Source organism: Aulonocara stuartgranti (assembly GCF_965226115.1).
Source record: "Aulonocara stuartgranti genome assembly, chromosome: 18".
Classification (NCBI taxonomy): domain Eukaryota; kingdom Metazoa; phylum Chordata; class Actinopteri; order Cichliformes; family Cichlidae; genus Aulonocara; species Aulonocara stuartgranti.
In genome coordinates this window covers 31,690,350-31,834,528 of record NC_138954.1, presented here as the reverse complement: position 1 = coordinate 31,834,528, position 144,179 = coordinate 31,690,350, and the positions used below count along the sequence as shown (strand labels likewise).

Sequence of the window (144,179 nt, the reverse complement as noted above, 5' to 3'; positions counted from 1 at the left end):
CACACAGGAATAAATTGGCACTGAATGAGTGTTAAATTGTCAGTGCGCCCCAGGGCAGCTGTGGCTACAATGTAGCTTGCTATCGCCAGTGTGTGAATGTGTGTGTGAATGGGTGGATGACTGAATGTAGTGTAAAGCGCTTTGGGGTCCTATGGACTAGAAAAGCGCTATACAAATGCAGGCCATTTACCATTTAAATGTCTGTACAGTACTATCAAAGTGGCAAAAGGGTAAACCCCCACTTGCGTCAGAACATGCATCAAGTGTCATTGCAATTACATTTTTTTACTTGAAATAAAAAAGCTGTGAACATGTTTTAAAGTCAGAAATCTGATTTTGTTATAGTCAATAGCAAATAAATCAAGGGTAAAATCTGAGAAATGTATCCAGTAGTTGAAGTTTTGTAGTCAAGCAGCTGTTTCTTAAGCTTGAAATGACGGTCAAATTGAAACATTTAGAAATTTTAAAGATTGAAGTAGCTAAGATTAGAATTAATGGCCCGAGGTGGACAAACTTTTGTTGTTTAAATGGAAAATGGATTGGTTCTTATATGGCGCTTTTCTGAGCACTCTACACAACTTGTGCATTCACCCAAGCATATTTTTTTGTGCTTGTATGAATGCTTTCTAACTAACATTCACACATACACTCATACTCATATGGATGCAATTTGGGGTTAGTATCTTGCCCAAGGATATTTGGCATGCAGACTAGGGAAACCAGGAATTGAACCATCAACCTTCCGATCAGTAGATGACCTGCTCTACCGCTTGAGCTACAGCCACCCCGAAACAGCCAGTGTTTTTAACCTGTGATTATTATTCAAGTTCAAGTGATTTAAATGAAATATTTGAGTAATAGTGTTTAAAATCTCCTAATCTCTCAGCCCACATGGCATAGTCCATCTGAAGTCTCTCTCTCTCTCATATAGGTGTTGATCCGTGTCCATGCCTGTGGAGTGAACCCTGTGGAAACTTACATCCGAGCTGGGACGTATGCAAGGAAACCCACCCTGCCTTACACACCTGGCTCTGATGTAGCAGGAGTGGTGGAATCAGTTGGAGAAGGAGTGACTGCAGTGAAGGTTAGAGTACAGACGACTGTATGGATGTGATAGCAGCTACATGTCAGTGCAGTTATATAATCATGTGGGATCAGTCCTCCATCTTCTGCTTAGCATCACTTAAAACTTGTGTAAATCCAAGTTCAAGTTCATCCTGTAGAAAATACACAGAGACAATGTGAGAAGGAACTCTTAAATAAGGAGATACAGGAGGTGTGCACAGTGTGTGAACATGTGTGTGTGTTTTCCAGGCAGGGGATCGTGTGTTCACCACAGCTACAGAGACTGGAGGCTATGCAGAGTACACTGTAGCAGCTGGCGACTCTGTTTACAAGCTGCCTGATGCTTTAGACTTCACACAGGGAGCAGCCATCGGGATCCCGTACTTCACCGCCTACAGAGCTCTGATCCACAAGTAAGACACACCTGTTCTAATCAGGGTGAGCTGTAGCAGGATTCCACCATCTGCAGATCTTAAAGAGCAAAGCAATGAAATTCAATATAATATTCAATTTAATATTTCTAATTCAAATTACAAGGTCCAGTAAAAATCTTTTAGTGGGCTTATATAACAATAGAAAGTGCTGAAAAAGTAATGTCAGCTAAAATATATTATAACAACAAGAAATACATGTATCTCTTCCTGCATATGACCAAGTCTACACAGCTGCGTGGTACTTATACTGCCCTCTGGTGGTCAAAACCTTGATCTTCTTCCTTCCACACTGACAAGTCCAGATATATGCATATCCCAACTCTGAACATACATCATGTTACAAAGGAAAGATCAATGTTTTTAATAGAGGGGGTGGTTAATTAGTAATGCAGCACCATACTGTTAACTTTCACCTTCTCTGTGGGTTTTTTGTGTTGTGCAGAGCGCACGCCAAGGCTGGAGAGACCGTTCTTATCCATGGAGCCAGTGGAGGGGTGAGACTCTTCTTCAGCTCTAGGAGATATAGCTCCAATTTCTAACAAGTCATCATTAGGCTGCCCTAGATCCCTAAAATATCCTGCAAGGATGCCAAAGTATAGTGACACCAATCCGATACATCTAAACATATTTTAGGAGCAGCTGTTGTATTAATCTGTTTTTAAAGCCCGAAAAAGATTTTGAACACTTGCAGTGCTTTCCTGATCTGTAGGTCACGCTAAAACTTGTTTTGCCTTTCTTTCCCTTCAAAAGTTGAAGTGTTATGTGTGTGAGTGGGTTAAGGGAGAGTATGATGGAGAATACAGTGGAACCCCGACTTACGAAATTCATTTGTTCCCGAGGGTCTTTCGTAAGTCGAAGATTTTCGTAAGTCGAAGCACCCATCGCGCCTTTTGAGTGAGGCGATGCTGAACGATAGACTATAGACTAATTGCTAACTAGAACAACAATACGTCGTTCAAGTGGAACAGCGAAGCGCAATTACGAAAGCCAAGGGGTTGTCACATGATTCGGAAGGCATTCTGGGCATTCTGGGCTCGGCCAATCAGAGCCAGCGGATTTCGTAAAATGGGCATTTTGCCGTAACACGGGCAGAAATATTGGCGTTCAGTGCCTTCGTAACTTGAATTTTTCGTTTAACAGGGTATTCGTAAGTCGGGATTCCACTGTATTACAAAGTTTGTCCTCGAGTCTAAATACTTCATTATGCATTATGAAAAATATTACAATATTGCACACAAAATACTAAAGGAATGAGCAAAATGTGTAGAAGGAAGAAAAGTAGTCCTGATACTGATCCCTGTGGGACCCCATATTTGATAGTTATACTTTGAGATTTTTACCATTTACACACACATATTGCTCCCTTTTCTTTAATTTAATTTGATTACAAATATCATTCACACCTAATGTAAGGGAGCTTGACTTCTGTTTTTATCTCTTGGTGTAAAAAGAAAGAGTTTTAAAAAATGGCTTTTGTTTATAAGTGACACACTGAAGAGGGCTAATAGTTATGGATAGATTTTCTTTTCTTGAGATAAAATATTTAATAAAACTGTTGGTAATATTTTCATGATGTGGAACATTTCTGGCATTTTACTCGACCCTGGTGTCATTGAGCATATTTGTAAGATGTGTGCTATACCTTCAAATCATACTGCCTGAAGGAAGCATGTACAGTAGGATGCAAAAGTTTGGGCAACCTTGTTAATAGTCATTATTCTCCTGTATAAATCGTTGGTTGTTACGATAAAAAAATTTCAGTTAAATATATCATATAGGAGACACACTCAGTGATATTTCAGAAGTGAAACGAAGTTTATTGGATTTACAGAAAGTGTGCAATAATTGTTTAAACAAAATCAGGCAGGTGCATTAATTTGGGGTCCACAAAAAAAGAAATGAAATCAATATTTAGTAGATCTGCCTTTTGCAGAAATTACAGCCTCGAAATGCTTCCTGTAGGTTCCAATGAGAGTCTGGATTGTGGTTGAAGGTATTTTGGACCATTCCTCTTTACAAAACATCTCTAGTTCATTCAGGTTTGATGGCTTCCGAGCATGGACAGCTCTTTAACTCACACCACAGATTTTCAATAATATTCAGGTCTGGGCTGAGATGGCCATTCCACAACGTTGTACTTGTTCCTCTGCATGAATGCCTTAGTGGATTTTGAGCAGTGTTTCGGGTCGTTGTCTTGTTGAAAGATCCAGCCCCGGCACAGTTTCAGCTTTGTCACTGATTCCTGGACATTGGTCTCCAGAATCTGCTGATACTGAGTGGAATCCATGTGTCCCTCAACTTTGACAAGATTCCCAGTCCCTGCACTGGCCACACAGCCCCACGGCATGATGAAACCACCACCATATTTCACTGTAGGTAGCAGGTGTTTTTCTTGGAATGCTGTGTTCTTTTTCCTCCATGCATAACGCCTCTTGTTATGCCCAAATAACTCAACTTTAGTTTCATCAGTCCACAGCACCTTATTCCGAATGAAGCTGGCTTGTCCAAATGTGCTTTAGCAAACCTCAAGCGTCTCTGTTTGTGCTGTGGGCGGAGAAAAGGCTTCCTCTGCATCACTCTCGCATACAGCATCTCCTTGTGTAAAGTGCACCGAATGGTTGAACGATGCACAGTGACTCCATCTGCTGCAAGATGATGTTGTAGGTCTTTGGTGCTGGTCTGTGGGTTGACTCTGACTGTTCTCACCATTCGTCGCTTCTGTCCATCCGAGATTTTTCTTGGTCTGCCACTTTGAGCCTTAACTTGAACTGAGCCTGTGGTCTATCATTTTCTCAATATGTTCCTACCTGTGGAAACAGATGGCTTAAATTTCTGAGACAGCTTTCTGTATCCTTCCCCTAAACCATGATGGTGAACAATCTTTGTCTTCGGGTCATTTGAGAGTTGTTTTGAGACCCCCATGTTGCTACTCTTCAGAGAAAATTAAAAGAGGAGGGAAACTTACAAGTGACCCCTTTAAATACTCTTACTCATTATTGGATTCACTTGTGTATGTAGGTCAGGGGTCACTGAGCTTACCAGGCCAATTTGAGTTCCAATAATTTGTTCTAAAGGTTTTGGAATCAATAAAATGACAACAGTGACCCAAATTATGCGCCTGCCTGATTGTGTTTAAACAATTATTGCACACTTTCTGTAAATCCAATAAACTTAGTTTCACTTCTCGAGTATCATTGTGTGTGTCTCCTATATGATATATTTAACTCACATTTTTTTATTGTAACAACCAACGATTTATATAGCAAAATAATGACTATTAACAAGGTTGCTCAAACTTTTGCATCCCACTGTATAATCTAAACAGAACTGGTCCTATCACAGAACCTTGTGGAACTCCATAATTAACTTTATTGTGGGAAAAGGATTCTCCATTTATATAAACAAATCGGAGTCTATTATATAGATATGATTCAAACCACTGCAGTATCTGATGTGTAAAAGATTTAAGACCATATTAGTAAACCTCCTGTCTAATAATCTTGAAATCTAAAACCTAAGGATAAGGTAAAATACATAAATTCAGTACCTTATATATAGTATCTTGATTTAATGTACTTACTCTTATGGTAAAATTATGTTGTTTGACCTTTTCTGGCCTGATTGTGTATGTCACTGCTGTATAACTAACATGAAAACAACTAACCAGGGTAACTTTTTCCCCAGTTTTTTACACTTGTTTTTAATACAAGATTGTGTTAGTTTATGAACTAAAGAGATGCAGTTTTCTAGAACAAATTGTCTTTAATCAAATAATATAAACAGAAATGGAGTAAATAAATACAGTGGGGCAAAAAAGTATTTAGTCGGCCACCGATTGTGCAAGTTCCCCCACCTAAAATGATGACAGAGGTCAGTAATTTGCACCAGAGGTACACTTCAACTGTGAGAGACAGAATGTGAAAAAAAAAATCCATGAATCCACATGGTAGGATTTGTAAAGAATTTATTCGTAAATTAGGGTGGAAAATAAGTATTTGGTCAATAACAAAAATACAACTCAATACTTTGTAACATAACCTTTGTTGGCAATAACAGAGGTCAAACGTTTACTATAGGTCTTTACCAGGTTTGCACACACAGTAGCTGGTATTTTGGCCCATTCCTCCATGCAGATCTTCTCGAGAGCAGTGATGTTTTGGGGCTGTCGCCGAGCAACACGGACTTTCAACTCCCGCCACAGATTTTCTATGGGGTTGAGGTCTGGAGACTGGCTAGGCCACTCCAGGACTTTCAAATGCTTCTTACGGAGCCACTCCTTTGTTGCCCGGGCGGTGTGTTTTGGATCATTGTCATGTTGGAAGACCCAGCCTCGTTTCATCTTCAAAGTTCTCACTGATGGAAGGAGGTTTTGGCTCAAAATCTCACGATACATGGCCCCATTCATTCTGTCCTTAACACGGATCAGTCGTCCTGTCCCCTTGGCAGAAAAACAGTCCCATAGCATGATGTTTCCACCCCCATGCTTCACAGTAGGTATGGTGTTCTTGGGATGCAACTCAGTATTCTTCTTCCTCCAAACACGCCGAGTTGAGTTTATACCAAAAAGTTCTACTTTGGTCTCATCTGACCACATGACATTCTCCCAATCCTCTGCTGTATCATCCATGTGCTCTCTGGCAAACTTCAGACGGGCCTGGACATGCACCGGCTTCAGCAACGGAACACGTCTGGCACTGCGGGATTTGATTCCCTGCCGTTGTAGTGTGTTACTGATGGTGACCTTTGTTACTTTGGTCCCAGCTCTCTGCAGGTCATTCACCAGGTCCCCCCGTGTGGTTCTGGGATCTTTGCTCACCGTTCTCATGATCATTTTGACCCCACGGGATGAGATCTTGCGTGGAGCCCCAGATCGAGGGAGATTATCAGTGGTCTTGTATGTCTTCCATTTTCTGATGATTGCTCCCACAGTTGATTTTTTCACACCAAGCTGCTTGCCTATTGTAGATTCACTCTTCCCAGTCTGGTGCAGGTCTACAATACTTTTCCTGGTGTCCTTCGAAAGCTCTTTGGTCTTGGCCATGGCGGAGTTTGGAGTCTGACTGTTTGAGGCTGTGGACAGGTGTCTTTTATACAGATGATGAGTTCAAACAGGTGCCATGCATACAGGTAACGAGTGGGGGACAGAAAAGCTTCTTACAGAAGACGTTACAGGTCTGTGAGAGCCAGAGATTTTCCTTGTTTGAGGTGACCAAATACTTATTTTCCACCCTGATTTCCGAATAAATTCTTTACAAATCCTACCATGTGAATTCATGGATTTTTTTTTTCACATTCTGTCTCTCACAGTTGAAGTGTACCTCTGGTGCAAATTACTGACCTCTGTCATCATTTTAAGTGGGGGAACTTGCACAATCAGTGGCTGACTAAATACTTTTTTGCCCCACTGTAAATGTGGGGCTTTTTGACTTTTTTACTGTTACATAAATATAGTGGCTTGCAAAAGTATTCGGCCCCTTGAACTTTTCCACATTTTGTCACATTACAGCCACAAACATGAATCAATTTTATTGGAATTCCACGTGAAAGACCAACACAAAGTGGTGCACACGTGAGAAGTGGAACGAAAATCATACATGATTCCAAACATTTTTTACAAATAAATAACTGAAAAGTGGGGTGTGCGTAATTATTCAGCCCCCTGAGTCAATGCTTTGTAGAACCACCTTTTGCTGCAATTCCAGCTGCCAGTCTTTTAGGGTTTGTCTCTACCAGCTTTGCACATCTAGAGACTGAAATCCTTGCTCAGTCTTCTTTGCAAAACAGCTCCAGCTCAGTCAGATTAGATGGACAGCGTTTGTGAACAGCAGTTTCAGATCTTGCCACAGATTCTCGATTGGATTTAGACACCAGACAGGTCAGAGATAAAGTTATTGAGAAATTTAAAGCAGGCTTAGGCTACAAAAAGATTTCACAAGCCTTGAACATCCCACGGAGCACTGTTCAAGTGATCATTCAGAAATGGAAGGAGTATGGCACAACTGTAAACCTACCAAGACAAGGCCGTCCACCTAAACTCACAGGCCGAACAAGGAGAGCACTGAGAGGCCCATGGGGACTCTGGACGAGCTGCAGAGATCTACAGCTCAGGTGGGGGAATCTGTCCACAGGACAACTATTAGTCGTGCACTGCACAAAGTTGGCCTTTATGGAAGAGTGGCAAGAAGAAAGCCATTGTTAACAGAAAACCATAAGAAGTCCCGTTTGCAGTTTGCCACAAGCCATGTGGGGGACACAGCAAACATGTGGAAGGTGCTCTGGTTAGATGAGACCAAAATGGAACTTTTTGGCCAAAATGCAAAACGCTATGTGTGGCGGAAAACTAACACAACACATCACTCTGAACACACCATCCCCACTGTCAAATATGGTGGTGGCAGCATCATGCTCTGGGGGTGCTTCTCTTCAGCAGGGACAGGGAAGCTGGTCAGAGTTGATGGGAAGATGGATGGAGCCAAATACAGGGCAACCTTGGAAGAAAACCTCTTGGAGTCTGCAAAAGACTTGAGACCGGGGCGGAGGTTCACCTTCCAGCAGGACAACGACCCTAAACATAAAGCCAGGGCAACAATGGAATGGTTTAAAACAAAACATATCCATGTGTTAGAATGGCCCAGTCAAAGTCCAGATCTAAATCCAATCCAGAATCTGTGGCAAGATCTGAAACTGCTGTTCACAAACGCTGTCCATCTAATCTGACTGAGCTGGAGCTGTTTAGCAAAGAAGGATGAGCAAAGATTTCAGTCTCTAGATGTGCAAAGCTGGTAGAGACAGACCCTAAAAGACTGGCAGCTGGAATCACAGCAAAAGGTGGTTCTACAAAGTATCGACTCAGGGGGCTGAATAATTACGCACACACCCCACTTTGCAGTTATTTATTTGTAAAAAATGTTTGGAATCATGTATGATTTTCGTTCCACTTCTCACGTGTACACCACTTTGTGTTGGTCTTTCACGTGGAATTCCAATAAAATTGATTCATGTTTGTGGCTGTAATGTGACAAAATGTGGGAAAGTTCAAGGGGCCGAATACTTTTGCAAGCCACTGTATATTCTTGCATTACTTGTACTACCGTGGCTCATCAGCTTTAAATAAAAGTGACTAGAAATGTGTGCTAAAATGAAATTTAGCTACAATCAAATACTTTCTTCATCCTATAGGTGGGCATTGCAGCCTGTCAGTTGTCCCGTGCTCTGGGTCTTCAGGTTTTTGGGACAGCAGGGACACCAGAGGGGATGAAGTTGGTCCTTAACAATGGAGCTCACCTGGCCTTTAATCACAGACAAGAAGAATACACAGACAAAATCACGGTATTCACTCACATAGAAGTCAAGTGGCAGGAAAAACTCGCTCTGACCTTCTGAAAAATGCTCTGTGTGTTTATGTATTCCAGGAAGCCACAAAGGGCCGAGGTGTAGATGTGATAGTGGAGATGCTGTCAAATGTCAACCTCAGTAAGGACCTCCAGATGCTGGCCTATGGAGGGCGAGTGATGGTAGGACTACAGTTTTTCTTTTTTTTTTTATAGTATAGTCGTGGGATCTTTTACTGGTTTATCAGTTTACTACTCCTCAGAAATGTGTTGTTAACAATCCAGCTGTGGTGGACTAATAATAATTATAGTACAATATTAAAAACAGGACAGCTATAAGGAAACACTCACTTCACTCCACACAGGGAGTAGTCAGCTGTTGTTGACATATCAGGGTGTGATAAATACATCAGAGGGTTCCCCAGGCTGAAATGTCCTCTAGCAACAATCAACTACAAAGCAAGAGGTGAGAAGCAAATAACAGACAAAGCAAAATCTGTCCTATTTTTGACCTGAGTTGCTCACGTTCTGTTTCACTTAAGGAAGCCTCCCTCTGTACAGCCCGTGCTGCTTGTAACTGAACCGGTTGTAGGTTGTCAATGTAAAGTTGTTGATGCACCTCTATTACATCATTAACTGTACAAATGTCCATACCAACATAAGAAAAGCTGTCATGTTCTTCACGGCCCACAAGGAAGGTAGATTTCAGTACAGGAATGATATGAGTTGCAAAGTGACTTGAACCAGCCCAAAGGAAATCATCAACGTGACATGCAAGCACTCCTGTAACCTCAGATTGTTCATTCTGCCAATAGAACACTGCAGGATCAACCTGTGATATTTTACCACCAGTTTTGAGCATAATGTCTTTGACCTTATTGTACCAATAAAGTGAAGCATCTGCAAGTCCATAAACACACTTTTTCAGTTTCCATAGAACATTGTCCTTGCCAGCTTCAGGTGGGGGACGAAGATAGATGTCTCTTGACAGTTCCACTCCCTGCAAGAAGGCAGATTTAATGTCCATTGAATTTACTCTCCACTTGTTTTGACATATCACAGCTAGCACCAGTCTGAGGGACTCAGACGCACATGTTGGAGAGTCTTTCTGTAGTTCTTTAGTATTTACCTCTTCAAACCCCCGTGCCACAAGTCGAGCCTTTGGGACAACACCATTAGTAGTTTCTTTGAGTGTACAGACCCATCTAGTAGACACATATTTTTGACCCAGGTCTTTCACTTCATCAAACACACCATTACTTTGCCAGCTCTCAATCTCCTGCTGCTTAGCAGAATCAAAGGAAATATCTTTTGTTATGAGTACATCTGCATCTCTGTTTTCAGCTTCAGTGCAAAGACCATCAACAAGTGACATGTCTACAGCTTTCTTTTCACCTTCACTACCATCATGCTCAAGATATTGCACATTGTACCAGTTTTTGTATTGCCCTTTTGCTTTTCCCGCTCTGCCTAGCACTCTGGCTGTGTGTTGAACACCGTTGTCTCTGTTGGTAAAAGCAATCAGCTGTCCTGATCTTAACTTTACATTTGCAGAGACGTGATCAGTGGGTGTAGAGGGCTCATTTGCAGTTTGTGTGACAGACATGTTTTCTGTAGTGTTGGTTTCTCTGTCAATAGTGATGTCTTCTTCCTCACTAATACTCTGTTCACCATCGGGTGTGTCAGTGTCATCATTTTCAACTGCGTCTTTGTTGTCATCATCAGTAGTACTGTGTGGAATTTGTTTATGTCCAGTCTGTGAATCCACTTTAGTCAATCTTGACTGGTGTACTCTTACAAGAGTCCCCCCATGTCTTACAAATACAACAGTTCCATCCTGCCCAATAACTACACCTGGACCCTTCCACTCTGTACAGTCGACTCGTTTGTAGTATACTTTATCTCCTGCCTCATATTTGTCATCTGTAGGCCTAAGTTGTTTGCGTAGTGCTCTCCTGATCCTTTCTGAACACTCTGCCTCAGTAAATGCTTTCCTGGAAGCATGTAATCCTGAGATATGTTCAGCTACTCTTGCACTTACAGTTGTGCCCTCTAAGGCAGGTGGCTTATCCATCAACACAGAAGGAAGGTTGGGGTTTTGGCCAAACACAAGTTGATGTGGACTATAACCATGTACATTAAGCATACTGTTTTTGGCCATAAGGGCCCAGTCTAGCGCAGTGTGCCAGTCACATCCTCGTTCCTTTTTTACCTTCAGGAGGATTTCTGTAAGTGTCATGTTATGTCTCTCCAGTAGTCCGTTGCTCCAGGGACTATACCCCGCCGTTGTTTTTACCTCAATGTTGAAGTTTTCAGCCATGTCCCGATTGTCTGTGTTGTTGAACTCTCCGCCGTTGTCTGTGTAGAGCCGTCTGGGGGCACCGTGAATGCTTATCCAGGTGTGAATGAAGGAGTTGACGATCTCTGCAGCTTTCTTTGTCTTTACTGTACTATGTAACTATCTAGCCACTTCTGACCACAAACTGTACGTGTACATGCAGTATCAATAATGGCTGACCCCAGTGCCTCAGTCAGGAAGATTTCAGAGTCTGTCATTGAGGCTTTAGTGTACAAAGTAATGTTACACTCCTCCACTTTCCCATCTTCAGTTAGCTTTACTTGGTCACCATTACGATGAGGACAGTCTTTCGCCCAGTGGTAAGTGCTCTGACAAATAGCACATCTTGTTCGCTTGCCAAACTTGTCAACTGGGTTGGTACCTTGTAGTGGTTGTCGCTGTCCACTCCATGACGAAGTACCGTTGTTTCGTTTGTATTTGGGACCTTTTTGTTCCGTAAGGAAAACTGCATCTTGGTTCAGTTGAATTCCGCTGAAAACTCCAGTTACTTTCCCTCCGAAAATCCGTTTCAGTGCAGACTTCATAGACGCAAACGTTAAGTCCGTGCACGCTGTCAGTGCAAGCTGTCGACTTTTCTCATCAAGACAAGCTGTATCTAGAAGCTTAAATGCTAGCACAGCGTCAGGCAGCGTCATGTTGTACTTTTTCATCCGGTTATAACGCTGTTCAAAGTCTATAATGTAGTCTGCCATGGACACGCTGTGGTTCTTTGCAATGGAGTCAAAACACGAGTAGGCTTCATAAGCGCGGTCTTTCTCTTCTCTCTGAAACACCGCGTCAAGTTTTGCAAGTAGTATTTCCATACCGTCATCTTTGTCCAAATCTTCCGCGGGTATCTCCATGGCCGTTTCTCTGGCTCTTCCCTCGAGCCCCAGCGCCACCGCGAGTGCCTGTTTCTTTTTATCCAGCTCCGTAACTCGTCTCCAGATATTGACTTCATTCTTCCAGCATTCGTATGGCCTGGCTTCATCAAACTTTGGTGGTACTTTGTAATTGGAAACCATCCTCTGCTACCAATGTTAACTCAAAAGACACGACGTCGTACTCTCATTCACAGCGCTTTATTCGTTCCGCCATTTTTCATACGGACCACAACAACAACACTTCGCGGGCAACAGTACTCTCGCGATAAAACAGAAAATAACAAGTTAACATTTCTTACCTTGGCCATGTCTCTGAGTATTGCACACCTTGTGCTTTTGGGCACTCCAGTGATGTTGCAGCTCTGAAATATGGCCAAACTGGTGGCAAGTGGCATCTTGGCAGCTGCACGCTTGACTTTTCTCAGTTCATGGGCAGTTATTTTGCGCCTTGGTTTTTCCACACGCTTCTTGCGACCCTGTTGACTATTTTGAATGAAACGCTTGATTGTTCGATGATCACGCTTCAGAAGCTTTGCAATTTTGAGACTGCTGCATCCCTCTGCAAGATATCTCACTATTTTTGACTTTTCTGAGCCTGTCAAGTCCTTCTTTTGACCCATTTTGCCAAAGGAAAGGACGTTGCCTAATAATTATGCACACCTGATATAGGGTGTTGATGTCATTAGACCACACCCCTTCTCATTACAGAGATGCACATCACCTAATATGCTTAATTGGTAGTAGGCTTTCAAGCCTATACAGCTTGGAGTAAGACAACATGCATGAAGAGGTTGATGTGGACAAAATACTCATTTGCCTAATAATTCTGCACTCCCTGTATCTACCAGAAATGTTCTGATATACAGTTATATACAGTAGTTTACAAACACTCATTAATCATACCTCTACTTTGCTCTTTTTCTTTAGGTTGTTGGCTCCAGAGGATCTATAGAGATCAATCCCAGAGACACCATGATTAAAGAGAGCAGCATAGTGGGAGTGGCCCTTTTCTTTGCAACACCGGTACAAAATAACAGCATCACAAAATTTGTCAGTAATCTAATTTTTTTTAAATTTCATTTTAAAATTTTGTTTTTAATTCAGTTAAGCCTATTTTCCAGAGTAGGTTTGATTGTTATTATTTGAAAATGTTTAGTTTGTTAAGGTTAGTGTTCCGTGCTATTATTGTTATTATTTTTTATTTTATTTAGTTTTCCAAGTAAGCAAAATCATGCACATTGGTAATGCTACTGCCAAAACCTTTGGCTATGACTCCATACATGATACATGATAAATATGTACAGAATTCTTATTCCGTGCCCCACTTGGTGATTTGGACATCTTTCTTCTCCCCCTGCTCCTCTCAGGAGGAGTTGAAGGAGTGTGGAGCTCTACTGTATGCAGGGATGGAAGCTGGTTGGTTGCGTCCGGTCGTCGGTTCCCAGTATCCGCTTGAGTCTCCCGGGGCTGCTGGGAAGATGGTCCTGACTATGTGACGACCATGTAATGGGTCACAGGTCACCTTTACAGTTTTTACAGTTCAGGCTGTTTTTAAATGGGTGATACTTTAATAAAAATTTTCAGGAACAGTTAATGTTGTTGTTTGTTGCTTCTATGGCAAAAATCAGTTTGCTAGATCACAGAAAATAATCCAGAAAATCCTTAGGCTGGATTTGTTTTTACTGTACCATCATGGTGCGATTTACCAATTGGATGAAACCTTACTGTAGTGAAGTTATTTCTTTAGTTCGTGTTAATATACTTTTGTATTTCTAAAGCTGAATTTAATAGTTTTTTTTTTCCAGAGTGATCAGAGTGTTTTTGCAGATCTCTTCATAAGGTCTGTTGTCACTGATTTTAGGTTTAGTTCTTGTGTAATTTGGCATATCTCACTCTTTTCTTCTTGTTACCCTTCCTTATGAAGGGCATCTTGACAGCCAGCCTTCGCCTGAGAGCATTTGTGATGAGGCTTCATTAAACAGTAGATGAATAAACTGAAGGACTCCATGCATATATCATGTCCTGTGTCACGTCTATTCTGGTGTCTTTCACCCTTTTACTTAAGGACATGACTGCTCATCTGCTGTAGATAGTTTTTTTTTTTTTAAGCCTCCCACTTTTCTTTTGTCCTTCACTTGTTCAGTTTCCTCACATTGTTTTAAGAACACACTACACACTGTGTCAAAATATGGGTTCAGGGTTCTTTATTATTTGTCACAAGTATAACACACAGTGAAATGTAGCCTGACACGCTCCTCGACATGTGCAAAAATTGGGGGGGGGGGGGTGTATAGAGGAAGAACATTATACATATATATATATATATATATATATATATATATATATATATATAGTATATACACTGGGTGAATGTGCAGTAGTAGCAGCAAGCAGGTGAATTCTGTACATTTATATGAATAGATATCTGACTATTTTACAGGATAGACAATATAAACATATTTAAAATTAAAGGAATTGAAATGTGCATTGTGCCTTGGTTTAGTGTCTGGAAGAGTCCTGTCTCAGTCAGTTATAGATGATGTGAGAGGGCGGGTGTGTGTGTTTAGGGCACGGATGGCTTGGGGATAGAAGCTCCTCTTGAGTCTCTCTGTCCTTGCCCGGAAGATGCGGAACCTTCTACCAGATTGCAGGTTTTGTCATCTACGGTTCATAACATCATCATAAGATAGACAGAAAATCTGGAGAAATCTCTGTGTGCAAGGGATAAGGCCAAAAATAAGTATTGTATATCTGTAATGTTTGGGCCCCTTGGTAAAATTACATGAAAAGCATGCATGATTCTGTCCTACCCTCAGGAACACTTCCTGAAATCATTGTCTGTGAACACAGTTCACCGTGCCTTCCACAAATGCAGATTAAAGCTCTGTTGTGCAAAAAGAAGCCATCCACCAAAAAAGCCACTGCCTTCTCTGGATTTAAGATAGCCTGTGACAAAGTGGAAAACACTTCTTTTTTAAGCCCTCAGTTCAAAAGCCTGAATCTCTAATGCCTACAGAACCGACAGCTTGCTCATCTGGAAAGGCACTATCAGTGCTGGAAGGTATAAGCATGTTGATGGGTTTGTCTAGCATAAACCTATTTGCTGGAACGTTCAAGACAATTCTACTACACAGCAAAGCAAGACACAAGTTGCCAAAGTTCTTTGTGTTACTCGTGCATGAGGGAGAGAACTGGACGAGCGCCGTTCCTTCACTTGACCCCAGTTGCTCTCATCTGCTCCCTCGTAACACTGCACTTTATTGAGGTTACATGAATATGCGTAGGTTCATTACCATATGACATCTTACATCTTACATTTGTTTACATACATGTAAACAAAGAGTACCAGTCTGTGCATAGTGTAGGTGTGTTTGCCTGGAAGTCCAGCAGTTCATCTACACAAAAGGGACTTATACTAAAACAGATATAGAGTAGGTTTCCTATAGTATAAATCAGTAAGAGAAGGTATGACCTTAAGATGTGTGTGCATGCCAGAGTGCTGTGGAAGGCACACAGAGTCTTTGCAGACTGCTAAGGATCAGACATCCTGTAATTATGACCAACACCAACATATGCATGCAGATGACATCTTTTTAATGTTATTACACCCCAGCCTAGGCAACCGGGGTGCAACGTAGAAAAAACAGAAATAAGGAAAATAAAACCACAAAGGCTCTCCACCAAAATCCCGAAACGAAAATATCCCATAACGAAAGTATTGACAAACCCATTCACAACTATTTACAACAAACTATTTATTTACAACACGGGGGGAGATCGCGACCATGACATACTGAAACACAAGGCTTAAATACATAGAAGGAGCAATAAGGGAAAGGACCACAGGAGGGAAACACAGCTGGGGCAAATTAGACCTGACGAGACAAGGAAACGTAAACTGAACACACTAAGATAACACAGACTTTCAAAGTAAAGCAGGAAATACATGACAGTCACGCAAAAACAAAACACTGACAACACCGAAACGTAACAATGTAAATAAACGAGATCAGCTGCATCTATTCCAATAGCACGGCTTTGTAGTAGGAGGATCCGGTGCTGAACTAGTCTGCCTACAGTTTGGATCTTTCACCAGTTCAAAACATTCTATTTCTCATGAATGTAAAATATGGCAAATATTATATGGCAGACTCAGCACTTGAATCCAATATCAAACAAGAATGGGACAACAGTCCTCTCCCAGCAGCTGGTGTCTTCAGCTCCCAGATGTTTACATACTCTTCCTGTCCAAACTGTTTTAAAACATGTCATTGCCATCAAATTCAAAATCACCTTATTTTCTTTCTTAAAATAGCATGTTTTCTCAATTTAATTAGCCGATTGCTCATTTTGAAAAATGCACCATTTTTACCTCCTGGTAACTACTTTGTTTGCTGCTTAGCGACATTTAAAGAAAAAAAATCTGTATTTTTACTGGCATCACTTCCTGACATCAGTGAATGTCCTCCAGCTTTAAGTTGGTCTTTAGTTCCTAAATGGAAATTAGAGCATCTTTAAATGCAGTATAATGTAGCATATACATAGCAGAGAGAACCAGAATCTCAAGACTGGCTTTGATTCAGATGTAGCAGTTACAATGTGCTGAGTCCTGCGTTGTGAAAGTGTGCTGATCATGGAGCACTTATGCTTGCCATGGTCAAATTTGTGACATTCATTTGGGCAACCAACAGAAATGCAGAATGACAGGAAGAAGGTGCATATAGTACAAATAAAGACCATAAGTGGCCACACACAAAAAATGGTTAAACATCAATAGAAAATCCTCACTTTGAAAGCAAATAGTAATTATTATGTAAAACAATGCATCTTTTCAGTTGCAGTCACTCTAGACATCAGTGATACTTATACTTAGAATTAAGATAAACAAAACAAACAACGAAAAAACTAAGACAAAGTTTAAGGCTCTGTTTCCAAGTCAGACATGACATCTGTTCCTCTCAGGTAACAGCCAGCTCTACTGAGCATGCTTCAGAGACGGCCAGGTAACCTGAGCTAGACCCACTCATATACACGGTACGTGTTGCAGCACTACAGCAACCAGTAAATGATGGCTCTACAGCAGACAAGCACTACAGGTCATTCTGATGGATCATGTGAGTGGAGTGCACCATATCAGGAGCAGGGTTAAAACACTTGGTTAGGAACAGGTAAGGAACCTGATAATGTTTTTAATGGATTTCTATGATGACGATCTGACAATGATCTTTTTTAAAATTAATATTTAGATGTTCAGATTAAGAAACCAAGCTGTAGTAGATGACACTGGAATAAAGGTATACAATTTGGTATTTGGTAAATACCAAATTGTAATTGGGTCACTAATAAGCTCTGTTAAAAGCATATTTTCCAAATGTTGTAACTGTCTAGTGAGTTGCCGTGACGATGGTGGGTCAAACTTATCCAAGGAGTCAGTCAACTAATAAGATGGGAAAAGTTTGAACTGGACTGAAACCTAATATCCCATGGTTAACATGTGTGTACCCTGACCATCACACTATCATAAGGCCTGGCGTGCTTCAGTGAAAGTCTCACTAATGTAGTTTCCAGGCAAGTTCGTAGTTTCTTCCCAGCACTTCATTAACCAGTGCAGTTCATCAGGAAATCTAGGCTATATTACCAGCTGGTAATGCCATTTTCAACTTAAACCAGCATGAGGTTGGCTTTACCTCAGGAGGTAGAGCAAGTTAGGTACTAATTGTGACTTCCTAATAATGTACTAACTAATCCAAAGGTCAGTGGTTTGATCCCTGATTGTTTCAGTCTGCATGGTCAAATATCCTGGATAAGATACTAAACCCCAAATTGTGTTTGTTGAAGTGTGACTGTTGGATAGAAAGATGGTAAACAGTGCTTGTATGAATGGGTGAATGAGACATAGACTAGAAAAGTGCCACATAAGAACGAATCCATTCAGTATTACCACTGAAGCTATGTTTGGCTGCTCCCTTTAATCATAAGGAGCCACCACAGCAGGTAGCTGTTTTGACTTGGCTGATTTTTGTTCCTCACACAAACCCAAAGAGATCTGTGTGCCTCCTCGGGACTGAACTGAGGGACCTTCAGACTGTTTTGTGAATGTATGAACCACTACGCTGTGACGTTGCTCAGTGATGTTTTACTAACAGCAGGCAGAAAATCTCTAAAGCAGATATACTAGAAGCTGAACATCCTTAAAACAAAATAACACATCGACTTCAGGAGGCACAGACAGGCTCACTGCCCTCTCATTGTAAATGGAGAATGAGTGGAATCTGTCTCCACCTTCAGGTTTCAGGGCGATCACATCTCCGCTGATCAAGTGCAGCAGCAGCTACACTTCCTCCTGAGGAAGAATAACATGGACCAGAAGCTGCTGCTGCTACTGTTCCTCAGTGTAGAGCAAGCTCTCCTACTGTGTGTTCTGATGTCTTATTATTTATATTTTGTTCCTGCACAGTAGATGTGGAGCATCCACAATTTCATTTTTTATGTACAAGGACAATAAAGGGCAGTTCTATTCTGTTCCACTACAAATGTATATTTGTCCTGGTCCTAGGTTCTTGCGTTTACTTATTATTACTGTTATTCTGTGCCTGAAGATTTAGATTACTATCTGATGATTGACTTTCTATCATACTGTTAATTCTGAGTGTCAGTTCTTGTTGTATTGTGTGAAGTCTGTTGGCTGTTTAGTTTCTATGAAATTTTGGCTACAAGTCTAGATTGCTTTACTGTTATGGTGTTCGGTCTGAGTTCTTTGTTTTCTGTCTCATCCACATGTGTCTTGTCAAGAGACAACAAAGAGACACAAAACAGCTTTAAAGAAATACAGTACACAAAAAAGAGATGCACCACAAAACAACTTTTTTTTTTGGCTGCTCCCTTTAAGTGTTGTCACAGCCGATCATCTGCCTCCATCTAACCCTATCCTCTATCAACAATTTCTGTTCCCCTTCACTACATCCATAAACTTTTTCAGAGGTCTTCCTCGTTTCCTCCTGCCTGGCATTTCCATCTTCAACATCCTTTGTCTAATATATCCACTTCCAACTCGAGTTTCTAACTCTGTCCCCAAACTGCTCACCCTGAGCTGTCCCTCTGATGATGTCCATCCTGGTCACTCTGTCACTTGCACGTCAGCCTCTTGTCTTTTTCTTAGAGCTACTGCCTCCAAACCCTGCATCATAGTAGGTCTCACTACTGTCTTGTAAACCTTCCCTTTCTTGCTGCTATCCTTTTGACACAAATCCCCCTGACACCATCTCCACCTACTCCACTCTGCCTACACTCTCTTCTTCACCTCTTGTGTACTGTCTGTTGCTGTGGATAGTTGACCCCAGATATTTAAAGTTGTCTACCCTCACTCCTCTATTCCTAGGAGCTTCACTGTTACACCTGTCTCCCAGGTGTCTACTGTCTCTTCAGTAGTATTAAGACGAACTATAATGTCAGTTAAAACAGTTCCCTACAAAAGAAAGCTATGCAAAAGAACAACAGTGTCGAGACTCACAAAAATGGGGCAACATGACAGAGACAAAAGAGATTAACGTGACACACAAAGATGCATGAAATGACAACAAAGAGACTTGATGTGATGAAAAACAGACACAAAACAACTACCAAGAAATTCAAAATCACTATGTAAAAATGCACGAGATCAGAGTGCAGCTGTACATTTACAACAGTGAAAAAAGAGCTTAGTGAAGATGGAAGCTCCACATTGAGTTCAGTGTTAATAAAACATAATGCTTAAATAGCTCTTAAATCAGGTTTAAGTGGTGCTTAGACATTATTGTTTCAACCAGCAGTGCTGTCTGCGCTAGGAATAAACTGCAAAATGCGTTTCTTGTATAGGAGATAAAAGTCTGCCGGGTTGAAATATAATTGCACTCTGTAATGAATGTGTTGTCTTGCTGGTCAATCTGATGAGCCATTCTGCTTTATGGTTATTGTGGAGTAGCTTACATTTGTTTATCACCAGAGAAAAGTCCATTAGTAAAAGAGCTTCAGCAGAAACATGATAGGCCTCATTTGGCTACAATGTCGAGCTGTTATCCATCAGTCAGCCTCCTCTGGGGACAAACTCTATCTCCCCAGTGCTGCCTAACACACAAGTACACATGGTGATGCATTACCATTTAGCTTTATTTGTTTGCTTAGCAACAGAGAGCAAACGTGTACTTGGTGATTATTTTCAGTCTGTGAAAACACCTATGAAGACGTCTGTATGTGTTTTATTCATGATGTCACTCATTCGTCTGCAGTACTTGTGTGTTGTTCTTTTCAGGAAGCTGCAGGCTAAGGTCCACACTCAGCCATGCAGGTCTGACTACACAAGATGGGTGATTATGGTGTTTTTACAGTGATACAATTACGTCTTTTTGTAGGACAAACGGATGATAATGGCGATACGGATAAAGCTGTATCAGGTTACGACCCTGTGGAAGAGAGGCCTCATCATCACTGCACTGTAACACAACATGTACAGTGAGTAGTACACATGGTTTTCTTGCATCGCAGAGGCCCACTGCAGGCAGTTAAGATTATGCAAATTTCTTTTCAGATATTTTGCTGATGTTGTTGCTGCTAGTCATCAGCGCCCAGCGCATGTCCCAAGTCCCGTTGTGTCCTGCTTCCTGTATGGTTTGTTCTGAGGATGCTGTCATCTGCCAAAGACTGACTAAAATTATAGGTAAAAAAAATATGCCCTCTATAACTGAAAGCTGAGCCTAAATAAGTGCATAGTCCTACTGTACGGTAGTCATATGAAAAACGTTATTTGTCAGTATTCAGAGCTGAAGACAGCAAAACACGAGAGAAAAGGAACTAACAAAATAAAGGAGAAAGTAACTAAACAGGTAAACACTGAACACAGACATGAAGGATTAACAATCGAATAAGAGGGTACTGGGATATGGAGGACTGGGAGAGTTACGTTACACTGAAATAAAGCATTTCATGCTTTAATAATCAATTGTAAATTAATAAAATAATTTGCTAATTACTTTTTGATTATGTTTGTTTTGTTTGTTTTTTTAAAAAAATATCCATTATATGGTAATTTAATGGACAAAAACACAAGGAAGTTTGATTAGTTTCCAAGTTTATTTGTGAAAGCAGACATTAGCTTACTAAAAACGGTAGAATTAAACCCGATTCTTTGATCCCCTTGATAGAACAGAGAAAACCCGACTCAGAGTGGTCAAAACATTTATAATTCTTTATTCAATCATCTTCCGGAAGAGAGAGCCCTGCACAGCCCATAGCCAGCTGCAGAATCTCTAACATTAGAAGCTCAGCCTGTGTCTCATATAGTGTTATTTTGGTACTTCACACGTCACACAGTTTCAATACAAACAACTCCTTATATGTCAGTAGCTTCCTCTTTTTCTGTCTAACTTCCTCTATTTATTAATATGCGTGTACAGCTGCACACGGACTTCCTGTTTTTCAGTCTGGCTGAGCACTTAGTTTGTGAGTCAAAAGTGCCCTTGGTTTACAAGCCTTCATTACTAAAATACATAAAACCATATAATCAGCAAATAAGCATTAAGAATATATATATATATATATTTATTTATTTCTTAACAGTAGCTAGCTAGTACCCCCATATCACAAACTAACACAAGCCTACAAGGGTGGGGCTACCTGGAGTGATGCTAATGTTACGTGCTACTTTCGTGTTACCTTCCGCAATTCGTAATTCATAATACTAATTTGCAAATGGATTGACTAATACATATTTTATTGCACAATGCATTATAAAATGACAAAATGTAATAATAATAAAATCAATCCTTAAAGCTCAAAGAAACACAAAAGCCAGTATTGCAAAATATAAACTAAAGAAAACCAACAGAATTTGACATTACTAAAAACTGTCATATATTACACTTTTTTATAAGCTTATGATGTAGCATAATGCAAAATGTACCACTTTAATGTGGTACATTTACTTCTTATGTATGTAACCGAAAGGCACTAATATGCTGATGATGTTGTGTGTTTTTGTATGCCTTGACCAGTTGCTCCGAATACCACACAGGCTCTGCTGCTAACAGAAGGCTCAATTTCTACAGTTCCGCCTGCCTCACTGTCTGAGCTGAGCAACATTACAGTCATTGGTGAGTAAACTGGTGAGTTCTGAGAATTGCAAAACAGCAACAATAGTGGTAAGACAAGTTGATTCTGTTCACGGGGGGCATGTTCTGATATGTTCTGATTTAGGACCTGGGTGGCTTGGGGATAGAAGCTCCTCTTGAGTCTCTCTGTTCTTGCCCGTATGGTATGGAACCTTCTGCCTGATTGCAGAAGTTTGAACAGTTTATTGAAGGATGGGACGGGTCCTTCAAAGTAAAGCAAAGTTAGTTTAACCCTGGAGAACCCATGGGGTCAGATCCGACACCACTGGTTTACTAGGGAACCCATGGGGTCAAATTTGACCCCATGGGTTCTCCAGGGTTAAATAGTGAATCAAAAAGCAGCCACAATGGTCAAGAGGGGTATTTGAAGGTAGCAAGCAAAAGCTTCTAATGCAGCTTTTCATATTCATTCTATGATAAATTTTGCCTCTCAAATTTACAAAAAATAAAGACTCGAGACTAACTACACACAAGCAAGGCAATTAGTCTTGCTTGTGTTACATGTTCCCTCTTAGTACAGCCTTTAACTTTTGATCCATAGAGGTCAGTGTGCCAAACCCTTTTGCTAGATGAAATAGAGTTACTTTTAAAACTTTGACCCACTAAACTTCAGAAGAAAGTCCTCTGCACCATAAAAATACTGCAAAGCAATGGCAGATGACAGACAGAAAAAGAACAAAAGAAGGGAAATTGTCCTTTTCTTTTTTTTAGAAACAATAGCATAGCCAGGCAACAGGACATCTTTCACTTTTTAGATGCATTAAAACATTTAGACTCCCGGTTTTATAGTGTTCAAATGTATTTCTCCCTGCTGATCATCCAGGTTTGAGTCATAACAACATCTCAGAACTTGGTAAAGAGTCCTTCAGAAATCTGCCCTTCCTCCGCACATTACTGCTGGACCACAACCTCCTGAACAGTGAGTCTCTACAGGGTGGAGCTCTGATGAATCTAACCCAGCTACAGGTCCTTACCTTGGGCCATAATATCATTAGCACGGTAGGTACCTTTGCTGGGGAAAATGCTACTATTTGCAACAGTAGCATTTTCAGTTGAGAGATTTTACAGTTAAGTGATTACTTCATTAATCAGGGATAGTAAGTCATGGAAAAGATGGATGTAGCCGTTGTCACTTTACCAGCTGAAGGCTCGAGCTGAACATCTTAGTTTTTTGAAGACCTGATGTGACTAACTCATCATATATGGTGAAGCATATCCTCCTTTTCTCCTTCTGGACACCTATGGGGACAGTAATGAGCAAAATGAGCATCATATTGTATTCAGCAAAAATTGAAACCAGAGATAGAAGTCACAAATGATGAGTAAAGTGTTTACTGAGGTAATAGAGCAAGGCTGCCCAGGGTAATCTTCCTATGGAAGCTGAACCTTTTTCTACCTGCTGGCATTTAGAAAGAAGATAACCTTTATATAAAACATAGACAGTAAAACCAAATACTATGTGCAGATGGTAGTAGATGTTTATCGTCTTCCACAACGTTTCTTGTGCATTTAAAGAACATACAGCATTTTAAGTTTTGGGACTAAATACATGAAGTAAGAATCAACTCTGTGTTGCTGTGTAGATCCAGGGTGGCTGGTTTAAAGGTGCCAAGGCTCTGCAGAGTCTTACACTGGAGGGAAACCTGCTCACCAGCTTAGATTCTCGTTCCTTCCCTCTAAATGACCTCAGAGAACTCAGGAATCTGGATCTGTCAGATAATCTGATTGAGCATGTGGAGAGAAACAGGTAAGAAGTTAATATTACAATGTTTATTTATTTCCTTCCTTTAAAAGAAATAAAGGACCTTCACCAAACCTAATGTAATATATATATAAAACCCTTTGTGTCTTAGTTTCCGTGGCTTGGTGAGCCTGACGACTCTGGATCTTTCCAGAAACCGCCTGAGTTCTGCTCCTGTGGATGCTTTTTCTTACCTCACCTGGCTGACAAATCTCAACCTGGACCTCAACTCATGGAACTGCTCCTGTCAGCTGCTGGAGCTCGCCGACTTCCTGTCCACCTTCATCCAACAACCTGACAAGGTACAGGAACTCCCCCCACTAAACCTACGTCCACTCACCAGTACAACCTGAACTGACTTAAATCTTTTCTCTTTCTATTTGTGCTGATCTCAGATCCTCTACAATGGCCGTAGGATGGTTTGTGCGAGCGCTGACAACCCAGCTGTAACCACAGTGCTGGAGCTGACCGATGCCAATTGTGTCCCGTCCAATCAGAACATCACAGTGCATATAGAGCCAAGAGCCAGCGTAACGCCTCAGTTGTATGCTCGAGATCTAGCCATCACTGCAGTCATCTGCTTTATTGGTGAGAATGATAAACAACACAGGATAAAAGAACAATGATTTAACTCTTAGACGTTAATGAAAGAATAAGAAAAGAGGAGTATTAGATGGAGAATCATAAGCACAGAACACCCAGCTGAAGCAACACAGTTCTAAATGATCAACATTCGAAAATAAAAACAGGAGAAAAATACACTGCAGAACCTTTAATACCCAATCATACTCATTCTCCTGTGCTTCAGGTGGCGTTGGCTTGACTCTGCTGATAGTTCTGATTTACTATCAAGTGTCTCGAAAGAAAAAAATGAAAGAAAGTAAAAGACTGAAAGAGCAAGAAGGAGGAAGCAGCAGCACAGCTAACCACCGTGTTAATCACCTCGATGTTAGAGAGAGGAGGAGGGATGTTTTCTTGCAAGAAAACAGCAGGCAGCAGTGGAACAAGGACGCCGTGACTTTGGACACATGGGCAAATGAACCCAGAGACCAGTTTAGATTTAGAACTGATGAGAACGGTGGCTGTTTCAGCTGTGCTGACTGCAGCAGTGATGCACCACAGCTGAACCCAATGAGAAGAGAAAACAGGATGAATGGAGGGATTGAGGCAGAGGTGGACAGAGAAAGGAGAAAAATAAGAAGGATACCCGACGAGGAGGAGAAAAGGACAGAAGTTCAGCATAGAATCTTGAACAGAGACACCCCTAACAAGTCTGTTTTTCAAGAAAATACAAATTCATCTTCTTATCCACAGAGTGAAGCCTTTAATCAGAGAGCAGAGATCCTGCCAGCCCGGAAGAACGGCAGAAATGTGAACAATCACAGGACACACGCAGAAGTAAAGATTAAAGGATATGAGAGTTTACGCTGTGAAAGTTGTCACAGGACATACAGAGCAGAGCAGGACATGAGACAACGGAAGATTGGGACCAATCCAGGAGACTTTGCTTTCCCTAATGGCTTCTCTTCTCAGTACAGGCTGAATGAAAGCGGAAGGAATGCTCATAACCACTCTGACATGATGAAGAACACAGAGTTGAGAAAAGTAATCAGAAATGTGTCGTTTGATCTGCAGAGTTCAAGAACCCTGGAGGAAGGAAACAGTCAAATTGAGGACAAGAGAGAGGAGGACGTAATAAGAGACAAAAGAAAGAGAAGAGAAAAGAGGCAGAAAGTTCAGTCCAGCCGGTTGGTGAAGGTCAAACTAAACTTGAATCCACTAAGAAAAAGCAAAGTCCATCCAAGGAAGAAAAATGAGCAGGGTCCTTTGGAGAAAAGCAGCTCCAAGAAAAGCAAAGAAAAAAGAAAGGATGGAAAAGAACGTGAGGAGAAGGAAGAAAAAGGAAAGTCTAGCAAGAAAAAAATTGGAAAATCCTCCAAGATTGAGACATCGGCTGAGGTTGGAATCAAGGAAGAAGAGGTCGGAGGAGAGGAAGGACAGAAAAGCCAAACACCCTCTGAAAAAACAACTTCCAAAAGTGATAACAATGACCAGAAAAGTACAGAAGACAGTAGATACCCAGAGAACAACCAGTCTGTGCAAAGCAGCAGTGCTGCTGACCAATCAGGGTCCACTATTGTTAGTGGACATGGGCAAAGTCTGCTGGGTAATAAGTATCAAGGAACTGGCCTGACTCTGGGTAGTGCTCAGCATTCGTCTACCAACCTCTCACTGCTTGGCTCAGCTGGCTCACAGCTAAGCGGCAGCAGCCTCTCTCTTCCAGGGGGGAACTTTCTGCTCAGCACCTTGGCCTCAGGATCAAATTTGCTGTTCCCCAGAGGTCCAGCTCCTAGTATAGCATTCAGTGGGCCTAACGTGGCTCCAAGCAGTGCTCCAGACATGCTTATTAGAGAAGCTGCAGGGGGAGTTCTGTCTGCTGCTAACCCTTTACATGCAAGTGCAACACCTCAGACCGGAGGAGCTCCCTTGAACTTAGCAGCAAACCCAGGTGTTAATCCTGCAGTTGTCCAGTCCCCCTCTCAGAGCCAAATGCTTCCTGACAGTGCTCCTCTTGTAGCCATGCCAAAACCTGAACTAGTGCAGGGACAAGTCATTCAGAATGCAGGACTGCATGAGCTATCTGTTGAACCTCAAACATCCATGACCAAAGAGAACCTCCCTGCCTCGCAGGATTGTATGTCTGAGGTTGCCCCCAAAAGACTCGAACCAGCGAGCACAGTGGAGAATATATCAATTAGTAACAGTCAGGCAGAGACTGGGAATGTATCTGTTGGTACAATAGCTGATATATCAGTAGGGGGTGTGGCTCAAACTGAGGTGCCTGCAGTGGAAAGGTCTGGAGCCAGCATGCAGGAGGCAGGCGTATCAGGTGTGCCCGGTATATCCACAGAGAGTGAATCCTCCACAGCAGCTGCTCTGCTGCAGCAAGAGTACCTGCCTGAGGAAGGAGGCTCCCCTTCCCTCAGGAGGAAGCTGAGACTGGTGCTTCCTGAGAAGACATCCAGCCGTCCTCTCACTGCTCTGGAGAGGAAAATACGTTAGAAGCTAACTCAGTATTTAAACTACTTTTTATCTGAGTAAAAGGAGCTAATGTTACTACTGAATCATTTTGAGATTTAGAGGATTTCATATTGTTTATTTTTTATCAATTAGTATTTTTGCATTTTAAAATCATTCATGGCCTTTGAAGCAGCATTTGAATAAAATTACATCACATGAAAACCATTTAGTGGCTTTGCTGCAGCTTTCTGTCGTTCCTCACAATCTTCATCTACAGATGGTATTTCCTTGTGTGTTGTGACAGTATAGTTAAAAATGACGACATTTATTCGTGGACATGAAGCACAGTTTCATGTAAGGCGGAGCTGTTGCTTAGTTCAGCTGCTAACTTACAACAGCCATTCACACATTTGAGGTTATAATTGCTCGAGTAGTACAGTAAGTTCTACGGTAAATACAGTAGTGAAATAAAGACAACATCTTTCAGTGATCTGAGGACTAAAACACTGTAACTTTGACCTTTATGCAGATTGCAGCAGGTTTCTGGGGTTTTGGTGTGCATGCAGGATTGGGTTTCAGTTTTGGCCCTAGGGTGGCTGTTTGCAGAGGATTAGGTTTCCTGGTCACACTGCAGAGCTCTACATGCTACCTACACAGGGGTCCATTTACTGTCTGAGCTTTCCTCCTCCCGTGAGTCACTGTGATACATTATACTGTCGAACGTCACTATCTTGTTAATGTTGTTCATGGATATGATCACAGAGAAGGTGTCTGTGGTCCTGATTCTTAGACGGCATTGCATTTCTAAGAACAATAACTTTATTTGTATATCTGTTTTTAAAACACACAGTTTAAAAAAAAGTGCTTCACAGATTGGATAGAAGCACGTGTTAATAATAAGTGTACATTTAAACACACAAATACTTACATTAACTGCTGCATGCACACTTCAACACACATATAAGAAGAATGAGAGCCAAAAATTAAAGATGAGGGTAAAGGTAACTTATAAAAACACTTTTTTAATACAAACCAAACATTGAGCTGACCTGATAAGGCAGAGGAGGGCTGTTCCGAAGTTTTGGAGCTCCAACCTAAAAATTGTGGTCACAAAAAATTCATTTCACTTCAGTTTTATTTATATAGTACCAAAGAGAAAAAATGGCAACAATCAAACAACCCCCTCTGAGCAAGCACTTGGTGATAGCGGGGAGAAAAAAAACTCCTTTTTAAAAAGAAGAAATCAGACTCAGGGAGGGGCAGCTTTGGGTGAGGAAAAGAAGACAGGGCAAAAGACATACTGTGGAATAATATCTAACGATTAAATGCAGAGTGGTGAATAAACACACAATGAATTAAAACAAAGTGAGTGAAGAAAGCCTAGACCTAGTGCAGTTTAAGTAAGGGAAGATTCAGGGTTACCTAATACAGTATAAGCTTCATCAAAAAGGAAAGTTTGATCTTAGAAGTAGATCCAAACTAGGAGCTGGTTCCACACAGCGCTGCTTCCCATTATACTTAAAAACCCAGAGCGGGAACCACAAGTAAGCCTGTAGTCTGTTAGCAAAGTGGGGTGATATGGTACTATGAGGTCTTTAAGATAAGATGGGGCCTGATTATTAGATTAACACGGAGCCAATGAAGAGAAGTTATCATGGGACAACTATCTTTCTAGTCCGTGTCAGTACACTTGTTGTAGCACTTTGGATCAATTGAAAGCTTTTCTGGGAGTTTATAGGACACCCTGATAATAATGAACTAGAGTAGTCCAGCTTAGAAGTAATAAATACAATTAGTAGCATTTTAGCATCTGTTGTTTGTAATGTGTTTGTAATTTTAGAGATACTGCAAAATGCAAGAAAGCAGTCCTACATATTTGCTTAATTCAAAGGTATTGAAAGACAAAAACCTCAAAGATTTCTCACAGTGTTTCTGGAGGCCAAGTAATGCCACCCAGAGTAAGTATTTGGTTTCTAAGATTTCTAGGGCTGAGTACAAATACCTCAGTTTGATCTGAATTTAGGAGCAGCTTGTTAATTTGTAACACACCTAGATGGAGAAAGATTTTTACAAAGGTAAGGACTTTTCAGCAAGCAAACTTTATAAACAGGCTATAAAAAGCCTATTTTAATGTCCTAATTCTTTGTAGAGCTTTCAAAACAGATATTGGATTGATATATGATGTGTTGCTGAATTATATATATTGCATAAAAACATACTACTACTACAAAGTTTGGTATGGTTTTGTACAGGCTAAACTGGTTAGCTGGCAGTAGCAGTGTAGTTTGCAGTGATGCACTATGGTGGGCTGATGCATAGCATGCTGTGGTGTTTAATGTAATCATTACATCAAGAGTAAAACATGTATATTTGAGGTCATGATGCTGATTAGATTCACTCACAGACTCCCTTTCATACTAGCTTCCTTAGTGTCCAGGGGATGGAAATCAGCCATAGAGCTTGTGAAACATCTGCTTATATGTTGTTGAATTCAGTGGGGTTGATCCTCAAAACACAGTGAATATCAGAGTAACAGCACAGGCCAGCTGATTGCAGCCTTACACAAAGGAAAATTGACTGAAAGTCACAAAACAACTCATGAAACATTTTTCTATGCATGTCTTCTCTCCCAGCTGCACCACAACACCTGACTTTAGGGCTCCCCCTTAGGGATACACCCTGGACAGGTTGCCAGGATGTTGCAGCATATAACTATATAATGTATAAGTAACATGAAGCTATGCACCAATAGATTTTTTTTTTCTTCAAAAAATCATCTCTTTTCTTACATTGGTCTGTTTCCCATTACATCCCATGTAACTCTTTTACTTTCCAAAAGTAGAGTAACACACTGCAGCCCCCCCCCCCCCCCCCACCATTCAACATATTTCTAGTTGTATGCACACTATTTTATTCACTCCATTACTTCACAGCTAAATCTGGTGCTTTTCCAACAAAATCAGCTTAGATGACGTGACGATGATGGATTTAGGGATAGTGTAATAACACCGGGAAATGTATGACATATAAGAAGTGGTTGCAGTCCTTGCCTGTGGTTGTTAGGGGGCAGTGTGTACCTGCACACACAAACGGAGGCACCCTTTCAGCAGCTGCACTTTTGATTTATGACTCACTTTGGAGACATAATTATAACAGAGGGGAAAATACCTAATTTGCTAGAGTTAGGGGCCTGAGTGTTGAATTTGAACTCATTTTACCAAAAAGACAAAGGCTGACAGGAGAGAATGAAACCATTTAACATTTGATATGATCTTCTAAAATATCAAAATGTCAAATGTACACAGGTTTATATTCTGTGGAGGGGGAGGTTTCCCTCAGTATAAAGGTTTAACACTTATGATAGACCAAAGATGGTTTTGTGGGCAAAAATTATTCTTTTTCAAGGTACCAAAACAGATCTGGACTGGACTCCAGATACCCCCCAAACAGGTAACCTGTTTGGTTTTCTCTTCACCACTTTCTCTCTTTAGAAACCATGATGGCTTCGCCATAGAGTACAGAATAAGTCCAGAACAAATCAAAAACCCAGAACACTACCACAGTAAAACGCTATACAAATACAGGCCATTTACCATTTACAGTAAGTGCAATGATCTAGCAACAACTGAGGACCTAGTAGCAGGAGAGTAATCAAATTGCACTCAGGTAGATCATTACTTAACTGTTTCCAGGTGCATCAACAAGGAAGGTAGGAGAGCCAGCAAGACCTTGCCGCTGAAACAAACAAGCAGAGTTACAACAAACACACATGCACACCACAGAAGAGAGAAGCGTTCGAGCATAAGGTGGAGAAACGGTAGAAAACGATGGTAAACACAGGAGGACAAGGAGACCATGACGTACCCCCTACCCCACCCCTCAACAATAAGAGGCTCCAGATGACCTAACCTGGCTTGTTGGAATGCCTACGTTGAAAATCTCTAACCAAGGAGGCATCCTTGACTGTGGAACCAAAGTCCTCTCCTCTGGCAGATATCCTTTCCAATCAACTATCCGGTCTTTAAGTGATGACATGACAAATCCTGCTTCCGGGCCCAAACTACCCTGTGTTTAATAAGGCCTTTGTGTTTTTAATATGTTTTAATGCTTTGTATCTTGTTCTATTTAATCTCAACAGTGATCACAGTCAGTGATCACTGTCGGCCTCTCTCGGTTTTTATTACCTCTATTCATTTTAAAGCTCAGTTTTTAAAATCTTATGATGTAACTACAGCCCATGCAGCAGTATATTAATGACTAACCTCGTATTGTGGATGGATTATCTCAGTTGTTCTCGTGACTCAAGTTCGGTCCGTTTACAGCATCCTGTCATGCGATTGCATTTGTTTGTAACCATCGGGAACCCTCGCGTTAACTTTTATCGGGTGGGAAAAAGTTAGCGTTCATCCTCCAGCTTCACTGTTTTAATTATGCTAACATAGCTGTGTCACTAGCGATCATGTACTAGCTAGCCTAACTTCAGTAACTCTACAAATGTCACTGCTGTTTACTTTACTGTCTTCATTTATGTTGAAAGTGATAGCAGAGCTACAGTATACGTCTTAATTTGTTTCGAAAATCCCTCAGTCAGAACATGGTATATTATATTTAGATGGAAACTAGCGAGCTAACTATATTTTGTTGTTCAGTTGCTGTGAGAGGGCAACTCTTGGCCCAATCAAAACTGAAGTTGGGGAAACCGTCCTTTGAGAGTGTTAAATGCTTTTGATGGGCTGCAGCATTCCATGACTCGTGAGAGGTAGGGCAAGTCTACCGAAATCTCTGAACTTCCAGTAAGTTAGGAAACCCTATGAAGTGTTGCAACTGTTTGACTTGTGGGGTCTGGCCACTCCATCACTGCTTGAACCTTGGCTGAGTACACCTTGACCTTCAACATGAAACTTCAATTTCTTACCCTTAACATAGTGTCTGCTCTCAAGTAATCTTTGGAGTACCTGATAAACATGGCGTTAATGGTCCAAAATAGTGTGAGACAAGATGGGAATATTATCCAGACAGATTAGTATGGAGCGGTTGAGGAACTCTCAAGGCACATCATTCACCAACACCTGGATAACAGCTGGAGCATTGGTAAATCCGATGGTCCTTGAAGTGACCCAAATGAGTTAAATGTTGTCTTCCAGTATTTTCCTTCCTTGACGTGGACCAGGTGGTAGGAAGTCTAACCTTGGAAAGACAGTGGCTCCTTGCAATATTTTAAAACAGTTGGAAAAGATAAAAGAGATTTTTCTTTTAACAGTGATCTGGTTCAGACCTTGGAAATTAATGCCGAAGAAGAGTCTTGTCAAGTTGATACAGAGTTTTGTCTTGAAGGCCGGATGATACATACCAGCAGCAAGGGAGTAATGGATATATTTTCCCATTACATCATGTCCTGGTGTGATGAGGCTGTGGCGATAATTCGTGGGGAGCAGTTTACCAAATCTTTAAGGAAAACTTTCTCCAAATCATGATATTCTGCAGGATTGATTGAAAGATATGTAGAATCTGTGCTGGAGGATGCAGCACACTCAAACCTGGAGGGGAAGCAGACTGTAGACAAAATTCATGGCAATGAAGGCTCTACCCAATAATCTTATTTGAATCCCAGTTAATTTTGGGGGGTCACAACCTTTCAGCCAAGTGTGACTCAGAACAAGCAGCCTACCAGGAGCATTAAAAATCTATAAACTGATATACCTTTGGCAAATACTTTTGGCAATATAATTATTGCCAAAAGTATTTGCTCATCTGCCTTCACATGAGCATATGAACTTCAGTGACATCCCATTTTAATCCATAGGGTTTGATATGATGTTGGCCAACCTTTTGCAGCTTCAACACTTCTGGGAAGGCTTTTCACAAGGTTTAGGAAGTAATTTTTATGGGTTTATGGGAATTTTTGACCATTCTTCCAGAAGCACATTTGTGAGGTCAGACACTGATGTTGGACAAGAAGAACTGAGGTGGATTGAGGTCAGGACTGAGGCCAGTGAGGTGCTTCTACACCGAACTCACTCATCCATGTGTTTATGGACTTTGCTTCATGCACTCGTTCAGAGTCATGTTGGCACAGGAAGGGGCCATCCCTAAAGTGTTCCCACAAATTTCACAGCATGAAATTATCCAAAATAATATGGTATGCTGAAACATTAAGAGTCCCTTCATTGGAAATATGAAACTCCTACAACAACTCCTGAAAAACAGTCCCACACACCTCACCCCTCCAACAAACTTTACAGTTGGCACAATGCAGTCAGAGTAGTGCTGTTCCCCTGGCAAAAACCAAACCATCGGATTGCCAGATGAAGAAGTGTGATTTTTCACGCAGAGAACACATCTGCACTGCTCTAGACCACTGGCAGCGTGCTTTACACCACTTTATCTATGCTTTGCATTGCGCATGGTGATATAAGGCTGCTGCTTGGTGATGCAGCTGCTCTGCCATGGAAACTCATTCCATAAAGCTCTCTATGCACGGTTCTTGAGCTAACCTGAAGGCCACATGAAGTTTGGAGGACCTACCACTTTGTTGGTAGGCCACAAACAGTTGACTGTGGAATATATGGTAGTGAGGAAGTTTCAGGGCTGGTCTTGTTTTGTTGTTGGCATCCTGTCACGATACCACAGTGGAATTCACTGAGCTCCTGAGAGCGACTCATTCTTTCACAAAAGTTTGTAGAGACAATTTGCATGCTAGGTGCTTGATTTTTATACACCTGTGGTCATGAAATGATTGGAACACCTGAAATCAATGATTTAGTTGAGTGAGTGATGTTTGGCAATACCCATCTGAGTACAATGGATCCATCTAGACACAAGACAGCTTTAGGTGACAATGTATCGATATTTGTCCACTGGGGAAGACTTCAGGTGACAGAAGAGATATTTTTGTTGAGACAACCTACAACAAAGCCTGGTGACGGTGCTGCAGACATACAGACGGTGCTGTGCTTTTTTGGAAACCGAATTTCCCAGAGGAACCCACTCGAGGGATTAATAAAGTTTTATCTTATCTTATCTTATCTCTTATATGGACAGGCACTTGGGGGAGGTAGGCAGAGCAGGGAAACTGGATGCAAGCGATAATAGTAAAAAAAAAAGACAATGAGACAGGCGAAGAAATAAAACTAAACTTAAGACATTAAAGACAAGACTATATCAAAATAAAACAGGAAGTGACTAAACTTAACTAAAAAGGGAAATGCAGACACATATATGCAAACTCTAGAAGTGTGACTAAATTATAACAGGACCTAAGGACTCCAAATATTCAGTAACATGGATATAATAAAATTATGAACACTAAAAAAAGAATACAGCCTAAAAGGCTCAAAACCACAGTCAGATCCAGGTCATGACAAAAAGTCCACAGCAAAAACAGCTCTAATCAGGAACCAAGGAACCTGAACATCAGTCCAACAATTTAGCAACAACGAGGGATTTTTTTCAGCCTTAAGTAGCAGGTAATTATTGATTAGATTGCACATAGGTGGGTACCTACCAAACTGTTTGCAGATGCGCCAACAAGGAAGGAAGGCGAGCTAGCAAGACCTCACCTCTGAAACACACAGAGTAACACCAAACTCCTCCGCACCCACACCAACAGAGGAGAAAGAAAGAAAGCAGAAGGTGGAGAAATAGGTAGAAAAGGTATGCCAATGCAGAAGGACAAGAAAACCGTAATATTCTTATTACATATGAGCAATCCAAAAACAGTAAGATAAGACTATTGTGCAGTAACTTCACCCTGTGCTGCCACCTTGTACACCTTGGTACAAATGTAACTGTGTCTGCAAGCATCTACATGAAATGCAAATGTTGAATGCAAGAGAAGTAATGTCTAGTGGGCTCCGTTGTGGCTCTGACTCTTCCCACACCCATGGTAGATGTTCCCACGCACATGTATAGAAATAGTTTAACAAAAATAGCACGAAATAAATAAAATATGAAGCATATGGTAAGTTCAGTAAGAAAGATCTGCAATCACTCATCTTCCTGCTTTTCTGTTCTTTACATGACTACTGCTTTACCACACTGTTCATCTCAATGCTGATATCATAACTCTAGTCCAATCATTTTCTCACCTGCCTTTTTTTAAGCCAATCAGCCTCCACTTTGCATGGTTTAAATCTTTCCTCTACATCTATTTTAGCTTGTTATCATTAAAGAGTAGATAGAAAAAAATGGATGTAGAAACCAGGACATCATGAAGTGCCAAAAACTGCAGTTCCTCATCTGGCCACATGAGGCTGGCACCATGTGTGAGTCATACTCCCATAACTTTATAGCATTAAAAAGCCCGTTTACAACCTGGTACAAAATGTGCTTTAGTGTTTAAATGTAGATTTTCTTGTGGCTTAATGTTAAAGCCCACACCTCAATTAAAGCCAAATAACTGGATTCCTACAGAACATTTAAAAACAAAATAAGCTTTTATACTTCACTTTTGATGAGCACTAATTGCACTTATCCATGTTTATGCTAATTATGAATTTGCTCTCATACAGTTTGCTAAACACGCTTGCACTTAGCCCTTCATTCTGTTGCACCACTGTGAACAATTCTTGGCTCCAAACACCACCAACAACATGCTGGACTTGAAAACTAATTGGTGACATCATAGTGGATATCTTTCACATATAGACTCTGTATGGGGTGGCTTTTGGAATCAGCCTCAAGAGTCCATTAGTTTTTGGCTAATCAGTGCTGGTTTTATTTTTAACCCTATAATATTAATGGCATCCAAAAATCTGAAATTCAATACTAAACACAATGTGACAAGCCAATACATTAGACCATTTAAAAAATATTAACATTTTCACTGACGTCTCCATCTAAGAAACTAAAGCTGTGTGGCTACAAAAGAAAAGAAACACTAAAGTAGGATTTTCTGTTTGACCTAACAAAGGTTAAAAATACTTATTTTGCGAGACTTCAAAGGTATTTGTTTTGCACTTGCAAACTACTTTAAATAAATGAAGGGGCAGGATACAGACAAAGGTGTATTGTGTCAAAGGAGTTGTAAAGGGCTGTGCTATTATGTGCAGTTAATTAAAACAGCTGTCACAAAGCACTCAGAAATAACATGAAAGAGGCAGGTTTGGAGTAATGACTGCATGTCAATGCAGCGTTGACTTTATTCTCAAACACATTATTAGAATCTAAAAATAAGGAAATGGGTGCTGTTGCCCAGCGTGCTTTCATCTGCCAAAAAAACCAAACAAAAAACACATTAATACAAAGAGATACAGAACGAGAGCGATATGTCTCGTTATCATTAACACTAGAACAAAAGCTGATTTAAAAAAAACAAAACAAAAACAAATTTAAACACAGCCAACCCAGCAACAGTTAAAGTTTCTTAAATAGCCTCTGTGAACAGAGAGATAGAGATGACAAAGGAGACCATGCAACCCACTTGTGCGTTCTCATTAACACTTCACACACTCACACAGTTTGGATCCAAATCAATATTATCAACAGACATATGCCAGGAGGAGGAGCTGTCATCATACAAAGGGATGTTTTTTTTCAGCAGACAATTGTTTGACATTTTATTATTTCATGGACTAAAATACAGTGGATTTCATCAGGAGAACAACAAACGTTCTTTAATCGTACACAATTATTCACAGTCGGTGCCTGGTTAAACAAACAGCTTCAGGTGCTCTTCCAGATCTTTTTCCAATTTGTCTTGAGCCGAACGAAGCGGTGGGATTTCAGTCATTATCGCAGTGTTCCACACTCACAGTAACCATATGTTCTCTGTCTCTGCAGACACCGAGTGGGACTTCAGACCAGACGGCATCAAACTGAGGGCTAACGTTCATGTGATTAAAGAACCAGTTATCAAACACAATTTGTGTCGTATTTGGTTAATAACATTTTGTTTTTTTTGCCGTTCCTCTGACTTTGGCTATAGAAGGAGACCGCAAGTATGAGTTAAAGAAAAAAGAAACGAGTAATTGTCCTTATATGGACAACTGAAAAGATTATGTTACAGCAATTTACAGCAACTAATTGTAAACACCATCCTTGCAAAAGAGGAACTGGGGCAGATGGGAAATCAGACAAAGGTTGGAGTATATACACCAATATACCTCTCCATGCTGGTGTACACATTTTCAGTTCAATGGTGGTACAATGCAGTAAACAGACAGTAGAAAGCGCCAAATGCAGATGTTTTGTCAGCATTCTCGAGAAATGTTCCATTCTTCTGTTGCTGGAACTATTATTTTAAGAGATAAACTAATTTATTACGGATTTAGACGATCCACTGTGAGTCTGATTTTTGGCTCTCGCTGTGTTTAAGGATGGAGAGAACAAGCTGGAGGTTCTGTGGTGTGGCAGTAGAAGGGCTTGGCAGAAGGTTGATGCCATTTGGTCCTGAGATTAGCTCAGATACAGAGGTTTGTCTCTCTGGAGAGCCCTGGAAGCAGAGAGGAGAATCAATAAGGACATGTTTGACACGCTTCATTGTTTCAATGATGACCACGAGTTTTTCCCCTTTTGTTTCCTAACGAGCCTCAAGAAAAATCAAGTCTGTTATAAGATTATATGAACTGGTTTTGGTCATTTCTACTCTAGATTAATTTACGTTAATCCAAATCTTTTGTATGCCGAGGTGATATGCATTTAAAGTGATTAATGTAGACTGCAGAGTACACATTGGTTAATATTACAGGTAATACAGTTGTATTTCATTTTAATCCCACGCATCTGCTTTTAGGCATTTTTCTACATTCATATGGAAACTGAGAACTACTGCTAAAAGGTTTTTATATTTAGCTAAGATAGAAAAGCTTCTGCTTCACTGGATGGCTATCAAGAGCAGTGGGTAAATGTTCCTCACATTATTATATATGAAAGACTAATAGAAACACCACATTCCCATCATGTTTTCAACACCAACTTTCCTTTGTCTTTCATTGACATCGTCTCACTGTATTCTCTTATCCTTTAACAGTTTAGCAGCACCATCTGGACAGGTAACATTTTCTTTCTGTTATTTTGTTTAAATATATGCTGCACCTAGAAACCCATCTAATAATAGTGCAGTTGAATCAGTGAGCAATGACAGACAGGCTGGTTGTTCCATGGTGGAAGTATTTGCATTATTTTGTGTCAGCCAATGATAAGTGTCTATCAGCTGCTAAGGAGCTCTGCTTTGCATTTGGAAGAGTTACCTTAATGCTAACTACAGCTCCACAACACTAGTGGTTAGGCTCACTGGGCAGGACAGCCCTGAAATCACAGTTAGCTAACTTTTACTTTGGCTAAAGCTGTTAATTCAATAGAAATTACCAAGCTTTTTGCTGGTTATGTGGTGGTAGAGATGCTAAATGCAAAAGTGAAAGTTAAACGCAAACTTTGACTAACAATCTCTCTTCTTACAGTATGGAATATAATGTTACATGCCAACTTTTTAAATGGTACTAATACTGCTATGTTACAAGTTACTTTTAAAAGTTTTGTTATCCAGGATTATAATAACATGTCACAGACTTCCACACAGGAAAGGTGTAGTCAGAAAGGGGTTGTTGCTGCTCTTGAAATGTATCTTTGATGTTACTTTTTTCCCCCTCCATGAACCATGTTTTCTTGATCGGATGTGGCCACTGCCATCTGTAACCACACATCATCTAACATCACTGCAGACAACAACACGTCTGTCGAGTATTGGGTTTCTTTTTAAACACCTGCAATCCAGTGCAGTGTTAGTACACACCCGTTGCCATGGTAATCAGTGCTCCAGTCCAGAGAGGGGTGATGATTCGGTGTATGCCGACCCATCTGGTGGTAATCCACCGATGATGACATCACTGCTCCACTGTTCATGATACCTCCACCTATTGGCTGGTAGTCAGATTGGAGGGAGGGAAGGTAGCCCTAAACAAACAAACAAACAAACAAACAACCCCAAACAATTAAATTCAAATTCTATTTATAATGTGCCAAATCACAACAACAACAACTGCCTCAAGGTGTAAACAAACAAAACGATTATAACTTATTTAAAATAAATAAATAAATTCAAGAGGGAGCACCATTAACAATAAGTTAGTGATTTCAAATATGCATTTGACAAAAAAGGAGACCTTGAAAATATTCATTCTTTAACTAAATCACAATTACAAGCCCACTTTGTTCTGAGTGGCCACTTTCAAAGCTTGCAACAGGACAGGATTTGTGAGCGCCGCAGTGGAGAGTTCTAAAACAGTAACATATTGTGGCCCCAGGTATAAATGTATGTGTCAGATCACATTAGCTGGTGAAATAATTTAGCAAGCTAGCCAACTAGTATTTCCACTTAGATGAAAGCAATAATGTTAGCAAGAAGGTTAGTATGTACGGAGCCCCTCTGATGACATGGTCCAAAAAATAAATAAATTGTGGCCACAAAATACTACTTCGTGGGCACGAAATAGTATAACGTGCCCACAAAATACTTATTTGTGGCCACGAAATACTATTTCAAGGGCACGAAATAGGTATAACGTGCGCACGAAATGCTAATTTGTGGGCACGAATTGGGTATAACGTGGCAACGAATTACGCATTTGTGGCCACGAAATAGATGTGTGCACATCATATTGATACAATTCCCGGACAGCTGCGTAGAGACATAAGCATGAGAGTAGGCTAAACCTATAAACCATGGACAGAGACGGTATGATTGATTTTTATTTTAGGCTGGGAATGAGCTACAAATGCATTTTGAAAAGCCTGGCAATGCAAGGAACCATTATTACGGAGAGACATTTAAACAGGATATTGAGAGCCCAGTTGCTATACAGACGTAAGTACGACCTGGACGCCGGGATCGATTTTATTGTCAACCAACTGCAAGGGGCTGGGAAAGATCACAGTTATCGGTCAAGTGTTTCGTGGCTACAAATTAGCATTTCGTGTGCATATTATACATATTTCGTGCCCACAAAATAACATTTTGTGGCCACAAATAAGTATTTCGTGGGCACGTTATACTCATTTATTTATTTTTTGGACCATGTCATCAGAGGGGCTCCGTAAGTGTGCAATGTTAAATGAAATTTTATTTTAAGAGATAGTTTGTAGTTTGTCCATTGTAACAACCCTTATTATGACATAGCACCGCTAGGGAGTGTCGTCCTATTATTGTAGTAGTTTGAGAGTCTCCTAGTGTGAGTGCAGAGGCCGTCATTACAGCCAAGCATCTGTTTAGAGAGACCGTACCACTGTAATGGGCTGGCGCCGGCGACTACCTACCCCCGGCACATGCATGTACGAATAGAGTAGAGCCGTGGACACCTAGCTTGTATGGTCTTGTTCTGCTAATATAACCAACTAAAGGTCTTTTGTTCTATTTAAGTGACTCGCCTCCGAGTTGTCCGGCTAACCTCCACACCACATGCCCGCTGGACCTTCCTCGCCAGACCGCCGTTAGCATGTTAGCAAACATGGTAGCGTTAACACAAGCCAAAAGTTTATGTTAAACCCAAACTTAAACTTCTTAAACCCAAGCCCCACGTTTCAAATTCCCTGCTGATGACCGATAGTTAAATACAATACTGGTGCTATCTATACTGGTTGATGAGATGGTTTGATTTCATAGATAAAATTAGTTTTTATCTGGCAAAAAGTTAGCTTACCTGCTAGTGCTAACAAACCGCTTGAGACCCAGTGCGACAACCATACAGTACATTTTTACACTTATGTAGCGATGCCATGCATTTATGATTCCTAGCATGCACAGCAACAACAATCCGATGACAATTAAATAAATAAATATTATTTTAACAACCTGTAACACAAAACAGTTCCTGCTAAAGGTGGAAAAAGATTAACTTATTTCACCTATTTCCCCACTTAGGTCACAAATGCACTGTGACTTGCTTGCCTGCTAATATTGCTGCTAGTAAAATAATAATGAAGTGTTTTTGTCCTTATGTGGAGTTTGTGTCATAGAACGAGTCTATGTCACAGCTGCTCATTGTTGATGGTGAGACAGGAAAAGTAGCATTGAAGAAAAATACTGGGGTCTCTCTTTTGTTACACTAGATGCATTCAGACAATAGCAATAAAAGTGTTTAACAAGAAAAAAATGAAAGGTTTAAAGGAGAAGTTGTCCTGAATAGTCTGAGAGGGTTCACTGTGCCAAACATAACTTTAGTGAAAATTTAGTCACAGTACTTGAAAAAAGCAGGTAAAAAGTAAAATCTTTTTTTCTTGCATTAAAGTGTCATTAAGGAAAGTTTTAATGATATACTGTTTATTTCCCCCTTCAACTTGAATTAGTCCATGGACAGCTGATGGGTTCTGAAAGCCATCTATTAGCACATCTTTGGCAGAATGGTTTCAGATGAACAGAGATAGGAATGAAGTTCTGAATGAAACTCGCATGAAAAGGAGAGGGATGGGTCGCAGGTTCATGAGCAGTAATTACAGAATTTGAGAGCTTTTCTGATTCTATCTCCCAGGAGGAGGGAGGGAAAAAAGTGAAAATGTAAAGTTAGGAGGAAGAGGAAAAAAAACATCAGCAAGCATGTCTCTAACCATAGGATACTCGAGGGAGGAGAGAGATGGAAAAATGAGTGTGTAAAATGACAAAAGTGTGTATGTGGGGGAGGGGGGACTGAAAGGGAAGTTAATCTGAGTGTTGTGAGTGAAAGAGGAGAAAGAGGAGGACAGCAGGTGGTTTGGTTCCCCCTGCTCTCCTCTCCCCCTCCTCCTCTACCTCACCTATTCATCTATTGTTGAGCAAATTCTTCTCCTTCACTCCTTCACAAAGACCCCATCTGCCTCTTTTGTCTCTCTCTCTCTCCTCTCTCCCTTCCCCCATCAGTTCTCACTCTTGACTCAGTAAAAAAAAATAAAACTTTTAGCGCTCTGTAGCTGTGTCCTCTCATTTTTGCCTTCTCTTTTACTTTTCTGTGTTTTCGGGTCTCTCTTTTTCTAAAAATATGCAAAATGGAGGAGAGAAAGGGATTATGGGAGTTGGGGATTAAAAAGTGTACCATAAAAAGGAAGGGGGATCAAATGGGAAGTGAGGCTCAGTGGTAATCTTTGGATTTTAACTATTCTGGAGGAAACCGTCTTCCATGAATTCATATCATAGCTGTTCATCTTTTCTTTTTCCCCTCTGTTCGCAGAAATACTAAATGAGCAGCTAACACTGACAGTAAAGGCAGAGAGGCTGACTGACAGACTGATTGACTCTGTTACAGTCGAGGTAAGTCCTTTTTCAGCTGTGTAACATTGTCGGTTTAACTAATCTTAAAGTGACAACATTCTGCCATTTAGACATTTAATCACTAACATTCAGGCAAATCCACATCAGTGATGGAGAAAGCCATGGTACCTGTGCCAAAAGACTTCAAACACCTGCCAGCAACACCATTAGTGATGGGTAACCACATGTTCTTACATGTAGTTAAACAGCAGTATCTGTGTGTTGTAGCTGTCCTCACCCCTCACACCATCTCAAAGTATTACTAGCAAAAATGACTTTTGCCAATTATGCAGCAAATGTGGTTGGTGCATTGCACTTTTTTCCTACTTCCACATCAAACCGATATCAAACGCACAAACACAACGGTTGCTCAGCGGGTTCTTGGAGTTGTCCACACTTATTTAAGATTTATGCTAAAACAGATACATATAATTAAGACATGGAATCATTCTAAGTGAACAAAATCTTGTAGTAAACTGAATCAAATGCTGCGTCACCATTACGGTCCAACACACACATAAATGACCTTATGACCCACATCTGATGGAAACAGGGCAGCGACTTGTCCCTGCAGATTGATTGTAGGAGAAATTAGGAAACACACATACATACACACGCATGTGTCATTATCATCATAGTAAGATTTATCAAGTGCAACTGACCTGTGTCATAGCAGGGGAGTGTGCCATTCCCATTGAGTGGCCACTGAGCTGCTGGTGCTGATGGTGTGGATTGTGCAGCCCTCCCAGGTGTGCCTGGCTGTGGAGCGGAGGGCTGATCTGGAGAGGAGGGGTGGATGCGGCCGCTACAGTGCCAAGAGACATGGCTCCCTGATGGGGGACGCTGGCTCGTGGCACCGTCCCTCTGGAGGACAAAGCCTGGAGCTGGGGATGTATCTGAGGGTGGGGAGGGGGAAGATGGGGGCTGAGGCCAGGGCTCGAAGTGTGGGAAGGGTGTGAGGGGTGAGGGTAGGGCATGTACATGCCTTGATGGTGATGAGGAGGGAGAGGGTGGCTGAGTGGGCTGGAGGAAGGGTGCTGCCCTGGGTGACCAGGGTACACTGAATGTTTGGGTGTAATCATGGAGGTAGAAGAGGGGGAAGATGAGGAGGAAGAGTGGGTTTGCTTCATTTCAGATGGGTCATTGTAACTCTGTAGAAGAAGAAAAAGGAAAACTGAAAATCAGGAATTTTCTGACCCTTCACTCTTATAATCCGTAACTTAACTTGGCGTGTATCAGTGTGTGTAGCGCACCTGTGAAACCAGACTGGCTCTGTAGGCAGCCAGCTGTTTGAGATACTCCTTCTTAGCTGTCTCAGTCTTCTTCTTGTACACCTGAAACGCAAACATTTAACTCTGAAAGTGTGAACCTGTAATCGTATCACCAGACCTGCGACCATATGTTTTGGACACTCGGGTAAAGAGAGGGGCTGAGCTGTCAACTGATCACCACCTGGTGGTGAGTTGGATCAGGTGGCGGGGGAGGACGCTGGACAGACCTGGTGCACCTAAACGCGTAGTGAGGGTGTGCTGGGAACGTCTAGCAGAGGCCCCAGTCCGCGAGATCTTCAACGCACACCTCCGGCAGAGCTTCAACAGCATTCCGAGGGAGACTGGGGACATTGAGTCCGAATGGACCATGTTCAGCGTCTCCATTGCCGAAGCTGCTGCATTGAGCTGCGGCCGCAAGGTGGTTGGTGCCTGCCGTGGTGGTAATCCCCGAACCAAATGGTGGACACCAGAGGTGAAGGGAGCCACCAGGCTGAAGAAGGAGGCCTATCGGGCTTGGTTAGCCTGTGGGACTCCGGAGGCAGCCGACAGGTATCGACAGGCCAAGCGGAATGCGGCTCGGGCAGTGGCTGAAGCAAAAACTCGGGTGTGGGAGGAGTTCGGAGAGGCCATGGAAAAAGACTTTCGGACTGCCTCGAAGAGATTCTGGCAAACCGTCAGGCGTCTCAGGAGGGGAAAGCGGTGCTCTACCTGCACTGTGTATAGTGCTGGCGGAGCGCTGTTGACGTCGACTGAGAAAATTGTCGGGCGGTGGAAGGAATACTTCGAGGACCTCCTTAATCCCACTGACACGTCTTCCGGGGAGGAAGCAGAGTCTGGGGATGAGGGGTGTGACCCACCAATTTCCGGGGGCGAGGTCACTGAGGCAGTTAAACAACTCCTTGGTGGCAGAGCCCCTGGTGTCGATGAGGTCCGCCCCGAGTTCCTGAAGGCTCTGGACGTTGTAGGGCTGTCTTGGTTGACACGTCTCTGCAATGTTGCGTGGAGATCAGGGGCAGTACCTGTGGACTGGCAGACCGGGGTGGTGGTCCCCATCTTCAAGAAGGGGGACCGGAGGGTGTGTTCCAACTACAGGGGGATCACACTCCTCAGCCTCCCCGGGAAAGTCTATGCCAGGGTGCTGGAGAGGAGGGTTCGTCCGCTAGTCGAACCTCGGATACAGGAGGAACAATGCGGTTTTCGTCCTGGTCGCGGAACACTGGACCAGCTCTTTGTCCTCTCGAGGATACTTGAGGGTGCATGGGAGTTTGCCCAACCAGTCTACATGTGTTTTGTGGACCTGGAGAAGGCATTCGACCGTGTCCCTCGGGGCGTCCTGTGGGAGGTGTTGCGCGAGTATGGGGTGACTGGCCCATTGCTACGGGCCATTCAATCCCTATACAACCGTTGCAAGAGCTTGGTTCGCATTGCCGGCAATAAGTCGGACTCGTTCCCGGTGGGTGATGGGCTCCGCCAGGGCTGCCCTTTGTCTCCGGTTCTGTTCATAATTTTTATGGACAGGATTTCTAGGCGCAGCCAAGTGGCGGAGGGCTTTCGCTTTGGTGGCCTCAGAATCTCATCTCTGATTTTTGCGGATGATGTGGTTCTGTTGGCTTCATCGGGTGAGGGCCTCCAGCTCGCACTGGAGCGGTTCGCAGCCGAGTGTAACGCAGCGGGAATGAGGATCAGCACCTCCAAATCTGAGGCCATGGTTCTCAGCCGGAAAAGGGTGGAGTGCCCACTCCGGGTCGGGGATGAGTTCCTGCCCCAAGTGGAGGAGTTCAAGTATCTCGGGGTCTTGTTCGCGAGTGATGGGAGAAGGGAGCTGGAGATCGACAGACGGATTGGGGCTGCGGCTGCAGTAATGCGGACGCTGCACCGGTCAGTCGTGGTGAAGAGGGAGCTGAGTGTAAAAGCGAAGCTCTCAATTTACCGGTCGATCTACGTCCCTACCCTCACCTATGGCCACGAGCTGTGGGTAGTGACCGAAAGAACGAGATCGCGGATACAAGCGGCGGAAATGAGCTTCCTCCGAAGGGTGGCTGGCCTCTCCCTTAGAGATAGGGTGAGAAGTTCGGCCATCCGGGAGGGGCTAAGAGTAGAGCAGCTGCTGCTCCACATCGAAAGGAGCCAGTTGAGGTGGTTCGGGCATCTGGCAAGGATGCCCCCTGGGCGCCTCCTGGGCGAGGTGTTCCAGGCATGTCCCACCGGGAGGAGGCCCCGGGGCAGACCCAGGACACGCTGGAGAGATTATATCTCTCGGCTGGCCTGGGAACGCCTTGGTATTCCCCCGGACAAGCTGGAGGAGGTGGCTGGGGAGAGGGAGGTCTGGACCTCTTTGCTTAGGCTGCTACCCCCGCGACCCGACCTCGGATAAGCGGATGAAGATGGATGGATGGATGGAAGTGTGAACCTTCATCACAGCATTTGATAAACAAAAGGCACAACTACAAAAATTAGGTTGGATTTAATCAGAATAATAATAATATCACTCTAGTGCTGAGCTAATGCCTTTTTCTAATAACACAAATTTATCAATTCCCAAAGCATGTGCCAATACTCTCTGAAGCCCAGCAGTGATCAGTCCAGCTGACATGCCACTTGTATAACTGTTAGGTTCACATTAATGACTGTGAATCTCATTGGTATTGTTAGAGCTCACATTCCCCTAATAAACGGTTGATTCCTGTCACAAACATGATGCTGACACTTATCGCCTTTTTCACGCACTCTGCATTTGCTTCCTTCATGATGTCACAGAATAAAATGAGCATGTTATGCCTCAAGGCCAAGAGTGCAGTAATGCTAGTGCTTCTCTGAAGCTATATCTGCACTCCACACTGTATATAAATGCCACTTGTTTTGCACATGTTCAACTACCAACCTCTGTATATTTTATATATTTTATTTTATTGTTTACTCTATTTAATTTGTAAAATATGTATATACACACACACACGTAGAAAAACATATTTAGTATACACATCCAGTAATGCACACACTCTTATATTGTACATATATTTATTACTCTCAGATTTAGCCTTTCTTATATTTTGCTTGTTTTGTGTTATTGTATTTTTTTTTTTGCACACCTCTGTTGCTTGTGAAGCTCGCACGCAAGAATTTCACTCGCATATACTGTACCAGTGTACCTGCACACGTGATGTGACAATAAAAGTGATTTGATTTGATTTATTTAGACAGTGGTGATATAAACAAATCACTAATGTCAACATTCTCTCACAAATATAAAAATAGTGTTTGCCATCATCCCAACCTCAATTTTGCATCCTAATTTTGGATTTTACTGTAAACTGATACCAAATACAAAACACAGATGAGAGGAATGAGAATCAGTTCTGTATATTATGCAAGTACCAGAAAAAACGACTTACTGTTAAATTTGAGTACACCTGTTTTAGCTTCATTTCACTGTTGGTACTCAGCTTTTAAAATGCTACTGCTGATTTTTAAGGATCTTCGTGGCATCCGTCCTCTATATGACCTGCTAGTCAGACATGAGCTTCGACAGAGCCTGAGATCTTTGAACAGAGGACATCTGTTAAAACTGCAGCTGGCAGACATTTGCTGTCAGAGCCCTAAGCTGTGGGATGAACTGCCTGAGTATTCAGGTTAAGTCGGTCACTCACAGACCAACGAAGACTAACTTATCGGTAAGCCTTTTCTGATTTGATTTTGATCTGTTTTAATATGTTTTCTCTCTCTGCTTAATCATTTTTAGTGTGTGTTATGCTCATGTTCTTAGCAGTATTTGATTTTCTGATGTTCTTGCTTTGGGCCGTGTTAATCATTTTGTTTCAAAATGAGCTCTATAAAAGTGAAGAGCCTGCCTTCACAGTATCAGTTTTAACTAGAACTTTGCAGAATTACTATCAGTTTGGTTGCAATTTTGTGCAGCAAACCACCAATAAGCAGTGACACTCATCGGAATCAATATGAGTCATGGGGGTGGGGTGGTGCTAATGACATTTTTGGAAATGTTTCACATATGAAGGGAGATGTCACAAAAAACTGAACTACTGAGATACAGTGAAATTTGTCTTTTCCTATTTATTATCCCTTATTCCTACTTTAGTACAGCCTTCCCTCCCCTTACCTGTTTCTCTTCTTCTGCCAGACCATCCCACATGGAGGCCACAATTTTTGACACCTCCCCAAAGGTGGCATTGGGGTTCTGTGCCTTGATATTAGCCTGGGTGTCCCTGAAGAACAACGCGTAGGCAGACACTGGCTTCACTGGTTCATTGGGGTCCTTTCGTTTCTTTTTCTTTGGCGTTTTCGGTTTCTTGGAGATGTCCGCTGCTGCTGGCCTCTTCTCTCCCTGCCGAAACAGAATAAAGGTTAACACTGTATATAGAGAAAATGTGAATGGATGAATATATAGATCCTAGGTCACCAATAGGTGGACTGCGACTATTACTAGATTTTGACAGACTGTTTTTATTTTTCAGCTTTTCTCTTGTTTACGGTAAGGTTATTTTAACCTCCTTTGCCTTTACAGTTGTCAGTGTAATTAATTATTAAGGAAAAACATAGAACAATCTCAGCCAATAAAAAAGCGCATGTGAAAACAGTAATTCAGAGAAACAGACAGAGGGAAAAGGAGTGTTAACACCGAGATTGTTTGCATGTGAAGTGTAGTTAAGGAAAAAGAAGAAAAAAGGAAACTTAAATGAAACCTTTTCATTTCTCAAAATTAAACATTTTATTTGAAGACACCTTTTTAAAAAAAAAAAAAAAAAAAAAAAACTCCAAATCCTGTTTTACTTGAAATGAGAAAAGAACATTTTATTATTATTTTATTGTTAGAGTACCTGCCAGTCCATTGTAAAAGTTAATTGCAAACGTTAAAATACTGTTAAATTGTACTTTCTTTTACAACTGTCAGTCTACTTGAAAACATATTTTACATATATATAATTATGTGGAACTTTATGATTTTCTGGACCAATGTTTGAGGGAATTTTCTCTAACTGGACCTCCTTAAATTTTACTTGGATACCCCCGATATAGACTGACAAAGAGAAATTTGTATATAACACGTAAAGCATAAAATGTTAGAATGTAAATTAAATATATCCTTAAAAACTGTAGAGTGAGTGATTTCCTTTCTGTTGTCAGCAAGTTTGCATTTGAACAATTCACACCAAAACTGTTTTTAAAACATGTCCTCAGCTAATCTTTGATGTTAAGCAATAAGTAAACCGCAGAGATGGTCTTAGGGAAAGTCCCCACCAGCAGAAGAGCCTCTCGGTAGAGTGGTTACAGTCATTGCTGCGCTAAACGGGTGAAGTCGCCATAATACCTCAGCAAAAGCAGCACATCTGCTCAAACGTTATTGTCTATATGGTTCTAAGTTATTCTTCTGAGAAACTTTCACTAATTACTGATTATCATTTAACAGTGTTCAGATCATATACTTTATGTCATAACAACATAAGCCCAGCTGAGGAAGAAGAATTTTCTATACTGTTAAAGAAATCCTTGTATAAATGTGTGCTTGAGGTGCACATGACGTCGGGGGCTGATGTGCAGTTTGCTCACATGTTTAAAGGGCACACTGCATACCATGCTGAGATGCGTCAAGTTATTGGCTAATAGCTTTTTGGAAACCACCTTGTTAGTGCAAAAATGCCTGTCAAATTGTGTCATCTTTGACAATTTTCATGGATTTACCTAAAGAAGTAGTATGTAGTCATATGTTTTTGCAACATGCTAGTAACGATGTGCCTAGAGGTACAATATAGAGTTGTGTCATTGCTATGTTATCTAATATGTTTAAACACAACACTGGTTTATCACTTGAGGTCAGTGTTATTAAGTGGCTTAGTGAACAATTCTCTGAAAATGAGTGAAAAAGCAGCCAATGTCCAAACCATAACTTTGAAAGACATTCAGAAAGCTGGAAAACTAGTGCTCAATAACACTTTAAAAATGACAAGAAATGATATAAAGAAATGTTGAGAAAGGGTGTTAAAACATAATTAAGTAATTAATGTTTGACTGAAAACAGCAAGTCTGAAAATAATACTACACACAAACTGGAAAGTGAAGGAAAGTACTGGACCCAGGGTGCAAAGTTATGACATCATAATGTCACGATTGGTCAAGCTGCAATAATGACCCTTGAGCAACATTATTGTGTCTACAAATTATATTAAAGTGGTATCAGTTGTGCTGCTTTCTCTATGATTTGATGGCTGCTAGCTGTTGCAGTGATTTTCTGTAGAGAAATACATTTTCACTTAACCAAAACAAACTCATCTAAGCTGCTTCATCAGCACAGTATGTGCTTGAATCAAATTCATCTGTCTGCAGCCTTACATCATAGGAAAAAAAATCCTCCTGCTGTTATCTGATTCACGTAACATCACCATCTGGCCAATGGCATAACCAAAATCTTTGGATCCTTCACTTGGATTATGAAGAAGGTCATATTTAGCCTGTAATGCTGCACCACAACTGCACTTTCTTTATCATGGTAAATTAATGCCTTTAATATTGCTCTTATGAATAATTTTTCTTCCTTAAAGCACTCTAAACCATCTGTGAGTAAAAGCCGCCAGATAAATTAATCTGCATTGTCTAATAAGCACGCTGGGTTTTCCTGAGCTTGCATACGGCTCAATAAAGGGGTGCCCCTGTTATGATGTGTATGAGTATCAGACTCATTTTTGCTCTTTTATTTTCCACCCTTCCCTTCCTGAAGAAAAAATTACCTGCACAGTGGCTTATACCGTTTCCTATCTATAGTGTGTGACCAAGTTGGTAAATATTATTCAGCAACACAGTAATAGTTTCATTTCCCCAGAAAACGAGCAGTTAGTTTGGAGTGGTGTGAGACAGCCAACGACGAGAGAGCTGATTTCTGTCTAGTTGATATGCATGGAGAATGCCTCCATGATGACACATAACATTATTAAAATAGCTCTCTCACAAAAGAAAACACAACTGGGTGTTACAGCCCAACAAGATGTGAGTCATTTGAACAGAAGATGCTGCGTCCATGTGTCTATGTGTTGTTACCCTGAGTCCATCATCATTGTCGTCCTCGTGTGCTGAACTGGAGGGAGATGGTGTGGCAGATTTACTTCCAGGAGGTGAAGGGGAATTATGGGTAGCAGAGTTCCCACTCAGTCCCAGCTGGGATTGGTTGATGGTGGACAACTGGTTTTGCTGGCTCATGCCTGATTGGCTCTTGGGCCCAAGCGCTGCTTCGATTGGCTGTTGGCTGCTGGTAAACCGAGAATCTGAATTCACCATCTGCTGCATCTGTGTAAACAAAACAAGTGATTATGGCAGTGAAAAAAGTGGATGACTTCCCTTTATTGCATTTATGTTTAAAATATTCCAATCTGCTGTTAGCTCTCTTAGCTTTTCATTATTGTACATTATTGTAGAATCTTTGTTACAAAAAGGCAAAACACATTATGTAATGCACTACAGCCTGGGATGCAAAATCCAATCAGTATTAGTTGATTTGGATAAGAATAAAAATTAAAAAAAATGAAGCATCCTTGATCTGGGCCTCTGTGTGTGGACATTCTACCCCTCATTTGATCAGGTTTTGTCTCTGCTATGTAGCAGTCCGGGATTAACTGATAATGAAATCTCACAGTAATGGTGGTAACAACTGACAGGTCTGAGGAAAGATGGTATCAGAAGCCCAAAAGTATTCTCTACAGATCTTAAACTCCACTGCTACTCCCATGAGAAGCTAGTGCAAAACTTCACATGTGGGAGAGGATGAGTGCAAAGTAAATAATAACGTACTACCTTACTGCGTGAGTGCCTTAATTATTAGACTGCAATGTCTGTCAAATCCCGGGCTTACGTTTATAACAATGGTATGGCAGATACCAACACTTTCCACTGAGTTTTCTCTTATTTATTCCCCCTTACAAACAAAGAATTATTTAATATTACTAAAAAAAAGAGCAAACTTTAAACTTGAAAACTTTCTTTACCTTACAAAATAAACTGATGTGAGCCATTTGTTGTTGTGAGTTTATATAAATAAAAGTCAATTGATTAACTGTATGAACACAATGAAGGGTTGAACAATGCTGAACAAATCCCACAAAAAACTCAAAACATAATATTTCATCTTTTTTGTTAATGTTATTAAGTAGATGTCAAAACATATTTATTAAATATAGAAAATCATTTACTTAAAGAAATGAATGACTTGATACAAAGATATCTCCTTGTGTCCCGTTTTTGTGTGAACACTTGTAATAGTTGAGTTTTTACTGCCATTCCTAAGGTTGAGCTCTTCTTGCAGTGAGCCAGTCATCAGCGATATTCAGTCCACTTCTCAGGAAAACAAAAGTTATCACTGCTAACACCACAGATGTGGGGACTTTGACACCTATGATCACAAATATGAAGACGGGACTCCGATGATGGCTTGTATTTAGAGTTTCCTCTTAGTAAGCATGTGAATAATAACGGATGTGGTCTAGTGTGATGTGTCCCTGTTGGGAACATGTTACCTCAACTCGGCTTCTGTGTCTCGGCAGCGGTCTCTGCTTTGGCGTTTCGATAGAACTGTGAGTGACATTTCTCTTACATGGGAACAGGTTTCAGAACGATGTGTATGTGCTGATGGAAATGCTGAAAATACGAGCTGTGGTTTGACATTGCCTGGGTTGGGACTTTAATAAATGTCATAGTAATAAACTGTCAAAACACCCTATCGCCATAACTTTCCACAAATGCTTTTGCTCTTTGCCAGATTTATTTGACAGCAAAACTATAAAAAGAGGAAATGATATTAGAGCTTCATTAAAAATCTAATATTTTCTTACTATACCTACTGAAATAAAATTACAAATCAATATTTAGTTATTTTATTTGATTACAATCTTACTATGCTCAACTCTATTACAAATTTTAAACTGCCTGGTTCTGAATAACAAAGAAAAGGAGCAAAGGTACCAATGGAAAATTCAGAGCAAGATATGTAACAAATGCCCGTAACATCACGAGTAGCAACAGTTAACTGGAAATAAAGGTCGCAAGGTTATACCAGAGGCTGTAGGCACAAAATAACAAAACTGTTTCACAGATAAAAACATTATCGATGGAGAAAAAAAAAAAATCTGATTTTCCTTTGCGGGGGTCATTTCTGATGATGGCCTAAGACAGCCACAGAGGGGAAACCCCCGAAGGCTGAGTAATGACTGACTCATGCCATGAAACAAGTGCTGTATGCGGTATTTTCACACCTTCACACAGGTGTGGTTATTACTGGATTTCATTATGAAAAGTAGAGGTGAAAAATTCTAAATATGTTCCTGTTTTTAGTCAAATACAATCTGTATCACTCCTTTGCATGCAATCTCAAAACTGCCAGCAAGAGCTGCCATCATGCCTGAACAAACAGAAAAGCCATTTACCTACATGACATTTTACAACAAGCATGCCAAATAAAGGATTTATAAAGTTGTTTTTTCCTGGTCAATTAAACAACAAAATGTCAGCTTAGTAAACATAGATGAACATACAATATGTTTAATGTGTAAACAAGACTGCATATAACATTCAGGATACTATAACAAATAAACTGGTCCTTGGTTTGGTCCTAAAATGATTTAAATACAACTTCAGATGAGCTAGAAAGCATATTATATATTACAGCCTGCCATTATTTATTTAACGATTTAGTCAAAATGCAGAAGCACCATGTGAAAAACTAACCATACCCTTTGCTTCCATAGAGGTTAAGACACTAAGCAGCAAACATCAGGAAGTGTGAGCACCTTAATGTTTTGGCATTTTACAGGTTTGGAGCATTCAGGTGAGTGTTAACGCAATGCCAAGGAAGAAAGATCTCAACGTGATTGGAATGCCGCTGGTTAAAACCCCTGTGTGGCCCTGGGACCATAAATGGTCCCTTTAGGTTTTCAGTTACAAGCCATTTGCACTGTGTTGAATGGAATATAGCCAAATTCTCTAAAAAAAAGTTTGGCATAATTTCATTTCAAAATTCAAGTCTGACTTCCTTAAATTAGCTTCAGTGGCTAAGCTAACAATACACATCCTCTTAGAGCCCTGGGGACCATTTTTGGTCCCCACTGACTTCCATTATAAACGCTATTTTTCACTGCAGGATTTATACCGTAAGCATCTCGGCGATCGCTTAAGTATCATTTCCGTGTTGCAGAAGAGACCTTAGAGTTGTAATTTTTTTATTTGTCCACTGGGTGGCGCCCTTGCTCCACATTTGACCCCGGGCTGGAAAACAGCGGGCTGCCGTAACAGACCTGCGGGAAATGAAGCCTCATTTCCGGCGTGCAGCAGCGGCTTCGCCCGCTGATCGTGCGGACCATTTTTCGGTCCCTAGGACCATGAGAGGGTGCATTTTTTTTTTTAGTCAACAGGAAATGACGTATTTGTTGTCACGTGGTATCGGACGTGTGGGCTGGAAAAAGCAGTCCCCGGTGATCGTGCCCCGGTGATCGTCGCGACTTACCCCGGCAACATGCACTTATTTCGGCCTAGAGGAGGAGCATTTGCCGCCTGGAGACCATTTTCTGGTCCTGAAAAAAAAAAAAAAGGCGATCGAAATGACTTTTGGTGCCAATCTTTAGTCCATCTAAAGGCCTAATTATAATAACAAAGAAATATTACTTCAAATGTTTTTTTTGGAAAATATTTAGTTTTTTGTTTTTTGGGGCTAAAAAACGGCGCTCATGTAATAAAACTGGGATTTAAAGGGTTAAAACAACGAAAATATAATTAAAACTTTATATGAATATTTCAGGGAGAAGTAGTTTTAAAAGACTGACCAATTTAAAGTGGAAAAAAATATGAATATATAATCTTTTTATTGCACTTTTGGGGCGGGACCATTTATGGTCCCCAGGGCTCTAAAGGGATGCATTTTTAAGGGTCAGCGAAGGGTTTTAAGAAAGCTGCGTATAAACAAAGTGAAGCATCAATGTAAAGATGAATGGACCAAAATTCTTCCAAAAAAATGCGAGAGACGAATACTTGTACTTAGTTTTTCACAATCTGCATTTTGGCTTTGTTTGACTAAATAATGATGTGGTGCAATACACCATGAGTCATTGGTCTGATGTTGTATTTACCCAAGTGTAAGACCTGCTATGGACAAGATAATTTTTTATTTCGTCCTGAAATGTAAAATCATAGAAATGATAGAAGGTGTACTTTCTTTTAACCTTGATTGTATTTAAAAAGTTATTTTCCAAAGATCAATTTGATCTTTGATTGTGTTGTTTATCACTATACATCTATATCTAAGGGGTTTCCTAGCTAAATGGGCTTAAATGGGAGTGAATGCATAGTGACAATGACTGACATATTTAATTAAAGCAAAGAGTCTGTGTTACCCAATTTAATATGCATTTTCTTGTCATTTTATACTCTGGTTAATTAAACCCCAGTTAAGAAATATTTTTAAAATGGCACAAGTGATATTCCCTTTGTTTGGCATCAAGACTGTTTTTTTATATGGAAGTAAAACCCTGTTGAAGCCAGCACCATTGCTTGTGGTTACTGACACTGGGACTCAAGGACAAGTAGATGCGCGAAACATTCACATTTAATGTGGAAAGTTTTCAGATTTTAAATGTTTTATCAATAAAAAAACTTGATATTTTTACTACTGATATTTTTTTTTTGGGGGGGGGGGGGGGGGGGGGGGGGGCTTGGAATTCAACCCACAACTGCTTTCATTAAGGCTTCACCTAAACGTTGCCTTCATTGTTATTCATGTTTTTAATAAGTAACCGCAAAATCCCCAGATAATATCCTAGAGCTCACTTGTTACCAAAATGAAAGACCAGAAGAAGAACAACTAACTCTCATCTTTAAGACTTAAGTCATCAAATATTTTTACCTTTTTGCACAAACAATTTTCACACATCCATCAGCTATAATCGATTAATCAACTAATTGCTGCAGCTTCAATTAGAACAGTGACTTACAACTGAGCAGTTGTAAGTTGTGTCTAACAGATTTTAAATTTAGAAATCTTGCTGCGTGTCTGCAACTGAAATATTAGGATAAGCAATAATTACATTGCACCACATCATATGAAATGTGTATAATAATATGGATGGCAGCACATCTTCTGGATTTCCAATTAAAAAGCTGAGATGGAAATATCTGTTCAGGCGACAGGTGTTCAGGAAAATATATCATAGTACTTCCCAACACCGCATAAAGCAGATGTACGAAGCGCTCCACAATGAACTCGAAATACTAGAGGGTTTGTAAACTTGTAAATGTCATCATGCAATCTGTATTATCATTTATGATTTGTTTGTATTTATTCATAATGCCCAATTTTGGGGCGACACATTTCTGCAGAGTGGTGCTCATTCCTGCGTTCATACATTTGAGTTCACAGCTTGTTCCTTCACTATACAATAGACAAAAGGAAAAATGCTGTTTCGTAAAGGTAAATATCACAGAATGAGTTGGAACCAAGTTCCACCAAAATCACCATTCAGAGCAACAACTTCCAATCAGACTGCAGCCAAACATAAAAACAGAGCCATCCACATCTGAATGTTAACTGCATCTGAGTAGTCCTGCCCGTCCTAGGAATCTCTCACACACACACACACACACACACACACACACACACACACACACACACACACACACACACACTCACACGCACACACACTCACACGCACACACACTCACACACGCACACACCTTCTTGCTACCACCCTCCCAACATTAGGCTGAGCCAGGCACGGTTGCTAGGCAACCATAATTCATGGACTGGCAATAAATGTATGTTAGCATGAAAATATAAAACTGAGGTACAGAGAAGGGAGAAACTGAGACAGACAGCGACTGAGAAATAAGAGCTTACCTTTATTCCCTTCAGCCCATTAAAATAATTATCTGTATTGTTCCGCATTTAACAAGCAGGTTAATCACAATCAAAGAGTCTGAATCTGAAAAAAAACTGAATATATTTAAAAGTTATTTACAACAGTCTATTCACCTAAAGTCAAAGCTGACAGCTTTCTGTGTTTCTTCAAAATGATACTTAATATTACAGCAGGTACACTTCATATGGAGACAAGAGACAAAAAGGCTGAAAGATCAAGAGTGGGAGATGAGAAAGTTTCATTCTTAACAAACACTGGAGCAATCTTTATTACTGAGACTGACAAGTACTGATACTGTTTCCTCTGAACAACCTTTTTTTTTTGACAGTTCAAATAACTATGAGTCTCGAGTCTGGCTTTCATTTCTTTACTGTATCACACAGTGAGCCACATGTGAATGTCACCGCTAAAAGCAAGAGTTTCACTTTACTGTGAAACGAAGATTGAACATAAGAAGAAAATGTCAGCTCAACCAGCTGCCATGATTGGCCTTCAAATAACACTGCCCTGGGCAATATCCTCTTTCACACAGTTAAGCTGAATAAACCATTAAAGAGTACAGTTAAAAACATATAAAGCTGTCAGTTTCACTCTCTTGGAGTCTCCATTTCCTTGAAATAAGTACATTTGTACTTTTTGTACCTAATTGAAAAGATAATTTTGCAATCATGTGTTTTTGTTTATAGATTTCCATCCATCTTCTTCCACTTATCCGATTTAGGGTTGTGTTGGGGCTGGAGCCAATCCCAACTGTTACAGGTTGAGAGTCAGGGCACCAGTCTGTGGCAGTGCTAACACAAAGAGAGAGAGAGCTATTCGTCCCTACAGCCAGTCTACCAGTTAACCTAACATACAGGACCCAGAGAGAACCCACACACACGCATAGATTCCACACAGAAAGGCCCCATCTTGCCAGTGGATTTGAACCCTTGGACCCTTTTGGTATAAGGGTCCAAGGCTGTGCACAAGACTGTGTGCAAGTCTTTTCAAAACCTAAAGAGTAAATTTTCTTTCCAGTATGTCATTGTTTTTCTTGAGTGGGATATGATTTCATCGTTGTAATAGGGCTATAAAAATACACACACTGATCTTGGGCTACATTTAGGCCTAACGCAGCTGAGTTTACGATGATTATTTTTTAGGCTAATTATAAGCCATTGAAGACCAGACATATTTAGCCCAGAAAAGAACATCCACAGATGCTGATATTTAGGACTTGGCAACAACTCCGTGTATGAAGGGTATGTAGTTAGATTATTAAAGAGGTTTTTAGAGGGAAATAAATGCAAAACCCTTTATTGCGATGGTCAAATCTCCTCCATCTAAATGTACATGTGAATGACCAAAATATGGCTAAATACAAAAACCAAAACTGATTTAAAGACTTAAAAATATCAACAAATGTCTCTGAGATCATCCATGGAAACACATTTGTCACAACAAGTTTATCTTGACTAACACAATAAATAAAGAAAAGCTTGGCAGTGGATTTCAAGTTTCACATTGTCACACAAACAGCAGTTCAGATTGTGGCTGCCGTATGCGTCGTGTTCCTGTAAACTCTGATCACCCAACTCAATCAACCGCACATTACCGAATTTAGTCACCCACACAACATATTTTGTTCATTAAGTGCTGTCAAACCCGGTATCGAACTATACGTGAATGAAAAGAGAATCTACATCTGAGTGTGTGCATATACTTTTCAACATCAAACATGGTAATGTGACCTCATTGTGTGCTTTTTAAACATTTTCAGCACAGTACACACACACACACACACACACACACATATATAGTAACATAAAATTTAAATATCCAAAATCCATTTTCTTATCATTTAATTGATTTTAATCATGTGAATTATGTTTATGCTTTTAATCAAGCATGATTTGATGGTAAGTGGTAAATGGTAAATCTAGGGCAAATGTAGTGTGTACCTCACTTTTAATGTGAGATGTTGTTGGAACAAAAGTTCAGTCAGTTTTTCCAAGGTAAATACATAACAACTAACAAGGGAACTGTTGTATCCATGCTGAGGATTATATGTTTTACAGTAAAATACCATCTAACATGTCAAAAGAAAAAAAAGATTTTGTATCAGAGAGAAAAAAATAAAAATCTACAAAAATGTAATTGAATTGAAAAATAACTTAAATACACTACACAAGGACATAAAATTGGAAAGAGTAAAAAACAAACACTAAATTCTTTAATTCAAATAGGTTCCTATCATCGTACTAAGGCCAATGTTACAGCAAATTGTGACTTTCCTTTAACATTGACTCCCTGCTTTGTGTGTGCAGAACCCTCAGTGTAAAGTCACAGAACTCAGACTTCAGCCAAAAAAAGAAAAAGAAAAAAAAAGTCTACTCAGACTCATTTTGCGTAGGTCTGCATTTTTTGATTCCATCTGAACTTGTGTGTACAAACCACAAGAAGAGCCATACAAACCTTGTGTTTGTGAGTAGACACCAATTAGAACAAAACTGGCTTAAAGTGCCTGCACCAAGGTCTCGCATCAAATGTAAAGGGGCGATTTTGAAATGAATCATGTGAAGCTACTCTGGTATTTATATTCGTAAATCCATCTTTGAAATTGTATTTCCCTACTAGTAAAGCATAAATGCCAGGTGTATACACAGTGACTTATTTGGAACCACTTACCACAGACAGAGTGCTAGTCATTGGGCCACCATCCCGGCTGAATGTGCTTCCATCTTGGCTCAACATAGTGGCCCCATCCTGGTTACCAGGCATGCTGGGCAAATCCATGCCCTGCAACTGGTAGGGGTGGTGTGGAGCTGAATTGGAGGGAGGGTCCAGAGAGTGATACGGTCCAGACGGGGAGTTGTGGGGGAGGTGAGGGGGTACCATGTGATCTGGCAGGGTAGGAGGAGTGATGGGTGGAATGTTGAAATCATCATCGCCCAAACCACTGACTGGGTATGACTAAAGACAGACAGGACAATGAAAATAAACAAATACAGTTTAGTCAGGGTCACTGTATTCAATAAAATATTGAGTCATCATTAGCAACATGGTTCTGCTCAGGGATTCCTTGTTCTGTCACACATGGAAAGTACGAGACGGAAAGAGCAGCTGCAAGATCCCAGCACAGAACAGAGCAGGTATCCGTGACAACAGACATGACAAAGATTGCATCAAAATAGAAGCTGCAGTGGAGGTGGGTTGCAAAGAAGCTTGCATGTATGCAGTAACATTGGGCAGGGTAAAGTAGCTTAAACAGCACACCTTACATGTGTAAAAGCTAAATCACCATCAGCTCATGACTGCTGGTATGATATCAGATTTTGACTTCATGGCTGACCTGAACTAACAAGCGTCCTGCCCCTTTGCTCGTAGGGGGCAAGAAGCCCCCCTACGAAAAAGCTATTGGCATCAGCAGGAAGGAAAACCTCACTTTTTCCGATCGCGGCTCAAGAGTTGGTAGTTCGTCTTGTAATCGGAAGGTTGCCGGTTCAAACCCCCGGCTCGGACAGTCTCAGTCGTTGTGTCCATGGGCAAGACACTTCACCTGCCGCCTACTGATGTTGGCCAGAGGGGCCGATGGCGCGATATGGCAGCCTCGCTTCTGTCAGTCTGCCCCAGGGCAGCTGTGGCTACAACTGTAGCTTGCCTTCACCAGTGTGTGAATGAATAGTGGAATTGTAAAGCGCTTTGGGGGTCTCGAAAAGCGCTGTATAAATGCAACCCATTATTATTATTATTATTACTTTTAATAGGAATCAGCCTCTGACAGAACCAGGCTCAGAGGCTGGGGTGATGGGAAGTAGGCATTTATTTAATGCCAACTAGACTTCTAATTTTATTAAGCCAATGTACATTGCTGTTGCCTCATGGGCACTTCATTGGTGTTGGAAAAAGTCCAACCATCCATCGTTGTTTCCTTAGAGTGTTGAATCTACACTGTACTTTGAACAGATGTGGGCATCCATGTGGCTTGCAAATACGGGATATGATCGCTGGAGGGTATAAACTAAACCATCAGCTATTGTGGGCTGGCGCTGAGATCAGCTGATTTACCAGAAATGCTGAAATTCATGGTTTTAGTGCTTCTTAATATTATCTTATTAAACAAACAAACATTGCTATGAGCTTTCTGAAATGTTATGGATGTTAAAGTCAGGTGTGGAGTAGCTGACATAACATGATGGGCAACACTTAAAACTTGAAGTGACTGGGCTATGTTGCTTTTAGCAGAGTGCACAACTTAAAGAAAATCAATAATAATTGCATAGAGGTCTATAGGAGTACAAGAGTCATAAAACATTACTGTCAGAGTTATTAAATGACTGCGAGTGGAAAAACTACACACCATTGTTTCCTCAGACTCCAGTCTACAGCTCCGTATTGTGTCATGCAGTCTGTCTTCGTCAGCCACAGCTTGTATCATAGACTAATTATCGCTAATGATATTCCCCGTCTTGAAAGAAAAGCCTCGTGAACAAATACTTGCTCATTCAGTGACACAACAATACAGTAATTTATATGTACAAGCCCATTTTGCCTGAGAGAATAGACACAGGCAGGTTTTTGTGTGTAAAAAATACAAAGGTGCTAATCTGACATACCAAAAAACAAAACAAAAACAGGAGCAGTCCCCATATCATAACAAATTATGCTGAGAGCAAAGACACATGAGAGGGAGACATGAAGAGGGAAATGAGTGAGAGAATCATGCAAGAGGAGTGAGAGACAAAGAGAGGGAGAGAGGCAGTGTTAGAGAAGCCCTCTCATACTAATCTGACAGAGGAGATCTTTTATAGAGACTGACAGTCTTTTCTGCTTGGCTAGCCACACCAGTCTCTCCATCTCTTACTTTTTTGCTCTTCATCTCTCACCATCCCTCTCCTTCCACCCCTCTTTTGCTCTCTCTCCTAATCTCATCCTCAATTTCCATTTCATCTCTCACTCTTTTCTGCTGTATCTCAAACCCCATGCAGTGTTGAGTTACAAGTTGCATGACTTGTGAACTAAACGATGAGTTATACAGTATAGGTTCACTGTGGAACTCACTGCCACTGTGCTAAAACACGGTTCCACTTATAAGTTTCCGCTTCAATTTAATATTTAGGAAACAAGATATAAAAATAAAACAAAATGATCAACAAATTGAAAAAAATACTTTCATTTCCCTTCATTTTGTGCTCATGTTCTCTATATTTTATTAATAACCAACAACTGATATTATATGCCATGAAGCTTGTTGTGCAGACTAACAAAAGCTAACTCACATCAGTGAGTCAAACTGCTGCACTGGGTCACAGAACACAGCAGATATGCATCGCTCCCTCTCACATCTTTCAGTTTTAGGCAAATTTAAAACTACTTTGATTTGGCTGCAATTCAACAGTCAATCTACAAAACAGGTTTGTTAAATAAGTCTTTATGGGTGTGTCATGTAATCCCAGTATCAGCTTAGAAGGGCTACGAGGTAGCACCAGCACTGGCATTACCAACGCTGTCTTGACTGTGTCTTTTCATAACTTCACAGCCTGAGTACTTATCAACTTCTTACACGAGTAGCAAAGTTTGAGGTGCCAGGGGCATATTTTAAGATGCTTTTGCACATTCTAAACAGTGCAAAAGCAATTAAGTCAAGCAATGTGTCATACGGTGGAAGCGAAATAGATAAATGCTGCATATAGAAAGAGTGTTTTATTAATCCCAAAGGGGAATTGCACTTTAAAGGAGCATCAAAATGTTGAATATGGATTGAAGATTTGCATGATTGAATAGAGACGCCATTTATTCTCTGATACTTATTTTGGCTCTGTCCTGTTGCTGTAAATACAATCTAGAGCACAACTCTGAATAGTCCCAAAATAAATGCAATTCAGTTTTCAGTAAACTGTACTAAAACAACAAACACAGTCGCTAGCCATACTGAAATGTTACCAAGCTATTTCATTAAATAAAATTATGGACAACAATGTTTTAATTGACCAAAATCTGGTCAGAAACAGTAAATCTGTGAAGCCAAAATGAAAATAATCGGGCTCTATAGACGAGAGACAATTGGAAGATAATTTAGGGAAATGTGAAAATGAAAATAAATGATAAATAACTGAATAAATGAAAGATCAGTAATGACATATAACAGGATACAGTACCTCACATAATGCAAATCAACTGCACTGTTAATGTTCTGTGACTTAGTAATTTAATCTGAAATGTTAGCCTTTAATTATTGTTAAAGAGGATCAACAACCAACATGTAACTTTAGCATCTAATTAAAGAAATGTACCACTCATTTTCACTGTTGTACTCATCCATCTGTTTCTCTGCAACTTTTCAAACTATTCATGGTTCTCCACAGCTTACACTCTGCTTACGATGAATATCATTATATTCTATGTTTTAACAACATTTCACAAATAGTACATTTCCCACATCTTGTCTGTGATCAGCCCCACACCCATTTTATTGTTTACAGTGCATGTGTGGTCAAGTGCAGTTCAACTATAGCTTAATTATAAATGGCACAACTATAACAGTTTCGGGAGGCATTATGTTATCATTTTATCATCAGTCTCACCTGACTAAGGTGTGTCTCGATTTCTGAAAGCAGTTCTTGCCTATGCTGTCTGTGGACTTTTGTGAGGTGATTTCTTTTTAAAAATAACCCACAAGGGAAAATTAGCTAAATCTTGCAAGAATGTTGTTAAAGTTGCGAGAGTACGTGACACTTCTACATTAAAATAAAACAAAACTTTACATACCAAACCATTAAGTAAAACTTGATCTAGTGCAGTAATTTTACTAAAACCTGTGTGACCAACTACATAGCCCTACAAGCGTATTGGGTTTATCGGGCAACCATCAAGCCGAATGGTCCGTTTTCTTGGATCACTGTTACACTGTTGAGCTCTGAGCTGTGCATAAATTATACTGCTTGTCTGTCTGCCTCTCTCCCTCCCTCTCCAACTCTGTCATTCCTTCAACTTCTGCATAAATTATTCTTCTCCTTCTCTCTTCCATTCATGTTGGTAGTACAATAGACTGTTCCTTGTGCAATGGGAGCTCCTAGAAAGACTAATGTAGTCAGGATTAAGTCCTTTCCCACATGTAGTGTTCGTGTTACAAATGCATGTCTCACAACTCCATGTCGATTTCATAAAATTAAAAAAAAGCACATGAGTAATATGTTGCCAGCATTTACAGAAGGAGGTTATCAAATACATCTGCTGCAGACAGGTTGCTGATTTGTGAAGTATCCAATGGGCATTCAGTTAGAAATTTCTTAAATTTACAATACTGTGAGTTGCTTAAAAGTCAATATTCAGTATGACCACTTTTATTCTTCAGCACAGATTCTGATCTTAGGCAAGCTTTCTTTCCAAAAGCTCTTCTTTGGCTGTTCTGTTCTCCGTCAAGATAATGTTATATATGTTATATCAATAATGTTAAGGTCTGGTTCCAGGGGATGTCAGTTCTTAACTGATGGTAATCTATCCAGGTACGCTTTTATTCCATTGGCTGTGTGTTTTTTCAGATCATTGTCCTGCTGAAAAATGAAGTTGTTGTCAATCAGACACTTTCCAGATTGTATTCCATGGTGCATCCAAATCTGATGGTACATGCAATCATTATTTCATCAATATTGACAAGATCTGCAAAAGCACTCGCTGGAATGAAGCCCCAAACCACAACTATGTTTTACAGACGACTGTAGACACTCAGTGTTGTCTCTGTCCTTTGATGATAGTTTGAACCAAAAGTTTTAAAAACGGGATTTATCCTTCATAAGACCTGTTCTAGGACTGATGGATTATAGCAAAATAAAAATATAATCATGATTATTTTACTACAGTTATTCATTTACTTAACAATCATGTCGTTAATGAACTTTACAAAATGTGCCTTTTAACAGTTGATTGCCTTGAACTTTAAATGTAGCCTAATTAACATGAAAAACAAATAAATGGTAGAAACAGAAGGTGAAGGTGGTGGGGGACACAAGGTCATATATCAAGGTCTCATAAGAAATCAGACTCCGATTAATGGCTGTTTCACTGTAAAGCCAATTATGCAGCTGGAGCAGTTGCTTCCTGCAAGTCTTTGGTGGCCTACAGTCTCTAGAGTGGGGTGATTAGGGCCATGGTGGATTACCTGTTGCCCTTGCATACATGCACAGTAGTCACACAGATAGTCGGTCAACAGCCAACCAACACCTCAAACACATACAGCCAAAACTGGACCAGACAAGACCCTTGATGATCCGGAGACAAACAGTGAGTGAATTTGGGCTTTTAGATAGAGGTGAAAGTGCACCAGGTTTAAAATGAAAATCTAATTTTATCCCTTATTCATTATCACTGAAGGCCAAAAATCATAGAATTAAAATTCTACTGACACATGGTGGGGTGGTAATTAGAGTTTTTTAATGTCCACTAGTGGCCAGCTGTTACAGCAGCTATACAGCAGTGTGCGATGCATAAAGCCCTGGTGTACGTGGGTGGGGATTTACAGAAAATGATTCCACTGTGCTGTGATTCTTTCCTGTGTCTTCATAAAAAAAAATAGTGCTTGTAGAAAGATGATGTTTAAATTGATTGTGCAGAGTAAACTGAAGAGATACACATACACTGACTGTATCCTCTGAGAGCTGGATGTAAACACACTCACACAGAAGCTACAGTATGGTTTTATGAATGCTGAATTTCTCAGTCAGTTGTCTTCCTGATAAAACGTGGGAGCTTGTTTAAGAGAAAGAGAAACAGACAAAGCAAAGAACATCGAAACAAAAGTGTTTTTTAGATTTTGGAAGACTTGGTGCCCCGACATATCTTCCACTGACATATTAAATTTGTAATTCACTGATACATCATGATTTTCCACACTGCAAAACACAGACTGAAGAGAAATGTTGCATGAAGATATGTTGACGAGTTTTACTGGAAACAAACTGATATCTTAAAATAAAATGTAATATAAAAATAAATAAATAAATGAATAAAACCATGAACTAACAAAGGTAAAAAAGACAAGAAAACAAATCTGTCAGACTCTTTGATTATAGTGTTTGTTGTGTAAACTGAACAGACAAAACCTAAAGGTCAAGGTTAAAGCTATCTAATAATAAACATCAAACCTCTTTTGTATGATACACAGCTCAGATTTTCATGAAAGCACATGAAAGCTAAATTATACGAGATGTACAGAGACTGTTTTTGTTGTTTTTGTCTCAGATGCACTCACTAAACCATATCTTGCTGCATCAGTAAATATATATTATGACTATATACCTCATATGATGAATAAAAGCTGATTTTTCCTTAGACCAGGTCAAAATACGCACAATACAACGTACAAAGTGCATGGTTTAACCACAATTAATGACCTTTGACTAATACTATGATTAGAGGCTGTTAAGTCATACTTAACTGCACCACCATCAGACATGGAAAATAAAAATAAGCAGCATCAATGTACAACTGTAGGTGCAAACATATTGATCCCAGAGATCAGGTGTGCATTAAGGTTTAAATGATTAGAATGACTTTTCCCACAAGGTTGGCTAGTGTAAGCCAAAGCGTCACAGTTTGGGAACTCACCAATTTCTGGTCAGTCTGTTCGTTTAATAAAATAAATATCATGTACAAGTGAAGTCTAAAAATTCAAACTGACTTCAATCTGGGCGTGAGTTTACTAGAAATTGGGGCAAATGCCTTCCACCTAACTTAGTTGCTGTAAGCATAATGTGCAACTCCAGTTGAATTCTGGGTATTGCAGGCTTTGACAAAGAGATAGTGCTGCAATGATACCAACACTTCAGCTGCATAAATTCTCATCTGATTTTGCGCAAGCGTTACAGATGTGAAATGCTAAATTCCAAATAATCTGCAGTCAATGCTTTTACTTGGTACAGTTTTCTGTGGACACCTGGAAGTGTTTGGTTTTGTGCATGTAGAGGTGTGTGTCTGTATGAACATTCACCCAGGGCAGGCGATGTGTTTCGGCCATGTGTGCGTCTCTCCTCCAGTGCTGTGAGGGTGGTGTCACCTTGCTGAGAGGGTGAGGGGGATGTGGCACACGAAACTGTGGGAAGAATCACAAAGACAAATACAAATTCAAATGGGCCCAGAGGTCAGAGGGAGGTCAGAGGTCAAATCAAAAGGTCATGAAAAGCAGCAAGGAGAAAGCAAGAGACACACACAGAGACAGAGAGAGAGAGAGATCAAGTTTTCACTCATACAGAGGAAAACACAAGTAAAGTTCTGTCTTTATAAATGGCTAATATTGCTTTGCTTTATGTGAAAGTTGGGCTGCAATGATACCGAGGTGATAGAAGGAGCAGAAAGAGAGAAAGAGAAGCTGTAAATAAATTGCTTGTTTGTTTCCTCCACAGCTAATCCCCGATAAGAAAAGGTTACCCGGTGCTGCACAGCTGCAATGAGACCGAGACAAACACATAAAAACATCATTGTGACACAGTGCTACAAACAGGCTAGTCACTTTGAGTAAATGTGGCGATCACCACGTTCTTTTTAACACCACTGTGCTGCTGTGATTCATTTCTATGCACTCACATTTCAAACTCTCCTGCTAACACAACAACCACCGACCAAAAACTAATTTGTTATTGGATAAAAACATGTTCACATTATCACATACTGTAAAGAAAGTTATTTTCATGATATAAATCCATCTTTTCTCGAATACATCCTCCATACTCTTGGATTTGCAGGTCAGTTTTTCTATAAATTGTACTTCTTGTATCATACTGGTACATTTACTTCACTCAGCAGTTTAGTTTTTCCCACCCTTTTATTTGCCTCTGTGCTGTTATGCTTGATATTCTGTATCAGCCCACGAATCTTCATGACTTTGCTGATGCCCTGACTTTTCCTCTAGCACTACCATGAGGTTTAAAGTGAGTTTTCTTTTGTTTTGTTTTGGGGGGGGTTTTAACACCTAGCACCATTATCAGATGATATATATATAATCATCTGTTCCATGATGTTGTAAACCAGCAACATGGAAAAGAGGGTCAGATGACTTCTCATAAAATTCTGCTGCACTGCGTGGAAGTATTAACAGCATGTATGTGAACTTTAACCTGCATCAAAAGAAGACAATGTACATGTGAAAGGTCATAGAGAGCACAAAGTTCCACACATGTCAGAGGCATTTAAAATACCATTTGGTTACTGAGACAGCTTCAAATGGCTCGCAGCTACATTAAGATAGAACAGATAATGTTTGACCAGTGCGTGTTTTCTGAGTGTTTTGTTCCTGTTAGACTAACTACTGTAGGAATCAGAATGTAACTCTTAAATCAGTGCTGGGTGCATTTGTCTGTAAAGCAGTAATGTGAAGATTTCTAAATTCAGAAATCAAGTTGCAGTTACTAATCATTATACAGCTACTCTCTTACACAAAAACGTTTTGTATACGCATGAATGATGTACAAAAAAAAATTCCCATGGGCATGAGATTCCAGACCAATTAATGTTTGAAGAGTGTCAATTTTCACATTATTTAAAGTTTTCTACAATAAATATAAGCATGTGATGGTAAACACCATCCTCGCTTTCCTCATCACTGCAGTGTCCATAATTAGATGGCATCACATTACAGTGATTTTGTAAAGCGGAACAGGAAGCCAACGCATTATATTTCTGCATCGATGTCTTGTCTTACCCATACTAGTTGATTAGTCTATGAATTTATTTCATAGGCTAATCAGTGAAATGAATTCAACAATTAGTCACCTTTACTTTTTTTTACCGTTACCAATTCTTTACATTACCAATTCTTTCATGTAGAATTTTCTGTAGAAAAAAAAAAATCACAATACCTTTAGACTGCAAACCTACACGTATTATTTTTATGCCTTCCAAAGCACTGATTCACCTGTCTTTCTCCCTGTTTCTGCATTAATACACTAACATTACTGCCACTCCATTAACATTTCCAAAAATGACAAGGATGAGGGTCAGACTTGACTGAAATTGGTTCCATTCATCACAACAACCTGCCTTTATAAAGGCAGTGGTGATTCAATAATAAAGCCATAAATTCTTATTCCACACACACAACTCCCCATCTTCTTATGGCAAAACACTATGAATAAAACATCAAATCATGTATTTCTTTACTGCACAATATTCTCTATATTGTACTCTATGAATAATGTATCTATAGTAGTGCATCTTATTAATATAGGCTTTGCTTGGTGGTGAGGTAATTCTGCACTAACAAACACACATCCTAGGCTTCCCTTAGGAGCTTGAAGTGTACTTTCAAAAGCAGCAACACCCACTTGCTGTGTAGTCTGTGCAGTGTACTGTTCTAGGGCTGTTGCTAAGTTATCTTGTAACAGCTGATGTTTACTATGTTGATCTCACTTTATATAATGAACAATTGTTCTCTAGTGGAAATTTTCCCATTTTTCATGACCATATTTTCAGGTAAGTTGAAATTTAAATGAAAGCAGACCCTTCATAGCGCTTTTTCCCCCCACAAATCTAAAACTCAAGGATTTGAAGTTTGTATCACAGAAGACAAAGAAAAACAATTATTCCCACATTTAAGATTACCAGCAAATACTTCTGATTGACAGTGACAATTAGTTGATTAAAATAATTTTTCTATAGGGGTGCTGTGCCAGTGCAATTTGGGTTTTGGCGTAAAGAAACATACCGTTGGTATTTACAAAGAGAGCGTAGTGAGAAAACTGCATATGTATATATATACAGTGGGGCAAAGAAGTATTTAGTCAGCCACCGATTGTGCAAGTTCCCCCACCTAAAATGATGACAGAGGTCAGTAATTTGCACCAGAGGTACACTTCAACTGTGAGAGACAGAATGTGAAAAAAAAAATCCATGAATCCACATGGTAGGATTTGTAAAGAATTTATTGGTAAATCAGGGTGGAAAATAAGTATTTGGTCAATAACAAAAATACAACTCAATACTTTGTAACATAACCTTTGTTGGCAATAACAGAGGTCAAACGTTTACTATAGGTCTTTACCAGGTTTGCACACACAGTAGCTGGTATTTTGGCCCATTCCTCCATGCAGATCTTCTCGAGAGCAGTGATGTTTTGGGGCTGTCGCCGAGCAACACGGACTTTCAACTCCCGCCACAGATTTTCTATGGGGTTGAGGTCTGGAGACTGGCTAGGCCACTCCAGGACTTTCAAATGCTTCTTACGGAGCCACTCCTTTGTTGCCCGGGCGGTGTGTTTTGGATCATTGTCATGTTGGAAGACCCAGCCTCGTTTCATCTTCAAAGTTCTCACTGATGGAAGGAGGTTTTGGCTCAAAATCTCACGATACATGGCCCCATTCATTCTGTCCTTAACACGGGTCAGTCGTCCTGTCCCCTTGGCAGAAAAACAGCCCCATAGCATGATGTTTCCACCCCCATGCTTCACAGTAGGTATGGTGTTCTTGGGATGCAACTCAGTATTCTTCGTCCTCCAAACACGACGAGTTGAGTTTATACCACAAAGTTCTACTTTGGTTTCATCTGACCACATGACATTCTCCCAATCCTCTGCTGTATCATCCATGTGCTCTCTGGCAAACTTCAGACGGGCCTGGACATGCACTGGCTTCAGCAGCGGAACACGTCTGGCACTGCGGGATTTGATTCCCTGCCGTTGTAGTGTGTTACTGATGGTGACCTTTGTTACTTTGGTCCCAGCTCTCTGCAGGTCATGCACCAGGTGCCCCCGTGTGGTTCTGGGATCTTTGCTCACCGTTCTCATGATCATTTTGACCCCACGGGATGAGATCTTGCGTGGAGCCCCAGATCGTGGGAGATTATCAGTGGTCTTGTATGTCTTCCATTTTCTGATGATTGCTCCCACAGTTGATTTTTTCACACCAAGCTGCTTGCCTATTGTAGATTCACTCTTCCCAGTCTGGTGCAGGTCTACAATACTTTTCCTGGTGTCCTTCGAAAGCTCTTTGGTCTTGGCCATGGCGGAGTTTGGAGTCTGACTGTTTGAGGCTGTGGACAGGTGTCTTTTATACAGATGATGAGTTCAAACAGGTGCCATTCATACAGGTAACGAGTGGGGGACAGAAAAGCTTCTTACAGAAGACGTTACAGGTCTGTGAGAGCCAGAGATTTTCCTTGTTTGAGGTGACCAAATACTTATTTTCCACCCTGATTTACGAATAAATTCTTTACAAATCCTACCATGTGAATTCATGGATTTTTTTTTCACATTCTGTCTCTCACAGTTGAAGTGTACCTCTGGTGCAAATTACTGACCTCTGTCATCATTTTAAGTGGGGGAACTTGCACAATCGGTGGCTGACTAAATACTTCTTTGCCCCACTGTATGTATGTGTGTGTATATATATATATATATATATATATATATATATATATATATATATATATATATGAGGCCTTTTTCTCTTCTCCCGTGATGCCCTGCTGTGCAAAGTGCAGCTGTTTACAAAGTAGTCTGCATCACGAGTTCCCTTATAACAACTTTGAATACAGGTGATACGACTTGCTTTGTCTCATTGGTTTTTCAAACTAATCCCTAAATCTCTACTTCCCCCTCTTAGTAAACTAATCTACCCAACTTATGTATATTCAAACAGTGACACACACACACGAGCACACATGCACGCACTCCTCCTATTAATGTCAGAAAACCTTCCAAGATCACATAGTAAAGCTACATTTCTGCATGCTGCAGTTTAGATTGCATTTATCTTATTTTATTTAAATCTGATCTTTTAATGTACTTGAGATTATTTACATATTTTTGAAGTAAAAAAATTATTTTGATACATTAATAAATGTAAAATGATAAATACAATGAAAGTGTTGTTTTTGTTTGTTTGTTTGTTTTTACACGTTGTATACAATTATAAAACACTGTAATCTCTAAAATGGAAACCAATGAGCAGTTCATTCTGAAACACCAGTGTTTCTTCTCTTTTGAATATTTATTATTGCTCATTAATAAGACAATTGATAGATTACTCGATTACTTAAATAATCGATAGCTGCAACCCTGACTCACAATGCAGTATTATTGGGATTTTTAAAATTTGTGATATGGTAAGTATTGCAATAACATGTATTGCAATCTATCACCATTTTTCAACTGCAAATTATGTCCTGAAAGTTAAACTTAGACAAATCTGACTTACATAACAACATAAAGTTATCTCACTTCATTTTTTTTAAACTCCAAAATAGTATTCTCAGACACCGTCAATAAAATCTGCCATAAATGTCGTCATAAGAGAGTTAGTTTGATGTCAGTGAGAAACTGAATGGGGTCAAGTTGGCAAGTACATGCAGTCCATTTCTGATAATACAGCAATTAACTGTGATAAACTGTCTAAAATCACATATATGAATTTGAGTTTTCAGTGGAGTCAAATTAATGTAAGTTTGCTTGTCTAACGTTATCTCAGGATTTTAGTATGTAAGATTAGCGCATTTGTTATATTCCCAGATCATTTTTATTTATTTAATAAAATATCAATATTTGATATCCCTGCATTGCTACATACATTGTAATACTATGCTGTATCGAACTCCCCCAATACACACACACACACACACACACACACACACACACACACACACACGTGTGTGTAGTCGTATCCTTGTGGGGACATCTCATTGACATAATGCTTTTCCTAGCCCCTTACCCTAACCATCAAAAATGAATGCCTAACCCTAACCCCTACCCTAAACTTATCCATAACCTTATGGTAACCCTGACACTAAAACCATATTTGGAGTCTCAAAAATGCCTTCCAACTTGTGTGTACCGGGATTTTGGTCTCCATAAAGGCTGTTGGTCCCCACAAGTATAGTAAACTTCCAATTTTTGATCCCCACAACGATGTCTAAACCGGTACACACACACCTGCTGCCTTTGTTTACTCCGGATAAATGACAACCACACTGCATGATTTTAGAAAAAAGGGAACACTCATCCCATGAAGTCACCATGTTACACTGATCCATGGTGCAAGATATCCCCAAGATAATTTGGCTGCACGTCAGAGAAGCTGCAACTTTCTCAAAATGCACTCTATGCGTTCTGATTACGGTTTCTCATTAGTAACCATATTCAATAAAATATGGAACATCCAACATTACTGCTGACATACTTTTAAAAGGAATTTAGAGAACAGCTCAGTGTGATTTGAAAGCAGAAAGTCAAACAAACAACTTCACAGGGCACACTCTGTCTCTACACACAAATGAACGCACACACACAGTCTCATAAACACACACCTGATTGGTTGAGGCGAAGTCAAGGCCTGGTTCTGGCATACCCAGGAACATGGTGTCCCCATCCAGCTGGAGAGAACAAAAAGCAAGAGCAACAATGTCAACAAACCATAATCAAACACAGCAAACACATAACGGAAAGCCGGCAAGGACACAATAAGTAAAGATGGAGGTAGCAGATTGCTGGCTGGCTGCCAGTCAACTATCTGTTTGCCATCTTCTTCAGACATTGAAAATCCTGCAACCTGCCTGAGTAAGAGGGCCGTAAACACACTTCTGTTTTATTACTGTCCATGTCCATCATACACAAGCAGAGATGAGGTGATTTAACAGTGACTGTCTTTGCCAGTCACCATAAAACAACCCTATTATTTCAGAATTTGACATTTTCAGAATGACAGATATTAGTATTTGTTGTTTGCAAATTTGATATGCTGAATCTAGAATTTTGATCCTGCCATTTTAAGTCACTGTGTGACTGACATTTGTTAAAGCACGTTACATAACTTTCACAACAGGAAATATTACTCTATACTTTATATCAGGGCAACTCATATACTATGAGAATAAAACATTATATTTACACAGAGCATCCTATTTGTATGCAGGGCCTTTTACTTCCTTATTTCTCTCTCTTATCTGCACAACACTTCCTCCTGTGAAGCCCTTTCTTTCACAATAGCTTTTATTTGTCCTACATCACAGACAGCAGTAAAGAACAAAGGGTTTTAATGTCACTGCATGTCACAGGCAAGCCACTAGAAGAAAAACAGTCTACAAGATGGTTTTTACATTTCAGTATTCTATTTGTTTTTCATTTTAACTGCATTTAATGTTCAAAGACATTCATAGTGAAGAAGATAATTATAATTGCTCATTAAATACATGTTTCTGGCAGTGTATTTATAGACTAGGTTGACTCCCCCAGCAGGTCTATTCATGTGATAAAAAACTAAATTCATTAACTGCTATGGTCTCTATTAGCCTACTGTTCCAGTTAACCTTTTTTTATCAACATGCAAAATGATTTATATGAAATTTTCTCTTGTATTTTGTTTATCTGCTTCATCTGTTCATTTGATATCTAAACACTTAAGTCGGCAAGTTAACAGTCATTCACTGTTCCATGTAAATAAGGTTAAATATGATTTCTGTTCTCCTGCTGCTATATATACAGATTAGTTTGTCTTCATGTTGGAAGCGGGTAATAAACTCCATGGTGCCTCTCTCTTCCTGTGTGCAGAGCTACATACAAATAGCTCAGCTGCTCTAAACGTGCAACTACACTTAACAACTAGCAATATAGCACGTGGATGGTGCTACATTAATTGTGCCCCAAAATGTATTTTGTAACGTATTCAGAATACGTTACTCAATGAGAGTAACGTATTCGGAATACTTTAGATTACTTAATATTAGAGCTGGGCGATAGAACGATAACGATATGTATCGCGATATAACTTTTACTCGATAGAGAAATTAAGCTATCGCGATAGACCTCGCCGCTCTTGTCCTCTAAATTAAGTAGCGCAGAGCCGAACCAATCACAGCTGCAGCGTCACGTCGCGTGACTTGTTACATACAGCACAAGTGCCAAGCCGCACGTGGGTTTGTTTGGGAAGCAGCCAGCGGGTAATGGAGCCAGCGCGTAATGGAGGAAATGAGTGTGCCGACTAGAAAAATCAACCGAGCGTGACCGAAGAGAAAACAGATGATGGTTCCAACGCCGGAGAGATTGTCGAACGGAAGAGCCATAGAAGTTCCGTAGTGTGAAGGTATTTCGGCTATTTCAAGTCTGACAAAAAATAGAGTAGCGTGCACTGTAAATTGTGCCGAAAGCAAGTCTGGAAATACAATAAACTGGTGCATGCGTCACACTGTGTGCCACGTTATTGTTTCGGTGAAATGAATTTCTACAATACTGTTACTGTTAATTGTACTCTCTGCAGTGTTTAAATGCTTACATACACACACATTTTTCTGTCCGTCTACACATACGACTCGGTTCTGCTTCTATGCCCCAGCTTTGTTTACTTTTTCCCACCGAGGCTTCTAGACTTCTGATTGGCCAACATTTCTGCACGGTTAGGAATCTAGCGCCACCTGCTGCTTTGGCATGTTCATAGCAGCGTTTTCCTTCATTTCTGCCTTTATGTGTGGACGGGATTCTTTTTTAAAACGAAAACGGAAAATCTCCGTTTTCAAAAATACCCGTGTACGCGTGGACGTAGCCTCAGTCTCTGACTGGAAGCGCTAATTCGTCATTCGGCTTTTGTCAGACTAAAGTAACTGTTAAAACTGTTTGAAAAGCTAAGCTATACAACAAGGAGAGATTGAGAATTTCCTTTTAGTTCTCAGTTTATTTGATATTGACAAAAGTTAGTCAGTTTTGTCTGTTCTTCTGTAACACAAACTAAGATTTATTTTTAGAATTAATATTTTGTTTCTAAGTGGAATTGACAATTTAGTCTGTTTCGTTTGTTCTATTTTGAAACTTAAACGCTTTAGCGGCTGCCTTTTGTGTAGTTTGCAATATTTGCCTTTATTTATCTGAAAAAGTCTCATGTTCCTTAAGTACATCTACCCTGTTGAACTTATTATGGGAAATAAATATTTAAATAAAAACAAGCTGCTGATTATTTCACATTTTACTTGTGAGCAACAGCACATTTAAATCTTACAAATATAGTTATTTGGCTTATATCGTGATATATATCGTTATCGCCTGAAATGAAAAAAACATATCGTGATTTGAAAAAATCTCATATCGCCCAGCTCTACTTAATATATTGTCAAGCTTTTTACAACTACATGAATGTACTATTGCTGTGTGATTTATTACTATTACTGAAGGCTACTTGCGATACCAATACAAACTAGATTTTTTAATTTTAATATAAAATGAGTAACAGTAGGGTGGACATTAGGTAAGGCTGCACTTTTTGCAGCAATCCCTGAAAACTATTCCAGGCGTATATAAAACAGGTCCGCGGCTCCAAACTGTAGTAAAGGGACCTCTGGCTAATACGTTGGGTTCTGTGTCGGGCTCGTAGCCGAAAACTAGCTTTACTTTGTTGTCTGGGTCAACTTTGCTAGCACGAGACAGAGAGAGGCGTTGAAAGGCTGCTGCAACGGAGCTTATTGTTTCGGAGGAAAACACGAACAGTCGAGTCTTAATAGCTGACTTACAACTGGGCTCGTCAGGCACTCTTTTTGGCTGCAGTGGTTATTGTTATATTTACATGCTTCCACTTCCCGTTTCTGGTCGGTGACAATTCGTACTTTTCCACTCTCCTTTTTCTCCCACCTCGCGCTCACAGACACATAACGGGTATGGCAGTCCATTCTCCCCGCAGCACAGACTACACTGCCCATGAAGCTACATTATTTAGTTGACACTAGACAAAATACTTTACAACTCCACAACTTTATGAAAACAAAGGCACTGCGCATGTGCGTTTTACCCATATTCTATCACGATATTTCATTTTTTTATTGTTGCCCAACATTATACTGGTATTACCGTGGACGGTATGATATGGCCCAGCCCTACTAAGAGGGAAGAAATTTCACAAACTGACAACAGTGGCCTCCTATTTAAAATACTACACTTCAATTCTTTGAGCTCTTTAGAACAACACATTTGTTCACACATTTTTGTAAAGCCAGACTAGGCTAGGTGTGCTGTACTTTTATTATGGTATAAAGGTACTGACTGCTACTGCTTTAGTGTAAAACAGCAGTGACTATTACTAATAAAAGCCTACACAACTCATGGGACTAAACAAAACAGTATTTGAATCCAGAAACCATATTCAAATCAATCATGGTATCCTTGGTAGATAATCATTGTCTTGGTTGACAAACACAAACAGAAGAACAACATTTGAACAGGTGGGTAAAAGCAAAGCACTGTTTCTTGTAGACTAACACACACGCACACACATACACACACAGGTGACAGGTGGACAGACAGGTGTAGCTGCTCTATCCATTTGCCAGCTGCTGGGTATTATGCAAATGAGGTGTAGGTTTACAGAGTCAACAGAAAGTCAAAGAACAGTGTTGCTTGTTGCCTGGTAGAATTAACAGTTAATTTTTAATGCCTTACAAGGAACACGTCCTCAAAAAAACATAACAATTACAGGAAAGGTGAGATTTGCATCTCTCTCCTCGCCATTCTCTCTCTGTGTGGGTTTCCCAGAAAAATCAGAGGACAAAAAGAAACAAGCAGACCTGCTGACTTCACTGCTAACCTAGCTTCTTCCATTTACCTTTGACCTGAATATATGACATCTCACAGGCACACACACAAAAACTACAGGGAAGCCCTTCAGAAATATACACAAATAGCAACATGCAAAAAACCATCATGGATCAAGACTGATGACTGACAAGTTTACCATTTGTTACTACATTTGATTCTTTCTTTATCTCATTAAACACAGTGGAAAACAAACTAATATAGGTTAAAATATATCTGCATACAAAATAGTTTAAGGAGGAGTATGGCTGCTATTTCAAACCGCTATTATTAGCCAAGTATTAGTAAATATATTTGCTCTGATAACAAAAACAATTGTTAGTTAACCATAACTGATGTATGTTGCCAAGTGTGTAAGGATACAAATACTTAAAAAACAAAAATACTTTTTCGCATCAGTATAATTTATTATTGGGAGGATGTATAGCAACAGCTTGACAATACAGTCTGCGCTACTTTCCACTGATCAGCTGACAAATTCATCCACGTTTATAATTTCCACTTCAGGTGCCGCTTGCATTCATTTAAGAAGGTTCCTCTAGTCTTGCGGCAGCGTAATATCCCTCACACGAGCACAACCAATGTGAGCACCTGCCTCAGCTCTTATCTTAACCACCTGCTTTGACGTATGATCTAACCTCAGCCTGATGCTGGTGCCTTAAGACTGTAAATTGTGGTGTTAATGCCATGCACACTTACCCTCTGCAAATCATAAATAACAATTCATCAATTCCTGAACTTTACATAAAAAACATGAAAAATTTCAAGACCCACATTTACAAACCAGGGTACAAATACTCATTTATACATGCTAAGCCAAGTGGCTAATGTGTTCTTGCTATCTAAAGGACAAATACAGCTCTCAACCTACAGTAAGTACCATGAGAAGAGAGGAGATGAGAAAGAATGAGGGCAGAGAGGTGAAAAAAGCGAAATGGTGATGATTTCTTTTCAACGGGCGCTCAGTCTGGGAGGCAGAGTGGAATCTATTAGGCTTTTCATTAAGTCAGAAGGACCGACAGAGATCTCAGTTGCTTTCAATGACTTGAATTTGTGCTTATTCGCTCAGCAACCGTGTTGAAAAGATGCAGCCTCAACCTAAACACTAACATTTATTTGACCAAGGTACCATTAGGTGGTGGTTTGCCGTCGACATTACCAAGGACAAATATTTCTTGATTTCACTAGTATCATTACGTTTGTAGAGACTATTACTGATTGCACATTTCAATTCATTAACCACAATAAGGCTGCGGCTGTGGACTATTTAAGTAATTGAGTAATCTACTGATTATTCCATTGATTAATCGAGTAATTGTGTAAAAAATACTTTTGTCTTATTAATGAGCAATAATAAATATTCAAAAGAGAAAAAAACACTGTTTTTTCAGAATGAACTGCTCATTGCAATTTCTAAAATGAAAACCAATGTTTACAAGTTTAACTGCATATAACATCTGTCAAAAAAAAAAATCCAACCTTTTGATTATATGTTGAAATTAAAATTTTAAAGAAACCATTTTCTTACATGCAAAAATATATAAATAATTTCAAGTACATTAAAAGATCAAAGTCAAATTTAAAAAAAGATAATCATCTAAAGCAAGACATAAAAATGTTACCCTTACTCTGTCTTCTTGGAAGGCTTTCTGAAATTAATAGGTGGCATGTTTTTGTGCTGCTGAAAACAGATCGTATGATGGTGTAGGCAATATTTAATATTAATAATCATTCAGTGGCCTACTTAACAACCTTCAGGTTGTTGGCTCATTTTTATTGGCTTGTGAATTTTTTATATTTTTAAATATTAATGCAGTTGAATTATTACAGTATTTTATATGATTTCACTTTCAATCTAAAAAAGTTACGAAAGCCTTGAAATTAATAAGGTCTAGTACACCCCATCCCCCCCTTTAGACGCACCCGTTTGCTGCAGGTACGGCTTCCATGTAAGATAGGACGGCTGCTGTCGGCCGTCATTAGGCTGTATAATTTAAACATGTATCAGACTAAGATAACAGTTCATCTGCATATTTTATTACAACTTCTGGAGGCTTACTGCCAATTTTTTCTGTGTAAAACAAACGGTGGTGGATGGAGCAGCTACAAAGTTTGCTTTTATTCACGCCTGAGTTTGTTGATCAGGTGCTTTGATGAAGGACTCCCACCAGCTTTTTCCCAGTAAAGGTTTTAATGCTGATCACAGGAACAGCGCTGCTGTTTTGGAAGCTAGAAACATATTTTCTTTCATTCAATAATGGTTCCGCCTCTTAGTCGTCAAATGAGGGTGAAACGCTCTTTGTTTACATCATTTAAAACATCTGCTGCAGAATCGTGCCTTAAAAGAAACATTGAGGCAAAGAATGTGTGTCGAGAATTTTTTACAATCAAATTATTCAAATTACTTGATGAATTGTTACAACCCTAAACCACAATTATGTTTGAGGGCAAAAAGTCACAAATGCTGATTAGCAGTGCAACATACTCAATCTCAGCAAAAACACAGCTCATCTGTTTAGGTTACTAATGAGCTGGTTGATAGCTGGGCTGCCATTTATTGTTAATTTCCTAAAGACATTATGTCAGAGAGTTGACATCATCCCCACTGCAGATGGCTACAGTTTACAGTACTGTTGTATGACCATTGTAAACATTCATATAAATTAAAAGAAAAAAGTCACAACTTGAAACCATTACTTTTTTGGGCAACAAGCTGGTTACTGGATTTTCTCCAACAAAATTAACATACAGTCAGTTGGGTTATATTCTCTATAAACCAACCGACCTTATATCATCCTTTTCAGTTGATGATGTGAGATACGATCGCTCTGTTCCTCTCTCCATCCATATACAGTCTGTGTTTATGCACCACATACACACAGGGTGAAACATGGAGCAGAGGGGAGAAACTAGTGTCTCTGCAAACAAAATTACTTTAAGCTCTATATTAAAAATCCATCCATCAATTTTCTTAACTACTTAGCCAGTTTAGGGTGGGGGGTACGGGTATTATAGCAGCTAATTTGTAGCAAATTAGGTGTCAGGTTGGCAAAGTTTAAGTCATAAGTTTGAGACAAGCTTGAGACAAAAGTCTGTGTTTCTTATTATTAGCATTGCAATAGTGTTTTTGTTTAAAGAAAACTTACTACTTCCCCAATCCAAGATCACGGTGGGGCTACAGCCCAGGGCAAGAGGCAGGGTACATTTTGAGACGGATGCTAGAGAGATAGACAACCAGTCACACTCACAACCACATCTACAGCCAATTAACCTAACATGCATTTCTATGAACTTTAGAAGAAAGCTAGTGTACCAACAGAGAACTCATGCAGGCACAGAGAGGCCAGTGGATTCAGATCAGGAACCATCTTGCTGTGCTAACCACTTAATCACAGCAAGCTCTGTTTCTCTGTTTTCTGCTACTTTCTAAAGGATCGCTTTTTGTGATCCTCACACACACATTCATTTCAATATATTGCGAGAAAAGAAAGAAAAGGGGTGAAAAAAAGAGCAAAAATAGTCCCAACTAGCAAGATACTGGCAATTCTGGAGATGGTGTTCTGCTGGCGCAGACCTAATGTGCAGTACAATGAATGGTCTATATGTCCTGTGACCTTCTCTGGGCGGCATTTCTGTAACCAACCAACCTAGTGTAATGTGTTATACCCTGTAGATATAAAATCATCAGTTTTATAAACCCTGTCGACCGTAAGTACCTGATTAAGACTAGCTAGCTAGGTTTAATTTAGTATTTAAAACTAATTTGGGGTTTAGTAGTTCACGGCTGAGGCAGCAGCTCTGCGTCAGTCTGATTGGGAAGCACCCTCATTAGCACGGTGTGGCTTTTATGTGGAAATGTGTTGTTTGGGGTGTTTTGTCTTCGATTTCACTCTGCTGTTAAAAATCAGACATTCTTACACTTATAGGCTTATCAGTAGTCGTACCACAAAACAGGAATGATTGTAAAAGTTATCAGTGTGCATCTCAAACCTACCACTGAGAGAACAAAAAAGGATGGCAAGGTTTGTAGTCGAACCAAATTCCTATCTCTTACTCTCTCCCCTCTCATGCCTCTCTCTCTCTCTCTCTCTCTCTCTCTCACACTCTCTCATCTCTGCTGCTCCCTTTCTTCATTTCTGTGTATGTGAGTCTGTATTTGTGTGGGTAAAGCAAAGGTTTGAATAACAAGCAGCCAGCTAAGTGGGTCAGGGTCGGAGGAAGGGGGAGAAATGGGAGAGAGAGACTATTAGGATGACAGACAAGGACAAAGGAAAAGAATACAGTGGAATACAGTGCATCAAGAAAAAGGGGAGCAGAATGTGGAAGAGAAAGGGGGAGAGGTTAGAAATAAAATGTGTAGTAAACGAGATCAAAAGAAGTCATTTGTGAGGGTTACAGAAATTCATTCAGGGGTTTTTTACATTAATTCGCACTCAATATTGTAATCTACTTGAGTCTGAAAATCAAATGAAAAACATCTTAAGTGTGAGGAATCATCAATCCCCAATCATAAAACCAAAAAAAGCTTAATTTTTAGGATAAAGTAAAATTTTAGCTTAAAGAGATCACGGCATAGCTTTAGGTGTTAGAACAGCAATAAAAACTGCAGATGCGTGTACAACAAACGATCTGTGCTCAGCGTGTTTGCAGCGTTGGATTCGACTTACTCTTTGCACAGAGCTCAAGCTGGAGTGGGAAACATGACATGTCCTCTTCTTGTGAAGATCTTTGACTAAATGTGTCACAAAGACAAAGTAACCATATTTATCACTCATGGTTTTGGGTGGAGGTTGAAACTACTTGGCTGGACCAGAGTGAATAGATTTAAGCTCACTCTGAACTGCATCAGGAGACATAAATCAAAATACAAGTGTGTACAGAGAGATAGATGGAGAAGGACAGGAAGACTTATTTTGTGTGTGTGTGTGTACGTGCTTGTGTGGGGAGCTATGATAGTTCAGCTCTGCAATTGTTTATCTGTCTTTTCTTTGTCACCCCGACAACAATATAAACCAAATTTTATTGGCTAAATGTATTCACCCTGACTGTAAATTTAGACTGTGTGTGTGCACTTTTATGTAAATATCGTTCAAATATGCGTGCCTGAGTGTGAAGAGAAATTTTACATTCTTGAAACAGCTGTTTAATCATATTCTTCTGTGTGTTTATGCTGGCTCTGTGGTGGCCATTTCCCCATTATGCTGCCAGTAAATAGCAGCAATCTTTTTTTAAATTTGGAGCTAAGAGTAATCCAAGTATAAAATCTGAATAAATCTCATGAGACAAACTGTCTTTTGAGTTTCTAATATATTTTCTGTAAATTACAGCGTCTTACCACCAGCAAACAAAAGCCTGAACACAGGTTCTTATTCAAGAATTACTTGTTTCGACTAGCAAAACACAGGCAAGTAGGTCTACGAAGGCAACGCAGTCAAATAAAAGGCTATTAACACATTTGGCAAATTTGGTGTTAAACAAGGGGACAAATCTTTTGCTATACACTTTATATATAACCCCAAATCCCCAAAATGTTGGGGTGCTGTCTAAAATGTAAATACAGACAAAATGCAATGATTTTCCAATCTCATAATCCCATATTTTATGAACATAGAAAACAAACTGTTTAAAGTGAGAAAATGTACTTTTTAAAGAAAAAACAAGGTTATTTTCACTTGGATAGCAAAAAAAGTTGGGAGAGGGCCATGTTTACCACTGTAGCATTTCCTCTTCATCTAATAACAGTCTGAACTTCCAGAACAGAAGAGACTAGTTGAGAGGAGTATTGTCCTATTCTTGTCTGATGCAGGATTCTAGCTCCTCAACAGTCCCAGGTCTTCTTTGTCGGATTTTTCATTAATGTTTTCTTTATTTTTGTGAATACAATATATGAGTTTAAAAGATTTACAAGTCACGCATTCTGTTATACACATTTCATTTAAATCTGCTCCATGTTGTGTTCAACAAGACTTCAAAACAGACTATCCAGTCTTTAGGAAAATATTTGCTGAGCCCACAGATCAAGTGAGCTAAAGAGTCACTCTTATTTAGACTTCTATAACATCAGACCAGGACATTTGCACACCACTGGCAATTACAAAGGATGCTTGTTTAACAAAACTTCTGCATCAGTTTCATATTTCAGATCTGAAAACCATCCTTTAAATACAGTCTATGATTTTACACCATCTAGCACGATCATAAAAAAGTTAGTTTAGCGTTAAAGTGTAGTTCAAGCCTTTGCCAAAATTACTCAATACACCAACACAACTGGCTATCACTTTGACATAATGAGATTAATGTGCTTGTGTACACATCCAGCAGTTAGCCAGCAACACAAACTTTCAACTGCAAGTGTGCTGGTGGTTACCTGTTAATTTGTCAGCCCAATATGCACTCTCTTTTTGTTCTGTTTCTGGTCCACCGTAACTCCAGAAGGCCTCTGACTCTTTACCTCCTTAATGTTAATCAGCTACTGTAGTGATAATGGTATGTGTTATTATCCTAGAAGATCTGGCGGACCTGTTTGATAACAAACGTTCAGCTCAGCAGACCCTGTGATCAAAAAACGCACTTACAGAGGTCTATTGTGTCTAATAGCTATGTGTCATTACTGATGACCAAAAGAGAAGAAGATATTGAGAAATGTTTTTTTATTCACTGTTAAAAAAAAACAAAAAAACACTGCTGTTTGGTGCTGAGCAGAGAATGCATAGTGGCCTTTAGTAGTCTGCTGTTTTTACAGAGCAAGAGCAAAAGGCTGTAAGTTGGACTCGAACTCTGGCCACTGTATTTAAGCCATCCACCTGCTCAACCAGTGAGTTAAACTAATGTCCAACAGTGATGCATAAAAACAACTTTTTTTTAATGCATCAAATGCTGGGAGAATAAACCATGTGAAGTTTTGCCTTTTGTAAGATGGAGCATTAGATGATGTCCTCGCTGCTGGAAATACTGTGGTTTAGGTGAAGGAGATGCCATGATAGAACATGCAGGAGGCAGGACGCGGGACAACCACAGCACGAATAGCAGACCCACTGATATTCCAGACAGGTTTTCTTTTTTACCCTACTGGTTTTGTATGATGTTATAGAAAGTGGATGTTTCTAAGCTGTTCATCTCAGGGACACAGGTATAACTGTAAGAGGCAGAAGTAACAACAAATGCCGTCGGACTAAGGGCCTGCTCCAAGTGTGTCAATGTAACAGATGTCAGTAATTGTGTTGGGCAGCAGTAAACAGTAAACTGCTAAACTATGAAGTGAAAGTTACTCTAGAGCTGTGGGGGGCTGTAAATCAGATCACACCTAAATGTCTGCAGTTTTATCACCAGAAAGCTTCCACAGTTACACAGCTTTAACTTGTTACACAACTAATTATACAATGATGTTATGCACAATTTCCTCATGGCATGACCAGCATTTCCTATATAACTGCAAGAAATTTTAATACCTGAAAGAACTTCAGAGCGTGCATTCACTTTTGCTATGTTTTCGTTTACTGTCTTGCAGCAGGACTTGAGGTTTACATTGTGATAGTAACATTTATGAAAATCCATCATAAACAAGCACCTTTGTGAAAAAAGTCTGACCTTTCCTGAGAGAATTAAATTGACACTGACACGTCACACTCCATGCACTGAGACGAGCAGCAGAATCACAGAAAAGTTTGTTTGAAGTCTCAGATAGTTTATAAGAGAAGAGGAAACAGGGTCAAAGCAGATACAAGTTTACACATTTCTAATGTGACAAAGTTATTTCAATCTATCCATGGTAATTAGCAGTTCACTGCAACAGTTATGATTGTATGATCAGGAACAAAAGCTGAGTGCTAAAAAAAATAAAAAAAATAAATACGGGCCGCAACAGCTCTTGAATAATGCCTCGGGAACTGATCCAATCTCTTCCACGACAATTGATCCAAGTCATTGTCACTAATACAGTACACACACACACACAGAACAATGCAGCAACGAATGCAGTATGTGATTTGATTGCAATATGTTTGTTTTGGAAATGAAATCCTGATAATTAGTCCCTTCTGGCAGCGCACTGTCTCTGCCCGTCTGTTCCGTTTGGCATCCCTCCACCAACCAGGAGTCCCTCGCCACCCTGTCCCCATGATTCCACCAACTGAAACACTTTCAGACACACCGGCACACAAGCAACAGTGCTGAAACTCACCCAATCGTGCGGGGGGGGGGGGTTGGCATGATGTTCAGTAGCGTGTATGACAGCCAACTTGGACAGACGGACGGACAGATTGATTGGTTGTGTTCTGATAGATAATTAGATGAAATGCCGACACTTTGGAGAGTGCTATAGGAGTAAGACTATTGTAGAGGTACTGTACAACTTTTTAAATACCCAGCACTGCTGATATATGACAAGAGCATTCTAGCAGTCCAGCATAGCACTTTGTTACTCAAAGAGCAGGTTAGTTCTCACTCACTGTTCTCACTCACTGTGCACAGAAGCACATTTTCATACTGCTGATATGTCATTTTAAAGTCACTGCCAAATCCCTATTAATTCATTTTTTGTAATCCTGAGTGACAGCGATTGTTCTTTAAAAATGCTAATACTTCCATCAGGGTTTGGTGAGGAGTGCATTCTTTTTCACAGTGGAGAGGATCGTCTGTTTATGACATGGCTGTGAGCCAGCAATTACAATATACAGTAAGCTAAGTCAGCCAGCTCATGTGGAGCAGATTTATTATTACATGAACACAGAGCATGTTCCCTGCAGGCGTACACTGAGCCTGAGGGGAACAGGGTGTGATGATGATGATAATGTAAAGTCCCCCAAGGTGACTTAGAATGCTTTAACAAATAACCTGTCGGCTTTGGTAAAAGCCGGCATGTTTGTTGGGTTAATTTGGGGTTGTATGAAAACCTGCAGTCGACATCTAAGAGTCTGTTAACTGGTGATGTTGTATTATTAAGCCTTGGCTCACCCCAAGGATTTGACGCTCCCAAGTTTGTCAATTCACTGTTTTCATGGTATGTCCTGGACCCCTAGATTGGTCGGATACTTCCTCAGAAGGAAGCTGAAAGCCAGTTTTAGGAAGCAATAGCAGAGGCTGTGACCCAGTTCTTGAAAAACTCATACTTGTGGTGAAATGGGGAGTCCACATAACCACCTGCACATAAACCATCTCAAAAGCTACTGATCTGGGATGCCAGCAGCCTTTAAGTAAGCACTCTTAAGACATCTGTTGGATGAAGATGGTTAATGCCAAAATGGTGCATATGAAGGTAAAGAAGCAAATTAAACTTATTCTACTTTAAAATAGCCCGGATCTGAACCAGAGGCAGTAAGACCATTGATGGACATTGATGTCAAAGTGTCAGATAAAGTGATATGGAGAGGCAGCTGATTATTGCTATGTGGTTTCTTTGTCACCAAACAATCCAGCATCACCTGCCATAACACAATACTTACTAACAACCTACAGAAAGTAAAGAGAGCCAAACCTATAGTTCAGTTACCATGTTCAGTAAGAGAAAATAATCATGATACAGTACATTATATGCACTAAACTAAAATATGTGCAAGATGTGACAAGTTCAGTTCTCTATTTTCGCTTATTCCATCTTTTTTTTTCTTTAAAAAAATAAAATAAAAAATCTCTGTGTTTCACAAATCCTCGTCTTTCCCCTTGCTGTCTACTAGGACTGCAACAATTCATCGAGTAACTTGAATAACTCAATTAGAAAAAGTCCTCAACGCAAATTTTTTTGCTCCAATGCTTCAGTTGTCACTATGGAAGGAGTTTAACATGAAGCCAGAGTCGGTCTATACACACACGCGTTCACACACACACACACACACACACACACACGCGCGCGCGTTAAGAGCAAAGAGGCGAATGAAGAGACGGCAAAAAGAGCAGTGTTTGTTACTGTAACTGCCATTAAAACCTTTACTGACAACAGCTGGCAGAAATCAAACCCCCTGTTCAATAAGATCCAAGTGAAGAAAAGCAAACTTTGTAGCTGCGCCCATCCATGGCTGTTTGTTTTACACAGCAGGGTGTATGAGGCCATATTTATGTAGATTAATATAAAATATAAGTATTAACTCATTCACTGCCAGCCATTGGCAGTGAATGAGTTAAACCCATTGACTCATTCACTGCCATTGACGTCTATAGCCGTCAATGGCAGTGAATGAGTTAAGATTGATTAAAAATATAAAAACAAGAGCTTTTTTCACCCCCTTCTTCTACAGGACAGTAAAAATATACCTCGACCGGTAAAACGCTGTTAGGTTGGACACTGAATGATTATTAACATTAAATATTAACATCTACACCATCATCAAGTCCTTTTTTTTCTGGACCAGGAAACATTGCATCAAAATACAGGGCAAAGAAGACTGCTCGCCATTCTTCATTGCAGGCACCACGTATTCTTTTTACAGGCTTAAAGGCACACACACTCACCCCTTCACTTGCACACTTAAACATGTAAACACACTCACAGGAACACACACCAAATCTCCCTCATATCCAGGAGACACAAAACTGTCAGAACTCCTTTGCTACATATTAATGTAAGAAAGCCTTCCACAGTAAAGGCAGTTTGATTTTACGCCTTACTTTAGGTTGCATGTACACCTTGACATGACTGTACTTGTGATTATTTTACATTTAAGAACATGTTTTCTTTAAGATTATGATATTGCATGTAAACACAATGCGAGGGTTTAGGTTTTTCACAGATGTTGTATGCAGTTAAACTATTAAAACACTGCAATTTTTAAACACATGAACAGTTTGATTTGAACAACCTGTATTTTTTCTTTAGAATATTTATTGCTGCTCATTAACAACACAAAATAATCCATAGAATACTGAAATAACTAGATTACTCGATAGCTACAGCTTACTGTCTATCCCCCATGTTTTTCTGTTCTTGTCTCATGCCCTGCTTTTTCCGCCATGTCCACTTTTTCCTCAGTATTTGCTTTAGAAATACCTCACCCAGCTTACCCAATCATCATGTTTACATTAGGCTCTCTCTCTTTCTCTCAGTGAGTCTTTATTCATTCCTTTCTCACTTGCATACAGTTTCACCACAAATACTTGTGTTGACATATATGCACTTATGTTACTTCACGGTACTTCAGATTTACAGTGAATTCACTTTTGGATCAAATTACCTTCTCCTTTTCACATCTGTTCAGAGTCACTATGAGCGCTGTCAGCCAATCACAGTTCAGCACAACTCACTTCTGTATATACTTTCATTAAAACTAGCAGCTGGCCACAGGGATGACGAGCCTGATGCTCTTTACCTTCTGTTTCTTTGTTAACAAAAAGTACAAAACCCAGAAATGAACTAGAAGAATGAAGCACACATTGTTGCTCCAATTAAAAATACACCATGCCATCTGGCAGCGAGAGCACAGTCCAGCTGATGTCAATCAATGTTACGTGCAACACAAATGACGCCCTACAAATAAGACAGGGGGTGTGAAACATTTAGTGAATTCTAAGATTTACAAAAATAACACATTGACAATAACTTCTATATTTTCACAGCTGGATGTGGGGATGAGCACTACATTGTGTAACTAAATAACCTGCAACTGCACATAAGTCATTGGCCCTGATGCAATGTTGGTTAAACTTACAAGTTTAATGATCAATCACAGAGCGTGCCAGAACATGTCTGTTGTTTTTCTACCACAACGCATAAACTTTGGGTGCCTACTAACTCTCCAACAGAGGGTGAGAAAGAAGGAGTGCCTCACTAGCGGCACAGAGGTACAGGGAGGAGAGGGAGACCAAAATCTAAAAAGCAGATCTGCCCAGATTTTTTTGTTAGGTACTTTTTGGGGGAAAATAAATCAAAACAAACTACATCTGAACATCTACATTCAATTCAATTCAATTTTATTTATATAGCGCCAAATCACAACAAAAGTTGCCTCAAGGCACTTCATAGATACAGAGGAAAAACCCAACAATCATATGACCCCCTATGAGAAGCAGTTTGGCGACAGCGGGAAGGAAAAACTCCCTTTTAACAGGAAGAAACCTCCGGCAGAACCAGGCTCATCTGCTGCGACCGGTTGGGGTGAGAGAAGGAAGACAGGATAAAAGACATGCTGTGGATGCGAGACAGAGATTAATAATAACAGATATGATTCAATGCAGAGACTATTAACACATAGTGAGTGAGAAAGGTGACTGGAAAGGAAAAACTCAATGCATCATGGGAATCTCCGGCAGCCTACGTCTATTGCAGCATAACTAAGGGAGGATTCAGGGTCACCTGGTCCAGCCCTAACTTTAGCAAAAAGGAAAGTTTTAAGCCTGATCTTGAAAGTAGAGATAGTGTCTGTCTCCTGAATCCAAACTGGAAGCTGGTTCCACAGAAGAGGGGCCTGAAAACTGAAGGCTCTGCCTCCCATTCTACTTTTAAATACTCTAGGAACAACAAGTAGGCCTGCAGTGCGAGAGCGAAGTGCTCTAATAGGGTGATATGAATCTGGTTAGATACCATATTTCTAAGATTTTCAGGGCCAAGTACAATAACCTCAGTTTTATCTGAATTAAGAAGCAGAAAGTTAGCGGCCATCCAGGTCTTTACGTCTTTAAGACATTCCTGCAGTTTAACTAATTGGTGTGTGTTATCTGGCTTCATGGACAGATAGAGCTGGGTGTCATCTGCATAGCAGTGAAAATTTATGCTATGTCTTAAAATGATACTGCCTAAGGGAAGCATGTATAATGTAAACAGAATTGGTCCTAGCACTGAACCCTGTGGAACTCCATAATTAACCTCAGTGTGTGAAGAGGACTCTCCATTTATATGTACAAATTGGAGTCTATTAGATAGATATGATACAAACCACTGCAGTGCAGTACCTGTAATACCTACAGCGTGCTCTAATCGCTCTAATAGGATATTATGGTCAACAGTATCGAACGCTGCACTAAGGTCTAGCAGGACAAGCACAGAGATGAGTCCACTGTCAGAGGCCATAAGAAGATCATTTGTAACCTTCACTAAAGCTGTTTCTGTGCTGTGATGAGCTCTGAAACCTGACTGAAACTCTTCAAATAAACCATTCCTCTGCAGATGATCTGTTAGCTGTTTGACAACTACTCTTTCAAGGATTTTTGATATGAAAGGAAGGTTGGAGATTGGCCTATAATTAGCTAAGACTGCTGGGTCTAGAGATGGCTTTTTGAGTAAAGGTTTAACTACAGCCAGCTTGAAGGCCTGTGGTACATAGCCGATCATTAGAGATAGGTTGATCATATTTAAGATCGAAGAATTAATTAATGGCAGGACTTCTTTGAGCAGTTTTGTACGAATGGGGTCTAAAAGACACGTTGATGGTTTGGAGGAAGTAATTATTGAAGTTAACTCAGAAAGATCAATTGGAGAAAAAGAGTCTAACTTAACATCAATGGTACTAAGAGTAGCTGTAGATAATATTACATCTGTGGGATGATTATTGGTAATTTTTTCTCTAATGATAAAAATTTTATTTGTGAAGAAGTTCATGAAGTCATTACTAGTTAACGTTAAAGGGATGGTTGGCTCAAAAGAGCTTTGACTTTTTGTCAGCCTGGCTACAGTGCTGAAGAGAAACCTGGGGTTGTTCTTATTTTCTTCAATCAGTGATGAATAGTAAGATGTTCTGGCTTTGCGGAGGGCAGCAAACTATTTCTCCAGGCTAAATGATGATCCTCTAAATTTGTGACATTCCATTTCCTCTCCAGCTTACGAGTCATCTGCTTTAGGGTACGTGTTTGAGAATTATACCACGGAGTCAGGTACTTCTGATTTGAGACCTTAGTTTTCACAGGAGCTACAGTATCCAGAGTCGTACGTAGTGAGGAGGTAAAATTATTAACAAGATAATCGACCTCTGTTGGGGTAGCGTTCAGATAGCTGCTCTGCTCTGTGTTGGTACAGGGCATTGAAGATGATAACAGTAGGTGGATTATATTCTTAAACTTAGTTACAGCGCTTTCAGAAAGACATCTACTTTGATAAAGTCTACTCTCCACCGCTGTGTAATCAATTATTGTAAATGTAAATGCTATCAGGAAATGATCAGACAGGAGAGGGTTTTCAGGAAACACTGTTAAATGTTCAGTTTCTATGCCATATGTTAAAACAAGATCTAGAGTGTGATTAAAGTGGTGGGTGGGTTCTTTTACATTTTGAGAGAAACCAATTGAGTCTAATAACAGATTAAATGCCATGTTGAGGCTGTCATTTTTAGCATCTACATGGATGTTAAAATCACCCACAATAATTATTTTATCTGAGCTGAGCACTAAATAAGATAAAAAGTCTGAGAAATCAGACAGAAACTCTGTGTAAGGCCCAGGTGGACGATAGATGGTAACAAGTAAGACTGGTTTCTGAGTTTCACAGCTGGGGTGGACGAGGCTAAGCATCAGGCTTTCAAATGAATTAAAAGTCTGTCTTGGTCTTTTGTTAATTAATAGGCTGGTGTGAAAAATTGCTGCCACACCGCCCCCTCGGCCTGTGCTTCGAGATTTCTGGTAGTTAGAATGACTCGGGGGTGTTGATTCGTTGAAACTATTGAACTATTGAAATCGCGTTTGAATTTGCACTTGTTTTTTGCTTTGACTTTGCGATCGCGCGAACTGTGTATAGAGAGCGGCAGCACTGATTGGTAAGTCACAGATTAATTGCGCAACAATTCCTCTGGCATCGTCTTATCAACTATCAAACATGACAAGTGAAATCTCCTGCAGCAAGCTTGAACATGTGAGAGAGGTTGATTGCGCAGAGAATTGCTGATCGTTATGTAAGTATGTGTGTAAAAGCAGATGGATTTACGCAGGTATTTTAGTTCTGCAGAGCCAAACAAGACAGGTCAGGGTGAAGAAGGGGCAGCCAAAGAAAAGCCTACCACAAAACGGAAAAGTCATGACAAATCAGACTATGAGGCAAAAGGAAAGCGCAGCTTTTTTGGTTTCATGGACAAAAGAATTTATGTGGCTGGAATATGACGAGCTAAATAACATAATGTTCTGCCGGGTGTGTTGTGAGTTTCCCTCGATTTCTGAGTCGACAAGCGCCTTTGTTACTGGGACCAGTCATTTTAAGAAAGACCCCATCAGAACCCATGAGAAATGCAAGAAATGCATTATTGCTCAGTCTGCAGTATCTTTCCCAGAACAAACACCAATTGCAAAAAACATACTAAAAATAAACCAAGTACAACAAGAAGTCCTGAAAAAGCTGTTTAGAACAGCGTACTATGTTGTAGAGTGAACTACCACTGGCAAGATTTAGCAGTCTTTGCAAACTTCAAAAAGCAAATGTCCTAGATCTTGGTTCCACTTGCCTCTTACTGAACACTGATTCATGTTCTACACAGTTCTTGCAAGTTCATAGAAATTTCTGTTCAATTAGAACCAAATATTTGAGTTGATGATTGTAATTTGTTGTAATTTGTGTTTGAAAATTTTTTAGATTGATGTTTTGTTTCCTTTACAATATTATACATTAAAGTATAACAAGGAAACAAAACATTAATGAAAAAATTGTCCTTTTTTTTTTTTCTTTTTTTTTTTTTTATTCGGGCTACTTAAATTTATTTTGGGCTACCAAAAACTGAATAGTGCCTGCCCGAAGGGCTAACAGGGATTTTGACATTTTGCGAGCCCTGCTTTTAGCCATAAACAAGCACAGTTTCAGAAGCTAGAAGATGTTACCTTACATATCAAGTCTTCAGGCATCTGGCCTTCTGTGATAACACTTCCATTAGCATACAGGGAGAATTTCTGTGAGAAGAGCTAGTTGTAAAACAAACTCTAAACAGGATACTGGCGACCTGTGGACATGAACACTTTAAATTTGCCCTCCTGTTCACTGAGAGGATCTCTGAGTAGAACAAGAACTGCTAGCTGAAAGCCCTCCGAGAGGCAGATGAAACATTCAGGAACACAACGACAACAGCAACTGAACTTTTAAAATGAGACAGAGGGGAATTGTTTATTACTAAATTAATTGCAAATGGCAATCAATTTACCAATGGACAAATGCCCAAGTAAAGTGGAGAACAGTGTATATGCAGATGAAATAGAAAGTTGTATATTAAAATAGAGCTGGGCGATAGAATGATAACGATATGTATTGCGAAATAACTTTTTCTCAATAGAAAAGTTAAACTATTGCGATAGGCCTCATTAGGGCTGGGCCATATTATACCGTTCACGGTAATACCGGTATAATGTTAGGCAACGATAGGGAAATGAAACATCGCGATAGAATGGGAGTAAAACGCGCATGCGCAGTGCCTTTGTTTTCATATGCACATGGCCGCTTGTTGAGTGAAACAGATGAACCAGAATTGGTTTGTAAAAATGGTGCAACTTCAGTGATGTGGAACTGGTTTGGTGTTTGTCCGTCAGATACACGACAAAGCACATTTTTTTGCAGAACATGCAAGCGGCCGTTGTTATTGTCGTATTTGTCGGACTAAGATGCTCTTAAATCTGGGAGTAATCTGGGTCCTAAACTCCGTATTCTTCAGGTCAAACAACACTGCAGCATCACTGAGAGTTCAAAACTGTCTAAATTCTTTCATCTTTAATAAAACGATCAGCATTGCTGCTTTACCAGGTGTAACTATAAAGTTTAACTTCCAGGCATCCATGAAAACAAAATGTATTACATTTAACGGAGTTAGAAGTTAGCAGGAAGCTAGCGGAAGTTAGCTCGCTAGTTTCGCTAGTTACCTAAGCATGATATTGCATGTTCTGACTGAGAGATTTCTGAAAAAATTCAAACGTACAGCTCTGCTATCACTTCCAACATGAATGAAGACAGGAAACTAAACAGCAGTGATGTTTGTAGGGTTACTGAAGTTGGGCTAGCTGGTATATAATGATGTGCTACGTGATCGCTAGCGACACAGCTATGTTAGCATAACATAAACAGTGAAGCTGGAGGACGAACACTAACACTTTTCCACTTATAAAAGTTAACGTTAAAGTTCCTGATAGTTAGAGACAAACGCAATCGCATGGCAGGATGCTGTAAACGGACCAAACTTCAGTCAGGAGAACAACTGAGATAATCCATCCACAATACGAGGTTAGTCATTAGTATACTGCAACAACATGGGAATAGAGCAGCTGCCAGAGAATTCAACATTAATGAATCAATGGTACAGAAGTGGAGGAAGCAAGAAGAATGAGTTTAATAAAGTTTGATTTATCTGACTGCTTTGTTTCGCTTAATGTGCCTTATAATCCCGTGCACCTTATGGTCCAAAAAATACGTACTGCACACTGCAGTTTAATGTTGCAAAGCACCTCTTTTTAACTTCAGTGGATATTATACATGGTTATGCTCAGGATATGTCAGCCCATTTCTACTGGAAATGCCTTTTGGTTAAACTTTCAGCAAGGAATTTGCATTTGCACTGTTACATTTTTATAAAGCTTTAATGTACATAAAAACCAGCTTCTTGTTTAAGTGAAAATAAATGGAAGGTTGTCTTTTTGCGCTATTAATGTTGTGGAGTTGTATTTTGTCTCGCATCAAATATATCGTCAGTTATATCGTTATCGCAAATTTTCAAATATATATCGTGATAAATATTTTTGGCCATATCGCCCTGCTCTAGGCCTCATCTCTCCTGTCCTCTTAAAAAAAAAAAAGAAGAAGAACAGCCAATTAGGGCTGGGCAATATGGACTAAAATTCATATCGCGATATAATTTAAAGCATGTGCAGTAACAATATATATCACGATATATTCTTTTCTTCTGTATAACGCATTTTCCACACTGTAAGGCACACTTAAAATCCTTTAATTTTCTCAAAAATTGAGAGTGTGCCTTATGTATGAATTCTGGTTGTGCTTACTGACCTCGAACTGATTTTGGCTGCAGAAATCTGTTAAAAAATGTTTTAGTACAACTTTGGTAAGCCGCACTGCTTGATGGATTGTCAGGTCCCAAAGTCAAATGAACACTAAGCGTTAAAAACGGTCTAAATTATTTCATCTTTAATAAAATCATCAGCGTTGCTGCTTTATCGGGTGTAACAATGAAGTTTAATATCCATGCATCCATGAAAACAGAATTTATTAAATTTAACGGAGTTAGAAGTTAACAGGAAGTTAGCTCGCTAGTTTACACCTAAACATTTCATACCATGTTCTGACTGAGAGATTTTTGAAACTAATTAAAACGTACAGCTCTGCTACCACTTCCAACATAAATGAAGACAGAAAACTAAACAGCAGTGACGTTTGCAGGATTACTGAAGTTGGACTACCTGGTATATAATGTTGTGCTACGTGATTGCTAGCAATACAGCTATGTTAGCATAACATTAGCACAGTGAAGCTGGAGGATAAACGCCAACTTTTTTTCCACTCGATAAAAGTTAATGTGTGGGATTCTGGTGGTCAGGGACAAATGCAATCGTATAGCAGGATGCTATACACGGGCCAAACTTCAGCTAGGAGAACAACTGAGATTATTCATCCACAATACGAGGTTAGTTATTAATATACTGCAACAACATGGGAATAGAGCAGCTGCGAGAGAATTCAACATTAATGAATCAATGTTACGGAAGTGGAGGAAGCGCAGTTTTTGGCTTTCCCCATATTTCAAGAGTGAGAGACGAGATCTCTTTGCTATGACTGTCGCCCGCCATAATTTGCAGATGAGAATGGTTTTAGCCGCTGCGATGCTTTCGACCAAAACAGGCACAGCTTGATGACATCATCAACATGCGCTATCACGATAGAGTCAAAATCTCTGTCGTTGGCTAAATTTATATCGTTTCTATCGTATATCGTTTATGTCGCCCACCCCTACAACCAATCCAAATTAACTAGCGCAGAGCCGAACCAATCACAGCCACAGCGTCACGTGACTTGTTACGTACAGCACAAGTGCCAAGCCGCACATGTGTATTTGTTTGGGAAGCAGCCAGCCGCCGTGCCGCCCGGGTAATGGAGGAAATGAGTGTGCTGACTAGAGAAAAATCAAACGAGAGTGTGACCGAAGGTTACCGAAGAGAAAACAGATGATGGTTCCAATGCCGGAGAGATTGTCGAACAGAAGAGCCACAGAAGTTCCGTAGTGTGAAGGTATTTCGGCTATTTCAAGTCTGACAAAAAAACAGAGTAGCGCGCACTGTAAATTGTGCTGAAAGCAAGTCTGAAAATACAATAAACCGGTGCATGCTCAATGACTGAAAACGCTAATTCGTCATTCGGGTTTTGGCAGACTAAAGTAACTGTTAAAACTGTTTGAAAAGCTAAGCTATACAACAAGGAGAGATTGAGAATTTCCTTTTAGTTCTCAGTTTATTTGATATTGACAAAAGTTAGTCAATTTTGTCTGTTCTTCTGTAAAACAAACTAAGATTTATTTTTAGAATTAATATTTTGTTTCTAAGTGGAATTGACAATTTAGTCTGTTTTGTTTGTTCTATTTTGAAACTTAAACACTTTAGCGGCTGCCTTTTATGTAGTTTGCAATATTTGCCTTTATTTATCTGAAAAAGTCTCATGTTCCTTAAGTACATCTACCCTGTTGAACTTATTATGGGAAATAAATATTTAAATAAAAACAAGCTGCTGATTATTTCACATTTTACTTGTGAGCAAAGGCACATTTAAATCTTACAAATATAGTTATTTGGCTTATATCGTGATATATATCGTTATCGCCTGAAATGAAAAAACATACCGTGATATGAAAAAATCTTATATCGCCCAGCTCTATATTAAAAGCACAAGCAATGTTGGACAGAGGTGGAAGAATCATGTGACAACAGAGTTGGGCGATGTATAAAAATTTTCCAACCGGCAATCGTCAGTCCAACAATCACCGATGGGCATTTGCGCATGCGCAGACTTTTTGATGGGCAGGGCAATGTTATCATATATATATATATATATATATATATATATATATATATATATATATACATATAGTCACCAATTTGGGATTTCTTTGGCTTTAAACCAGATGAAAGAGGTATACCTAAGGATGTGACCAAAGCGGCATGCCACTTGTGCAGATGTACAAATTGTTTGAGTACTTTGCCAGCAAAATACTCAAACACGACTAACTTGCATGAGCATGTACGTGTCCACCATCCACCTGAGTATGCTAGGCTATCACCAGCTTCTGCAGCTCCAACAACAAGCATTTGGGCGCACTCTGAGGAGGGTGCATTTGCTCGCAGATGAAAGAGGGTGCTGTTAAAACAGTGCTATTTTTTTCTGTTCGACTGCATCTATTAGCTCCATCATTATTAGCAAACTTACTCACTGGTAAATAAAGAAATAAATCGCCCTTGTAAAAACTATCGATATATTCGTCCAATCACCCAACCCTATGTGACAACAACCTCTTATTGAACTTTACACCCATTAACATGTAGCAAGTGTCCTTGGGCAAGACACTTTACCCTACTTACCTACTGGTGTTGGCCAGAGGGGCCGATGGCGCGATATGGCAGCCTCGCTTCTGTCAGTCTGCCCCAGGGCAGCTGTGGCTACAACTGTAGCTGCCTCCACCAGTGTGTGAATGTGAGAGTGAATGAATAGTGGTATTGTAAAGCGCTTTGGGTGCCTTGAAAAGCGCTATATAAATCCAATCCATTATTATTATTATTAACACATCTGTAAAATTCTGACTGTATTCAGACATGCTGCACAGTTTACTTGCAATTCTTCAAGGTTTTTATTTGCAGCCAATTGCATGCCAGAAGGCTCGGCTGTAAACTATCTCTTTATATTTATTTTTGTTTTTTTATTACATTTCTCCACACAACCAAGCTACTCATTATTTTTGCACCAACATTTTTCTTTTTATTAAACACCCTACATTATCAGTAGCTGTCATACTCAACCTTGAGAAATAGGTTGTTATGAATTGGCTATAAAGCAGCCTTAATGCAGAGCTCTAATCAGAATGGATTATTTTGGATTGATGGATAATATAGCTTGTTTAATCCATTTGTTGATGAAGTGAGGATTCTAAGACCACATTCTGCCAAAGATATACAAACAGACACAGACAGTAACACAGAGAGACTCACAAGCTAAAAGTAGCATGGGCCTCACCGTGAAGCTATTCAATGCAGTGTATTTTAAGGGTGTAAATGGTAAATGGCCTGCATTACACCCTTTGGTGTAAGAGCAAAGGGTGCAATCAGACTTATTTTGCCACTTTAGAAAAGTAAAACTGCTCTGTATTTGAGGTTGAATTCCTGAAAACAGTCACTCATTTCAGATTCAGAGCCAACCAAGAAGCTCAAGTACGTCTTTAAAAGAACTGAATTAATGTTTAATCAACTCTCCTACTTTTGGCCTCTCTCCCTTTTCTTCAGTTTTTCTCTGCCTCTCTATGCAGTAATATGATCTCTTCTATCAGGCCGACAGGGCCGTGAATCAAGACACAGAGGAAAAAAAAAATATAGTACAAACCTTGGTGGCCCCACCCCCACTACACACACTCTACCTCCTCTGTGTGTGTGTGTGTGTGTGTGTGTGTGTGTGTGTGTGCGCGCGTCTCCCTCTCCCTCACTCGCATTCTCTCTCTCTCTCTCATCAACAACATCCCTACCCCCAACAACTCTCTCTCTCTTTCTCTTTCCAATCCCTACCCCCAACCACACAGGCTTGCTCTCTCTCCACATCCTCCGAGCTCTTATCTTCTATCTCTCCTTCCCTCTTTCTGAAACAAATACACACTAGCAACAACATGGCGCAGTGCTATATGGGGCCTTTCCACACTTGATGTGATTATGAGCTTAAAAACACAGCCCAGTATACACCACAGTGAGTTTGGTCATTATGGTAACAAATAAATAAATCAAAAAAAAAAAAATGGGGGAATAACTAACATATGTGCTGCTTACGCCCAATAACCACAGATTAAGGTCAGAGGTCACAACAGCTTTGTCATCACTTCTGCTCCATGACCTACAAACTGCATATAGTTTAGAAGTTCTCCAAATCTGCTATTTTTGTACTTTATTCAAAGAAAAATTACATTTATGCACCATCAGAGATCACACAGCACAGTCATGTCAGAGTTAAGAAATAGTCTCCCCACTTTTACCAAACTGCTTCATAATCCAAACAGAGCGGTGGCATACACAGACTCCATCAGCCGAGCATATTTCTTATTCCAGCACATATACACGTATATCAGCATATTTTATTATTGAACAAGAACTTAACAATGAGCATACTAATTTAAATATGTCTATCATTGGTTAACCACTTCAAGCAACTCAAGAAGTCTTGAACTCAAAATGGGCTTCACCAAAGGAAATATGGGTTCTCACTGATTTTAATCAACTTCCACTTTACAGCCCCATCCCATAATTTGTGATTTGTAAGTAAGTTCTCTCCATTTGAAGTGTCATTCTCTGATATATAATATTTTCTAACATCTGTCTTGTCAGCGAGCTCAACAGCACCGTAGCTGGTGTGACTGTTTCATTAGATGGTCTCCAGTTGTTCATGTGGCCAACAATGAAGGAACTATCCTGACGGTGGCATTTTTGGGGTTCCAGAGCTTCGGAAATAATCAGGTCTGAACTGTCGGGCAAAGACGCAATGGGACAGACCCAACCGTATGAGAAAGAGTTCAGTTAAACTCATCAGTGGAAACAAAGAAAAGGTGGAGTCAAAAGTTATGACATCAGGCTACAGGCCTGCCTTTGTTGGTTCCCCTGGTGCGCATTACATTTTACCCTCTGAAGTAGGTTACTAGCGACCAATCTAGGATTACGAGTAGAGTCTGGGTTAGGTTAACCTCCAACCTTTTTTCCAGCACTAGCTGAAAAGTTTCTACAGGAAAAAAAATGAAATGCAAACTTGAATGTATATAACCTGCTTTGGAAACTTAGTTCTTCTAGTTTCTGAACATTTGCATGTTTAGCTTGTGGCTAGAATGAAATCCAACCCTTACACTAATCCTACATGCTTTGTCAGTGACCTGATGGATATTTTGATGTTAAAAGGCCTTCATCCGATCATGAAAACTACTGCACGGGTTTGTTAGGAGAATTTCATATGACATGAGTATTTAATTTGAACTTCCAGTTGCTGTTGTTTGCATGGTATGTCAATAAAACAAATTGAAGTATAAAAGAAAATAGAGAGAAAGGGTTCAACACACCTTAACTACAGGTGCACAATTGACTTAGAATGATTTATTGATTAATAGTTCATTAAAGTCAGTATTTTCTTGTAATGAACTCATTATTACTATTTTTTTTACTTCTATTTAAAAGTACCAAACTACAAAATGAACCAGTCTATTTGAGACAGAGGATAATCGAGGTTAATAGTAGCAGTCAATTCACCTGGATGCAGTCATTAGCTAAACCTAATTAAATAATTAGGCAATTTTTCACTGTCAAATGGGCATGATTTGATTGAACCAAGACAATTTACTCTGACAAACATCCCCATACACTGGATGGGGATGGATTGTCCTTAACTGCAATCTACCTATAAGCTAAGCATCCACATCCACCCATCCTGGATCCCTATCAGGTCCAGGTTTCTACTGTAAATCTAACCCTGACCTTTGCTTCCCAAACTCCATTCACCTTGACCAAGATAGAATCAGAAACGAGTACTGCAAATTCTACACAAGATCACCTCTGTAAGCATACTACAAAAAGAGATCCTGGTTTCCTGTTTTCCTCCCTCATGCTTGCCATCTCTTTCATTCCAAACATACATCTTCTGTTTGGACTTCAAATATGCAGCATATTTAAACCCGATGGCCTTTCTATTACCAGTGGGCGTCTTTTTAATTATAGGTGTCATCACATCACAGACGACAAAGCCGGAATAAAATTACAGGCTCTGCACCCTCTAGTGAGTGAAAAATATAAAAAGAAGCACTCAAATGTAGTTACCTTCAGTAACTACGATAATTAACTGGAGCCTAACAAGCCAATTAATTACCCCTTAATTGGCAGGGCGCGGAACATGAACACGGAGAGGGGAGACAGCTGAGTGGGACTAATAAGTCAGAATAAGACAACACAAAAGTGTATTTTATCTGCTAACAGAAGAAGCCTATGTGCGGTAGTTTGCTTTCTTTCCCCCACTTACCTTGTTGGTCCCAAAGGCCGGGTCAGGGTAGGAAATCTGTCCCAATCTATTGTGGTCTGGCGCGGCTAGAGACTGAGGAGGAGGCGGGTAAACTGTTACATCCATGGCTGGAAATACATCCACTTCTCTTCCGAGTTTCTTTCCTTGCTTTTGTAATTTCAAAATTAAAGAGATTTAACAAAAACCTGAGCTTACTCTAAAAAAACAACTTTTTCAAAGACAAAACTAACTGGTGAAATAATTCTTAAACCAAGCTGTGAGAGGCAGCGAAGTTTTAGGCTGACGCTGTTCTCCACACACCGGCTTTCCTGCCCAAGAAACTGCTGCTCTGGGGAGCAAAGTTCCCTGTTCACGTACTTCTCACGTTAAAAACAAACGTTAAAATGAAGTAGTGCTTTTAAAAAGCACCGTTTCCTCTAGTGCGTCCGTTAGCCCTGTGTATGGTTCGGACAGGGGACGTCGTGGACCCTGTCTGTCCCTGCTTGGGACTCTGTTTGAATTTTCCTCCACTGCTGATGCTGCTGCTGCTGCTGATGCCGCCGCTGCGCGTGTGCTCAGTGCTGCGGTGCCTCGCGGACCAGTCATACAAAGAGCTTTTCTGTCAAGTTAGCGAGAGTTAGCCACAACGAAGCCGGAAGTACGTTTCACCTCACAAAGCCCGGGTTCTGTCAGGAGAAAAAAATAAGAGCTTAGCGATGACAATACAAATATTACCTTTTTCAGGCTTTTCGTAGAATTAACACGCTGACTAAAATAATGATGAATGATTTAAAAGAATATACTATTCCCCAGAGAGTGACTTTATTTTGGTGGTAACTGACTGTATGAGGCGTTTGCAGCTACCTTAGCAAAAAAAGATGGAGCTTATGGCAGCACGTGCTCCATCTAGAGGGGGGGAGAGTGTTATAAGGTCCAGCCAGTGCTGTACAGTTAGCTGTTGTCTATGTATTAATTTTGACTGTCATCACCTTGAACAGCTTGTTGGCTTATCTGTTAAACTTTGGCTAATCATTATAGTTTAGTCTTACCAGGACATAGGTTTGCCAGAGACAACAAGGCAGGAATATTGTTGTTTCCCACTTTCTATGAAATGAACCTGTTCCAGAACACTCCAGAATTGTACATGCTTAATGACTCAGTCTGCTGAGGTATACTGAAATGTTGTTATGTATGAAAAACAAGTACATAAAACTACACAGGTTACCAATGTTTAGCATGTACAGGACTTTTATTTATTAATATTAATATTATTATAATTAATAATACTAATATTTTTATTCAACTTTCCACACTCCTTTTCTGAGTAAATACAATACACCTGAAAGCTAAGCAAAAACTGAGAATTGCCTTCTACCAGCTTCACCCATGTGATAAGAATATTTCCAGTCTTTGTTGTAGCTGCAGTTCCCTTTCTTTGTGGTAGTTTCCATCGTGTCTGCTGAAATATGCATAGTGTGACTTGGCCCATAATGGCAGCCCTTCCTGCTCTCTTCACAGCCACTGGATAAAAGGCAGTCTTTAGAGATGTCTGACAGGGGCAGAAGAGATGGAAATGCTGTGCAATGTTTCATAAAGTAGGACACCTGGTCACCCTATCAGTGACTGACTGGTAAATTTAATTACACTTCTGCATTCTCTTCTGAATTCGGTGGTTACACTGGTGGTAGCTACAGTGAACCTATAGCAGAATGTAGCCTAATGCAAATTTTCAGGCTACAGGTTCACTGTACAAAAAAACAGGTTAGGCCAGCCAGGCCTGATACCGTCTTTCACATTTCTTTTGATGCTACACAAGTAAGCTAAATTTTACTTTCATTTCTCTTGTCTGAGCTGGCTCTGGTAGCAGTGGAGCCATGATCATCAATCTGGTGGTCCATATTTCTCCTTGGATCTCCAAAGAGTTTCTGAGAGCTAGTTCAGAAATAAAGCCTGAACTGGCAGCAGATCAATCTATCGAACTAAGGTGGTATGTGGAACCTTTAAAATACATTCTCCTGACATTCAAGTAATGTTTCCACCAGAGTTTAAAGGGCCTGTGATAACTGCACTTAATTTTTAATTTTTCAGTTTGAGCAATGCAGTCTAACTGGTGTTGGCAGAGTACACCATCTCTCTTTATTCCTCTGTCAGAATGCCTTTACGTAAATGGAAACTGATGTCACTTCAACAGACAAAGGTTTTCTCTTCAAAAGTACAAGCTGTGCAATGTCAAATTTTGACTACACACGATGAATATGGACCAGAATATGCACTTGTAGAAACAAGAATGTAAAGAAACAAGAAAGGAAAGCAGTGGGTGGACCTGTCTGGAGAAGCTGAGCCAGAGTCTGTTTGTCCTTTAGCTCATTTTTTTGTTTTTGATCAGCATCATAGCACATTCTATGAAACTGTCAGAAAATCGATGGAAAGGTTCAGATACTGGGTTAAAACTCTTTTTGTTGATGCAGCATCTACTTTATTACAGATCAGAATACAGTTCAGCCCAGCCGTCATTTTTCAGTCTGTTATCAGGTCAGTATGGTGTGACAGTTTTTGTTTGCTGTTTTGTCTACAGATGTCCCAAACAGCATTCCTAAAAGGTGGATTGAAGTCCCAAAACGCTGCCACAGAGAAAATAATGGGGTGGGGAGGACTTCAAAAGCAGAAATAATGACACTAATTTTCAGTCTGGGAGGTAAACTCTGGGACAGTGTTAGGTTTAGTTGTAGACGGGAAAACAAATAAATGAGTGTGAACTTTGGTAGGCAGGGGGGGGGGGGGGGGGGGGGGGGCATCAGGGGTTGCATTGGGGTTGGGGTCCCCCTCCTCCCAGAAAGGTCTCCAGTCCATCAAAGGGCAAGTTTATTATGTGGTTATTCTAAATTTACCATATTATAGATGTTGATGTGAGAAAGTGTGATGGTCTGTCTCTCTGTGAAAATCATTTACTTTCATTTAAAAACAGCAAATGGAAAAACTGCAATGTTGTCTCTAATTTCAGATGTGGTGGTAGAAAAGTAATGCATTTAAATTTGTTTGTGTATGGATATAAACAAGACTTATTTTTATAGTCTCCTGTGCTCATTTTAAATCAGATAATTGATAGTGTAGCCCTTAATTTAGGTTTGGGCAAAGTATAAATAGTGTCAAATTCAAAAGTCATGTAAATCATGGAGATGAAACAAGATAATCATAGGGTAGGGATATTGTAAAAGAAACAAGGAAGCAGGCTGTGTGTTTTAGAGTGAAAGAAAGAGACCATTCAATATAAACGAAAGAGGAATGATTCCTTTCATGTTTTCATGATATTTAATGACAAAACATATAGCCAGTATCTGCAATTACACATGTGTACACAGTTGCACATAAACAAAGAAAAGCTCTCCCCCTACGCTAAAATACACACACACACAATATATTCATCTTGCAGATTCACACACAGTGAACTTAAACAGATGGTCACACATGCACATCAAATATAAAAAAAACTGCTCACACAAAAAGTATGTGCAGAACCCCACATAATTATACCCTATATGGAATAATTATGCCACAGCCACATATAAGCATTTGTGTGCAGTCCAAATACACACACTCTTAGGAAACATGTCTATGCTCATACCAGAACACTCACGAACATACTGCACACACAAGCAGGTATCATAAAATACATTTTCTTATTTTTATACATCCCTGATACTCTCACATCACACAAACACACACAGCACAGACCAGCCCACACATACTTAGCGAACATACAGTGTTTGAGTTGCCCATCCCCCCAAATACACACATACATATATGCACCCCTCCCCTCTGAAAAAGGCATAATTCACTTCCACATTCTCCTCCCCCACACACAGTTCCTCTCTATAAAACTCCACACATACATAGACTGTATACACACACGATGTGCACATGAACTGAGCCAGTCAACACACACACACATACATACACACTCACACACCTATAAGAGTAGATGCAAGGACAGAACTGCAAACATACACACATGCCTGTGCTGCAACACACATGCTAATGCATGTCAAGACACACACAAATATGTGCACAAACAAAAGACCGCACTCTCTCTCTCTCCATGACTCACTCTGCCTCATACAGTGTTAAGATTGCCATGCATGAACTTTCCAACATATTTTGGGTTAAAATTGCAGTGTACTATAGCATATGAATGATGTGTGTCCCTTCATGTTGGGGGATTACATTATAGATTCATGGCACAGCCATGCACTCCTGAATGAAAACAGCCAGTGCTATATGTGTTACAGCTTTCTAGTGGGAAAGAGACAATGCAAAAGAGGAAGGAAATCAGAAAAAAAAAGAGTTTATTAAGGCAACTGTTGCATAGAAAAGAACACAGTGCGATATTGCTAATGTGTTGTTTTTTTATGTATTGTGGCTGATCGGACACACCCCTCTCACACACTCTTCACACTCCTGCCATCTGGAAAAAGGTACCGAAGCATTCGGGCACACACATCCAGCTTTTTTCCACAAGCCACCCGTCTCCTCAGCAAAAAGGAACTGGACTGATAAACACACACACACACACACACACACACACACACACACACACACACACACACACACACACACACACACACAAACATTATCACTCAGCTTAACTCAACTACCTCAAAACATTGAGACTGGACTGTCTAATCAACACAAGCGCAAACACACTGACCTACACCACCAAACTATCGCACACACCAACCTGTAAATGCACAATATTATTACTGGTCTTTTTGCACTAACTTCTTTACTTCCTAATTTTTGCTGCTACACTAAGGAATGTTTACTGTTCCTCCACTACTTCAACTCATCATCGCAAAACCTTATTATTATGTTACGTTGTGTTTTTTTTGTCACATTGTCACTATGTTGCTCTTGTTTGCACATTTGCATGTACACTTTGTTGTCTGCTGTCTGTTAACAAAAAAAAAACAGTCTTCCTTAGATAGTTAGATAGTTAGTTTTTGTTAATTTATGTTGTAATTTATGTTAGGTCAGTCTGTCTTGTCTCTGCTAGCCAGCTAACTAGGCCTCTTAGTTAGCTAGTTTAGTGTTTTCTGTTAATTTATGTTGTAAATTTATGTAGCACCTTGGTCCTGGAGGAACGTTGTTTCGCTTCACTGTGTACTAACTGTATATGGTTGAAGTGACAATAAAGCCAACTTGACTTGACTTGACTTGGTAAGAAGAAGACCTAAATACAAGTAACTACAAAAATAAGGGCAATAAAGGGCAAAAGCAATCACATGAATGAATTTAACATGAGGGAGCTGACACAAAAGGCTGGCCCAAGAAACACTGAAGGAAAGAAATTCTAAATTCTAAAAGCTGAATTTAGGAACTTAGGACTAAAAAGACCCAGGAAATATACAAAGATGAAAAGATAAACATTAAGGAAACTAAGAGTTAAAATAAATAAAAATTTAATAATAAACAGAACTTGAAAGTCTGAATAATTGGTCATAACCTGAGCTATGGTTCACTTTTTCTATTGGAGTAAGTACATTCAGATACTGCTATGCATTCTTTCTAATGGCAGCTAGGGAACTCCTGCTGTTGGAAAAACACTTCCAGCTGTAACATCTATTGGAAAATACTTTGATTCGGAACTTCCAGATGAGCTTATGGCATTAGTCAGATGTTTGCACAGTGCTCCCATCTACTGGGCACTTGTTTCTGTTTTTGTGTTTTTTATGTCTTTTCGTTGCATCTTTCTGCAACGCACTAATCACTTCCTGCAGAAACTGATAGACATTGGCCTCAGCCTGAACCCAGACTTTACTTCGGATTGGACCGACAGTATTGATTCCAGATTGCGAGACCAATCTCAGGTGGTGTTTGATTGGATAATGGACGTAAATAGTTGAACCATATCCACATACATAGAGCAATTTTAGATTCATATGTAAAATATGTGTTAGACTGTGTAGTCAATGTTGAAAAAAACAAAAAAACTTTAAAATATTATTATCAGCATACTGTATGGGGTGAGTCGTAATGCTGTGGCACAACAAACAGAGGCAGTGCAGCATATGCAGAACTGTACATGTGTTTAAATAAAGCATTTCATTAATCACCAGAAATACCAATGAATAATAAAATATGTATAGCAGACTTTTCAGAATGACCAACTACGGCAGTAAACATGATTCATATTTGTGTACTGTAAACCCATCAGAGTCAGATGTTTGAATCTTTGAATGAGGTACACACAGCCTCTGATCACAGAAAATGAAATGAAAATGTAATGGTTGTTAATGCAAGTCAAATAAATGATTTGATTTTTATTGAGAACTTAACCATTATTTAGTTAAACTCAATTTGTGTTTGTTTCTTTTTATATTCCACAAAATTGGTGTATCACTATAATTCCATTACAGTAGACAAGAAAAAGTAAGCAATTATCTTGTCCAAATAAACTGAGAAGAAATGAAAAGGAATAACTAGTGGTACTCAAAACTGATTGTAATGGCAAATTGTAAGTTTGGCTTGAATTCATTCTTATTAGCAAGACAGCCTGAGGTTAGTTTTTCCTTAAAAACCAATAAATAAATATGAAGAAAGGTTGAGTATAACTAATTTCCCTTTCAAAAAGAGTCGGCTAACCTAGAATTTTGCAAAATGATTACTTGGCACTGCTTTGGTCTGCAACATTTCAACAATTAACCGATTACAGCTGTTATTATGAAATACAATTGCAATCGAATCTATTTTGATAGATATAAAAAGACAGATATAAAAAGAACAAAGGTCTTTTTATATCTGTCTTTGGACAAAATAGATTCTTGAAGGTAAAGTTCTATATTCTGTCTCCTTAATTTTTTTCATGATTAAAAAACTTGGGTTTTTTTTCATGCCTGACTGTTTCTTGGCCAGTAACACCAACTTCCTGCTCTGTTGTTACTGTGGGGTTGGCAAAGACCCAGTAGAGACTCAGAGAAATAACTATACTCAACCAGGAAACACTCCAATTATATTTTATTTAGTAGAGTAACAAGAAGGGTACAGTGGGGCAAAAAAGTATTTAGTCAGCCACCGATTGTGCAAGTTCCCCCACTTAAAATGATGACAGAGGTCAGTAATTTGCACCAGAGGTACACTTCAACTGTGAGAGACAGAATGTGAAAAAAAAATCCATGAATCCACATGGTAGGATTTGTAAAGAATTTATTCGTAAATTAGGGTGGAAAATAAGTATTTGGTCAATAACAAAAATACAACTCAATACTTTGTAACATAACCTTTGTTGGCAATAACAGAGGTCAAACGTTTACTATAGGTCTTTACCAGGTTTGCACACACAGTAGCTGGTATTTTGGCCCATTCCTCCATGCAGATCTTCTTGAGAGCAGTGATGTTTTGGGGCTGTCGCCGAGCAACACGGACTTTCAACTCCCGCCACAGATTTTCTATGGGGTTGAGGTCTGGAGACTGGCTAGGCCACTCCAGGACTTTCAAATGCTTCTTACGGAGCCACTCCTTTGTTGCCCGGGCGGTGTGTTTTGGATCATTGTCATGTTGGAAGACCCAGCCTCGTTTCATCTTCAAAGTTCTCACTGATGGAAGGAGGTTTTGGCTCAAAATCTCACGATACATGGCCCCATTCATTCTGTCCTTAACACGGATCAGTCGCCCTGTCCCCTCGGCAGAAAAACAGCCCCATAGCATGATGTTTCCACCCCCATGCTTCACAGTAGGTATGGTGTTCTTGGGATGCAACTCAGTATTCTTCTTCCTCCAAACACGACGAGTTGAGTTTATACCACAAAGTTCTACTTTGGTTTCATCTGACCACATGACATTCTCCCAATCCTCTGCTGTATCATCCATGTGCTCTCTGGCAAACTTCAGACGGGCCTGGACATGCACTGGCTTCAGCAGCGGAACACGTCTGGCACTGCGGGATTTGATTCCCTGCCGTTGTAGTGTGTTACTGATGGTGACCTTTGTTACTTTGGTCCCAGCTCTCTGCAGGTCATTCACCAGGTCCCCCCATGTGGTTCTGGGATCTTTGCTCACCATTCTCATGATCATTTTGACCCCACGGGATGAGATCTTGCGTGGAGCCCCAGATCGAGGGAGATTATCAGTGGTCTTGTATGTCTTCCATTTTCTGATGATTGCTCCCACAGTTGATTTTTTCACACCAAGCTGCTTGCCTATTGTAGATTCACTCTTCCCAGTCTGGTGCAGGTCTACAATACTTTTCCTGGTGTCCTTCGAAAGCTCTTTGGTCTTGGCCATGGCAGAGTTTGGAGTCTGACTGTTTGAGGCTGTGGACAGGTGTCTTTTATACAGATGATGAGTTCAAACAGGTGCCATTCATACAGGTAACGAGTGGGGGACAGAAAAGCTTCTTACAGAAGACGTTACAGGTCTGTGAGAGCCAGAGATTTTCCTTGTTTGAGGTGACCAAATACTTATTTTCCACCCTAATTTACGAATAAATTCTTTACAAATCCTACCATGTGAATTCATGGATTTTTTTTTCACATTCTGTCTCTCACAGTTGAAGTGTACCTCTGGTGCAAATTACTGACCTCTGTCATCATTTTAAGTGGGGGAACTTGCACAATCGGTGGCTGACTAAATACTTTTTTGCCCCACTGTAGAAACAGATATAGATCCAAGTTCCTCAGCTAGACATGACAGAAAATATACTAAATGTGCAATTTTCCTACACACAAAAAAAATACAAAAGGATACACTGTATAAATAGTTTATTGAATGTATTGGTTCTTAAATAGCACTTTTGTACTCTGAGCACTCAAAGTACTTTATACAACTTGTCTCGTTCACCCATTCACACAAGCGCTTTTGTGTAGTTTACTAGGTTTTCCCTCTGCTGATCAGCTCTGTTGGTCAAGAGTAGAGAGCCTTCTGACCTTCTGGAGAGAACAGAAACAGACTTGCAACAGGTGGTGAGGACAGCACAGCGTGTCATTGGTGCAACTCTAGCCTTTCTCAGTCATATTCACACTAACCGACTACAAAAGAAAGCTAGTTGTGTTATAATGGAGCACAATCAGACCAGATATTGTCTTTCCCCTGTATTATGTATATACACGCTTTCTTAAGTTTACTTTAATTTATGCTGCTGTCTTTTTTTCTTTTCTTTTTTTTTTCCTGTCAAACGTAGAGCTGTTATTTTTTTTCTCAAAATGATAGACTACCCATTGCTGGACAGTCAGGGAAGGAGGTGCTAGCTAGCCACTTGCAGGATGGGAAAATAAACACACAGCACTGTATTATAGTTTTCTTTCTTGTGTGACGCCCTGTGTTTCACAGTTAACCTTTGGAACACCTGCAACAGCTCTGTGGTCTCACAAAAGTGACAGAACCTTTGTGCAAGACCAAAAACATCTCACTTGTTCTTCTGCCTAAACTTTGTGAAGTTTGCCAGATGCGTTCCCACTTTTTGTCTAGTATGACAGAAGACAAAATCATACATGACACCTATTCTCATTCTCATCTTCAACGAGGCCTTTTGATGTCAGGATTAGACCATACTTGTTCTGACATTATGCAGTCCAAATCCAGCACCACTCAAATATGTCTTCATCTTAATATTTAGGTACTTGCTTTGTTGCCATAATGTGAGAAATACCTGGACACACACACACACACACAGGCAGTCTCCTCTGATCTGACAGTCTCATATTCGATGAATGCCCACTGAATTCATTTGCACATTTTTAGCTGAAGGTTGATGCATCATTCAGACCTATTTTTCCCCGCAGTCACTGTTTTACACCCCATCTCATCATTATTTCATACAAGGCTATTTATTATGCTACTGTATAGCACATACACACACACACACACACACACACACACACACACACACACACACACACACACACACACACGCACACACACTAGAATAAACCCTCTGTATGGCTTCATATACACCGCATGAATACAGATTAGATGTGCATAAATACAGAAGCAGCCTGTTTGGAACTGAAATCAAAGGCAAATCAATCAGTTGCTCTTAAGCTTATACAGTTTTATATACTACTTTAACTGCTGGTAGATTTCACATGACGTGACGTGAGGTTTGTATTTGGGAAAACCTAAATAGATTTCCAGAGAAATGATGTAGCTTTATATATTGACCCTACCTCACAGTGACAATACTTCCAAGTAAGGGAACACACACACACACACACACACACACACACACACACACACACACATATAAAATTAAAGCTAACACAAAGGGGCGGGGCGGGGGGGGGGGGGGGTGTATGTGTATGTGTGTGTCTCTAATACTGGACTATGTTTTAGCTGTGTCAGCTTCAGTGTGTCGATGTGTACAGAGAAAAAGCCCTGTGTTTGTACTGTACTTAACAGCTGTGAGTGCAGGCAAAATAAATGTAACTCAGATTAAGATCTCTTAATAATTCAACCAATCACACGTCTTCCAGGGTATACATTTCAGTGTTATGGGGTAACTTCCTCTTTCTGCCTCACGCTGTTTGGGCCTGTTTGGTTACATAACTGATGGCTGCTGACTCTACTAAGCAGTGGTATAAAAGAAGTAGTTAATTTTTTAGTTTGTTGAGGTTTTAAAATTGTGATGGTGGTGGTATTATTTCTTTTATAGTATATAACAGACTTACTGATGTTAAATGGGAAATTACATCATTACTAAACAAGCCATTTTGTCTGAAGACTTTTGTAGCTGTCATATGATTTTTATTATATAATATAATGACTGATTGTTATCAGTCACTTCTAACTGTTCCCCCTGATCAATTTCAGGTTAATTTTTGTATGGTGAAAATACTGCAGCAGGTTGTCTTCAAATTCACTTTTGTTATCTTAGCATTTAAGTGATTAGCTTATTCGTCATTTATACTCTGTGTCTATCATTTAGATTTTCTTTAAAATCTAGCAAATCTACATACAAGTCCTTTGCTACATTAGGACGCATTTTCTCCTGAGTCCAGAGTTAGCATCAAATTTGAATCCACAACTCACCAACAGCTCATCTGCTAAAGAATGCAAATAAAATAACTGCGGCCTCAGTTCATGATTTATTCATAGAGATTTTAAAAAAGATGACAAGACAAAAGTGGAACTTTTTTTGAAGGTTTGGGTGAAAGTCAGGTGTCACAGGACTGAATTTCATAAAAGGAACATTTTACCAGCAAACACCGTGGTAGCCTGAATATTTAGCCATCAATTTATGCCCTGAATCTCAAGCTTGCTTAGTATATGTAACAGGACAATGATCTGAAACACACCAGCACACCCACCTCCGTATGACTCAATATAGCGGGGTGGCTGTAACTCAGCTGGTAGAGCAGGTCACCTGCTAACCTGAAGGTTGGTGGTTCAATCCCAGTTTGCTCCAGGCTGCGAGCAAAGTATCCTTGAGCAAGAAGTAGATGCTAATTCTTGAACACTGTTCTTGCTGGCAAGGGTGCAAAAAAAACCAGTACAAAGGTGTTTACCCCATAGATCCAGTCTTTAGGGGGACTGGACACAGACAGTTACTTTTGGATAGTTTTTTTCCCTGTAATAATTAAAATCACCGTTTAAACACTGCATTTTGCTTTTACTCGAATTATCTTACCCTAATCTTAAACTATTTAAACCTGAACCATTAAATTAAAAAAATGGAGTTTAGTGAACATTTAGTGATGACATTAGAAAATAAATGAAATATTAATTTGCATTTACAACTTTTAATTTGTACCATATTTGCTGCATCAGGGATTGATTGGTTTTTTTATTGATTGATTTTTGCAATGTATTCATTAAATATTTATTCTTCAACTTATTTCAGTTTTTCAGAGGAGAAAGAAAAATCCCACTGATGTAGAAGTTCTAAAAACTCACAAAAACCCACGTATCAAATATGATACACTCGGCGTTAAAAGGTTAAAATTTATTTGATGATCTGAAACATTTCAGTGTGGCAAAAATGCAAAAAATAAAAAACAAGAAAGAATGGCGACAAATACCTTTTTACTGTACTGTATAAAACTTTACTTATCAAATTCTCTCCAGTTTTAATCATGAAGCTTCCTTGAACCTTCCTTCCTTGAATCACAAAGCTAGGTCTTCCTTGAAATGATATTTCTGTAAGACTGGATTATCTTCCCAATTATTACTGGTGCAACACCACATTTATATCACTTAAGTCCACTCGGCAGGAGATTGTTTGGGGTAATTTCATCTGCAGAGAGTCAAGCAAGTAGTTTTGTCAAAGCTATTTATTGGTGTCTTAGAGATAAGAAAAGGTGTCTGGCTGAAGCAACATTGGACACTGTGAACAAACAATCCTGTTTTGGGGAAAAACTATTTTAACATTTGCATACGCAGGTAGGAGCAGGAGGAGTGGCTCAACTCACAAGTATGCATTTACTATAAGTGAAAATTGTACTGTGAGATGGGATGCTGTGGGAGAAAACAATGGTCTGTCAGTGAGAGCATTTCTGATCATTTCAGTAAGAATTTATCTCTGACTTCATTACATTAAGATAAAATGTGCACTTACACTTCCTTCTCAAACTATTATTGTTTCGGTTTGCAGAAACACTCCCCTCAGTTTTTGCTGTACATCATATCATGCCCAGACTGTCATTCGCCATTTCCATCTTCACTCAGATAGCTGACAGGGAATATGTGTGACAGGAAATTAGTTGAGGTTTGCAGTGAAGCATTTTGAGATAATCTGAATGGAAAATGACCCGACTCCAGCTCTGACCTGTGCTTCTTTGAAGGTAAAACTCAGTCAGTATGACAGGGCGGCACTGACGCTTCTATTTTAAAATGTATGTAGAGATAGAGACTGGTAGCATTTCCATGTGTTCATCTTACTCAGCATAGCAAAGCACAGTGCAGCAAATTCAATTCAATTCAATTTTATTTATTCAGCACCAAATCACAACAACAGTCAAGGCACTGTATTTTGTAAGGTAGATCCTACAATAATACATACAGAGAAAAACCCAACAATCATATGACCCCCTATGAGCAAGCACTTTGACAACAGTGGGAAGAAAAAACTCAATTTTAACAGGAAAACCAGGCTCAGGGAGGGGCGGCCAAATAGATACAATTTGATGTATTCATTTTATTTATTCACTGATTTCAAATATCAAACTGAGGTTTGCATCTACTTAAGTAATTCCAGGATAACTCAACATTTATTGTGCATCTCTGTGGTCTCTGTTCATCAGAATCTGTTAGCGCTAACACAAAAATTTTATGTACTCCAAAAACTGTAAATAAAAGAGGTCACCACAGTGACAAGTTGGCCAGTCTTTTATTTATTTTAAAAAAAATTTAATTTAATTTGATTAAATTTTTTTTTGCCAGAAGTCAGCAGGCCTAGTTATCGGCTAACAAGTGCTAGTTATCAGCTAACGCTAGCAAACTTAGTTAGCATTTGTTATGCCTAATTTGTGCTAATATACCAATGAAACGCTCAAATTTTACTCACAAAAATGGAAGCAAGAACATGCTGGACTGTGCTACAGAGAAAGTGACACTGTTATCAGATAAGTCCATTAAAATGCTCCAAAAGGGGGCAACAGCACAAACACAGTGCTGAGGTCCAGTTGTGAGATTTGAATTAGTGGAGGTAAGGTCTATCAGATCACTGTCACTGGCAGTCCTGAAGAAAATCATGAACTTGTTTAGTTTAGTATAAATATTACATTAATTGCAGTACAATAATTGACCCTCTAATACAGCGGTCTCCAACCTTTTTTGGGCCACGGACCGGTTTAGTGTCAGACAATATTTTCATGGACCGGCCTTTAAGGTGTCGCGGATAAATACAACAAAATAAAATGATACGACCAAGACAAAAACTGTGGTATTTTGTGAATATATATATATAATAGTAAATGCAAAATTCACTTTGTAATTGTGTAACTTTATTAGCAGCGTCCTCCTGAAATGCACCAACAACATTGAGAGTAACATCCTCCTCTCTGCCCCTTAATGCTCTCTGGTCGCTGTGGTAACGTACAAATATTTCTTTCAAAATAAGACACACAACTACAACACGGGAAAAGACCCAGGGAAACCGAGTTAATGATAAAAACCATGAAAACCATAGATTTAATATCCGAGTATCAACTCTCGCAGCCCGGTACCAAACGACTGGTACCAGTCTGTGGCCTGGGGGTTGGGGACTGCTGCTCTAATAGACTTAAAACTATAGGACTACTCTGTTTCATTCATTTGTGTTTCGTGGGGGAAAGCAGCAAGAAGCACAACAAATGAATAAATGAATATTTACCCTTTTTTTAACAAATAGCTCACTGTCTTCATCCATCTCTTCAGATAAGTTCTTCAACATTGATCATAAGGAGCTAAAAACTTTCTTTCAAATGACATGATGGCATGATTCTCAAGTATCAACAACCCACCTCGTCTTTATGTGGCCCATTGACAAATTTTCGTTAATTTTTAGTATTTACACAAGACAGCAGGTATCATTCATGGCTTTTTTTCCATTTTGCTTACACTCTTGTTTCCTGTAATTTTTTTCGGGATCCAAATTTCCAGCGAACCCAAGCAGATCATAAAAGACATAAGCTGAGATCGGTTGTGATCAGGCCAAGTCACGGCTAAAATTTATGAGTTTGTATTGCTCTGTTTTATCTGAAAATTCCCTTAGCACAAGTTAACCTACAGGATTTTCCCAAGGTATGTTAATTGTTCCGCTGCCATGGCAGAAATAAAATCATTACTAGTGAACATGTCGAAAGTGTGTCCCAGCATCTTCACTACTGTGCAGATGATGGTAAGCTTAAAATGACAGAAAATGCTGAAAAATGTGAACTGTCAGAAAAAGTAGCCTTGACCTGTTTCCAAGAGACAGACTGGAGAGCAAGTATGTGACTTCGCCCATATACCTGATAAAGTTTGGATAGAATGGGGGGGGGGGGCGGAGTTTAATAAATGTTTCAGCTTTAACCAAGATAAATCTGAAGCCACTGAACCCTGAGTCACTCCTCATGTGTTCTTTATGAATGCATACATGAATGAGTGTGGGTTTTCATGTTAAATTGCTTAAAGTGAGGTCAATAAGACTTGAAAAGTGTTGAAAAAATCCAATACCAGCTCACTGTGCATTAATATGTATTTGCAGAGAGACTCAAGCTTCTATTTGGCTGCTGTCTATATGTGATCACCACACACCACGGGGCTTGGAGAGAGAAAGTAAGAGAGAGGGAGAAGGGATAGTGTTGGTGACAGCCCGTCAGTTTGCATTGACAACAATGTGACGATGAGGTCTACTCCGTTTTGACAGGTTGCCCTATTCGCGCACACTTGCACACACGCCGATATAACAAGAGTGTGTGTATGTTGCAGAAAGGGAATAATAAATTGGACCACATGATTTTAAAGTAATTGCTAGTTGTCAAGGTGACAGAGAGGTGAGGCAAAGAACTATAGATACTATGGCACTGAACTGATTAGTAGTAAACAAAAAACTAATCAGAACAAGAATATGCACACTGATATAAGAGGGTCCTACAACTTCAGGCTTTTTTGTGTGTTCCCTTTCATATCTAATGCATTTCTGTAATTCACTGTAATTCAAACTTTTTTCTAAATTTTTTTGTCGAATTTAGTTACAGCTCCTAGAAGATATTTTAAATGCCCTTCAATACGCTTTGCATTCAGTTATTATTTCATAATATTATGCTAGACTCAGTAAACCCTTCACCGGTGACATTTTATTTGGGCTAGGATAAAGGGATGGAATTTACACTTATACACAGTGTTGGGAAGGTTACTTTTAAAATGTATTCCACTACAGATTACAGAATTCATGCCCCAAAATGTATTTTGTAACATATTCCATGAGAGTAACGTATTCTGAATACTTTGGATTACTTTATATATTGTCAAACTTTTTACAACTACATGAATGTACTATTGCTGTGTGATTTATTACTATTACTGAAGGTTATTCGCCATACCAATACAAACTAGATTTTTAAATTTTAATATATGAGTAACAGTAGGTGCACATTAGGTAAGGCTGCACTTTTTGAAGCGATCTCATATAGAAAACTATTCCGGGCGTATATAAAACAGGTCCTCGGCTCCGAACTGTAGTAAAGGGACCTCTGGCCAATACGTCAGGTTCCGTGTCGGGCTCGTAGCCGAAAAAACTAGCTTTACTTTGTTGTCTGGGTGAACTTTGCTAGCGAGAGACAGAGAGAAGCGTTGAAAGGCTGCTCCAACGGTACTTATTGTTTTGGAGAAAAACACGAACACAGTGTACAGTTGAGTCTTAGCAGCTTACTTACAACTGGGCTACACTGCCCAATACAGTTACTCATATTTTGTATTTTAAATATGTAACGCCAGTACATGTATTCCTTTACTCCCCAACATTGCTTATACAGCATACCTAAAAACAACCCAACTCCAACCTACCAACAACCTGGTAGATGTTAACAAGTGAAACCCTAAAGTAGTTGTTTTTTTATGCTTCCTTATTTGTCTTACCAAACATTAAAACCACATTCATTAGCCTCGTCTTCCTTCAAGACAATGAAGATCAGACTCAGTCCAGTGTTTCCCATGGATGATTAAATTAACTTGATCGTGGAAATTGGAAGACCATTCCAATGTTTTGTTGTCCTGCTAAGACTGTGGCCACTGGGAAAATGCAGTTGCCTGTGGGGCAGCACTTGGTCTGTGTCAATCTCTCTCTACTGATAAAGATCATGTTGTTAACTGGTAATACTGGTAATACTGGTAACGGTTGCTTGGGCACAACACTATGTCACTATACCCTGCTAGCACTATAGCATAATAGCATTTTTCAATAGCATTTTTAATGACCTGCTGAATCTAACTATGCACATTTTCTGACCTACAAGATAGATTTTTGTCTTCTATTTCTCCTGAACTACCAACTCCTCACCAAGCGTGGTTCTGCTTGAGGGGATCATCAAATTTGTGGAGTTTTCTCTCTAGAACTGAAGGTGTTAAAAAAATAAAGAGCCTTGAGGCAGTTATTGTTGTGAATTTGAACTACATAAGTAAAACTCAATTACCATATTTTTCGGACCATAATGCGTATTAAGTGAAACTAAAGAGTCAGATAAGTCAAACTTTATTCAACTCATTCACAATAACTCTCAACATTGTTCAGTTGTAACACATAAAATTCAGAACAAAACGCTTACTTTTTCGGTTCATTCCTCTTCCACAAATCCAAATCTTCGTCTTCTCAGCTGCTTTATTCCCATGTTTTACTGACTGATTGAATTTGAAATCTGCTTCGTAAGCATGTCTCTTAACAGGTGCTATTTTTGGGGTCCTCATACACACACGATACAGTAATATTATGTTGAAGCATAGTATGTATTACTCTACAAGGCTCCTGACTACAGTAGCCGTAATGCTCCGACAATCCATCAAGCGGTGCAGCTTCGTAGCTTACCAAAGTTGAACTAAAACATTTTTTGCCAGATTTATGAGGGCTGTGTACCACATAAAATCCGTTCGAGGTTAGTAACCACAACCAGAATTCATACATAAGGTGCACCGGATTATAAGGCACACTGTCGAGAAAATTAGAGAAACATTTCGAGCAAATTAAAGGATTTTTAGTGCGCCTTATAGTCTGAAAAATAAGCTAATACATAAATATGCTTAATGATTCTTTTCTTTAAAAAATACACCATCAAAACTGGCAGTCAAAGAAATAAATTGCATACGTCAAATCAAAAAGACAGAAAGGAACAGAAAAGGTGAAACAAATAATAAAAAGACTTTTCTTTTAAACTTCATATTTCATATCCAAAGTATATCCAAGGTTTATTAAAAGCAACAAAAACAAATTCAATGGGAAGCTTGTCACAGTACTGGGTCCCAGTATTTTGTGTGTTTTAGGTTTATTCTTTGATTATTGTTATTTTCTCAGTGTTTCCTGGTTTATTTTGAAAGAGCCTTGTGTGTCTTTGTCATAGTGTTTAGTTTCACTTCCCCTGTGGCGTCATTATGTTGATTCTAGTCAGCTGTTTCCCCATGTGTTTCCCTTCCCCTGTCACCTCCTGTGTGTATTTAAGTGTCTTTGTCTTCCTATGTTCATTGTCAGGTCATCTGTTTACCTTCCACATCTTGTCTTAGTCTTCATAGTCTTCGTAGTTGATTCATAGTTATCACCGTTAGCTGTTAGTTTTAGGTTTTTTTTCCAGTTTAGGTGTTAGTTGAGTTCTCGTTACTGTTCATGTTGTTTGCACTTGTCGTCATCAGCCCTAATAAAGGCTCGCCTTTGTTTAAAGACTACAGTTCTTCTCTCGGTGTGTGCATTTGAGTCTGTTTACAAAACACACTGGCGTACCCTGTCATGACAAAGCTGAATGGGTGATGTGTGAACAGAAGAGAACCACCAGTAAAATCATGGACTAAAATGAATAAGTCACAAGAACTGAATGTTCAGGTTAATGTTCTGGAGATAGCAAACAGTTCAAACAGCATTGCAGTGAAACACACAACAGGCTGCTTTTGTGAAGAAGAACAGTTTAAGATCTCCATATTATAATCCTCCACTGACTCATGAGATGGAAGCGGACATGGAGGGTGTCTTACCAAAACAATGTTGTAATACTGTTGGAAAAAATGTCAGCCATCTGTAAAATTGTACATATTTTACATCTAGACAAGATTTCCAGCTCCATGTTTTTCCATTATTAATTACTGGATTATATTTTCATATTTTCAAACTGTCTTTCCTATTGGCTTCCCCTTTGAAAGCCAATAGCAAAGACCTAACAGACAGTTTGAACAGGAGGTAGGTGGGATTTGCTTCTGCTTATAGCCAGAGTCGTGTGCCGCACATGTCCATATTAGGTATATCCCTTCTTGCTGACATCATGTAAAGGCAAAATTAGGAAAAAAAATCTGAAATGTAGCATTCATAGCAGTCTAAAATCTGAGCTGTGACTCACAGGGATTACTTGTGCACTAACCTCTGACTTTCCCTCTGTCTAATGTAGCCACCAGTGTACATATCTGCAGGAAAAGAAGAAGCACAAGCAAATTCCTTTTAACATTTTTGAATTTCTCATTTATGTTGTAAAGTGAGATTTTTATGACAGAAAGTCCGTGCCAGCACCTCTACCAGGGTGCAGGTAGAGGTGCTACCCCCTTCTACCCCCAAGCCATAAAAAGATGTCATCACATATAAAAGACCTCATATTCAAAAGGCCAAAATAAAAGAGTAACAGATTCACCAAGAGACGTACACTTTTTTCAGTTTAGTTCAAATCAAACGGCTGGATACAGACAGGCTAGTAAAGTAATCCATTTCAACATTTATGGAGCAATTTGTGCATAGTATATTGCAGGGCTATCTATTATGACACTGTATACACCCACCCAGCCACCCACAGACAGACACAACGCCTGAATGGTCTAATGCAATGACACAGAGGGATTGATTCAAGCTCCTAAACAGGCCACATCATATTAAATACTCTTCTCTTCTCTTCTCTTCTACATTATTCATGGCAGTACAAAAGCAGAAAATGTGTTTTAACAAAGGTGCATTTTGTAAAATGACAATTTCTCCTTGTTCCACCAAGATTTTAATGAGCATCAGTTTGTTTGTGTTTGCTTATTTGTTCATTAGCACATGAGCATTTATCATGTTATAATGCATGGATGCAGAAAAACAAGACACAAAGTCTTTGACACACAGACAGACACAGACAGGCAGACAAAATGAAAAAAAGTAAAACAGAGAGAGAGGGAGAGAGTCCAAACAGGGAGAAATGGAGCGCAGCACATCAATCATTAGGAAGATTATTATGGCAGTTGTCATGGCAACGCACACCCTTCCCTCTCTCCCTCCTCTCCCTCTATTTCTTTCTCTTTCGCTCTCAAATCAATTCAAATGCACTTAAATGCCACAGCGGGTGTAGCCATGTCGCTGTACCTGTAGAAAACAAGACAGTAAGAGAAGAACATGAATGAGGTAGCATGACAAAAAGGACAACATTTTAAAGTCGCTTTATATTGTTTAATTAAGGAACCGTACATTTCTCATTTACCTAAAGCTTTACATGAGGACCATAAACAGCTGGAAGCCACTACTGGCAGCCATATTGTGCAGATATGACTTTATCTACCTTTTATCTCCCCATCCCCCACCACACCACTAATCAACACACACACACAAAATAACCTGCTGTGGGTGGGGCGGGGGGTGGGATGGTTACTACAAACTGCAGGAAGAGGGAGCTGCTCTTCCATAAGCATAAGATAGTGGTGACGCTGTGTGGAGATCGGTTGATCATTTTTTTCAGAATTTCACGACTGCCTGCTGGTTTTCACTATTTAGTTATGAGGTTAAAATGTAAATATTTCTTATTTTTAATGCCTAAATTACACTCATTGAATTAAGTCTGCACTTCAATCTGTGGTGGTGTACAAAGGCAACATCACAAAAAATATCTAACATAAACATAATATAAAAACCTAACCTGGACTTAACTGTGTCTAAACATCCACAGATGTATAAACACATTTTTTCCTGGTATGTGATGCATCACAGGCAGCTCATTTTGTCTATAAAAAGCTAAATGTGCTGAAATATATATAACACATGTAGTGTTGGTCAAGTTACTTGAAAAAAGTAATTAATTACTGATTATTATTTACTTCTCAAAAAAGAAATCCCGTTACTTTACTGATTACTTATTTTCAAAAGTAATTAGTTACTGTAAAGTATGCGTCACACACGGTGATTGTATTTGTATTTGTATTTTATTGACAGCTCAGGTCTCAAGGGAAACAGTCCATTCCAGTCCAGCTCTCTCTCCCCGCTCGACTCTGCCATCACTATATAGGGAAACGGAAAGAAACACCGTCATCAGTCATTCGCCAACATCTGTGGCTCACCTGCCTCCCGGTATCGCCCCCTTGACCTCACTCCTCCCCTGCAGCTGAGCCAGGGACCACACCTCTGCCACACACCCACAGTGCCCGACTGAGGCCAGGGAGCCATCCGGCCCAACAGAGAGCTTTCTTTACCTGCACAAACACTGCCTGGCACGGCCGTGTCCAATGGACCAGATCTGGAGCACCCGGTCAAGGGGCTGGTCAGCTCTGCAAACCCTGGCACGAAACAGCGGTAGTAACCCACCAGCCCCAGGAACCACTTCGCCTCCTTTTTCGTCTTGGGGCATGGGCAGGATGCAATAGCCGCTGTCTTCTCCACCTTTGGATGCACTTGCCTGCCCCCCAAGTGGTACCCCAGATACTGTAGCTCCCTCCATCCAACCGCACAGCCCCGCCTGCCTCAGAGACTCCAGGACCGCGGCCAACCGCTGCAAATGCTTCGCCCAGGTGTCACTATGGATGATCACGTCATCCAGGTAGGCGGCAGCTTGTGCAGCGTGTGGACACAGCACCCGGTCCATTAGGCACTGAAAGGGGGCTACGAACAAGCCAAATAGAAGCGTAACGAACTGGTAAAAACTGTACGGGAAAAAAAGTGGAGAAGGCCGTTTTTTCCTCGGACTCCGCAGACAAGGAAATCTGCCAGTAGCCCTTGGTTAAATCCAGTGTCGTGAAAAAATGGGCCGTACCTAACCGGTCCAGGAGCTTGTCGACCCGGGGCATGGGATAAGCATCAAAGCGTGACACTTCATTCACCTTGCGATAGTCGACACAGAACCATATAGACCCATCCTTCTTCACCACGAAAACAATGGGGGCTCTGTGTGACTCTTCTATTACTCCCATTTTCAGCATTTCGGCAAATTCCCTCTGAACGATTTGCCTTTTGTGTTTAGGAAGCCTGTAGGGCTGTGGATGCACCGCCACACCAGGCTGCGCTTCAAAATGATGCTCAATGAGAGACATTCGGCTGGGCAGGGGGGAGAACACGCGGCAACATCTGCTCTCTTGACCAAAGTGAGACGGTCATCACAAAGGAGGGAGGTGGGAATGATGGAATTTTGCACCTCCGGCCCCAACTCATCTCACTCCTTAACCAGGCTCACCAGAGAAGCGGTCTCAGCCTCCCTCCACATTTTCAGGAGTCTGAGGTGATAAATCTGTGTGGCCCCTCCCCTGTCTGACCATGCGACCTCATAGTCAATGTCCCACACTCGCCGTGTGACCACGAAGGGTCCTTGCCACTTGGTTAGTAACTTTGAGCTAGAAGAAAATAGTAATACAAGCACTTTGTCTCCCGGTGAAAACTGCCTGAGTTTAGCCCCTCTGTTATACAGGTGTTGCTGACACTGCTGAGCCTGGAGCAAATTCTCCCGTGATAACCTCCACAAAGGGTAGAGTTTTGTTCTCAGGTTCAACACGTACTGAATTGGATTCTTTGCAGGGCTCGGACCATCCTCCCGCCTTTTTTTAATCCCGCAGTGTGCGGGACCTGAACGAAGTGCCCTGGTCAGTCAGTATCTCCTTGTGGATACCGACTCGGGAGATGACCTGAAACAATCCCTGTGCCACGCTCTTTGCAGAGATGGTGCGCAGTGGCACTGCTTCCAGGTATCGCATTGCATAATCCACCAGAACTAATACAAAGCGATAGCCGCGTCATGACTCACTCAATTGACCCTGTGCACGAGAAAATGCTAACTTCCTGGTTTGAGACCGGATGTGGGGTTGTACATTTCCGGTAGCTTTACTTTGCGGTCAATCGCTACTGCGAAGATATACTCCAAAATCATGTCCAAAACTCGAAAACGGAAAGATCGCGTTAAGTTACAAAGAGCAGAAGGTGGGAACTCTCACCACTGTTGTGTCATAAAAAATCTAATGATCAATTTTGACGTTTAAAGAGTTTAGATCAATCAGTTGTTTACATCACTCAACACAAGCAGAACTGCATTACTGCATGCAGAAGACACATCGTTCACATTCAGAAGCACATCTCTGTATAGTGACTGGTCTTATGATTTAAACAGGCAAATGTTCAGCATTCAAACTACAGGTGATCGATCGCTAGCAGTGTGACTCTGAAGTGCAGTACTGTATGTCCACAATGTCCACGAAACGTTTTGCACCGTCAAAAAATAAAATTGGCTACTTGATTTCACCTATCGCTGCTTATTTTTAGAACATAACACCCTCGATAAACGAGGGACAGCTGAGAAACATAACATTTGAATCCCTTTTCTCTTTTGCTCTGAGGCGCAGGGAAAAAATATCGACAATCGCGTATTGTCGATGAACATCATTTACAGATATATTGGGTAAATACCCAAGACATCTATAGAAATGTAAGTCGCCGCTTGATTCATTCATTTGCTTAACTTGTTTTGGACTCCTCCTTGAATCGCTACCTTATCGTGGTGGAGGGGTTTGTGTGTCCCAGGGATCCCAGGGGTTATGTTGTCTGGGGACTTTTGCCCCCTGATAGGGTCTCCCATGGCAAATTGGTCCTGGGTGAGGGACCAGACAAAGAGCGATTCAGAAGACCCTTATGAAAAGAATATCGAGGGAACAGTTTACCCTGCCCGGGATGGGGTTACCGGGGCCCCGCCCTGGAGCCAGGCCCGGGGAGGGTGCCCGAGGGCGAGCGTCTGGTGGCCGGGCCTTAGTCCATGGGGCCCGGCCGGGCACAGCCCGAAGAAGAGACATGGGCCCATCCTCCCGCAGGCCCGCAGGAGGTGCCATAGGGGTCGGGTGCATTGTGTGCCGGGTGGCGGCCAGGAGTGGAGGCCCTGGCGGACTGACCCCCGGCTGCCAAGACTGGCAATAGGGACATGGAATGTCACCTCTCTGGTGGGGAAGGAGCCTGAGTTAGTGCGTGAGGTTGGGAGGTACCGGCTAGATATAGTCGGGCTCACCTCTACGCATGGCTTGGGCTCTGGAACCAGTCTCCTGGAGAGGGGCTGGACTCTGTCTCAGTCTGGAGTTGCCCCTGGTGAGAGGCGGCGGGCTGGGGTGGGTATTCTAATATCTCCTCGGCTTGCTGCCGGTACGTTGGGGTTTTTCCCGGTGGACGAGAGGGTTTGTTCCCTGCGCCTTAGGGTCGGGGAACGGGTCCTGACTGTCATCTGCGCTTATGCGCCAAGTGGCATTTCGTAGTACCCAGCCTTCTTAGAGTCCCTGGGGGGGGGGGGGGGGGGTGGAAGGTGCTCCACCTGGAGACTCTGTTGTCCTGCTGGGAGACTTCAATGCTCACGTGGGTAATGACAGCAAGACCTGGAGGGGCGTGATTGGGAGGAACGGCCTCCCTGATCTGAACCCGAGCAGTGCTTTGTTATTGGACTTCTGTGCTAATCACAGTTTGGCCATAACGAACACCCTGTTCGAACATAAGAGTGTCCATAAGTGCACGTGGCACCAGGACGCTCTAGGCCGTAGGTCGATGATCGATTTTGTAATCATATCACCAGACCTGCGACCATATGTTCTGGACACTCGGGTAAAGAGAGGGGCTGAGCTGTCAACTGATCACCACCTGGTGGTGAGTTGGATCAGGTGGCGGGGGAGGACGCTGGACAGACCTGGTGCACCTAAACGCGTAGTGAGGGTGTGCTGGGAACGTCTAGCAGAGGCCCCAGTCCGCGAGATCTTCAACGCACACCTCTGGCAGAGCTTCAACAGCATTCCGAGGGAGACTGGGGACATTGAGTCCGAATGGACCATGTTCAGCGTCTCCATTGCCGAAGCTGCTGCATTGAGCTGCGGCCGCAAGGTGGTTGGTGCCTGCCGTGGTGGTAATCTCCGAACCAAATGGTGGACACCAGAGGTGAAGGGAGCCACCAGGCTGAAGAAGGAGTCCTATCGGGCTTGGTTAGCCTGTGGGACTCCGGAGGCAGCCGACAGGTATCGACAGGCCAAGCGGAATGCGGCTCGGGCAGTGGCTGAAGCAAAAACTCGGGTGTGGGAGGAGTTCGGAGAGGCCATGGAAAAAGACTTTCGGACTGCCTCAAAGAGATTCTGGCAAACCGTCAGGCGTCTCAGGAGGGGAAAGCGGTGCTCTACCTGCACTGTGTATAGTGCTGGCGGAGCGCTGCTGACGTCGACTGAGAAAATTGTCAGGCGGTGGAAGGAATACTTCGAGGACCTCCTTAATCCCACTGACACGTCTTCCGAGGAGGAAGCAGAGTCTGGGGATGAGGGGAATGACCCGCCAATTTCCGGGGGCGAGGTCACTGAGGCAGTTAAACAACTCCTTGGTGGCAGAGCCCCTGGTGTTGATGAGGTCCGCCCCGAGTTCCTGAAGGCTCTGGACGTTGTAGGGCTGTCCTGGTTGACACGCCTCTACAATGTTGCGTGGAGATCAGGGGCAGTACCTGTGGACTGGCAGACCGGGGTGGTGGTCCCCATCTTTAAGAAAGGGGACCGGAGGGTGTGTTCCAACTACAGGGGGAACACACTCCTCAGCCTCCCTGGGAAAGTCTATGCCAGGGTGCTGGAAAGGAGAGTTCGTCCGCTAGTCGAACCTCGGATACAGGAGGAACAATGCAGTTTTCGTCCTGGTCGCGGAACACTGGACCAGCTCTTTATCCTCTCGAGGATACTTGAGGGTGCATGGGAGTTTGCCCAACCAGTCTACATGTGTTTTGTGGACTTGGAGAAGGCATTCGACCGTGTCCCTCAGGGTGTCCTGTGGGAGGTGTTGCGGGAATATGGGGTGTCTGGCCCATTGCTACGGGCCATTCGATCCCTATACAACCGTTGCAAGAGTTTGGTTCGCATTGCCGGCAATAAGTCGGACTCATTCCCGGTGGGTGATGGGCTCCGCCAGGGCTGCCCTTTGTCTCCGGTTCTGTTCATAATTTTTATGGACAGGATTTCTAGGCGCAGCCAAGTGGCGGAGGGCTTTCGCTTTGGTGGCCTTAGAATCTCATCTCTGATTTTTGCGGATGATGTGGTTCTGTTGGCTTCATCGGGTGAGGGCCTCCAGCTCGCACTGGAACAGTTCGCAGCCGAGTGTGAAGCAGCGGGAATGAGGATCAGCACCTCCAAATCTGAGGCCATGGTTCTCAGCCGGAAAAGGGTGGAGTGCCCACTCCGGGTCGGGGATGAGTTCCTGCCCCAAGTGGAGGAGTTCAAGTATCTCGGGGTCTTGTTCGCGAGTGATAATAATAATAATAATAATGGATTGGATTTATATAGCGCTTTTCAAGGCACCCAAAGCGCTTTACAATGCCACTATTCATTCACTCTCACATTCATACACTGGTGGAGGCAAGCTACAGTTGTAGCCACAGCTGCCCTGGGGCAGACTGACAGAAGCGAGGCTGCCATATCGCGCCATCGGCCCCTCTGATGGGAGAAGGTAGCCGGAGATCGACAGACTGGGGCTGCAGCTGCAGTAATGCAGACACTGCACCGGTCCGTCGTGGTGAAGGGGGAGCTGAGTGTAAAAGCGAAGCTCTCAATTTACCGGTCGATCTACGTCCCTACCCTCACCTATGGCCACGAGCTGTGGGTAGTGACCAAAAGAACGAGATCGCGGATACAAGCGGTAGAAATGAGCTTCCTCCGAAGGGTGGCTGGCCTCTCCCTTAGAGATAGGGTGAGAAGTTCGGCCATCCGGGAGGGGCTCAGAGTAGAGCAGCTGCTGCTCCACATCGAAAGGAGCCAGCTGAGGTGGTTCAGGCATCTGACAAGGATGCCCCCTGGGCACCTCCTGGGTGAGGTGTTCCAGGCATGCCCCACCGGGAGGAGGCCCCGGGGCAGACCCAGGACACGCTGGAGAGATTATATCTCTCGGCTGGCCTGGGAACGCCTTGGTATTCCCCCTGATAAGCTGGAGGAGGTGGCTGGGGAGAGGGAGGTCTGGGCCTCTTTGCTTAGGCTGCTGCCCCCGCGACCCAGCCTCGGATAAAGCGGATGAAGATGGATGGATGGATGTTTTGGACCGTAAACAGGGCGTGAATAGGACACCGGAAACAAAGCTCCCCACAGGAGTTTCTGCACCGGAAGTAGAATATGCTAACATGCACATAGTCAATACAACCTATCTTTCAGGGCGCACCACGTGACCATCAATCTCAATCACTTGTTCAAAGGCTGAGCGTAGGGTGCCATCACGAGACTGCTCCAGTGGGAAATCTCCCGTGGGGGTAATTTCCAGAGCCGGCGGGTCCTCCCTTGAAGGGCCTGCTGTCTCCCCCTCCCCGGAGTCAGTGTCGGACGACCCTGCATCAGTGCTGAGTGCCACGCAGACACTACACGCTACTAATGGTCATGATTGCATCCCCGCGTATTGCCCCAACAGCTGATGAAACCCCGGCCAATTCATGCCCAAGATAAGGGGATGTAACAGGCGCGGGCTAACCGCAGCCTTAACTATATGCGTTTTGCCCTTATATTTTAACAACTGTGGCACTATCGCAGGGGTGGGCAACTCCAGGTCTCGAGGGCTGGTGTCCAGCAGGTTTTAGATGTGTCCTTGAACCAACACAGCTGATTTAAATGGCTAAATGACCTCCTCAACATGTCTCCAGAGGTCTGGTAGTGAACTAATCATGTGATTCAGGTGTGCTGCCCCAGGGTGATATCTAAAACTTGCAGAACACCGACCCTTGAGGCCTGGAGTTGCCCACCCCTGCACTATGGGATACTTGTGCACATCACCATGAACACAATTCACCTCCACCCACTCTGCCTCCAGCAATGCCCCAGGTCGAACCAAGCTTTGGTGCACGAGGGTCTGCGTACAACCCGTGTCCACCAAAGCATGGCCTATACCCCCTAGAGTCTGTATGTCCCTCCTCGACCAGGGGAGGGTGCTGGGGCACCGGCGACGCAGGACACCTGCCCCACTTCCATCAGAGTGGGGCAGGACAATCTCTTCTCAGGTGTCCTGGCTGCCCACACTTCCAGCACTCCTGTGGCTCAGGGGCAGCGCTGGTTGTCTCTGATCCCTGGGGAGGCAAGGCAGAAGAGAACGGGTTAGTAGGAATCCAAACCGGGGCCTGTTCTCCCGGTGCAGGCGCTGGAGCCCGTCGCCTGGGTGCCGGCACTGGGGCTTGCTTGCTCAGTGGCCGGCTGGCTCCCCCCGGCTCCTCTGCTTTGGCGGCCAGGTGATCCTCCGCCAGCGTGACCGCCACCTCTAGGCTCCCTGGTCTATGGCACCGGACCCATCTAGCTGTCTCTGCCGGCACCCCCTCCACAAACTGCTCAAGCACGACTTTGTCCACCAGCTTGGCTTGTCCTGCCAACTGCCCCAGCTGCAGCCACCACTCCGCCCATGCGAACGGCCGATCCTCCCAAGTCAGCCTGCAGGCGCGGAACCACCGGCGATGATCTTCCGGGGCGAGGCCCATCCGGTCTAACACAGCCCGGCTCACCTCAGCAAAGCTGGCCCGTGAGGGCGGCGGTAGGCTTAGGGTTGCCGTTTGAGCCTCCGCCAACAGTAGTGGAATCAGGCACGGGGCCCACTGGCACGCCTCCTCCGTTGCACGGAATGCCTCCAAAAGAATCTGGGGATCGTCACCATCCCCCCATCCAGTGCATCGCTACCGGCAGAGGCGGGGACTTCAGCGGTGCAACGGCCCCAACCAGTTGCTCCAGGACCTGGGTGTTCCTGCAGCTTAATCAGGCGTTTCTGCTGGGCCACCGCCTGGTCTCGGCACACTGTTGCCAACCCTGCCAGCATCTGTGCCAACAACTGCACAGGCTGAGGGGGTGATGCATTGTGTGGGTCAGACATCCCACTTCCTGGGTTTCGGCACCACTTATAAAGTATGTGACACGAGTATTTGTATTTTACTGACAGCTCTGTGCTCAAGGCAAACAGTCCATTCCAGTCCAGCTCTCTCTCTCCCCACTCGACTCTGCTGTACTAGGGAAACTGAAAGGAACACCATCATCAGTCAATCGCCAACACCGGTTACTCACCTGCCTCCCGGTACCGCCCCCTTGACCTCACTGCACCACTCCTCCCCTGCAGCTGAGCCAGGGACCACACCTCCGCAACAGGCTTTTTAGCTTTTAACTTTATGCACATTGCATCAAGCAAAAATTAAATTATATGCAACAGTCACTGACTGGAAGAAATTTGTTTAAGATTTATATTTTCTGCATATTCCAGCATATAAAATAAAATAATTTGTGTTTACACTCATTCTTTCAAATAGATGCAAGTAAAACACAGCAAAGAATAAGAATAAATAAAATCAAAGACTCAGTGGTACTGAGTCCTGTCGCTTTTAAAACTCTAGTCACCTGTTTAGCAGGAGCGGAGCAGTCGGAGATTTGCCCGGTGCTGCAGCGGTCATGTCAGTGGGGGGATCCCGGTGTTTCTCTGTGAATTTCACATTCCCGTGGCAACGTGCTTATTGCTTGCTCAGATTTGAGGTTTAATTTTTCACTTTAGATAGATGTTTTCTTCCCACACAGAGTGTACAGCGGATGCTAATGTTTTTGTCACTTTTCACAGAATCAAACTCAAAGTAAGGTCAGTACTTTCACAAACTCTATATTATCTATTGTTGATCTACTCAAGTCTGTTACCATGGACGTCGCATGCGCTTACGTCATTGTCATGAGACACTCTCGCAAAAAAATCACGGTTTTAGTAACGCAATAACGCAGTGTGCTTACAGGAAAGTAACAATAATCTAATTACTTTTTTGCAACAGTAATCTCTTACTTTACTCATTACGCTAAAAAAAGTAATCAGATTACAGTAACACGTTATTTGTAATGCGTTACTGCCCATCTCTGTAGATGTCATTATATTTCTATAAAAATGTGAAATAGGTACAACAACTTGTTGAAACATCAAACTTAAATGAAAACACACAGTAACGAGCAGTGCAATCCATGAATACATAAGAATACATAAATAAAATAGATATAAAATAAAATAGAATACAAATGTAATAAATAACACTGTCCTTTTTTCCAGAGGTCTTCCCCTCTCTGCATGCTTTCCTGGCAGTAGAACTGTACAGGGAGTGCAGAATTATTAGGCAAGTTGTATTTTTGAGGAATAATTTTATTATTGAACAACAACCATGTTCTCAATGAACCCAAAAAACTCATTAATATCAAAGCTGAATGTTTTTGGAAGTAGTTTTTAGTTTTAGCTATTTTAGGGGGATATCTGTGTGTGCAGGTGACTATTACTGTGCATAATTATTAGGCAACTCAACAAAAAACAAATATATACCCATTTCAATTATTTATTTTTACCAGTGACACCAATATAACATCTCCACATTCACAAATATACGTTTCTGACATTCAAAAACAAACCAAAACCAAATCAGCGAGCAATATAGCCACCTTTCTTTGCAAGGACACTCAAAAGCCTGCCATCCATGGATTCTGTCAGTGTTTTGATCTGTTCACCATCAACATTGCGTGCAGCAGCAACCACAGCCTCCCAGACACTGTTCAGAGAGGTGTACTGTTTTCCCTCCTTGTAAAGCTCACATTTGATGATGGACCACAGGTTCTCAACGGGGTTCAGATCAGGTGAACAAGGAGGCCATGTCATTAGTTTTTCTTCTTTTATACCCTTTCTTTCCAGCCACACTGTGGAGTACTTGGACGCGTGTGATGGAGCATTGTCCTGCATGAAAATCATGTTTTTCTTGAAGGATGCAGACTTCTTCCTGTACCACTGCTTGAAGAAGGTGTCTTCCAGAAACTGGCAGTAGGACTGGGAGTTGAGCTTGACTCCATCCTCAACCCGAAAAGGCCCCACAAGCTCATCTTTGGTGATACCAGCCCAAACCAGTACTCCACCTCCACCTTGCTGGCGTCTGAGTCGGACTGGAGCTCTCTGCCCTTTACCAATCCAGCCACGGGCCCATCCATCTGGCCCATCAAGACTCACTCTCATTTCATCAGTCCATAAAACCTTAGAAAAACCAGTCTTGAGATATTTCTTGGCCCAGTCTTGACGTTTCAGCTTGTGTGTCTTGTTCAGTGGTGGTCGTCTTTCAGCCTTTCTTACCTTGGCCATGTCTCTGAGTATTGCACACCTTGTGCTTTTGGGCACTCCAGTGATGTTGCAGCTCTGAAATATGGCCAAACTGGTGGCAAGTGGCATCTTGGCAGCTGCACGCTTGACTTTTCTCAGTTCATGGGCAGTTATTTTGCACCTTGGTTTTTCCACACGCTTCTTGCGACCCTGTTGACTGTTTTGAATGAAACGCTTGATTGTTCGATGATCACGCTTCAGAAGCTTTGCAATTTTGAGACTGCTGCATCCCTCTGCAAGATATCTCACTATTTTTGACTTTTCTGAGCCTGTCAAGTCCTTCTTTTGACCCATTTTGCCAAAGGAAAGGAAGTTGCCTAATAATTATGCACACCTGATATAGGGTGTTGATGTCATTAGACCACACCCCTTCTCATTACAGAGATGCACATCACCTAATATGCTTAATTGGTAGCAGGCTTTCGAGCCTATACAGCTTGGAGTAAGACAACATGCATGAAGAGGATGATGTGGACAAAATACTCGTTTTCCTAATAATTCTGCACTCCCTGTATATATTTTATTACTACCTTAGTTATCTCACTATCTACTGTAGCTGCCAAATGGTCGTGGAATTTTTTAGAACCACTGCTTTTGAAAACCTCGCAATGAAAGTAAAATGAAATTAAAGGGTTTTTCTGCTGAGAAATTTCCCATCAGTGTTTTTTGGTTAATCAAGTGATTTCTCAGAGGTGCTAATATGAAAGCTCTGGTGGAGCTAGCACTTGTTCCACTTACCTGTTCTATTAGATTTGGCATGACAATTTAATCTTACCTGCAGTTTAATCATATTCTATAAAGTCATATGTTTGTAGTGGCTGTCCTGCATTCAAAAAAATAAATTAATAATAATGGATACTTTATTGATCCCCATGGGGAAATTACTTGTTTTTCTCTGCATTTGACCCATTCACTCAGTGAAGCAGTGGGTAGCCCACTAAGCAGGCGCCCGGGGAGCAGTGTGTAGGGACGGTACCTTGCTCAGGGGTACCTCAGGGTAGCCGTTAGGTGGATTCGAACCGCCGACCTTCCGATCATGGGGCGACCACTTTACCTACTGAGCTATCCCTGCCCCAATAATAATAATAATAATAATAATAATAATAATAATAATAATAATAATAATAATAATAATAATAATAATAATAATAATAATAATAATAATAATAATAATAATAATAATAATAATAATAATAATAAAAAAAAATCTTCCCAAAATGCTGACTTTAAGTAATTTCATTACATGTCATTTTTCTATGTTAGTTTGCTACATTAGTAGGAACATTCAAATGGGATTTCCTTGACTGGTCTACATTCAGTTTATACGAGCAGATTTTCTCTGATGATTAATTATTTGAATAAGTAAACCTTTGATTTTATATATTTCAGTTGCATTTTCCTCAAAATGATTGCTTCATGTTGAAGATCAACAGATCAGCATCAATATCATATCCCCAATGTCTGTGAAGGTTCTCAGTCATCCAGGTCATTGTAGTCAAAGGAGCTTGCAAAGAAAAGCGTCTGGACTTCTTTAAGTTGCTTGAAGACGTTTCACCTCTCATCCGAGAAGCTTCTTCAGTTCTAAGGTCAAATGGTTTCACCTCTCATCCGAGAAGCTCCCCAATATGACCAAAATACAAAGTCACTGACATTGACTGGTGGTAATAAGTGATGGAAGCAAAAAATAAACTATCTTGGGCTTGACTGACTGACAAGTTAGCAGACCCAACTGCACTGAGATGTTATGATAGGGTCTGCTATCCTCTCCTGGATATTCCCAGGAAAATATTCTTTTAACTGTTGAATTCCACCTAAAGACAAGTATTTTTTCATGAAGTGAGGGGAGTCACCAATGCTGGGTGAGTCAGTCAACCCTCCTTCAGACAGATAAAGAGGTAGACAGTTTTGTGCAGTTTAGACGTCTACCTGAATTCTTACTGGTTTGATCTCAGATCCCTTTCTGTCTCTGTGAAATGGGCTCCGACTTAATAAATCTGCTGGCTTTGCTTTATTGACCTGCAGCCATTTTTAATGAATTTTTGCAGATTTCCTCATATACAAAATGATAGACGCAGATTAATTAGAGCCTGAAAAGACACAATCATGAAATAGCAAATTTTATACTTAATTGTTTATTTGTGTTGGCTTCATTTCAAATTCTTCTGAATTCAGCTCAAATTTAGCTTGTAAACTATGTGTTAAATGTGTACAGTCAGGCACAATTAATGCCCTCTATTGGCACAATGTGTAAAAGAATGTGTGTGTGTGTGTGTGTGTGTGTGTGTGTGTGTGTGTGTGTGAGAGAGAGAGAGAGAGAGAGAGAGAGAGAGAGAGTTATATAAAACTGGGGAATTTGTATTAAGTCTGAAAGAATATACAATGTTGTCAAGGCCAAGCATCTATACTTAAAACACAAAACCTCTAAAAACAGCAAAAATACACTGCCAGAGTCATTTAAAAAAAGCTGATATTACAATATTGAGAAGAACTTACAGGATTAGGCTTCAAATTTCCTTTTTAATAAAGCATATAGGCATCTGTTGATCCTCAAACATCCCTTTGTTATGCTGCTCTAGGATCAGGCTACATAATTCACTAAGCATTTCTTCGCCACTGACATCTATTCACTGTCTATTTGATTTTCTTAACTCTCTGATAGTTTGTGTTTTTGCCCCTTGGCAGATGCCCCCACCAATTACAAGCAAACATTGTTTTGAATTGTAAAATATTTTTATCTCGATACTTAAATAAATATCTATTATCCTCCTAAGACCCGAACTCTTTCATGGCATGCATTTTTAATTTCTCTTTGCTATTTGGGCTGTTTGGGAACTGATTAATGTAAAAACAAAGAATTACCAGAATTATTATTTTTACCTGATTTTTGTTTCTGAGAGAAATGAGATCCACATATGAGGATATTTGCTTTACATTTCGATAGAACAGGGGCAGTATAATGTCCTCATAAGTGGAAATTCAGCTCCTTGTAGAGCAAAATTTTGTATTTTGGTCTAGACATCCCAAAATGTGATGTCCACATATGTGGATGCCAGGTCCTAGGAGGTAAAATTAACAAAATGTATTTACTATTAGTTGACAACGACAGCAAAACTGTATTAATGGATTTGTGCTATAGCTGAGCCTACACCTGGTCAGCTTATCTGTTATATTAGACTGGACATGGTAAGATCTGCTGTCCCCTCTCTATCCATAACATATTAAATTACTTTGTGCCAACCTATTTACACATGAACCATGGCATAACCAGCTATTAAGCTGTTTTTTGTTTTGTTTTTTTACAAAACAACAATTGGAATGAGTTAATGAGTGATGCACTAGATGGCTTTAACATTGAAAATAATTCTACAAAGTTATAACCCACACTACAATCTGCCCTGCGTGTGATTTGGTTGTGTTTACGAGGTTAGGTTGACACATGAGGTTGTTTTTCCCTTACTCTATTTTAATTTCAAGTTCTCTATTGTTATTTTCTTTTATTGCATTATTTTATGCACACAAAACTCTTCCATTTTTGTAAATACCCAGCTGCGACTGCTAAAGTTGTAAGCTGTATAAAATAAAGTCCTTTCTGATTTTGATTGTACAGGGAGTGCAGAATTATTAGGCAAATGAGTATTTTGTCCACATCATCCTCTTCATGCATGTTGTCTTACTCCAAGCTGTATAGGCTCGAAAGCCTACTACCAATTAAGCATATTAGGTGATGTGCATCTCTGTAATGAGAAGGGGTGTGGTCTAATGACATCAACACCCTATATCAGGTGTGCATAATTATTAGGCAACTTCCTTTCCTTTGGCAAAATGGGTCAAAAGAAGGACTTGACAGGCTCAGAAAAGTCAAAAATAGTGAGATATCTTGCAGAGGGATGCAGCAGTCTCAAAATTGCAAAGCTTCTGAAGCGTGATCATCGAACAATCAAGCGTTTCATTCAAAATAGTCAACAGGGTCGCAAGAAGCGTGTGGAAAAACCAAGGCGCAAAATAACTGCCCATGAACTGAGAAAAGTCAAGCGTGCAGCTGCCAAGATGCCACTTGCCACCAGTTTGGCCATATTTCAGAGCTGCAACATCACTGGAGTGCCCAAAAGCACAAGGTGTGTAAAACTCAGAGACATGGCCAAGGTAAGAAAGGCTGAAAGACGACCACCACTGATGTGGCCAGATGGATGGGCCCGTGGCTGGATTGGTAAAGGGCAGAGAGCTCCAGTCCGACTCAGACGCCAGCAGGGTGGAGGTGGAGTACTGGTTTGGGCTGGTATCATCAAAGATGAGCTTGTGGGGCCTTTTCGGGTTGAGGATGGAGTCAAGCTCAACTCCCAGTCCTACTGCCAGTTTCTGGAAGACACCTTCTTCAAGCAGTGGTACAGGAAGAAGTCTGCATCCTTCAAGAAAAACATGATTTTCATGCAGGACAATGCTCCATCACACGCGTCCAAGTACTCCACAGCGTGGCTGGCAAGAAAGGGTATAAAAGAAGAAAAACTAATGACATGGCCTCCTTGTTCACCTGATCTGAACCCCATTGAGAACCTGTGGTCCGTCATCAAATGTGAGATTTACAAGGAGGGAAAACAGTACACCTCTCTGAACAGTGTCTGGGAGGCTGTGGTTGCTGCTGCACGCAATGTTGATGTTGAACAGATCAAAACACTGACAGAATCCATGGATGGCAGGCTTTTGAGTGTCCTTGCAAAGAAAGGTGGCTATATTGGTCACTGATTTGTTTTTGGTTTGTTTTTGAATGTCAGAAATGTATATTTGTGAATGTGGAGATGTTATATTGGTTTCACTGGTAAAAATAAATAATTGAAATGGGTATATATTTGTTTTTGTTAAGTTGCCTAATAATTATGCACAGTAATAGTCACCTGCACACACAGATATCCCCCTAAAATAGCTAAAACTAAAAACAAACTAAAAACTACTTCCAAAAACATTCAGCTTTGATATTAATGAGTTTTTTGGGTTCATTGAGAACATGGTTGTTGTTCAATAATAAAATTATTCCTCAAAAATACAACTTGCCTAATAATTCTGCACTCCCTGTATTGCTACTCTAAGACGTAGTCTCTACAGAAGTGTATTCTGTAAACACAGCTACTACACATTAAATACAATGCCTTTAGGAACCTTACTGATTTATAAATCCTGATCATGGCTCTGAATAAAAGCTAAAGTGGCCTTTCACTTCCCAATGTATTCTGTTAAACACTACATCACTGGACACATGGTTATGACCCTGAATGAAACTAAAAACTTCAAAATAACAATAACATCAAGGAACTTAAACAAGAAGGAGCAGCTAATATTTATTTTTTAAAAAAAGGTGTAAGCTGACGTAAGGCTCTGTAACAAATGGGTAAACTGAAACAGGCAGCTTTATTGCTGTAATATTCAGAAAACTCAACAAAATACAAAAATTCAAAAACTCAGGCAAGGGAAAAAGTTAGAAGCTAGGGCACTGCTGAACTTGCACACAAACTCCACACAACTTCATTCACCGCTTCCCTCCAAACAGACAGGGGCTGCCCATTCTGCCACTGGAAACAGCAGTTCCTCCTCTGAGGAGCTTGCTGTCCAGAGGAGTCGGGTGGAAGGCGAGGCAATGGAAAGCTGACAGACAAATAGGTAAGTGGTGAAAAAGTGCTGATCTTCGGCTGCAGCAGTGAGTCATAGAGCTTGTGCAACTCGGAATGAGGAAGCCCCAATAAACAGGATGAAGGATTGCAGCGGAGTGAGGCTGCAGGTCACCCAAACAAACTCCCCCGCCAACATAAGCCACGCCTTCCCAAGTGTGAAGCAGATAAGATAAGATAAGATAAGATGACCTTTATTAGTCCCACAGGTGGGAAATTTGTTTTGTTACAGCAAAAGTGCAAAGTTATGTAGCAGAAATTAGAAAACACTGGAATGCAATAAAATAAAATAAAATAAAATACTATATACAATAGAATAAAATAGAAATACAAATGCTATATACAACTGAGTAAGAAAATACAAAAGTACAACTTTGTCAGAAGAAGAATTGTACAAGAATTGCACATATAGCAGTCTTATTGCACGTGTGAGGGTTTGATCAGCTGCAAAAGTCTTTGTTGTGGAGTCTGACAGCAGTGGGGAGGAAAGACCTGCGAAATCTCTCCGTCCCACACTGTTGATGCCGCAGTCTCCCACTGAAGGAGCTGCTCAGTGCTGTCAGAGTCTCTTGCATGGGGTGGGAGATGTTGTCCAACAGGGATGACAGCTTAGCCGCCGTTCTCCTGTCACTCACCACCTCCACTGGGTCCAGACGGCATCCTAGAACAGAGCTGGCCCTTCGGATCAGCCTGTTCAGTCTCTCCCTGTCCCCAGCAGAGATGCTGCCGCCCCAGCAGACCACACCATAGAAGATGGCTGAGGCCACCACAGAGTCATAGAAGATCTTCAGGAGTGGGCCCTCTACTCCAAACGACCTGAGTCTCCGCAGCAGGTACAGTCTGCTCTGCCCTTTCCTGTAGAGGGCGTCTGAGTTATGAGTCCAGTCCAGTTTGTTGTTCAGGTGAACACCAAGGCACCTGTAGCTGTCCAGCAGCAGGGAACAGGAGCTGGTAAGCGGTAAGGCTGGAGAGTGAGCGGCAAAGCAACTTTGGGGAACCCCTAGGGACAATTGAAAGATAACCCATGCTCCAGGGCCCGCCAGAATTCCCCCCTCCTAGAACCCGCAGTGGGGTTTTGAGGTCTTCCAAAGTCCGCTCAGTCCATTTCTGGTCATGTCATTCTGTCAGGGTTTGGTATGGCAGGCAAGGTAAGGACACAAATTCAGGACTTGCAGACACGGCTAAACATCAGGTTTAAGTTTAGCCACACACACACACACACACACAAAAAAAGGATGACACAGAACTCACAAGAAACACAGAAACACAAAGCTTGAATTGTCAACATGACAGAGAACAGAGGAGATGCAGACAATATATACACACACAAGAGAGATTAGAGATTAGGGCAGAGTGGACATACCTGGGCACACAGCTGAACAGAATCAGACTGTCAAAATAAAACAGGAAGTAACATGCACATAATGAGATTCAGATTAAGACACCTGGGCTTGATACCTGGACTGGGGATAAACAGACATGGAGACATGACCAGGGAGACTGAAGAAAAAAAATACGGAGAGGAGACTAGGACAGGCATGAACATACCAAAAACTATAATTACAAACACAGAGGGTGTGGAAAGTAACATGCTCAGGAACTAGAATATAATTAACTTATACTTTCTAAGAAGTTAATAACAAGTCCAAAACAAAACTCACAAACTGAGTCTGTCAGGACCATGACAGAGCATGCATCGTGATACTCTCCAAAACACATTTCTTTGCCCTTATAAACATGAAGTATGTGCATTTTAAAACAAAAAATATTCAAATGTCACCAAAATGAACTTCTGTTTAAAAAACAGTCAGTATTTTTATTTTTATTTTTTTGCAGTTTTGACTATACAAAGCGATCGTGGCTCAAGAGTTGGCAGTTTGTCTTGTATTTAGAAGGTTGCCAGTTCGAGCCCCAGCTCCGACAGTCTCGGTTGTTGTGTCCTTGGGCAAGACACTTCACCCATTGCCTACTGGTGGTGGTCAGAGGGCCCGGTAGCGTCAGTGTCCGGCAGCCTCGCCTCTGTCAGTGCAGCTGTGGCTGCAATGTAGCTGCCATCACCAGTCTGTGGATGGGTGGATGACTGAATGTAGTGTAAAGTGCTATACAAATACAGGCCATTTAAATACATCATTTTAATTTGCCTGGTATTAATGGCATAGAAACAGGATTGCTTTGTTCTAAACCTCCTGTTCAGTGGAGCTGCATTGTATCCTACACAGATTATTATTACTAATTTAATCAAAATAATATATTCAAGGTTACATGATATTAGACTGTGATCAGCACCAGCTGGAGCCTTGATAACAGAACATGTAAAGCAAGTGGAAAGCTGGTGAATCAAACAAATTCCGCAGCATTCCATGTGCAGCAGACTGAACTACAAAATACTAAAATGCCTTGATGGATGACATTTAGCTAAGTTTAGGATGATGGGGGGACTCTGTCTTTCTCTTACTGTCTCTATCTATCTGGCTGTCTCTCTGCATTTTCTGGGTCTTTGCTCTGACACAATTACAGTTCAGCTCCTATCAACTCCCTGGATGCACCACTGCACTGCAGGAATGGATGGACACGCACACACACTCTTTTTGCTAGACATACTAGGGTGCAATTTACAGTTGATTTTTTAAACATTATATTCTTAAGCCTGAAAATGACATAAAATAAACGTAGGAAAGCTTAAATCATTTAAAAAATCTATTTTTATAGTATTTGTCAAATACGTACGAAGCAATGAATCCTTTCTGAATAACTACCTTCAGCATTTAAATTTATACCCCAGGCTGCTGTCTTCAAGACAAGACACATCGGGTTCATGAGTATGGTATTTAGACCCAATAACCAAATAGCACCCATATAAATATAAATGGGTGCTTGTTTTCTTTTTCCAACTTTCAGTGCTAGCAACTTCTTATAATACCATTAGTTGCCTTTACCTAACCAGTCCTCTAACTGCAGCAGATCTGAAAAGCTCTCATGATGAAAGAGCCAAATGAAACCAGTGAAAATGCTGTTCAAATACCCATTTTTATAAAGAACTTGTTCTTGCACATATATATGTATCTATATGTAAGCTGGCTGATTCAGATAACAGTTCAAGTAAAAAACACCAGCTAGTAGCATTGCTAATGATAACCTAGACCCGCAACCCAAAATGTGTAGCCTATGAAACTTTTTCAGTAATAAAATGTTGGATGAAAGCATTTGGAATTTCAAGTTCAAATGTGCAATTCCAGTTGAACTTTCATTTCCCTGTTTTCCCCATATACATTAAAAGCGTGGCATGCAGGTACTTGTACAGAAAGGATAGCTGAGACTATAGCTCCCCCACCCAGCAACCTCCAAAAAAGACGAGCTTAAACTTCTAAAATAAAGTATTTATTCTTTAGAGAAATATTCCTCAATAGTGTTATGTGGTTCAAAGTAGTACTAACATTGATGGATAATGTTGAGCTTATTTTAAACACTTTATATCTTGTGTAATTTACAGTGATTTATCATAGTCTATAAAATCATATCTTTGTAGTTCAAGTTCAAGTTCAAATTTTATTTGCCACATGCAGTGGCAGGTTGCCCTGCAGTGGAATGAACCCGCCCCCCATACACACACAACACAGACATCGCATGGGGATACAAGTCAGAGAACAGTTGCATTACAGAAAAAACACTGAAATGTACACTACAATGGGAAAGTACAAGAGGAAAAAAAGAGACCTCTACTCATGCTGGGCTATAGGAGGACAGCATGAGAACAGGAAACAAAAAAACTCCTCTGCACAGAAAGCACATAAATGTCCACAGTACAACATTATACAGCACGTGACCAGGGTTGGGTAGGGGATGAGGAGTAATCCCAGGCAACACAGCAGCCATCCTGCCACTGCGCCGACTCTCCAGCGCGGGCCGAGACCCGCCTCGTGTTCCCAGGAGGCAACAAGCATCGAAGGCATTGGAAGGGGAGGGGGGATGTGTGAGTGCTTATCAGTGTAAGTGTATGTGTGTGCGTGTCCATAGTTCAGCTGAGACGGTGTCCTCCGCCCTATCAGGCTAAGTAAACAGTCTACCAGCCAACCCAGGTGGCCTTGCATAGAGTGAATAGTGGATGTCCTGTGAGGACCACAACAGCTGCTGCCCTCTGGGCATGACAAGCCATTGTTAACAGGATAGTGACACGGCCATGAAAATGCTTGCTCATACAGATCCAGTGGCTCCACTGTCAAGCTGCGTTAATTCTGCTTCCAGAGACAATAGCTAACTGCAACCACTAGATGGCAGTGAAGTAAAGGATGGATGCAAGACAGATCGTTTTTATGACAGACTGGTGTTTGAGATGAAAGGTGAGAGATGACTTTACTTTGTATATTTTAATTGATGTCTGTTTTTATTTATGCAATCACTACCTTGCTTCCCCTTAAACAATTTCACTGATTATGAAACAATATAAACAATAATAAACGGGCCAGATCTAAGCCTGTGCTACACTGGCTGAATCTGTCATGTATTAGTATAGAGGACAAGAGTCCTAAAAGCAATTAATTTGTCATTCTACTTCTGTGCACTTAAATAGGGAATGTGACCTGGGTTTAAACCATTGTGAGAAAGGTTAGTTTTACCCCACTGATGATGATGGCAAGGACTCCAGACCATCACAGACTACAGGACCACCAAACCCTCCCCCGCATCCTCTGATGTCTCCTTCCTCAACGAGCTCAACAACTTTTATGCTCGTTTTGAGCGAGGGAACCCCACAACCACAACCAAAGCAGACGTGACGCCAGACCACCAACCTCTGACTCTCTCCCCCACCGATGTAGGAGCGGTGCTGAGCAGGATCAATGTCCACAAGGCTGCAGGTCCTGATGGCATCCCCGGGCGTGTTCTCAGAGCGTGTTCTGGGGAGCTTGCAGGAGTGCTGACAGACATATTCAACCTGTCCTTGGCCCACGCTGTGGTACCGGCCTGCTTCAAATCCACCTCCATCGTCCCGATACTCAAAAACTCCAACCCATCTTGCCTCAATGACTACCGCCCAGTAGCACTCACCCCCATTATCACTAAGTGCTTAGAGCAGCTGGTCCTAGCACACTTCAAATCCTGTCTCCCCCCCACCCTGGACCCCCACCAATTCGCATACCGCCAGAACAGGAGCACAGAGGATGCGGTCTCCATCGCACTGCACTCTGTCCTCTCACACCTGGACAACAACACCACCTACGCCAGAATGCTGTTTATAGACTTCAGTTCAGCATTCAATACAATCCACCCCTCACAGCTCATCAGGAAACTGACAGACCTGGGCATCAGTTCCCTCATCTGCAAATGGTTACTGGACTTCCTGACCAACCGCCCCCAACATGTCCGGCTGGATAACCACTGCTCATCTACCATCACAATGAACACCGGTGTACCACAAGGCTGTGTGATGAGCCCTTTCCTCTACTCCCTCTTCACCCACGACTGCAGACCTGCTGATGGTTCCAACACCATCATTAAGTTTGCAGATGACACCACGGTGATTGGCCTCATCAGTGACAACGATGAGGCCGCCTACAGGGAGGAGGTGGATCGTCTGGCTGAGTGGTGCGACACAAACAACCTGCTGCTTAACACCGAGAAGACCAAGGAGCTCATCGTGGACTACAGGAGGAATGCTGACCCACATCCACCCATCCACATTAAGGGGACGGCTGTGGAGCGTGTGAGCAGCTTCAAGTTCCTGGGAGTCCACATCTCCGAGGATCTCACCTGGACGACCAACTGCTCCAAGCTGGTCAAGAAGGCTCACCAGCGCCTCTTCTTCTTGAGGACTCTGAGGAAGAACCACCTGTCCTCAGACATCCTGGTGAACTTCTATCGTTGCACCATCGAGAGCATCCGGACCAACTGTACAACAGTCTGGTACGGGAACTGCTCTGCCTCGGACCGGAAGGCGTTGCAGAGGGTTGTGAAAACTGCCCAGCGCATCGCCGGAGCACCACTTCCTGCCATAAAAGACATCTACAGGAAGCGGTGTCTGAAAAGGGCTGGGAAAATCATCAGAAACCCCAGTCACCCATCACATGGACTCTTCACCCTCCTGCCCTCTGGGAGGCGCTACAGGAGCCTCCGGATTAAGACCACCAGGTACCGGAACAGCTTCTTCCCCACAGCTGTCAGACTCCTGAACTCTGCCTCCTGATATCTGACCCACGTTAACACATGGACTGAACATACACACACCCACAATGGACAACTGTACCCTCAAACACACAATAATAACATGGACTGAACCACCACTCACAACCACTAGCACTTTATATAGCCTCTGTAGAAATTATCCACATATCTCACTTATCTTAACTGCACTACTGTATAGCTCTGTAAATAATCATTCTGTACATACGATAATTTTTAACCCCACAACTGTTTACAACTTGCATAGTTCCCATTTCTGTATAGCTGTATATCTCAGATTTCTGTAAAGTTATTTATTTCATATTCTGTATAGTTTTTCATATTTATATCCTGTTCATATCCTGTACATAGCTTGTACTCACTACAGCCTGTACATACCTATAGTTATTGTCACGGCGAGTGAAAAGAGCCGTGTAGAAA

At 40.8% G+C, this 144,179-nt stretch overlaps 3 protein-coding genes across 3 annotated transcripts in view; 2 read left to right on the top strand and 1 right to left on the bottom strand.

Annotated features, from left to right (window-relative positions):
* cryz (crystallin, zeta (quinone reductase)) overlaps positions 1-13,548 on the top strand; it is a gene marked incomplete at its 3' end in the record, with an annotated part of 18,763 nt that extends 5,215 nt beyond the window's left edge. Inside the window, exons 2-8 of the mRNA XM_082514977.1 lie at positions 932-1,084; positions 1,315-1,478; positions 1,942-1,993; positions 8,679-8,828; positions 8,912-9,013; positions 12,980-13,075; positions 13,420-13,548. Of these exons, the coding sequence (XP_082371103.1) occupies positions 932-1,084; positions 1,315-1,478; positions 1,942-1,993; positions 8,679-8,828; positions 8,912-9,013; positions 12,980-13,075; positions 13,420-13,548 (846 nt within the window). The remainder of the gene's footprint in view (positions 1-931; positions 1,085-1,314; positions 1,479-1,941; positions 1,994-8,678; positions 8,829-8,911; positions 9,014-12,979; positions 13,076-13,419) is intronic.
* Positions 13,549-19,599: 6,051 nt separating this feature from the next.
* Positions 19,600-27,143, top strand: lrrc53 (leucine rich repeat containing 53). The gene is made up of 9 exons (XM_082514574.1): positions 19,600-20,375; positions 20,440-20,539; positions 20,616-20,744; positions 22,078-22,176; positions 23,018-23,193; positions 23,778-23,941; positions 24,048-24,237; positions 24,331-24,523; positions 24,744-27,143. The coding sequence occupies exons 2-9, from the start codon at positions 20,533-20,535 to the stop codon at positions 26,996-26,998; spliced, it is 3,213 nt and encodes a 1,070-aa protein (XP_082370700.1). The 5' UTR covers positions 19,600-20,375; positions 20,440-20,532; the 3' UTR covers positions 26,999-27,143.
* A 9,700-nt stretch (positions 27,144-36,843) lies between these two features.
* tox (thymocyte selection-associated high mobility group box) lies at positions 36,844-101,821 on the bottom strand. The gene is made up of 10 exons (XM_082513539.1): positions 100,992-101,821; positions 72,607-72,672; positions 66,305-66,406; positions 59,008-59,292; positions 50,486-50,731; positions 47,556-47,780; positions 43,424-43,504; positions 42,833-43,321; positions 38,688-38,848; positions 36,844-37,388 (listed from the first exon to the last, which is right to left on the bottom strand). Exons 1-10 carry the CDS (start codon positions 101,094-101,096, stop codon positions 37,352-37,354), a joined length of 1,797 nt encoding a protein of 598 aa, XP_082369665.1. The 5' UTR covers positions 101,097-101,821; the 3' UTR covers positions 36,844-37,351.
* Positions 101,822-144,179: the final 42,358 nt, after the last annotated feature.

Excerpts from the sequence above, each read along its gene's own strand:
- lrrc53 (XM_082514574.1), top strand. Across the intron at positions 23,194-23,777 it reads GCCATAATATCATTAGCACG|ATCCAGGGTGGCTGGTTTAA; the intron begins GTAGGTACCTTT and ends GTTGCTGTGTAG. Across the intron at positions 24,238-24,330 it reads TCATCCAACAACCTGACAAG|ATCCTCTACAATGGCCGTAG; the intron begins GTACAGGAACTC and ends TGCTGATCTCAG.
- tox (XM_082513539.1), bottom strand. The coding sequence starts at position 101,096 with ATGGATGTAACAGTTTACCCGCCTCCTCCTCAGTCTCTAGCCGCGCCA. Across the intron at positions 43,505-47,555 it reads TGGCAGAAGAAGAGAAACAG|GTGTACAAGAAGAAGACTGA; the intron begins GTAAGGGGAGGG and ends TTTGCGTTTCAG. Across the intron at positions 43,322-43,423 it reads GAGCCAGTCTGGTTTCACAG|AGTTACAATGACCCATCTGA; the intron begins GTGCGCTACACA and ends CTTCTTCTACAG.